Here is a 144,179-nt window from a genome sequence, read left to right on the forward strand (position 1 = left end):
TCAGGTGGTTTGCAGGTAAGTATGAAGCACTAGGATGGGAATTAACACCTCCAAGTCTGAGGACGCCGTTCCCAGCTGGAAAAGGGTGGAGTGCCTACTCTGGGTCAGGGATGAGTTGCTGCGCCAAGTGGAGGAAATCTCAAGATCTCAAGGTCTTGTTCACAAGCGAGAGGAGAACAGGGTGGGAGAATGACAGAAAGATCTTGTACAGGTGTGTTGTGAAGAGCGAGCTTAAGATAAAAGCTAAGCTATTGAACTACAAGGATCAACCTGTGGTCATGAGTGACTGAATAAATACGACTGTGTTTATTAGTGGTTGAAATGAGTTTCCTCTGAAAGGTGTCTGGGCTCAGACCTATAGGGTGCAGAGTTTGGTGCTTAATGCTCAGTGTAGAGCTACTGCTCCTCTTCATTTAAAGGAGCAACCTGAGGTGGTTTGGATGCCTCGTGGATGCCTAATAGGTCAGGTCCTGTCTGGTGTTTATAAATAAAATAAAAAAACAGCAGGAATAATATTTATATTGAAATGAGTGAAACCTCAGTGATACCAGACTCAAAGGACGGTAAATAAGCTGTTAAGTAATAATGTGAAAATTAAAAAAAGTGTGTGCAATAATTTTTTAACTTTGCCTTGATATTACTATAATAATAGTTTTCATTTTCACTACAATTTCATTAATCACACAACTAAATTGCTCTTCTGGTTTTTAAATTTATTTTATTTGCTGCTGACAGTAATTTATTCTCGGGGTCCCCAGAGACTTCAGTTGGTAGTCTCTGATATGTAAATATTTCAGTATTAACATTCTTTTTAGGATTATGATTTTTTGTCATAGTCCTTAATATTATCATTATGAGTTTAAAAAAAAAATCTAAAAACTTCCCACTCACTACCGAGCAATGTTTAAATTCTTGTGCACCCACACATTTGATACCACCTGTAAGAGAGCACAGGGCTGCACACCAGCGAGAAAATCAAGCCTAGTTGTGTTTTTTTCCACTGTGGAAGAAAATAAACTCTGTTCCTGGTTCCCCACAGTGTCCTGTGCCACTTGATTCTTTAAAGAAAATGCTAACAACGCCCCTGCACAGTTAGTTGTGATGTTAGATTTTTTTGTTTGTTTTTTATGCAGTTGAGCAATAACGAATTAATTTGAAAACAAAAGCACTTGAAGGAAGTCGTATTAATGGCTAATAACCGGATTAATAACCGGAAATAAGTGCATTTTTAAAAGGTTTTGACGCAGGGAAAATACATTACCGGCATTTTAATTTGAATAATTTATTTATTTTTTCCTTTTTTTTTTCTTTCGCACTTTTGTTAGTCTATCAAGAGGTCAGACACGGTTAGCACTGTGTTCTCGTCGTTTTGACGCAGGTGGAAAAGACATAGATTTGCATTACGGGAAAGGCCGTTGTTGCCACGTGCAACCAGCACGCGCAAACGTGGAGAGTTGAAGATAAATGGACTTTTCACGCACACTTTGGGAACTCTTATCGCATTATTACCAAGCAGGAAACTGATGAATGTTAGCAGTAAGGTGAGCCGTTAAAATGTGTTTTCGTTGTATGGACGAAACATAAAATTTTAAACCACTGACACGCGCGTCTCCGTTCATTTAATTATGTATTTATTCATTTCTCAGTGATGATTTCCCTTTTTCTGGCCTTTCGGCTGAAAACCTGAGGCGTCACAGTTCTTATTATTTTAGTGTTCGTGTGATTTTAATATGTCGACAGCTTTTCAACGAATACAATTAAGAAAACAGAGTAAATAAAATAGGAAAACGCAGATAAATACAGCAGCGGGCCTTAAAAGCTGCAGTCAGACATGATTTATTGGCGCGCGGGGCGTTCGTGCACAACCGTTTAAATTAGACCGTAACCCCGCCCCGGTTTGTACTTAAACACAGCAAAAAAAATTAGATAAATCAGATGTTATAATAATTTAGTATTGTCTAATAATTTTAATCCGTGTAAAATGCTGCATTTATTTTCAGTCTGGAGGAGGAAGGTTGATTCGTTTCTATTTAAAGCGGACTCCGGGCCGGGCCTCCTTTGTCACAGGTGAGTTTATTCTTTACGAAATATTTAAGTCGTCTTCAGAATAAAATCCTTTTTAATGCAGCTTGATTAAATGCATTCAAAATAGCTCCTGTATCGGCCTGTCAGCAATAAAATAGACTTATAGTTTGGGCTATTGTCTTTCAACAAATAGTTAGAAAATTATGCTTGTTGAAGATTTTTGTTCCCAGATTTTTTAAATACAGGAAAAGCACGTGGTTAAAATTTTATTTTTGTGTGACTGAGGTCAAAGTTTGGCTTTATTTGTTTGCATCAGAGTGACTGTTCAGTAGATGAATGAAGTCAGAGGGTGCTTTCCCTCATCACCTCCTGACTCCACCCCCTCCACCCTCCTCACACACACACACAGACACATGCACAAGCTCAGAGAGTGGAGGGAAAAGAGGGCTACTCCTCCTCACTCCTCCTCACTCCTCTTTCTCCATTCACAGAGAAAGCTCTGAGCTCCTTCTTGAATGGACCCCATCTCTCCGAGCCAAAACTTGCTTTCTGCTGTTGTGGACGAAAACTGAAGATCACCACTGATCAATCTGTCTGTTTTTTTTTCTTCTTTTTTCTTCTTCTTTTGCTGAGAAACTTGGCTGCAGAGACTGTGCTGTGTCGCCATGAACTTCTGTACTTCTGTCAGACTTGATGAGTTTCCAGAGCGCCTGTGTGTGGTGTCGTAGACGACTGATTCAGAGAAGAGCTGAGAAAAAGAAGACGTACTCCTTAAAGTGACTGAAAGACTCCCAAGGATTAAGAAGGTGGACACAGGGAGACGGATCGAATTTAAAAATAGCCTTCCTTTATCCCAGTTCTCTCCCCTGGACCGCGATGGGTTCAGATGTACGCGACCTAAACTCCCTGCTGCCCCCGGTCCCGGCGGGCCCCAGCCCTGGCTGCCCGGCCCTTCCCGTCAGCACGGCCCCTCAGTGGGCTCCTGTCCTGGACTTCCACACTGCCCCCTCCCCTTACACCTCTCTGGCTGCTCCCCACTCTTCCCTGGGGGCGCACTCCTTCATCAAACAGGAGCCCAGCTGGGGGGCCGCTGGTGACCCCCACCACCACGATGCAGATCCCCATTGCCTCAGTGCTTTTACCGTCCACTTCTCGGGCCAGTTCACAGGGACTGGGGCCTGCAGGTACGGTGCGGCGTTCGGGGCACCACCTCCTCCGCCGGCCCCGAGCCAACCGCCACCCGTGGCCGCCCCGCACCACCACCAGCCCCCCAGCAGGATGTTCAGCAATCCGCCATACCTGACCAACTGCATGGACACGCAGCAGGCGGCCCGCAACCAGACAGGTAGGGTGTGAGTCTGGGTGTTAGAACATCACCAATTTAACTGTCAATTCTTTCACAAGAACTTTTGACAGATGCAGCTTGAAGTCTTGGTATCATTTTTTTTTTTATCATTCAATTCAACATAAATCTTTTCTACTTTCTGCAGAAGGTGCTTCAGAAGGTGAAGGTCACTTTTCTATAACTTAGCACATTTTCTTTTACAAATTTTACCCCCTGTATATGCATCTGAAGTTCTCTGACAAATCTGTCAGTCATTAGTACATCACCAAAAATGATTTCATGTGGTTTAAATCAGCTGACGTGTTCCTTCTCTGGCTCGAAATCTTGGCTCGGCCTGATACGACCAAGCACGTTACAAACATTGACATCTTCTTAAAAGCACACACAAGTTGTAGAAAGGCGATCCAGCTAGTACTCTTACACAAGACTCCTGTTTGTTTCTGAAAAGGTGGCGTTAAAAGCATTCGAGCTGTAGGCATTAATGTTTAAGCCACAGATGTGTGTCCTGTGCAAACGGCCCATTAAAAGATCACATCCATGAACTTCTTTGGATCTGATCTTGCTTTTAATCGCAGTCACTGAATTTTTTAAATAGGGTTACAGTAATTATGATCATTCTTTTCTTTTGTGTCTGACGCCCTTATAAATTAATTTTTGGAAGGTTTACTTTTTATATAAAATAACATGTCATGTGTTACTCATAATATAGCTCTGAAAATATCATAATTCCAGGTGCAGTGCTTCATATGAAATTTTATATAAAATTACCGTTTCATACTTTTTAAGGTAAATAAAATTTTGTCTGAAATGTTTTAATTCATTTACAAAATCTGATTGTCAAGCACAACAGTATTTTGGTCTAATAAATGTCAAAGATTTGGCAATTGTAATTTATAATTCTTTAAACATCTGCTTAATGTGTAATAAATGCATGACTGCAGCAACGTGCATCAGCATGATCCACTTATAATTAAATACGCCACTGAGTTAGTTCGAATTCGTAATTTTTGCCATTGGAGTCGAGGGTTTTTCACATCTCAGTTTAGTCCTGGTTGTTTAGATTTAATTTCAATTTGTGTTTTATTCGGAGAACAAAAACACTTTTCTGTTAACATCTTTAAACATTTTTCCATTATTATTTTCACGTTCGCATGTAAATTATATAAAGTTTCATTTTTTTCTGTGAATTTTTCTGTGAATTATATTCACCTGAACCACGTTTTGTGCATCATCTCATTTAACCAGTAAAATCCGTCATTTTAACCAGACTAGAGTTCAGTAATTAACCATGAGCTGAAGCGTGTCCAAAGTCAACAGTGGGATTCATACCTTCTGAGTATCACACCCTAAACTCTTGTTTTTGTAAATGTTCATTTCAGGCAGAAAAATTCATCTGTTAGTGATTACCCAACTGATTAATTAGTAATAACGTGCTTATCAAGCAGATCGTTTAGGAATAACACAGCAATCAAAGCGCCAAGCCGACCTCTAACCTGTTTTTATCTGCTCCCCGCTGTGGCTGGATGAGCACAGACAAACAAACCAACAGCAGGACTCGGGTCACACAGTAGAGCGTGATAGCACAGTGGGGTCACACAGGGACCATCACACACACACTCACACACACACCGCTTTTCTGTTTTTCTGTCATGTTCTGACATTTTTGTGTGATTTGAACAACAAAACAAACAAAAAGTAAAATAAATTTTACCAAAACACTTCAACTTTACAGCACAACTTTTACTGTACTTATTGCCATATATTTAACCTTTAGATAACACATAAATACATACTGACGATCACCTAATATGTAAAGCTGATTTCCACAATCATCCATTTGAAGATTTATTTACAACTCTGAGTATTAAAAAAGAAGAAGACAATATGGGGTATTTCCAGAGTTTTCCAGCTGACCTCATCTCTTCTCACCTCAGTGCTAGACTTCAAGGAGGCAACAAAAATGTCCCAATACATGGATGAACACACACACGCTCAAACATATGCAGAGAGAGAAAACTCAGACAGGGAAGAAGACAAATGGAGATGTTTAATGAGTTTTTTTCTCGTCCCCCTCCGCCTCTCCTCTCAAGCACCGATTTACAGGGTAAAGTCGGTGAAAGTGCTGTATTTTAATTAATGAGGCGTGCATGTGAGAGATAATGTGTGTGTGCGTGCGTGCATGGGTGATTTATGGCAGTGTGTCGTGCCCTTTAGGCCAGTCTAAGTCATGAGTCAGGTCTAGTCTGGGTTGTCGGGCACGGATCTCTCTCAACAGAAGTCGGTGTGTTTGAGTGTTTCTTTGGGGTTTTTTTTTTTATAAAACTAAATTTATTCAAACTGAACTCGCAGTTTAACTGTGTGCATATTATGCCAGTGGTGAAAATAAGATTAATCGAATGGAGAATAAAGTCATAAATGAGGCTAATTCAAATTTTCTGTAACTTTATAAAAAAAAAAACGAGTAAGGGAAGCTTAAGGTGTAACATTTAACATGTCTCATGTTTTATGTGTAGAAACAAAGAAAAACCCAGAAAATCTTCTTCACCTCCTTTTTTCACTGGTTTTATCATAACTTGAGTGATTTATTTTCATCTTTTAAAGCAGAGAAAATACATAAATACAACCCAAGTGCCCGAGCTGGTCCTCTAGATCATAGTCTGGCCTGCAACGTCCTAAAAAGTGGAAAAAATGAATAAATAATAATTGACATAATTATATTACTGAATCTCAAAATCTCAAAGTAGGATGATTGCAATGAGTCTGTACTGCTTTTTAACGTATGTGTGCAAAGCAAACTTTTCTCTCGCCTTACACTGATGCGTGAACATCTCTGCCCGGTGCTTCACATTTCATGACTTTGGCTGACTTTGATGGTCTTCATCATAAATGTTACCTTGATCTTTTCCTCTTTTAGTGATCTGTGCTGCAAGACTGTCAATAATAAAAGTATCAGCGTTGATGTTCATGAAAATGAGCATCATGTATGATCACTGTTTCGTTCAGTGATGCACTCACCTTTTGGTGGCATTTTTTAGTCTATATTCATTTTGCTTGTAGCAGGATATATGCTGAAATGGTCATTTATGAGGATTTTTTTATTAATCTTATTTCTTCATCGCAAAAACAAGAAAAAGGAATTTTTTTTAATATAGAAAATTCTTGTTTTTAATCATGAAGGCCTTGTTGTGATAATCTTATGAGTTTATTATAAGTCGTTTGTTCTGCATGCGGCTCTTTGGTTACTTTACCTTTATTACCAGATTCACAAATGCAGCTATGCTGTTGTATTTAGTTTCATGTCATCGTGTTTCACTGTTATGGATTTCTGCCTGTTTTTATGTATTTATTTTTCTTTCTGTGTTGCAGGTTACAGCGCAGTTGCATTCGATGGAGCCGGTAATTATGGTCACACTCCTACACACCACAGCTCGCAGTTCTCCAACCACTCCTTCAAACATGAAGACGCTTTAACTCAGCAGAACACGATGGGTATGTGCGAGTGTGGCTTTCGGCGTGCCGACGCGCCCTGTGAATTCAGTCTCTCCTGATAAATGTCTCAGCATGTAAACAGGAGTTTTCTTCCTGAGATTCATTAATCAAATTTTTTTGTTTTGCTTAAGTAAGTTAATTTTATTCTAACTATTTATAGTGAAAATATTTAAAAACCTTTTAGGTTTTCTAAACCCCCCCACCCCCATATTAATATATGTGCTCAAATGGTAAAAAAGTTTTTTGTTTGTTTTGGTGTCTTTTAGTCTTCTGAAATAAACAGACTTATATATATATACACATATATATATCTCCATTTGCAGGGAATTGCAAGGGAAAATTTAAATGACTCATAGTTGTTACACTTTCTGTTTTTTTTTTTATTAATCACAATTATAATTTTTACAAATAGTTTTGTTGCAAGCTTATACCAAAGCACATAGTTACATAGTTGCTGCAGGTCTTTTGCCTTTGTAGGACAACTGCTCAGATAACATTTGTGCAGATCCAAAAATGCATTATTTTTCCATCTTTCTCAAAACAACAATGCATCAGAGTCTCTGCCAGTTGGAACAAAAATAGACGTTTCAGTGCGTTTTAATTCTGTGTGAGTGCACAGCTGTGTGTATGGCAGCCCAAAGGCCCTCACCTAGGGAGTGTCTTGTCCCCTATTCTGGTCCCTCGGCCCTGACCTTGCATGTCGGAGGTATAAATCAGCCACATCCTGACTGACAAACCCCTTTCATCCACCCACTTCTGTCTTTAATCCCTCCCCTCTGTATGGTATTTGTAAATATTTAAATAGGGGTGTTTTGTGGACCCGTAGCTGTAAATTTTCAATGATTTTTACAGCAAAGATTACGCCGGGAATTAGAGTAGAGAGAGGGATTTTTCAGAAATGTCAAGGGAGCCGTTGACAGAGAGAGAAAGATCTTAACATTTGAAGAAATCTGGGGGAAAAGAGAGACCACAAAAGAAACACTGCTGAGGAATTTAACCTTCACATTATGTCTTTTTTGTTGTTGCAAAAGCCATATTTTTTTTAATGTATAACTACCCACATTATATACTGTATTGTGTATCTGTGTGGGCATTATAGGTGAGCAGCAGTATCCTGTACCTCCTCCTGTCTATGGGTGTCACACACCTTCAGATAGCTGTACGAGCAGCCAGGCTCTGCTTCTGAGGAATCCTTACAACAGGTAACACTCACATGCCTCATGCACTGCAGTGCGCACCCACCAAAATCATCAAATCTATTTTTACACCAAACTATCAGCAGCAATTAAATCTGGAAATACTTCAGAAACCATTGTTGATTGTTTTTGTGTTGCACTAAATTCAGTGAAAGGTAGCAGGATGCAGTTCTTAACAGGATGTTCACCTTCAGGACAGGTCTGCCTGCCATTGCAGTTTCCTTCTTTGCTTTTGTTCTGCTTCCTTTAGCAGCTTCTTGGTTGTTTCAGTTTTTGTGCACCCATTAGAGTATTTAAGTATTCCTCAAGTGATGTGAAAATCCTCAGTGTATGTATCGTCGTGACTTTGTGTGTAGATTAGTCCGTAAGTAACGGTGTTAGGACGTTCAGAAGGAAAGCATGGGGTGATTTACTGATTGTTTAAAATAAAGAAAGTCCTTTATGCTTATTCTGTGAGGATAATTGTCAGTGATTTACTGTCTACCTTTCTGGGGTTTTAATTGCTGTGAGACACTCTGGTGTTTCCTCTGAAGGACAGATGACGTCCAAGCAGAATTCGTCATAAAGTGCAGTTACATTGTGGCAAGACGCGAAAAGGCTGAGCTTCTTCCACACTGAGTCTTTCGTAAGATCCTCTGGTTCTAAACTTGCGACTGTTCTGACATCATTTTGCAACATTAGCGGGAGTTTTTGATTGAAACAGCGCAGGGCTTTGTGCTTTTATAATGCCTTGCAGAGTGATCTACATTAATCTTTACGATATGAATCAGCTCGTGTTGATACAGCGCTTACATTTAAGTTAAAACTCTTTGTTTCCATCCAATAAAAACGAAAATGAAGAAAATAAAGGAAATGTCTTCACTGACAGCAGACTGCTTCACATAAGGTTAAATCACATTAAGCCATTTTCCAAAAGCAGTGATTTGCTGCAGTAGATGAATGACTGGAACACTAGAAATATTTCCACTCAACAAGCCGCTGAGACGAACCGAAGCTATAAGCCTGTTTTCTTGTCATGAAACTCCACCGATGGTTGATGGCCAGTTTACCTTCTTTCATTGCTTTCCTAGTGGGCTTTGCAGCATTTAATGAAAGGACTTTTTAGCAACAGTGCGCAAGACTCGCTTTTCACTTTCGATTAGATGAGCTGTCCAGTGTGACGTCTAAAACATGACTGGTGCAGTGACTTTTTTACCCAGTAGTTCCTTGTGGGACCCTGACAGGTCTCAGCACACTGTAGTTTGACTTGGAAGTTTTGTATTTGTGATAGCCATGGTGACTGTGGTCACACCCATAATCAATTTGACAAAAGTACCAAGAGAAAAAAAGCTTTTTCCCCCCGTTATTTATGGGTGTCAGTAATAATGTTCTGTAGCTTCTCCTGACTCAGTCGAGTCTAAGTGAATATTGGTTGAAACTTGCTCTTATGTTCCAAGCAAAGACAGAAAATAAGAAACTTAACAGCTGGGGGAAAAACCAAGCTCTTCCATGATTATCTTGGTTATAGTGGTGAAGATGGAAAATGAGAAACGTGCTGCCAACATGTCGTGACAAAGCATGAGCACATTCTGAGTTTAGAGACCTTGTCTTCAACTATATGGATAAAAACACTGGGCCACCTACACTTTGCTGTGGCTGCTGCCATGAAGCTCCTGGTGCGCAGTGTTTGTACTGATGTCAATGCCAGAGGAGGTTTGAGCACCTCAGCGCTCAGTGACCGCACCCTGTAACGTTGACTGCTGTTCCCGTGGGTGCTAAACGCTTCACTTTGCAGTAATACTTATAATATTTAGGGGGAAGAAACTTCATAAACTGACTTGCTGCTACGCTCACTTCCTATTTCAGTACCACACTTGAATTCAGTGAGCTCTTTAGAACGACCCATTCATTCACAGTTGTTTGGCTGACTGCGAGGCCAGGTGTTTGATTTTATACAGCTGTGGCAATGGGACTGAAAATATCTGAATTCTAAGATTAGAAATTTTCTGTCCAATATCAATACTCTATTTGGTATGTTTTTACATACCAAGTGTGCAATTTTCTGCATGTACATATAGTGAGTCTGCTCCTCCACCAACAAGTATTTCACCTTCAGCCACACCCAAACTTAACCTTTAATCCCATCCTTTACTCCCTCACTCCACCCACATTCCAGAAATAAAAATATTGCCTAGTTTCTTAAAAATGTAGCCATTGTGCCCATTTTGTACCTGATAATTTACTGCAATTATTGTAAGTCGGATTAGTACAGAAAAACAAAACAAAAAAATGGATGTTAATGTAAATATTCCACAAGCCTTCACCACACAGAGCTACCTGTGCAGCTCTTTTACAGATGCATTTAAAAACTAGCGGCAATAAGCTTCCTCTGAGGTTAATACATGAACCATTTTTAGTAGGTATGTCTCCTGGCTGTGTGCTCGCTAAAGTTTTTCTTGTTCTGATTTCTAAATATAACATTCTTCACATGCCATTGCTTCAGTGTTCCCCATCGATGGACCAACGTAATAAATTCTCTGTGAATATCACAGCAGGGAAAGTTGTGTGAGAGAGAGACGTATGGTCATAGGCTGTCCTCAGAATCTCCCTGTGAGGAAGTCTTAATCATAAACATAACTGATATCCACTCGAACGCGCTCTCATAGCTGGGAAGGCTCATATGAGTCAGTGGTCTAATCTCACAGCCTGGTACCAACAGGCCTGTATTTACTCTGCAGGCTGCTGGAACAACATGAAATAAAAACACGGGCCTTATTAATGCATACAGACAGGGGGGCACTCTGGTTTTTATCAAAGTAAAAAAGAGTACAAGGTGTATGAAATCGCACACCATGTTCTGAACAGTTGCTGTAATCTTTGAGCTGCAAACAAATGCTCAGGCTCTTCTTGGACACACAGGAAATTTGGCAATTTGCACAGAATTCCAAACTTTTGTGTCCTCAGGAGTCATTTGACTTCTCACATGGAGTCGGTGCATGTGGAGGGGGTGGCAGTGGGCCACTCTTTGCATATTCAGTTATTCGGTTTGCTCAGGCAGATTTTGTTTTTTCATCTCACCGAAGCACGATTCACAGTTTGTCTGAACCATTTTCAAATATGTCTGGAAATCCCCTCCTTCTGACACCTTTGAAATACAAGCTCTTTTTGCACTCGTTACTTAAATGTTTATGGCAATTTGTATCTGTATAGCTTTTTGCAATACAATGTCTCATTAGGCAGATTTGTTGCACTGATAAGGGACGACCGTGGCTCAGGGGGTTGGGAAGCATATCTGTAACCGGAAGGTCGCCGGTTCGATCCCTGGGCTCTCTGTCCTGGTCGTTGTGTCCTTGGGCAAGACACTTTACCCTACTGCCTACTGGTGTTGGCCAGAGGGGCCGATGGCGCGATATGGCAGCCTCGCTTCTGTCAGTCTGCCCCAGGGCAGCTGTGGCTACAACCGTAGGTGCCTCCACCAGTGTATGAATGTGAGAGTGAATGAATAGTGGTATTGTAAAGCGCTTTGGGTGCCTTGAAAAGTGCTATATAAATCCAATCCATTATTATTATAAGCCGATATGATTATTAGTGGGATGAATGGATGCTTTTAAAGTTACTGTTAGGTTTTTATGACTGTCCAGGTTTGACTGTTAGTTATGATGGTTAAAGAGGCTTGATATGCATTGAAAAGTAGTATAGTATTTATTTTATTGTCATTGTCAAGAACAATGAAATTGCGTTTGGGGCTTCCATACAACCCAAAAAAAGAAGAAAATAATAAATACCCCTTAAAACCCAAGTGTACATATTTAACCCAGTGTGACTCCAATGCAATAAGACAATCCTTAGCAATAATGTTCGTAGAAATTCAGACAAAGACCTGAGAAACATGACAAAATACAACAATGCACCCATTCAATATTATTGTACTGTGAGATATGATATCAGATATGATAGTTATCTATTTAAGAAAGAGGGGGGGGGGGGGGCAGGAGGGGGAAGAGAATAAAGATATGATGCACCAATGCAGACCAGTTCATTGCTATTAAGAAGTTGGATATGGTTACTGCCATTGTTGCGAAGACAGCATGAGTGGATGTTTTGTTGAGTGCTTCATGCTGAGTTCCACTGACATCCACTTCACTGAGATGGAGGCAACATTTCAACAGTTCAGTTCTATGTTGTTCAAACTGCGATCACCTTTATTAATTTACCCCTTCAGATCATTTTATCTTCTTGGATGCATTTGTTTTCTACTTTTCAACATAAAACCTAGATTCCCAGTCACTTCAGTTTATTATTTTAGCCTAGACAAATCAGCCAAAGTGTCTGTATTGTGTCGGAAGTGGGAAAAAGTTGGATTTGTACATCCCTATCCAAAAAGCCTGCCTACATAGTTATTATCAAAATTATAGATATTTGGTAATTGTGCTGTTTTTGATCCTCTGTGGCACTTCTTGAGATAAATTCTCTGTTTGTTTATTCTGAAGAAAAGATAAATTCTTTTGTAGGTTAACTGTGAAGTGGAGGGTTTTTCCAGGAAACACCTGCTGTAACACACGCTGGGTGTTACGGCAACAACAAAAAAAAGGGGGAGGGGACCGATAATGGTCATAAAATAGATGGTCAGCAATGGATCCAGTGAGAGAAGAAAAGCAGACATATTTATTTGAAAATGTCATGGATAGCTGCTTTAAATCTTGCTCTGAACCTCCATCCCAGCAGTATTTCAGCAGATATACCATTTGGCCCAGCTGGCCGTGTGCCCCTGTTGTACTGTAAAATAATAGCTGTGTAACGAGCAGGGTACCAGGCACCACATCTACCCCATCCACACTGCTATGTGCCTGCAGGTGGTGTAATAGAGGGACTGTGGTGTTAGGGGTGAGAGCTATAAATCCATTGTGTGTGTGTGTGTGTGTGTGTGCACGTGAGGTATTTAAACGCATGGCAGCTCTGAATAATGATTCTCGAGTCTGCCGTGTTTAATGAAAGATGGCCGTAATGAGATAATTTGGCTCTCTTGGTGTCCGAGGAACATTTTTTAATCTCAGCTCCACCTGTGACTGTGTGGGTGTTTGTGTGTGTTGGCATTTTTCATTAGCGTGCTTCTACAGCGGACGACAAAAGCGAGTGAATACACACACACATACACCCAACCGTGTCCTGGTGCTTGACAGTCCACTGCACAGCTCATGAGCTTTTCTTCTACATTTTGTCTTTCCTCCACAGCGGTGAAAATTTATATCAAATGACCTCTCAGTTGGAGTGTGTGGCATGGAACCCTGTCAATACACTGGCATCCACCATAAAGAGGTAGGAACTCATCCATCGCTCTCTTTAAGCAGCAGGAGTCTGTCAGGTTTGGGCTGAATAGGACAGTGGGTCATGTGAAGGGAAGATTAGGTCGAAGAGAGTGAGCAGACTCATTATTTTTGGAACAGCAGCGGCAGTTTTCAGCGCTGAAAGAACATCTTTAGTCTTTCCCACCTGCTGCGTCGCTGTGATGTAGAGTTTGAACAAGCCGGTAAAACACACGCTTCAATTTGGTTTTTAAGGTTTGAGGTACTGCTGCATGGACGGCAAGACACTGGGTTCAAACTCATGTGCTCATTTGTTTTATCTTAGCATGTAAACAACGCAGCAACCACTTTCTCTGTGATTTAGAAGGACGCCAGTTTTGTAGGACGTTTGTTTAAATAGCATAAGTTCCTACAACATACACCAGCCTTACTTAATTCAAATGCTACATCTATTCTTCCTGTTACCAGAGACATTATAAAAGCGAGATGTGCCATTAAATAGGATTTGCTATCAAATTTTTAAGCAGTTTTCAAATTTAACTGGTGATTCTGTTCATGCTGCTGTCAGGTCCCAGTGCCCGGAGGTTTTATCAGTATGACAGCAGAATGGCAAGACCTGCTTCTGTCAGGACTTTGCCTTTGTTATTACTAATATAAATAGCAGGAATAGTTACTTTTTGCTATACTATAACTTATAGTACTAGAAGTATTGTTCCAAATGGAAGTGCATCTACTACTGAGCAGGTAAGAACATTCATTTAAACCACTGATCAGCCACAGCATTAAAGCCGGTGAGCAACATTGATCATCTCATATCACTTATTAGTCAATTGATCGCCGTCTGTTCTTTGCCTAACTCAGCAACCATTGATCTGATCACTGTACTTCAGACTGGTGCTCTTTTTCAGTGGGGGTTGTCTGTGTTGCAGATCAAAATATTCAAAAGCATTGTTGCCTTGACATTAATACAGATGTTACCCTGTGGTAGCCCCCCCCCCCCCCCCCCCCCCCCGCGACCCTGATAAGCAGAAGAGAATGGATGCATATTTAGAGAAGATGATTGTTGGCTGATTGTTGTTTAGAGGTTAGATCTGTTTTAGGTGGTTACACACAGATGTTTAGGCACATGTCTGTTTAAAGCCATTCCACCATTTCTTAGTTTGCTTCACTGACAGCCATGCTCAGCATACTGTAATGGGTACTTTTTATTGCAACTGCTCTGTTTTTTGACTCGCTCATGCTAGTGCACTGTGATAAACTTTACAGCCACTGAGTGTTTGATAAATGAGAATAATCTTACAGAACCTTGAAACAAAACACAAGCATAGCTTTAAAGGTCAAACATGGGTTTTAATTCCTAAAAGGATGTAGGAACAATAAATATAGATCAATTTATTATTGTAGGGTCTTTAACTTACAGTACAAAGACCTTGAAGCAACTGTTGTTGTGATTTGGTGTTATATAAATAAAATTCAATTGATTTAAATTAAGTTTTTGAAAGCAGTGTAACTTAAGAATGCCTTAGAAGTGTTTTCAGTGCGGTTTACCAGCCAAAAAGATAATTAACAGAAATACTGTTAATGTCAAAGTACGGATATAGTGAAAGACGTCTATATTAGCAAATGTTTGCTCCTAAATTTTACATGCTGATAATTTTTGCAAAGTTGTAAAACCAGTGGGGTTTTGGCGCCAGCGCTTGTCTTTGTTCTCATCCTGGGTCGAGTATCTATCACATTTTCCCACGGCTTCTTATATTCCTGTCTGCCAGACACCAATTAGAAACCATGCAGAAATAATCACTGAAGTGTCAGCATTGTTCAGACGATCTTAAAAGCACCGAAAAGCATGCGCTGTGCTGTATGTCACTGTGACCTGCATAGCTTACTGCTGGTCAGCATCTGTGTCGACTCACAAATAGCTTTCTGCTCCGAGCCAAGAGGCATTCATCTTGGTTAACAGATGAATGTGTGTGTGTGTGTGTAATAGAGATTTGTATATGGATAAAGGTGTGGTACTGTGTGGTACTGCTGTTTTGTGAGAGCAGTGTGGGTGTGTATGTGTGGTGGGCTGAGGCTCTTTAAAGCCGGTATTAATGTGGTTTTATTCACTTAAATAAACTTTTGAAATAGAAAATATTTCATTTTGCCTGTGGCTTCATGCTAGCTGAGTGATTTTTACTGTTTCAGAGGGCTGTCTCTGACTTTGTGGCATCTGTGATGGACAGCAGGAGAAATGAAGGGTTGAGGAGTGATGAGGATGATGAGGAAGAGAAAGGAAAGCAGAAAGAAGGGGAGGAGCAGGATTTGAGGAAGTGGAAGTGTAGGGGAGCTGAGCTGAGACAGGAAGTACAGATTCCTCCCTTCCTATTATTTCGATTTGGAAACTAAACACTAAAACGATAAAGTGCACATCAGCTGTTTGCTCAGTGTGAAAGAGTGAAGGCTGGAGAAGACCTGCAGTAGTGCCAGAGACATTCTGTAGAAATATGAGACCACGTATTTCAAATGTGGTTCAGCAACTCTGATTATCTGCCATTACACTCTCTCAGTATCATAAAGCACTGATGTGTGGTGTTATTATTAGTTTTATTGTTTTAGCACATCATAGCAAATCATTAGTTCCCGTCATAGATGTGTTTTCAGTTTTTTGCATTCAAACATCACACCTGATCGAGAGTGACACAGTGGTTGCACGTGTTGGAAGATCTCCTTCATGGTTCTGCAGATGAGCGTGTGCACTAACGTCTGCTCAACCTACAACCATGAAGGAGGAAGAATTTGAATAGCTGACCCTCTTTAGACTTTGCAACACTTTTTTGGATCAAAGTGATTAGAAATGATAAACAAGAGTCCTTGCAGGAGTTTCTGACACTCACTAACAACTCCGTATGGAAATGTGGAAGCACGTCGTCACTCATCGTTCATAATGTGATCAATCTGAAATTCATCACAGATCAAACTTCAAAGTTGTGCCTGAAGTTGTAGCTCTTACCAGCTATTGCTATAACTATATAACCTGTTTGAAAGTTGCCTTAAATGTGAGTATTTTATTCAAGAAATGCATTTGTTTTCTTTTTCCTGACATGAAAAGTTTGCACAGATATGTGCTGCAAAAAATGAAGCTGGAGCTACCGGTTGGTGAGATTGCATTAGCCCAAAAACTGCTAGTCTGCTCATTTCTGACTCTTTTCTGCAGAAACACTGTAGGGTAACAACACTATTTTTTATATACCTTTTATTTGTTACAGTATTATTTCTCTCTGCTTTCAGTCTTTTTGCTGTAACCTTGATATTTTGAGCAAATATAACGCTGTTTTCTCAGATTCCTCCTGCATCTCCTCATTAGACACATTACAGGTCTTTAGCATCCGTGGTTTGTTGCTCTAGCTGCAGATATATAAGATGAGACATCCTTTATTTAACTTATATTTGAGACATTCTTGCTGCCAAGAGGTAACCATCCCTACAGAGTCTGCCTCGTGAGCTTGACAGGATGACATGAGTTGCAGGTTTGTGATCCATGATTTCTGTCCCACCAGGACATTTGTGTTTTGCATTCTGTTCTCCATTTTTAACTCACGGATTTTGTTTTTGCTTCACCTTGCTACTTAGATTTGGGCTCTGAAAAAGTACATGTGGCAGTTAGGAAGGTATTCTGGTTTTGACACACATGATACCGATACCCTAGCCTGATGCTTCAAGGGTGAACACCAAAGGATAGCTTGTAAGTACATTTGCCATGACAAGATGAAGTTAATGGACAGCCTTGTCTTATTTTGCCTTTTGAAGGACCTCGTAGTGTTTTCTGGTTTTACACTCTTAACAGAACTACATATTTTCAAACAACTCTTCATTACACAGTTATATCTTTTATATTGTCAGATGTCATCTCCTTCTGTTTTACGTCTGTGTGATGTAAAATGCCACAAACGTCTGCGGTCACATCCACAGCTGTCCAGCCTCACAGCGAGGTGGTTGTCAGAGGACTGACTGACTTGGGTCTCTCATTATGTAAAGTACATCACCCACTATTACTAATCGCATAGACATAAAGATGAATGAATAAGGAGCAGCAAAGGAGCTTGCAGTGCAATGTAAACTCAGTTGCAGTGACTGTCTTCCTGTCTTTGGGATAATCGAGGCAGACAAAGAGCACCTTATACGCGCTCGGCTGTACGGTGTGCGTTTTCCACTGCAGCGGCACAGGATGCAAACTCCCATCCTCCTCGTTTGGTTAGACAGACTGAAATATAACACATTTCATAGACAAGAGCTTTCTGTGTCTCTGGGTGTTATGATAAGAAGATATGAGAGGCAGCTGTGTCAAACAGAGCAGGTTTTGTTCTGCCCTTTAAGTCATGTGAAATACGTGACTGGAAGAGTTTCTGTAGCAGCTGCTTGATTATTTTCCTTGATCAACTGTAAAATATTAACCGTTTAAAGCCTGAACCATGAAATTACTGCTAGAAAATTCAATTTTGTTAAAAAAAATCGAGTGTTTATTGAATCTTCTGACAATTAAAACAACAATCTAGATATTCATTTGCATATGTGTTTTAATTTGTGTCATATTTGCTACATATGGCATTTCTTTTGCAATTTATTACTTAGAAATATATTATATATATTAGATTTTTTTGGTGGGGAAAAAACACACTGATGATGTAGAAGCCTGAAAAACTCACAAAAACTATTTGTATCTAATATGATATGCTAGGTGTTAATGGGTTAATCTTAATTTATATAATAATAATAGTCTCTTTAGAGAAATAGTTTAGCATTTAATACGCTCATTTTTCTGAAGTGTGTTTGCCATCTAAGTTAAGTTTAGTTGCAAGTATATTCTTTGATTATATCATTTCAGATGTGACACTTCCATGTAGTGCAGCTGATTTTGTATGAGGCAAAAACTTTGTGTTTTTGGCCAAATATTTTCCCCAAAAAGCAGAGGCCTGTGCACAAACGAGGAAATCAGCACCATACATCACCACTGGTGACATCAGTACAGTGGACTCTGTGTTTTGTATTATGGGCTCTCAGTGACAGGGTAATAATGTTACCAGCCAACACAGAGATTTGCGTGCTATTGCATTTTTAAAATCTGGTGTGTGTACACTTCACATTCATCTTGGACTCTCTGACTTCACTCTGAAGAGGTTTTGAGCTTCTACCGTCATTTAGTAGCACGGTATACTGCAGCACGGTGGACACTTGATTTTTGGAGCCAACTTTTCGGGAGTAATGAAATAGTGCTCCTTATGCTTTTACGGTATATTAGTATTATATTAATAATAAAAATAAAGCTGTCATTTATTTTGAAATGTCCAAAATAGGCATTAATTTAACACAACGACACCGCTTGACTCTGTGCCACAGTCTGAGTCATTCTGCGATCACGCCATTTCTAAATGAACTCGATTGTATAAAAAACAGCTTCCATGCCGGACACCACATATACCAGTATGTTTACTGTACCAGTGCCAGCCAGTTTAGCTACATGGGAGCTGATTGAATTGACTGGAAGACGACTTTATCAGATGTCAGATGTCTTCTCCGGTCTTTAAAAAGACTCTTTACATCTAAACTTGGTTAAAAAGAACGGTCTTCCTCTCCAGCACCTCTGCATGGTCCTTATTTGACCAGCAAATCCAAATCCAGAGCTTTCTTCCTTTGCAACAGGGATGCAACTAACCGCTGTCTGTCCTGCCGCTCTGTTTGAGAACAGTAAGTTTTGATTTTCTGGATCCTTGTGCTAATAAGCACACCATGCACTGAAACCCCAGGAAAACAGGGTTATATGTATAAGCATATGTAAATGACATGGACATGTTTATTCCCAAAGAGAACAATAAAACACCAAATATACTTGCATTTGCATTTTGGAAACTGTCTGGTGAGGTGTGATGCAGACGAATATCTAAGATCAAACGTGTGGCCATGACAGACCTTCAGAAATCACGTCTCACAGACGTCTGGTACTTGGTGGGTTTAGAGACCACAACAGCAGCAGCTAATAAAACGGCCTGTTTCTCTATCTGTGTTTGCAGCCACGCAGCCAGTTATGACAGTGACCCCAGCACCCCGATGGTATACAGCTGCAGCACGCAGTACCGCATACACACACATGGAGTCTTCAGGGGACTACAGGTAGGAACCCACATTACTGCTTCTCCTGCATGCGCCTAACTCTTTGTCAAGAGGTCACCCTGAGGTCATGTGTTAAGATCAGAGTGTAGCCACATGCTTGACAATACTGAAAAACACCTGAGGTCACTTTGATAAACGGAAGAGCAAAAACAGACGATTGAGCCAGAGCGTATTTTTCTAATGGGTGGAATAAAGAAGATGAGTGGTGGAGAGTCTGATGCAATGAACAGGCTACGTGAAGAGGACTGATATGCAGCAGAGCACAGATTTACAAACCCATACACACAAATACCTGCGCGTACACACACACACACACACACACACACACACACACACACACACACACACACATTCAGGGGCTCTTATAAGGCGACTTTAAAAGTCAAGAGGAATCTTTTTCCACAAATCCATTAGCAGTGGAGAAACACACACTCAGGGTTACGCTGGGTAACGATGCAGTTTCCATGCAGGGATCAGCATGTTAATAAATCATTAGATTTTAATTATTGTCTGTCAGCTGCTCTAAAGGACAGGGAGCAGGAGATTCTCCAGACCTGCTCTTAGTCCACAACAGGACTTTTTGAGATCTTTCTTTCTGGGGCCTGCTTCATTACTCACTCTGTTCCTTTTCCTTCTCTGAGATCTTGCTCGGTACAAAAGAATAAACAATATCTCACTCCTGTTCCTTTTTAAAGTATAATTTAAGAGCTGCTAAAAAGTGAGATAACAGATTGAGCAGCAAAATGATGCTTTGCTCCATATTTTTATTACAGGGATTACACTAATTCCCAGTCACTGCCAAAGGAAATACAGATGACAGCCGTGGAATTTCACTCTTCATTAATATTACCTCATGGCCTGCAGTCATTATTACACAGAGTGTTAAAAACTGAAGCCTCTGATCAGCTAACTATAACACTTTAGTCGCACAAAGTCGTTGTTGTTGGTCTCACATTAAATCAGATGAAAGGTTATTTGCTACTTCAATACGAATTTTGTTCATTTTCACAGAGTGAAAATGTGGGGCGATCGTGGCTCAAGAGTTGGGCGTTCGCCTTGTAATCGGAAGGTTGCCGGTTCGAGCCCCGGCTTGGACAGTCTCGGTCGTTGTGTCCTTGGGCAAGACACTTCACCCGTTGCCTACTGGTGGTGGTCAGAGGGCCCGGTGGCGCCAGTGTCCGGCAGCCTCGCCTCTGTCAGTGCGCCCCAGGGTGGCTGTGGCTACAATGTAGCTTGCCATCACCAGTGTGTGAATGTGTGCGTGAATGGGTGGATGACTGGATATGTAAAGCGCTTTGGGGTCCTTAGGGACTAGAAAAGCGCTATATAAATACAGGCCATTTACCATTTAGCTAAACAGACCTTCAGCAAACACGTTACTTCTTAGATCTGGGTTATTTCGTATGGAGGCCCAGTGTGGTCAAAATTAATTAAACGGATATGTCATTTTAGATCACATTTTTTAAAGTAATATACATGACTTAAATGGTAGAAAGACACCTAGAATAATAATATTTAATTATCAATATTTGAAGAAAATAGTTTTTTTATGCTGATATTTGTGTATTTTTTTCATGCTCTTCTATTGCATAAAAGTTTTTCTTGACAGTTTACCTTTTAATCAGCCATGTCCTCTACATCTCTGAAGATTTAACAATATCTACCCAATGTAAGCAGGTAACTCCTTTGAGCCACAGCAAAAACGTTTACCAAAGTTAATGAGGCTACTGCTGTAAATAAACCCACTGCACAGACAGCTTAAACTGTCTAGCTGTGTAACTCGCTATGCAGGGTTGTGAGACTAAATTATAACCCGAAATAAAAATGAAGAATCAGATCTGTAATTCTTAATCCTAAATGTTCATCATCTCAGTGCAGAATCATAAAATGCTGTCAGATTTCATCGAACAAATGTATTTAGTGCTGTATGTTTAACCATATACATATTTTTTAAAGCATTTATCCAATATTAAACGCATCAGGACTCCCTACATTAACACATAATAAACTATCAGTGCAAAGAGTTTGTATTGTGTGTCACACACTGTGGATTCTGATCAGTTTACAGCTCATGGTTGCCTCGATGTTCACATGGGCACGGTAGGTGACTCTTAACAGCTCTAATGTTAACAGTTCTAATTAGAACAGGGCTGACCTCTTAATCGCTGGTCATTATGCTAAACGCTGAGGAAATGAAGAGCAGATGCTGCAAACAGGGGAGGAGGAGGAGAGATGGGAGGCAGTGTGGAGGGAAAGAGGGAGAAAAGAGAAAGTGATAAAGGGAAGAATGAGGTGGAGGGGTGTAAAGTGGAAACAGAAGACGGACGGCTAAAGGAAACATGACGAGTGTGTACTACCGTGTCAATGTAGATTAAATAACCAGCAGGTGAAATGAAACGCCAAGACGTCTGGTAGTGTAAATAAATGTAAACACTGAATTTGTCCCTTTGGTCACGTGTGTTTTCCTGTTTTCTCCTCCGGCTGTGAGCGATGCAGTGGGGGGCACTGTTAGGGGGTCGGTCTAAAAAGCGTGACTAACTGCTCCCTTTGGGCTGCACTCAGCCTGGGGTCATTTTACTGCTAATTCCCATCTAATGAATATATGACCATTTCATCATAATGAACCCCAACATGGAGATCTCATGCACTCATTTACATGCAGGACAGATTTAATTGCCTGTTTTCTAAATGTAATTTAGAAAACAGGCAATTTTTTTTTGTTGCTTCGGCTATTGATGTCCTGGGAGAGTTTTTGTTAATTCTGCATTGAGCAGTTTAGCTTTAAATATGTGTGTGTGTGTGTGTGTGTGTGTGTGTGTGTGTGTGTGTGTGTGTGTGTGTGTGTGTGTGGGTGCAGGACGTGCGTCGGGTGCCCAGCATCGCTCCAGCCATCGTGCGGTCAGAAAGCAGCGAGAAGCGCCCGTTCATGTGCGCCTACCCAGGATGCAACAAGCGCTACTTCAAGCTCTCCCATCTGCAGATGCACAGCCGCAAACACACAGGTGAAGACGCACGCTCTGCTGACACATTCATCACATGACTGCCGACAGCAGCGGCGTTCTGCACACATTTCCCAGCAGTGCTGTTAACTTCAATAAAGGCTTTCTACTTCGCTTACGTTTTTTGAGCTTCAGGAGGACAAACTTCTTCAAATGAAGTTTCCATTGGCTCTGATTTCCGTGTCTCCTCTTGCCAGGAAATATTTCCTGTTTGGTGAAATATAGAGAAAGAGATTTTCAGTTGGGTCTGTTGCACAGAAAAGAACCTTTCACTGTGGTGATTTTATTTTCAATGACTCAAAAGTCAAAAACAAAGCCAAACGTGCATGCACTAACAGATGTGAGCCCTTCAGATTTTACATATAATCTCTAAATTACCTAAAACTTTAGAACATGTCACTGTGCATACTCTCAGAATAGCACTAGTTAAAAATAATCAGTGTTATTCTGAGTATATGCTTTTTTGTTATTATAAACAATAAAACAGCCATAATGAGACCATTAATCTCTTCAATACTATTCATTATTATTTATTTATTTATTTATTTTTACAAAGTGTGTTTGAAAATGTATTAAAAAAATGTTGTCCACAACTTACCCTGATATAAATCTTAAAAGCTTTGGTTTTTGTGTTGTGGTTACCTTTGCACACACATTTTATAGCTTAAATAATTATTTTGTTAATTACCCATTAATACATTTTTTAATCGTGTTCTTACTTACTCATTTAGTCTGTTGGATTTCAGGAAATACCCAGAGCCCAAGGTGATCTTTATATGCTGTATATAGTCGGGTCAAAAGTTTGATCAGAACCAGCAAATTTATTCCTTAATTCTTTTCCCTCAATTTCATCTGATCCTGATTTTTTTATTTATCAAGTTATTGACTCTTTTATTGGTTTCTTTTGTTGTTTATTTGCTTGTTTGTTTAATTGCTTATGTGGTTAAATATTGTTGTTCTGCTTTCATGTCAGGCAGCTGCCTGGATCTTTTGCTGCTACCTCTCATTCATTCAGTGTGACTGAACAGTGACTGCGACTATGCAAAATCATATTTTGAGCAACGCGTTTTAATTGGATTGTATTTTTTTTTTTTGAAAAATATGTTTATAAGTGATCTTTGGTAATATGAGTGTTGGTGTTCCTGCATGACTGATCACGTTGCAACAATCAGGTTCAAAGCTGCTGCACAATGTTCTGGACGGGCTGATAAACTGGCCTGTTGGTTTCATCTGTACAGATCCTGCTTTTTTCCATCACTGCAAGAGTGACCAGCTGTGAGTATGTGATAAAATAAGTTGAAAGGATGTCTAAATTAATCCTCTGTGTTCTTTTTCTTGTCTCTGTCCAGGGGAGAAACCCTACCAGTGTGAGTTCACAGACTGTGGCCGCAGATTTTCGCGCTCTGACCAGCTTAAAAGACACCAGAGGAGGCACACAGGTTTGACCGGTTTTACTCCCGCGGGCTGTCTGACTTCATTTTTTATTTCTTCCTGGCCTTTTGCTCTCTCCCTCTCTCTTCTCGCTCTCCTCTGCTTTTTGCATGACAGCTTTGTTTTTGTTTTGTTTATTTTTAAAGACAGTGCCGTCTTTAAAGTTTTGTGTTCATTGGTGCACTGTACTGAACTCACTTCAGATGAAGTTGCTAAATGCTGGCCAAACTTTGGAATGGCTTCTCTGCAAGCCTTTGCTCTACTGTATTTCTCTATCTCCCTCTGTGTGTGTGTGTGTGTGTGTGATGTTGAATGTGTGTTTTCCGTATGTGTTTATGTGAACTCGTGCTGAATGCGTGTGCATGCTTACTGTACATGTGTTTAGGAGTAAAACCGTTCCAATGCGAGACGTGTCAGAGAAAGTTCTCTCGGTCTGACCACCTTAAGACACACACACGGACTCATACAGGTAAAACAAGTGCGTAAACTTTTATTTTTTCATTTCTTCTTCATCCATTTAATATTTATATACATGTATATTATAGCTGAAAATGTTCATTTTAATTCCTATGAAATAAAAAGAATGTTAATAGACTGGTGCTACTATGCATGAAGAGATATAGCAGCAAAATATTCGAAGAAATCCCTGATTTTAAATCCCTCTGGTGCTAATTCTCCCCCTCCTGTCGTTGCCTCACCGTCCTCCACCCACCTCTCTCTCAGGTGAGAAGCCGTTTAACTGCCGGTGGCCTAACTGTCAGAAGAAGTTTGCCCGAAGCGACGAGCTGGTACGACACCACAATATGCACCAGAGGAACCTCACCAAGCTCCAGCTGTCCATCTGAGTGTGTCTCTGCAGCCCGTTTCCAAGACTAAAATATTAACATGTTATTTTGCGTAGCCCAAAACAAAAAAGCCTCCGTGGGAGTCTTAATCTGACATTTAGGACTTAAATTTTACGAGCTACACACCACAGTCTGCACTCTGAGGTGAAATGCAAATCTGTCTAAAATCAAGGAGAATTCTGACAAAGGGGATGTAGTCTTGGAAACTGCAGTATATTACTTAGTTCATCAGTTCAGTTGATCTCAAGGCCAGCTCAGATCAGCTCATACCTTCCTTACCCATTCAACTGACTCTCTCATTTAAGCTCTCCACTTGCAACATACCTATAACTGTGCTTCACCTTTTATGCTGTATCTGACTTAAGCATCTCATCTTCGTTCTTAAAACCTGCTGTGTCCTGTGACCATGAAATAGGGAGGTGTCTCAGAACAGTGCCATGCTTCTTATATAAATCACTGCTGATGGAAATGATAATCTTCTTTTACTGACATGTGTTTTTGCTTCTGTCAAGAAATGCAAAAAAATCCAAAAACAAAATCATCAATGTGTGAAAATCGCAGCGACCTCCCCAAACACCCTCGTGCAGAGTTGCTATGTCATCTGGTAAGATGCTACTTTGGCCAGTCATAGTCCTGGTAGAGTACTCAATGGTTATTTCCCACTGAGGTTTTTTATCTTAAACAAAGTACTTCAAACGCGCTGTTTTCACCAGCACGTCTACATATTTTCATGCTCTCTCTATATTATCATTTCTGCAATATATCTATGTTATTCTGAGCTCCAAACTCACAACATTTGGCCATGTATGTTTTCTTTAAGGTGGAATAACTTCCTAAAACACCTGAGTATTAGCAGGTTTTTCTCAAACAGCAATACGTAGTTCTCAGACTGATGTCTGTTGAGGATCTGGCTCAGCAGCGAGTGTATGAAATTAAATTACTAAAAAATGAAGAAATCTCTGTATGTCAATCTACGCATAGCTTGACAGCTGCTTTCTGTGATAATTTGCAGTGTCACGTTTGAGGTTGCTTGGATGTTTAAGCCTCATATATTAGCTAAAAGTTGCTGCCTGCTCCACTCGGTGTCTAAAGAGGAGGGCCACATATACATGGCTAACATAAATCTAATCCAAAGCCCTTTTACCTCCAGCCTTCACAGTCAAGTACCAAACCCTTGCCCTAATTCTAACTATACCTTTAAAACTCGGACTCAGAAAAAGTGTGAACGGTGCAAAAAAATAAAAATCCTTCATCACACTGTTGGTCTTAAAATGCTTCTCACAAAGATAGCTCTATTTTCTATGGTTTCCAGTCGCAGATGACTTCTGTGTTTGGAGGAGGAGCTCCAACCTGCCACACTCACACACACACACACACACACACACACACACACACACACACACACACACACACACACACACACACACACCTTCAGCGAGTGTATCCTTGTAGCTGTTCTCAGTAACTTCATGGCTGTGATGCCTTTAGGGGACGTTCGTAAACTGTAGCCATAAAAAAATAACCCGTGTTGCACTCTCTCCAAACGGGCGCTAATTATGGCGCATGCTAGTCAGTGCAATGCTGGTATGTTTAATTATTGTAGCCTAATTATTGTGACACAGAGGAGTAATGTCTGAGTGCAGCCTGCTTCCCCAGATGATGGTGTTTTTTATGGGATTTGTTGACAGTAAATAACATACATAATCAGTTTTATATAGATTCTCTGTACCCATGTTTCAGGAGAACCAAGAGGAGATAACAAAAACAAAAAGCTTCACCTGATAGTTTTGCTTGAAAGTAAAACGTGTTTCCACCTGCATAAAATATAATTTCAGGCAAACATTGGGTGTAAATGTTCTAAAAATGTATGCAAATCTTTCATTTTACATTTCCATGCCCAGGATGTGTTCCAGAGGACGCCAGATCTTAACTGTTCAATGCTGCAGAGTGAGGTCAAAGATTATAGTCAGCGGCCTACAAACCTAGCGCCTTTTCAGCTGTTGTAAATATTTCTTTTGCAAAACTACTTTAAGAAGGCGCACATGTTACCATTTCGCATATAAAACCTGCTTTCACTGGACGGATTAAAAGCAGAGAGAGAGATTTTTTTGTCGTCCTTTTAACAATAAGCTGCTTTTAATCTGAAAGAATCAAATCAAGAGAATAACTTGCATCTTTGCAGCACTCGCTCTGTGAAAGCTTTTGGTGTTTTGTCTGGTCTGCATAAAATATCTCGTTGCCACAAACATGACTTTACGGCTGTATTTAAAAAGCTGAACTTTTTTGTTGTTGTTGTTGTTGATTAATGTGACTTTTTTTTCTTGGAGCTCAGTTGTCTCTTGTCCCTGTGGTGTGTAAATATTGCTGGACTTTGGCAGTGTTTTCAGCACTGCGAGCTTTAAAATATGTCTGCCGGGTCACACTGGCTCTGTGGCCGAGACATTATGGTCAAGATGTAAATAATACTTCTTCATCATGGGAACTGAACTGTTTTCATAGGGGGAAAGATGTAAATTAACTGATATATATTAGACTTCTCTTTGGATGAATCGAGAAACTGTTTATATTTTTCTTTCTTTTCTTTGAAGTGTATTAATATTGGAGTCATAAAACAGAAAATGTCAGTGAAACATTTTGTACTCAAAGTGTGAGATTGAAAATTTCTCTCTGTTTAAATGTCTTGTGACTGTTTTGATACAGTAAGATTTGGCCTCTGTGGTTGTTTTTTGTCATTTTGTGTCCAGTTTCTGCTGTGGTATTATCTCACAGAGAATAATCTACAAGTCTTTTTTTAAAACATTAGATAACAGAAAATAAGTTGTAGAAAGACCCAAAAGACTTAAAGTGAAATATGTGCAAAATCTAAGACTATACATTAGCTGACCTTGACCGGGGTTTCCTCCCAGAGCACACAAGAGACCTGTTTCTTCTTCCCTACATACATCCTGCCCTGTTTGTGGCTAAAACAACACTTTTTAACTTAAAATTTAATGAATGAAACATTATGGAGTGTACGCGCTCCAGCTGACGCAGACTTGCACAATAAGAAAACACACACACAGTACAGTACAGTACCATCCACCTTCCTTTCTTTATCTCTCACCAGATTCCTGGTTGCATTCCTTGACTCTCAGTGAAAAAAAGAAGAAGCAGCCAGATAAAAATGAACGTGTTTTCTTTCAGCCCCTCTCTCCTGCTGCTTTGCTTCCACTCCTCTCATTCTTCCTCGTGCACCATTAGCTTCACTTTTAGGTCAAAAGACATTCTTTTGTTCTTTTTTTTTTTTTGGTATTATTATTATTATTATTTATTATTATTTAAGAAAGACGACAGTCCTCAACAGTCACATGAAAAAAACAACAACATGGAGGAAAAAGCAGACAGATGAGTGTAGAGACGGATAATGACAGAGTAATGCTGCTTCCTTTGTGAACTTTTATCATAAGTTTAGCCAAAGTGTTAGAGTAAATCAGACAACGTGTCCGATTCCCTCGGTGGAAATCCCCTGAAACTCCCCAGGGCTCTTGTGCTATATCTCAGCTGTCGGACGAGACCTACATCTCTCATCTCTCCTTCTACCCTTACTGCGTGTGTGTGTGTGTGTGTGTGAGTGTGTGTGTTCGTTCATGCCGCTAAGGCCCTTTGAAGTAACAAAGCTGGTCAGTGTAACAACTTGTGTCCACTTGCAGTAGCCACATTCGATGCTATATCTAAATGTCCTAGCAAAAAACAGGGATCGGGCCCATTAGAGGTGGAGAAGAAAAACATGCCTCGCGGTGCTTCTCAAACGTAAAGCGCTTTACATTTTAGCTCCTTAATGGCAAACACGTCTTTACTCAGTTTGAGCTAATGTTCTGCTCAGTGTCAAGCAATGAGTTGCTTCTGAGGTCAAGTCAACCAGTTTTTTATGCTAGTTTTGATTTTAGGGTGCAAAAACTGTTCTAGTTTAATTTCACTGCTCTCTGACTGCCACCGCCTGTAGAGCTGCCGCAGACTGATGCTTTTAACTGAAAAAGAAAAAAGATAAACTATTTGTTTTCTATATATCCAGAGTAATCAAAGAGTCAGATATTTTAATCTAGAAGTTGTATTAGTCCAAGCTATTTAGGTGCTGTATTGTGGAGATGTAAATGTTTTGCGTTACAGCATTAGTCATGGCACAACGAGTCTCTTCGTCCTTTTGGACAACTGTAGTCCCTGCAATGACCACATCAGGCTTCAAGAAAACATAGAAAACGTATAAAAGATGGATGTTTTTGATTCACTGAAAAGTGAGTCAAACACGGATCTTCCTGGTTGCAGACTTTTGTAGACATTCTCCTGATGAGTTTATTGTCTCAGATCTTAATGAATAAAACATTAAATCTACTTTTTACATTTTGGTCATTCTACATTTTATAAAGGATGATTTTCCAGGGAACACTCATTGGCTAGCAGCTTGTCTGTCCCAAGTTCTTGGCCAATGAGTGACAATGAGAACAAAATGCAGCCGACGTCTCTGTAGCTGATTTCTTCTGCAAAGGGTGTAAATGGGACGTCACCAGATCTACCATTAGTATTAGCTGGTAACACTGCAAACTCTGCCCTTTTATTCAAATGTGGTAGTTCTTCTTTTCTTCTTTTATATATTTTTAAACATCACAGTAGCTACATCCATCTTTTATATACAGTCTATGGCTTAAATCAGCATTGTTTAGAAAAACATCACATACTGGAGGATACAAAGGTTAAAGGTGTTATGGACAAGTGATCTTACACATTAGTAGAAATACCCTGATCTCATGAAATGTTTTGCCCTTTAATATCAGCAAAAACACAAGTGGAAATAATAACTTTGATGATAGCAAAGTTCCATTTAGTTTCCAAATAAGCAATTCACCCTCTTGAATAAGGTTATGAGGTTTTATGTGTCAGGACATCTGGTCCTTAGCAGGAAGATTAGGTACAATACAACGTCAGATTGACTACAAAACATGACATATTACTGTGTATCATTATTTAAAAAATATTAAGCCAAAACGCAGATGCAGTGTGTGGAAAACTAAGTACACACTTACTACTTTTAATTCCTTTTAGGAATTAAAAGGCTGAGTAGCAGCCATGTGCATGTTTATAGAGGCGCTTGCATCAGCAAGTGTGAGCGCCTCTATAAAACCAGAGCTTTCAGCTGTGTATCAACATAATGCCACAGTCTTCCTAAGAGTGGCTGTTCTAGCAAATTCACCCCAAGGTCAGACCGTCCAATACTCAGAAAAACTTAACCCCCCCCCCCAAAAAAACCAGGAGCTACATCTCAGACTCTACAAACCTCAGTTAGCAACGGTTAAAGTTCATAAAAGCACAATTAGAAGAAAACTGAACAAGTATGGCTTATTTGGTAGGGTTGCAAGGAGAAAGCATCTTCCCTAAAAATAACACAGCTTAGGTCTGCAAACTTTCATCTGAACAAACAGACAGATGAAACCAAAGTGGAGATGTCTGGCTATAATGCACAGCGGCATATTTGAAAAAAAACCAAACACAGCATATCAGCACAAACACCTCATACCGAGTGTCAGGCACAGTGGTGGAGTGGTGATGATTTGGGCTTGTTTTGAAGACACAGGACCTGGATACCTCGCAGTTATTGAGTTGAACATGAACTTCTCTGTGCACCAAATTATTTACCTAATTTTCAGAGCTGGTAAGGACAAGATAATCTTTTATTAGGTCCTGATATGTAAAACTTTAGAATTGACAGAGGGTGTACTTTCTTGTTACCATGACTGTCCCAGACCCATTTGCATATTACATAAATATCTTCCCCCCCCCCCCCCTTCTTTTTCTTTCCAGAAAAAAAAAACATAAAATATTTCAGAACTTTATTGCCAAGCGCACGAGAATATTTGAGCATTTTGCAAATCCAATTTGAATCTCACTTTAAAATTATGACTTCTTCTGTTTGTCCTAAATAGCATACCATTGATCTCATTTAAAACATCGGGTGCATACATGAGGACCCTGCTTGTGATAAAGTGTTGAGAAAGTAAACTTTTGCCCTCTTTTGAGTTAATCCAGTCATGGTGCTGACAGTGCACTGATTGTCTTATTCTCGGCCCCGTGGGTCTTTCTCACTTAAGAAAATTGTTTTTAAATCATATTTCGTGTCTGAAGATAAGAGCGGAGAGCAGCGCTTATTCTGGAGCTGAAGGAAAAAGAAGCAGCAATGTTGTGAAAGAAACAGAAAGAAGAAAGAAAGCGGGAGTAAGAGGAAAAATAGGACAAATAGCATCCTCTGCGGTCATGTTGCTCCGTATTTTGTGGAAGCAAAGAAGCAGAGACGATACCGTGACTGTTTAGGTCCTGGTACGGCTCAGCACAGCCCTGAAAAGCACACGTGTACATGCACACAGACGCACACACATGCGTGCATGCACACAGTACTGGAAGTACTCAGTGCAGTTTGTTTCTCAAGAGGCTGCACTCCTTCACTTACTGTCAGAGATTCAAGTTGCTTCAGGAGGATAAAAATCCTGACATGAGTACAGCAAAGCTGCAGGCACAGGAGAGATGAATATCAAAAAGTGCAGCGTAAGTGCTGAATAAACAGGAGAAAAACAGTCACTTATCACGCCGTTGCTACTTGTCTTATTGTTTTGCACGCTGGTGAATTTTAGCGTGTTCATTTCTACATTAATAATGACTTCATGAAGTGATGTTTGTCAGATTCTACCAGCAGATCTACTCTGTCTTTTACATTTTGTGCCTCTGGGTAGGATTTAAAGGGGAATCTGTTTTATTGCTTCATGGCACAAAACAGGAAGAAGATGATGTTCCTCCAGCTCAGACTGAGCTAAAGCTTTTGACAGTTTCTGGCAGTGGTCGTCCAGAGGAGTAAAATCACTTCCAGCTTGGTTATCCTCTCCAGTGAAGCCAAGTGAACAACAAAGTCGTTTCAAGAAATGGTGTAAACAAGAAATGGACTGCAGTCTAGGCTGACTAAGAGGGTCAAAATTTTGAGATTTTTGTCTTTAAAGCTGGTGAAATGCATTATTTTTGTTTTATATATATTTCTTTATAAACTGAAGAGAAATGTTAAAGTTGGTATGTGTATTACTCAAAAAAAAAATCAAGTTGTTGTTTTTTGCACATAGACTGTATATAGAAGAATAATGTAGCCACCATAACATCACAAGTTAGTCTGGACTCACAGCCATTATATTAGCGAAATGGCCATATTTAGACCAGAAGAAGGGGTTTTAAGATTTCAGCTATTGCTTGCTAGCTTGGTTATCAAGGTGTATCGATTGCTGTGTATGAATGTAACACAAGACAATACATCTGATTGAGAATATTTTTAGCACCCTGGATTTAGCACCTAAATCCACATATTAAAAATCACCTCACTTGATTTAACCCTGGAGAACCCATGGGGTCAGAGCCGACCCCATTGGTTTTCTAGGGAAACCATGGGGTCAAATTTGACCCCATGGTTTCTCCAGGGTTAATCATTAAAGTGTAAAAGTTTAAGCAATACAACCCAAAAAGCACAGTCACAGACTAAAAAAATAATAACAGGTAGAAGTCAAAACCCCTAATCACCAAGCAGCTCTGACAAACTTCAGCAAAGTGAAGTAATAATGGGCGTTATGTGCAACCCTCAGCTGCTTTTTAGTGGCGACTCACCAAAGGTGGAGCACAAACTTCTTGGACAGGCTGGACCTCACAGCATGCCATTAAAATGCACCTAAAGGCACCAGCAACACAAACACTGTGGAGAGAGGCTGTTCAGTCACTCAGATTAACCGAGATCATGTTTCGCAGATAGCTAGCAGCTTCAACGGTCTTTGGGAGGACATCTGCCAATCAAAGTAAGCCACATCCCCAACTTTAAGCATAAAAACAAAATCCACACGGATCTAAAACTGTTTTCTGAACATGTTGTTTTTATAGCTGAACCATTTTATCATGGGAGTCTATGGAACCAGCCATAAGTGTGCAACTTGTTTCATTTGGCTTTCCTGGTGGTTCCCATTTAATTTTTCAAGCATGCAAACCAGCTTTCCTGTCCAGGCTATCTGATCCACAACCCTTTGCACCAGTTACATGTACAGCAAGAAGTTCACTGAAAATAAAATGAAAATAGATCAAATTCCTTTCATTTAGAAGCATACAAATACATTTCAATACATAAAGAAATAATACGTTAAGAGGTATTTGGTGTCTTTGACTTTCTGCAATTGCACACACAATTTGCATAAACTTATGCAAATTGTGCAACTTATGGAATAACTGGAAAAATACTCATGTTGTCTATAAATAAATAAAGAATATTTAATATTTATAGATACTATTAAAGAATATTACATTCTTTGCTGAGAGCGGGAGTTTCAGTAGAGGGATGTGATGCAGTGACGCTGTCCACGAACACCTGAATTCCCTCTTTGTTGTCAGCTACTTTGGAACATGTATCTCTTTAAGACACTGTAAAGATTAAAAAAATAATAAATAAAAACATGCTCTGAGCCACAGTCAGTGGATCTTTTTCCTATAAGGAAATGAATTCCAAGATAGCTTGTGCCCTCTATCTCAGTGTGAGCATTTTCCAAAGCTAACATTTCAGATGGGGCTTGTTGTTTTTAAAGCGAATAATGTCCTCAAGATAACCTTTTGCATTTTTAGCTTCCACTGGGCTAAACAGAAGCACATTGATCTTGGCTCTTTCTGTCAGTTTTTCACCTTTTAGTCAGCATTTTATCAGATTTATCTCCTCAGTCTTTTCTTGGAAACAAATAAGTCACTTTGTAAAAGTGACAGATGCTTCATGAGTTTCAGGAAGGTCAAGGCCAAGTAACATTTTGAAAGTGTGCGTTTGTGTTTGTTGGTATCTCTGCGTTCAATGTGTGGACATTGGAGGAACTCTACCTCCCACTTGTGGTTGATCAATGTCATTGTTTCTTTTTAGGCTGAAACCATCTGAATGTAACACGTCTGAGTGGATCATAAGGCTATTGTGGTCCCTTTAATGATGTGCGGATATGTCTAGAGTTCTGTATATTAACATTTACGGTTTTCACTACTTTTTCAATGTGTTTTTTAAAGGATCATTTATAGTCTAGTAGCATTCCCAAATACTTAAATTCCTCAACATTAACTAGTTCTTGTGCACCCAAGAAAACTTTTACTGCAGCCACAGTTGTTTTAGGTTTACTAAAAAACAAGGATACAGTCTTTTTTACATTAAGGCATGAGTCATTCAGCCATTTTTGTAAATCATGTAATGCCAATGAAAGCTGATGGGCTGCATCATCAGCAGTTTTGGCCACTTAATTTCAGAATTTAAGAAACAATGCATGTGACTGAGGCCTGATATCAGCTTGGCATCCTTTCATCTCTCTAGCCTTTTTGTTAATTATGCCTTACTAAAAACGTTTACAACAGAAAGCACAATCTGTGATTAGACATTGAAACAGATGTTTACTCCCCTGATGTTCCTGCGTTCTAAAAAAGAAATTCCATTATGATTTATGTGGATGTATTGTGCAGGTACTTTCGCTGCTTCGCCCTCTTTGCTTGCTTTATCTGAGAACATAATCTGTCTTCTTTTAACTTGAGGATTTGTGTAAATCTGGCATACAATCCAAGTGTTGTCTGCCCCAGATTGAGAGTTAAAGTTTGAGTCACTGACAGTAGTGCTTTTGTCTGAATTTGTCTGTTTGACTGATAATGGACAAGCTGTTTGAAAATATGATGTGAAATCACTTAATTAACCTGCTGGATTTGCTAAAAGTTAAAATATTTATACTACTCTGGCTAATGGGTTTTGCACATCACTCTTAACTTATTAAGTGGCTATTAGTGAGGGTCATGATAATCAATTCAGTTGAGTAATGGGTGGATTAAGTCTATTTCCAGACTAAGAGAAAAAGTCAGTGAACACATCTGTAGGTTTGGGTGTAGGCTTAATCCATTTCTGAGAAAACTAAAAAGCAGAAGTGGTTATGGAGCTTCACTGACGTCTGATTTGGATTTATCCAAATACAAGTAATTTTCAGTCTGTTGAGCCTGTTTTTGTGTAGCACCAAGCAGTAGACGTAAACGTGGATGTGCTTCTGGGTTCTACCTCTAATGAAAACAGATGAGTGTAAATTGCAACCATTGTTTGTAGTTTGCTGCCACCTACTGACTGAAAAAAGAACTGAAGCTGCAAAAAGCAAACAGACATTACAACAAGTCAGCATTCCTAATGATAGGCTTCATTTTGTTTCAGTTTCAGCTCATCAGACTGTTTTCCCTTTACTTTTTGATATAATAGCTTTTTAGCACTACTGATACACATATTGTTAATTAATTACTGCCATTTTCCAAGGAAGTGAGTTTCCTACAGGGTATGGAGGGTTCAATTTGAGGGAGTAACTTTCACTTTTCTTTTATTTAGTATGTGTTACTGATTCCAGTGTCACGCAGGGGAAAGTAGCATTCAGTGGTAGCTTCTTCTTGATTGTTTTAAATCCAAATATGACCCTTATTTGTGGCGCATGTTAACTTACAGTCAGCTCAGGAGTTAGTATCAGTGATCTGGTTTTAAACTGAGTAAACACAGCCTCAGATCATCACATATTGCACTACATCTATGTTTATTTAGCAAAAGGTGAGCCAAAATGCAGAAGCAGTATGTGAAAAACTACACTCTTACTGTTTCCATTGGAGTTAAAAGGGTAAGAAGCAGTCATTTGCTGCTAATAATTTAATGCAAATGAACATGTCAATAAAATCAGAAGGTTTTCCAGTTTGCTGGTCTGAAGCTTTATGTTTGTTAACAAAACTCAAAAGAAGAAAGACATCAGCGATGGCCTTGAAGAAGCAAATGCTGCTACACATCAATCTGGGGAGGGTTATAAGACCATTCCAAAAAACTTAAAGTCCATCATTCTACAGTAAGAGAGATTATTCACGAGTGGAAAACATTCAAGGCAGAAGCCGGTGTTCACATTAAATTATTCAGACCTATGTTTAAAACCTATGTGGGTCGAGGTATACGGAGTTCGCACACAAACAAAACAAAATGAATGTTCTGTAAGCAATCCATCAGGATTGCCTGTAAATATTTGTTTAAAATTATTAGGACAGTGTCATGGTTGCGGCTGTGTGCAGACAGGATGAGGACCCAAATGCAAGCTCACGGAGGCAGGATTGAACTCAAAACACAGCTTTATTGCTGGACAGAAAAACCATACAAACTAAACTGGAAACTATAACATATTGCACGGAGAAACACACAGCCATGAATAAGGGAGAACGCGACACCGAACTGAGGGAGACGCAGACATAAATACACAGAGGGTTAACGAGGGAAGTGGGAGCACACGGGGAACACATGTGACACTGATAATCATAAGAAGACACGGCAGGAGTAAATGCAACACTGACGGGAGACTGTCAAAGTAAAACAGGAAGTACACAGAGGTTCAGACAGGAGGAGAGAGAGCACGGGGAGAACACAGACATAACAGGCTGGGGAAAACATGGAATAAAACACAAGGAGAGACGAGGGCTCACAGATACACAGAGGGGCAGCCCGGGGGTAAGAGTCACAAGGGGAAAACACATAAGGAACAACGTAACAGAGCAACCCAGGAAGCATGGCCTAAATAAGGAACAAAATACAAAAATACATGAAAACTAAGAATACTGGGCCAACATGGCCCAGGACCATGACAGACAGTTTAAGTGTATTAGTTGACATCAAAGTAACTTTTTTAATTGGCTAACAAGTCATTTTAAAAACTCCAGGACCGGCAGATGGCCGTCCCTCACTGAGCCTGGTTCTGCCGGAGGTTTCTTGCTTTTAAAAGAAAGTTTTTCCTCCCCACTGTCGCCGAGTGCTTGCTCAGAGGGAAATGTCAGATTATTGGGGTTTTCTTTTTTGTCAACTAATACATAACTTATCTTATTGGGCACTGTAAATTGAGTTTATTAATTTAAAGTGCCCAATAAGATATGTTTTTATTAATTTTATTAATTTAATAAAATTATCTAAAAGATTATATTGTGAATATTGCATGTTTCATTGTCACACAAATGTCTACATTTTCAGCCTAGACTGAACACGTGTGCTTGTCATTCTATTCAAAATCACATCACTCACACTGATACAGGATGACAGGATATTTGTATGCAAACTATATTGTGATATGTAGAATCCACATATGTTGGTATATAATCTCCCAAATGTTGCCAAAACAAACAATGGCAGTAAGGAACATATAGCTCTAAATAACATTAGGATCTTTTAGACCCTCACTATAGTCTAGATGAGAAGTCAAATAGATAGGTCAGAGGTCAAATACACACCACACTTGTAAGAATGAAAGGTATAAGTTAAATTATAAGGCTTTTTATAAGGTGTTTCTCTATGAAAACAGTTACGATCAGCATGCAAATACATAGGAAGGCTCTTCTTTGTATCTGCCAACAGAGGCGTTATGGTCACACTTTCCTTAAAGCAAGAGGTTCAGGTGCTGAAAGCACTTGAAAGCACCAGTTTCTGGATCAGCACCCTAAGTAGAATGATCAAATTTTCAATAATGAAAGAAATTAAAGCATCTGTCTGATATGATTTATAGCTGACAATGGTTCCCATGTGGTGCAATTCCCAGGTCTTATTATTGGCCCGCTCTAGGGACACTTTCGGAACCTCTGCTATAATAAAACCTACATTTGTTACAATCACCAATGGCAGCTATCACCTCATCACTTTAACTGTAACACTTTTCGGTCTCAACTTTGCAGTTACTGTTTTCATCGTTTGTGTTACAAGCATTTGTAAGTGTAATTTGTTTGGAAGTACAGTCGATGAATTTTATGTGAAAACATTTCTGCATCTCAGGAACGGTTTAGAGTTTGGACTACTTTTCGGCTTTAAACTGACCTGCAATTTGGTTTGGCTAAAAATTTCACAGCAGACATTTGCCCAAATTTCTGGGAGCTTTCTGGGGTGAACACAGCTTCTCATCAGTTTAATATATTTATTTATTTATTTATTTTAGAAAGAGGGGCAGCACATATTAATAAGCATTTTACACAAATGCAAATATGCCAGATTATAGACTTGGGCTAGTTTTCATCTGCAGACCCTCTGGCAGGTTGGTGTTACACACAAGTTAGTAAAAACATACAGAGATAATATTTACAGATCATGTGACAAAGACAAAAACAGTGAACACATCATATTAGACCAAACAATGACAAGAGGAGTGGACAACAGAGGACAATATAGATAATAATAACGGAAACACATCAGTTATATTGCACATATCCCAGTATTACACATGCTCTGACTGTGGTGATATTGCACTGACACATTATGCTATGTTTCCCTTTTTGTAATACATTAACTCTTTTTCACGTCCAACATGAAGCATGATTAATTAAACACGATCACATGTTTGTGTGTCCCTCAGCCATGTATAACTTCATCTCAAAGTTGACAATGGTGATATGAAAAGGGTTTCTTATCTAATATTTTCAATGCTCTTTTGTAGCATACTTCGATTGGCCCAATAGCAGCAAAGCTCGTATTGGACCAACTTGTAATAGAGTGTTCACTATGAGCCAGTATCATAGAGTGCAGGAATGTAATCGCTGCTGTGTCTGTTAAATGGGCCGGTTGGTTAATACTAAACCTGTTGTTGTTCCCATACGTTTCTTTTTACTATTTTGCCATTTTGTCAAAGTTAACAGAAATATTCACACACACTTTGCTTCATCAGTGTCAAAGCGCATGTATCTGCTGACCCTCTCAACATTTTAACTGATTTAGTTTTCATTATCATCAGCTTTCTCTTTTGTCAACAATATAATTAATCTAACTTAAATGAAATTCAAACCACTGATCAAAACATACCAGCTTACATCATATTGTGGTAATCCAAGTATTTAATCATTGGTGATAATGAAATGTCAGCTCTCCGCCATAGTTTTTTTCTTCTGTCTCAGCGTTGTTGGTCTATTTGGGGGGTTCTCTCCATTTTCTCTCCTGCTGTCATTCAAAAGGGAACTTGAGTTGACTGCTGTTGTAATTTTGCCCTACAAAAAGTAAAATTGAATTGAATGGAATGGAACATTGGGGATAAAAGCTATAAACATTACCGTTGCCACATTAATACCATCAATATTACTCATGGATCTGAAAAACAGCGCAATCGTCTTGCGCTGGTGTTTGTTGTCTCATATGATTATCTGTTATCAGTTTCACTATCGTGTTCCCGACTGTTGTGATTTTGTTGCCTCATGCTGTTCAGCGGCCAGCTTAAGTTTAAGTTTCGTTTCTGGCTGACAGACTGCAGAGTGACACAGTGAGGATCAGCTGTTGCCCCTAAACACACGACAACATGTTTTCCTGGGGAGAGGACTGTCAGCGCGGGTTTTACGTGAAAGACGGCTCCGGTACCGACAGCACGACCACTGATGATGGAGTTCATTACTTAAACATCAGCCATCACATCGCGGATCTGTCGGCAGGTCGAAACGTGCTGGCTTTCGTTAAAAGTAATGGAAACGCGTTCATTATCCGCACAAACGAGAGCAAGGATGGGAGAAGAGCGAGAGGCAGGCAGAGTGAGTATCGGTGTCACTAACAAGTTCACTCTCTGCTACATTTAACCGAACTGTGTCCACTCACACCTGCTGTGTTTGTGGCTTGTGAATCTGCAGAGTTTGTGAAACACAAAGAGAAGATAGAGGCTGTGAGTTGTGGCGATGATGTGGTCGCACTGCTGTCTGTGAGCGGCAAAGTTCTCTGTGTGGACACCAGACACCCACCTTTCACTCCCAGGTAACAGATACAGATGTGCAAACCTTTATTATTATTGTTGTTGTTGTTGTTTTTATTGGTCCTATGAGAAGGAGTATTAGTACCACGTTAAGAAAAAAAGTATGCTCCATAGACTGGCAATAGAAATGTGCAAAATGATTTATTATGGCTGTTATGATTAGGCCTTTAACCCCGCAGTGTGTAGCCTGTTTATTTGGATTTTTCTTCTGTTTCCTGTTCCTTCTCTTTCAGCCCACTGGAAGCTTTTTCTAACAAACAGGTTTCTCAGGTTGCTTGTGGGAGTCAGCACTCGGTTGCACTGACCAAAGGTACAGTACAGTTCTGCAATAAACTGCTACAAATGTAAATGAAAAACTCAAATAATTTAGACAGAGTCAGTCCATCCAACTTACATTTATACGAAACACGTTTGGTTGCCTTACTAATTGTCCACACAGGGTCTATGTCATGACATTAAACATAAACTCTGAGTAAAAGTTGAAGATAGCAGGAGTGAGAGTGTTTCACAGAGACATGCTGATTCTCCCACAGATGGTCAGCTGTATACGTGGGGTCAGGACTGCAGGGGCCAGCTGGGTCTGGGTACGAGAAAGTCTGTCTGCAGATCACCTCAACATGTGCCATCACTGTCAGCGATCCCCCTGATCCAGGTCGCTGCAGGAGGAGACCAGAGTTTCGCCCTCTCTGTCTCTGGAGGTGTTTTCAGCTGGGGGAGAAATGACTGTGGACAGCTCGGGCTGGGAGACACAAAAGGTACTGTGGCTTTACAATAAATGTCCTAACTTTATTGTATGTTAATGAGCATTATAATCTGGTAACATAATAACACTGACAATCCTTTTCCTTATAGACAGACACACACCAGCTCCTGTTCAGTGTTTGAATATGAAGAAAGCTCAGCGCATTTCCTGTGGACAGGACCACACGGCCATTTTGACAAAGGTTAGACAACTGGAGCATTTTGATGCTCTCCTTTCTTACTAATATATTATTGTAAAGAGTGTGGATTTAAACAAAAAAAATGAAATTATTCAAGGAATGCAAAAAAAAAGGATTTTGAATGTTGTCTCAAAAACATCTTCCTATAGAAGTTACAAGTTCTAAACATGAAAAAAGAAAGCTGAAAGAGAATGAAAAGCTCTGTGGAGTCTGATTTTGATGCTGTACTTACCACTGGGACACAAATTTTAAAAGCAACTTAATTCTTTATTTTTTGCAAACATATTAAAATAGTTGTCATGTAAAAGTAAATGGCTGTGGGACTTTACACTGTGGTTGTGTGTTTGGCTCCTCAGCATGGGGCAGTGTTTACATTTGGCTCCGGTCAACACGGACAGCTCGGTCACAACTCACTACGCAACGAACTGCGTCCTCGACTTGTTGCAGAGCTCTGGGGGGCAAAGGTCACCAAGATTGCATGTGGAAGGTACGACACACATACTGCTTAATTCATGATCTAATTTTTTTCAGCTTTAACAAGGAATGTTTCTTTGTTTATTTTTCTCAGCTTTCACATCCATGTAAGATAAGATAAGATAAGATAGAACTTTATTAATCCCTCGGGTGGGTTCCTCTGGGAAATTCGATTTCCAAAAAGCACAGCACCGACAGAAGTTACAGAGTTACAGAATGATATACACACACACACACACACACACACACACACACACACACACACACACACACACACACACACACACACACAACAGAGACAAATATAAATAAAATATACGAAGGGGATAAATAGAATAAATAGGAATAAAAATAAAAATACAAGTGAATTGCACATTTCAAGTATTGAGTCTATTGCACTGTTGACTATTTACAAAAAGTATTGCACAAGGTATTGTACAGTGAGGTGAAGAGGCACTACAGCTTAGTTGTTCCCCCCTCCTTTGTCCTCCTGTTTCCCCTCCCTCTCCCCTCCAGAGAGGAGTTAAAGAGTTTGATGGCGTGTGGGACAAAGGAGCAATTATATGTGAAGCAATTATACATTTTAAATGTATCACAATTCTTTTAGAATACATTTTTTATATAGAGTTTAAAAAAATTTAATAGATTAATTTAAAGATCACTGGTTATACAGTTACATGAGCATGCTAATGTAAAAACACCTTAAGTTATTATATTATCACTGAAGAGACTAACAGATATCAGAGACAACATCAAGCATCTTAAATAAAAATGCTTAAAGTAAAGCAGTTAGTAAAGTGTATGTGTGGGTTTGAGGTCTAAATATTTAGTATATTATCATCTACACAGGAATCACACTTTAGTGCTGACTGAATCCAAGAGGGTCTACTCCTTTGGTTGTGGGGATCAAGGGCAGCTGGGACATCGAGAGGAGAGTAATCCATCTGTGCCGCTGCCTGTTCGACTGCCACAGGGTAACTACACCTCTGATAATAAACAAATTGAGGATGCAATTAATTTATCTATGAAAGAAGTGACGTGTTTACTTATCATTTAAGGCACCAATGGGCCCAAAATCAGAAACATCTTTGCAGGAGAAAACTGTTCATTTGCAACATGCTGGTCTGATGAGGTACTGACACTAACACATTAAGTGATGGGAGGAGGTGCGAATATGTGTGAATATGTAAACAGTCACTGCTTTCCTTCACAGGACATTGACGAGGGTTCAATCACAGACTGTGACATAGCATCACAACACTGTCTTGATAACATGGTTGACAAATGGATCTCTGAATGTGATTTAAAGTCATGGAAAAAGATTAAACAGTAAGTATGATGCACTGGCAGTCACAGCTTGTTGGTTTGCCTGGTGATTTATGGCTTTTGTGACTCAAATTATTCGTTTGAAAGCAAGTTTTTTTTTCTGCAATTGAATGAAAACATTAAATCTTCACAGGGAAATCATGGAGGCATTTTCCTCTGCATCCTATCTGAATAAAAGTTTCCTTGAAAAAAGGTAAATACAGAGTTAATGTCCATGTCATGGCAGGTTGTCGGTGGTAGGTCTAATATGTTTTGGCTTGAGAAATTTAGCGCTGCCATTTATGGCTATTCTGTGCTAATTTGTAATGATATCGATGATTCTTATTAGCATGAATAAGAGGACACAGTGTGGGTTTGTCTGGTACATTGGTTGATGTCAAAATAGCAGCCAAACTAATGATATTCCTATCAGTGTTAAAAGTTAATTAATTAGCAAATGTGAACATGCTCTTAACTTAACTGGGTGATCGCGGTAATGTTTTAGCTGCTATATATATTTGCTGATGCAGAAGAAGAAACGCTTTAATGTGGACTTTTTTCTTTGTGTTCTTAGCGGTGATAAACATTTCCAAACTTCACCAAAGTACCCCGGTTTGAACATGAAACATGCACGGCATGCTTTCAAAAATTTGGCAAAGAAAGACAATGTTCTTGCAGAGGTATGTTACTAGAATACATGTAATCTGTAGGAAAAGGCTCTGTTTTTGTTTTTATAAATAATCTTTCCAATAATTTGAGAAATGTCAAGACTCATGACTCCTTGTTTTTATGTCTATGTTGACAATCATTCATTTGATCCTTTTTATACTTGGAGGGGGGGAGGGGAGTATTTCAATTGTTATTTTGACTGTTGCAGTATGTACAAAACTCAGACTATCTCAGACACTCACATGTAATTATAACTCTAAAACAAAGCCTCAGTCTAGACTGTCTTCTAGTTTCTACCCATTTGTATCACTGAGACAGTCTAAAACCTGATATAGCTTAATCAAGCAGACACATGATTATCATTTCATATATTGTATATATTATTGTAATGTACTTGTTATCTGTGGCCACATATTGAACAGGCACAGTCGCCTTTAAAAAAACACTTGCATATGACTCATTTAGGGGATATTTGCTAATAGTAACTGGATACACTCTAAGTGACAAGGTAAGAATCCTGGTTTTTATAAGATACCTAAATAATCCGAACATTTTTCCTCTGAACGCCACCCTGCACAAAAACAGTCCACCTTTGATCTACCTGCTGCTGAGTGATCCTTGCAATCCTTGCCAAACTAACAGATCGAGGCTGCAGTGCTACGCCTGCTTCCTTCCCTCGATCAGAAACCACTGGGAGTGGAGGGGTTGAGAATCTACCTTCTTCTCATTGAGCTTCTGCACACAGTCCTGAAACACAAACGGCAACAGAGAATAAAGCTCGCTGTGTAGCCAATGCAGTAACAAGGTTGTCGAATGAAAGCCTCCAGATTATAGGTATGTTGCCTATACCCACCACCGCTATTATACATGGAAATTTTAAAGCCCTTCTATCTGCTGTTTTTACTTTTGCTAACGTTATTGTTTTCTTCAGGCGACTGGTGGTCCTCTCTGTCGCACTCCACCATGATTCGACACATTAACGTGTGGAAGCAGGCACTCTCAGAAATCCTGTCCTTTGTGCCTGTTCCCCGCAACTCCGGGGTCAGAAATCTGCTGCTAGTCCTCAAATACATGTACAACGTCAGTGTTATTATCTTAAACCAGTCATTTTACTCCTTCTTAAGCCTTAATGCCTCTTTTTTTTAACCTGAAAACAAAAATAAATTGTAAGTAAAATTTTTCTTTTAAAGGCCAACAGCAGGGTTGCGGAATCTCGAAGGATACCGGAGAGCAGTTTTTATTTATTGTTGGATGAAGCATTTCTTAATGAGGATCTGGACCAGTGGCATTTACGTTCAGAAAACGGGGTAAACAAAACAAAACCCTGCCTTTTGTTTCTGTTTTAGGCTAAAGCGATGTGTCTGTCATGTGTTTGGGTCTGCTTTTGTGATGGCTGTTTTCTCTTTTTTTCTTTTGTCATTTGCCTTGGGTGCGATCATTCATTGACTCTTCACCATCTGTTCATATTAACATCCCATTATGCAGCCTGACATTATATTTACCGTCACTGTCATGGTTCTGGGTCCCAGCATTCTGAGTTTCTTCTGTTTTTATGACATTTTGTGTTATGGTTCCCTGAGTTTATTCTGTTAGCTTTTGTTCAGTATGTGTTTATGTGTGTTAGTCTTTGTGCCTTATTTCCCTCTTCTGTGCCTGTGTTCCCATCCTTGTGTGTCATTCCATATTTTCTCCATCTATTGTGTTTATCTGTCTCCCTAGACCTTCTCGTTTCTCTGAGTGTTGTGTCCTCCCAGTCACCATGTCATGTTTGAATATTGTGTCGCCCTTTGTGTCTTGTCTCTCTCGTCTCCTCTCTCTCTCTCTCCCTCTCATGCTCCCTCCTGTCGGCTCCTGTGTGATGTTTCTACATTTCCTGTTTTATTGTGAAAGTCTCGTATTTCCATGTTCTGTGTGTCTAGTTGTGCTTCCCCTGTGGCGTCAGGTTCATTCGTGTCAGCTGTATTCCCCGTGTGTTCTTACTTCTCTCGTTATCCTCCTGTGTATTTATGTCCCTCATGGTTGTGCGTGTCCCCGTGTGCCCGGTTTATATAATTTTCCAGTCTAGTTTTGTGTTGTTTTGCCATTTAGCAAAAAAAGCTGTGTCTGAGTCTACTTTCGCCTCCGTGAGTCTGCATTTGGGTCCTTTCCTGCCTGCTGCACAGCCAAATCATGACAATCACATTACAGCATGTAACATATCATAAAAAAATGAGTGGTTCCAACTGAAAATGTCTGCATTGCTAACAATTGCATTATTAAACTCAAAAGAACTGTATGTTTTCTTTTCTGTGTTTAGAATGCCAAAGCTGAGCCACTTCTCCTTTGTGACTTCCCAATTGTGATGGACCTGCAATCAAAAAAATTGGTTTTTGACTCTAATTCTGAATACACCAAGCTGGTAAATGACATCCTTATATGAATTTGGTGTGATACAATACTCTGTTTAAAATACACTTTAAAGTAAGTAATCAGGTAGGCAAAACAAAAACACGTTGAATCTTGAACTTTTTTTTCCAGACAATGCAGATGAGTTACTACTTGGAGAATTTCTTTGACTTTTTGTACATTTTTGATGATTACGATGAAGATGTATTTTTACTGGACCTGAGGCGAGCAACCATTTTGGAAGACACCTTTGAACAACTGGCGGATGCTTGTGACACAGACTACAAGAAGCCACTTAGGGTAAAAACAACAAGCCAACTCAAAATGTTTGCATTGTTGTGTACACATTGTTATATAAACAATATTTTGGCATACAACAAATTTTGTTTACTTTTTATAATTTTGTCTTGTAGGTCTTGTTTGATGAAATGATCGATGACGTCTACAGGAAAGACTTTTTTTATGAAGTCTTTCATGACTTGATCTCAGCTGAATCTGGGATGTTCATGTTCAATGACTCTGAAACACTGGCATGGTTCTCCTCAAAAGTAAGAGTTACTAAGTTACTAAAAATATAATTTAAATAGACCGAGACTGACTTCAAAAACTATTTAACAATTGTGATTGCTGATTTATTACTCCTTAATTCAAGAAAACAATTTCAAATGTCTCTACTGTCAGCATCAGGCAACTCAGGAAGACCAGCGTTTCTTCCTGTTCGGAGTTCTGTGTGGATTGGCCTTGTACAACCAGTGCATCATCTACTTACCCTTCCCACTGGTGCTGTTCAAGAAACTGCTCGGTGTAAGGCCTTCACTGGAGGATTTGATAGAATTCAACACAAGTGTTGGAGAGTAAGGGAGAAAGTTCCCTTGTATTTGCTGTATTGTGCAAATATTTGTAGTGTTAGGTGCTGGTTGGTTCCACAAATCATCTCAAAGTATTTTGTGTTTAAAGGAGTCTGCAGTACATCCTGGAGGACTACAAAGATGATGACTTGGAAAACCTGGACATGTATTTTTCGGTAGGTGTTTAACACAACTTTAAGTCAAAAACGGCTTTGATATCAACTCGCTTCTTTAATCAATAATATCTATTTTTCCCCAACAGATCAACTGGGATGGAAAGGACATTGACCTTGATCCTGAAGGTCCTGAAAAGTTGGTGACAAGTCAAAATAAGTGAGGACAATGGCAGCATTTTTTCATAACATGCGTTTTAAAACCAAATATAGTATTGTCCTGCCAAAGAGAAGCTAGAGATAATAACAAGTCATCACATAATATCTAACGACTCTACCAACAGTGACAGTGACAATGGAGCTGACAGAAAGATATAACTGGATATCATCTGCAAAGAAACATACATTAAACTGTTTTGTGACCAAGCAGAAGCATTTAATTAGAAAAAGTACCAAGACTCGGTGTATATCCAGGGCTCTAGAGTGCGACCAATTTGGTCGCAAATGCGAGCAAATTTTTCAGTGGTGCGCCTAAAAAAATATTTGGTCGCACTGTTCAGGTAACAAAAAAAAAAAAATCTCTGCAACTCTCCGTGTGGTCACTAAACCAATCAGAGATAGTCAGGGGTCGGGACCTCTCTGATTGGCCTTGGTCCAGTTGAAAGTGCAGTTGGAAGAGGGAGGTGAGTAGTTTGAATAAAGCGATATCGATTCATTAAATCCTGAATTGACTTTTAAATATAATTGAGTTTTGCCAGAAACGCCAGATTCTCAGGTTAAAGCTCACAAAACTATTTCAACAACAACCAAACAGCAAATGAGAGCAGGTACACGGATTCCACACAAAGACGTAAACACAGACCCGACGCATCAGAATCAGCTTTGTCTTTCTCGGCTTTCTCACCCGACGGCCCGTAGACGGACACGCTGTCGGAGCTTAGCGATTCTGATGCATCGGGTCCGCTCTGTGTTTACGTCTTTTTGCGCTGATTCTGAGCTGCAGGTTTTGTCTCTCCAACCAAAATCCACCGAGCCAGCAGCAAAAGAAGCAGCAAACTGCGCTTCACATTTGATCAATGTCCTCATGAATTTTGCTGTTTTGCTTCCACGACTATTAAAATCACACTTCATGCACAGCTAGCTCTCTCTCTATCTCTCTCTGTACTTCAAGAACAGTTTCCCGTCTCCAATCTCTGTTTTCTGTATTATTCATTCGCTTATTACCCACCAGTCTACCGTTGTTTACAGCGCTGTGGCTGCTGTCTTTTTCTTTTCTTTTTCTTTTTTTCACTTAAATGACCTCGGACAAGAAAGCCTTTTGTTTTTTCTGTTGTTCAATACTGAAGAAATTTAAACTTTTTAAAATTATGCAAAATTACAGAATATTGCAGAATGTTTTTAAGGTTATCTGCTATAAAAAGCCAGGCCAGAAAAATCTCCTTCATGTTTTTCGGTGTTTTATTCTCAGTTACTTTGACACAAAGGCATCTGCTGTGATGTTCACAATTCTGATGAAGTTTCACATGTATCAGTACTGATAAATGATCAGAATTATAATATTTCTGACTGTCTGGGGCTAAATTGAACCGAATCAGGACTTTGAGAACTGGAATCGAATGGATTATAGAAATCAGTGATGATACCCAGCCCTAGTGAGCAGCCTAGGCACGACAGAAGTGGATGTAGCTCTGGGTAATAAGAAAAGATGAAAAGAACTATTGATAACTTTTTTGTTAAGTTAAGGCCTGATCCGTCTGAAATTCATAGCCAGTGCTCTGACACGTTGCCACCAATCTTTGAATGCTGAAAAAGCACAGTGTATCCAGAAAAACACATTATATGCTGCGATAAATGCCCAAGTGTCCCCTCTCCCCACTGCCTTTCAGCAGCATGCAACAGCAAACAGGTCATCAGAGGAGGCCGAGATAATGATTAAGTTTAACATTTTCTACAATATTGACAAAGCACTTTAAGCACAAGATTGTTAGTTAATAATTTAGAAATGAATGTTATATGTATGGACTGCAATTTCCCCCCCAAAAAGATGCACATGTAAAACTGCGGTGTTAAGCGATGCGGTTGAAAAATTTGAGTGTGCCTAACTTTTGTGCCGGTGTGCCCATGGCAACAAGTTAGTCTAGAGCCCTGATATCCTTGAGATACACCACAAGTTTGCATGTTTATTGGCAAGTAATTAATGGGAAATGTCCATGGCAGAGATATAAAGCGACCACTCTTTAAACAAAATGGAACAGAACAGTTCATGATTTGACCAAAGCGTGGATGTGTTTCTTTTAATCACTACTTTTATCTTCCAAACAGGAAGGAGTTTGTGGATGCCTACGTGAATCATGCCTTCAACACATCAGTGGAGAATGTGTTTCAGGAGTTCAAGAGAGGCTTCTTCCTGGTGTGTGAGCGGGATTTGGTGAAACTCTTCAGGCCAAAGGAGCTGCAAGAAGTGATGGTGGGCAAAGACTTCAGTGACTGGGAAAAGCTGAAACAGGTAAACTGCTGTAATTTGTCTGCAGTTCTATTATAGTTTAAATTATCTTTAGTATATCTAACAGCCTCTTTCACTACGATTAGAACACACATTATGAAGGTGAATACAGCGCAGACCATCCCACCATACAGATGTTTTGGGAGGTTTTTGATGAACTGACTGAGAACCAGAAGAAAGCTTTCCTTTGTAAGTATTTGAGTTGATCATATAAAACAATGAGTGCTAATCTTGTAAAGCCACAAATTGCAAGGATTTAATAAAGTAAAATATTCGTGTTTTATGAGCTGAGTTCATTTGTTTCCAGAATGTTTTTACATTTCCTAATTTGTGCATTTGGTATCTGGTCTTTAGTAGGAAAAAGCATTTGATGAACTGCTGAGGTGGATGAGCAGTCATGAATGAACTGACAGTGTGACTTCAGAGGGCTATCAGGCCATAATGTTATGCACAAAATAAAACTCAGTGACTTCCACTTTTTCCACGACATTCATCGATTTCTGCTTTTTTCCTCTTCTAGGGTTTGTGACAGGATTTGACCGGGTGCCTATTCTCAGTATGGACAAAATCAAGATGCAAGTCAAAGTTAAAGAAGTCGAGGACCTCTCCTATGACCAGTACTATCCTGAGACACACACGTGCTTCTCGACCTTGGAGCTGCCGTTCTACTCAACTAAGGAGATCATGCAAACCAAACTCACAGAGGCCCTGAGCAACAATAAGAGGATCCATAAGTGATCAGTATTATAAGACAGTTTTTTACTGTATTGAACAGTAAAAAGTAATTGTTGATCAAGTCTAGCGTTTGCAGTTACTGAAACATACTTACTGTTACTGTCATGATCCTGCGTCTTCTACCCAGCGTTTTGGACTTTTGGTTTGGATTTATTTAATAGTCTGAGGTTGAGATCTTTGCCCTGACTCCCTCTTGGGTGTGTATATATTGTTTGTGTCTCCCTCTGTGCAGCGTCATGATCTCATCCATTCTCGCGCTGTGTGTTCTGCCTGCTAGTTTAGTTTCTGGAACATAAAAAATTTATGATGATGAGTTGGCAACAATAAATGCCATTTTTTTTACTGTACTGAACAGAAGACATAACATTGTAATGCTGCACTCTGTGAATTGCTGACCAAAGAGTAGCATTTGTAGTTAGTTGTACTGCTGCTGATTGTGATGTAGATGGAATGTATGTATACCAAAGAAATCCCACCTACTAAAAATAAAAATGTGATACATGCTTTTATATAGTTTGGAGGAAGTGTTCCTTATTGTTACATCTCATAAAATATTCAAATATCCAAATAATATTCAAAATAACTGCATTCAGTAAATCATATTGAGCCTATGCAATGTTGTCATTGTAGACATGTGTGATATTTATTAAATATCAAAATTCTATGAAAAGTATTTACACCATAAAAGAATTAATCTTCGTTCTGAACAAAACTTTCACTGTTCAGTTTTTCAGATGTGGATTAAATTTTATTAAAGCTTTGCTTAGAATAAATTAAAACTGAAATTCGATGCACTTTGCTCATTTCCAATTCCAAATTGTTAATGCTGGACTCTGTGGAAGTCTCAGAGTTCAAAATACAATCCTTTGGCTTTAAGCCGAGTTTGTGGATGTCTGCCTCCACAAACGATTCAAACAGTAAGTGGATGGAGCTCCAAGCTCATTGATACAGCTGCAGGTCTAAGATGATCATATTGGGAATATCTGCTCTCAGCAACATCATACAGAGCCAAGATATATATTATACATGAAATATACAGTATATATTTTTTCCAGGCATATTTGATATATTGCACACTGCCAGGCAAAGCTTAACAGTAACTGCTGTTATTGTTATTTATTATTATTATTAGTAGTAGTAGTACTAGTGTTAATATATATATTTTTAATGAATTAATTTTTTTAGCATAGGAGAGGCCAGGGAAGCAAAGTCAGGAGCATTGAAGGTGGACTGAAACTGTTATGAAGCTTATACATAAGTTCAGTAAGGTAGATCTATGATGTCTGTCTGCTCCCAGTCTGTTCTTCACGTCACTTCCACTTGTTCACGCTGTCAACCTGTTTATGACATCATTGGTCCTGTCCAATCATCTTCTTCGTGTCTCAGGTCACACGAAGCACTTTAAGTCTTAGTTCGCATCTGTCATTCTCCTTTGCAGACGCCTTCGTGCAACCCACCCACTCCCCATCACCGCCTATCATTACTCAGGCTCCATTCAAGCCTCCGTCTTTATCTCCACCACCAGTGTCCAGACTCCGGGGGATCCTGCTCTAATGCCCATCACATCTGGGGTTCTGTTATGCCAAGACGGGCCATTGAAGTGTATGAGCCAAATACCTCTATCTCAATTGCATGCATCAATAAATCATGTTATTTTTAGAAACCTCTCCTTCATGATTTTTGCCAAGCCTTTAAATTTATACAGTAGTTGGTTTTTTCTCTTTTTTTTAAGGTTTGTTACATAAAAAGTTGATACCAGCTAAACGCAGTATCAACATTTCCCACATTGTACAATACAAACATGCATTTTTGTCCACTTCCTGCGTGTGAAACGAAACCAAATGAAAAGCTACACAATTGACCTCTCCTTGTTATTGTTATTATGATTATCTCTTATCAGTTTTACTTTCGTTTCGTTACTTTAACAGATCAGCTGACTCGTGTTATTGTTTCCTTTCCGGATGCTGTGCAGCGGCATGCTTAAGTTTAAGTTTCGTTTCTGGCTGACAGACTGCAGAGTGACACAGTGAGGATCAGCTGTTGCCCCTAAACACACGACAACATGTTTTCCTGGGGAGAGGACTGTCAGCGCGGGTTTTACGTGAAAGACGGCTCCGGTACCGACAGCACGACCACTGATGATGGAGTTCATTACTTAAACATCAGCCATCACATCGCGGATCTGTCGGCAGGTCGAAACGTGCTGGCTTTCGTTAAAAGTAATGGAAACGCGTTCATTATCCGCACAAACGAGAACGAGGATGGGAGAAGAGCGAGAGGCAGGCAGAGTGAGTATCGGTGTCACTAACAAGTTCACTCTCTGCTACATTTAACCGAACTGTGTCCACTCACACCTGCTGTGTTTGTGGCTTGTGAATCTGCAGAGTTTGTGAAACACAAAGAGAAGATAGAGGCTGTGAGTTGTGGCGATGATGTGGTCGCACTGCTGTCTGTGAGCGGCAAAGTTCTCTGTGTGGACACCAGACACCCACCTTTCACTCCCAGGTAACAGATACAGATGTGCAAACATTTATTATTATTATTATTATTATTATTATTATTATTATTATTATTATTATTATTATTATTATTATTATTGGTCCTGTGAGAAGGAGTATTAGTATCACGTTAAGAAAAAAATATTATTTAAAAAAGTCGAAAATGTGTTATAATGTGGAGATGACAGCTGTTTCAAGACAAACTGCCAGTGCTGCTATAGTCTACCTTTTACAAAATGCTTTTTGTAGATGAGTTACAGAATCGGTTTAAGTTACAAGACATTTTTTCCTTACATAAACACAGTGTGTGACCAGCTGCATCTGGTCAGAAGGCAAAAAATGTAAAAATCGTATATTAAATAGTTTCTAATAATTAGATACAGTATAAACAGTATATATGTATTCCAGCCCTGGAATATGTGATGATTTTCAGTCTGGTTTGGCTTTTTTTTTTTGTCCTGTGCCGCCCTCCTGTGGTTACCCGGGTGATGTGCTGGGTGGGTGTGTCAACTTTATTTTCAAAATTGACACAATTTCTTTTTCTTAATGTGGTCCTAATACTCCATCGTAGTCCTAGGAGTGTATACAGTGTGATTCATGTTTATTTGGGTTCATAGTTAGCGGTCATAAATGGCTGTTTCAGCTCTGTTCTCTTCTTCTGCTCTTTCTCTTTCAGGCCACTGGAAGCTTTTTCTAACAAGCAGGTTTCTCAGGTTGCTTGTGGGAGTCAGCACTCAGTTGCACTGACCAAAGGTACAGTAGAATTTTGCAAGCGCTAAAGATTTTTAGTTCAATTCAGTTTTATTTATATAGCACCATATCACAACAACAGTCACGTCAAGGCACTTTATGTTTGACGGTAAAGACGTTACAATAATAGAGAGAAATCCCAACAGTCAAAGAACCCCTCTGAGGAAGCACTTGGTGATGGTGGGAAGGAAAAACTCCCTTCTAACAGGAAAAAACCTCCAGCAGAACCAGGGTCAGGGAGCAGCAGCCATCTCATCTTAGGTTGTTATTTAAACAAGCTAAAATAATTAAGAGACCCTGAATCAGTCTATCCAACTTGCACTTCATAATTGTACGGACCCTAAGGTTGTAGTTTAACAACATCTGTCGTGTAGTTCATGTTATTTGTCTTTGTATACATGTCTATATAGATATACATTCCTCCACATATTTTAAATTGTATAATTATAAAACACATGCATGGTACAATTGTAAACAACCAAATAAAGGTATCGATCTATCTAATGAGTAATTAGAGTATTTTAGATGTAGGAACAAACAATATTTTGCCACTGTGTGTTTAGCTACTGTGGGCAGGTTAAAGCAGTTTATTGGTGCACTCAAAATAAGATCTAATCATTTAAAGCCTAGAAGGACGGGTGAATTTTAAACTTCAGTCTCACTTTCTCCATCAGGTACGCATTATCTTTTGTGCATACAAGCATTTATATATGAAATCTGAATTGGAAATTTTATTTCCATTTGGTCATGACATTAAACATAAACTCTGAGTAAAAGTTGAAGATATCAGGAGTGAGAGTGTTTCACAGAGACATGCTGATTCTCCCACAGATGGTCAGCTGTATACGTGGGGTCAGGACTGCAGGGGCCAGCTGGGTCTGGGTACGAGAAAGTCTGTCTGCAGATCACCTCAACATGTGCCATCACTGTCAGCGATCCCCCTGATCCAGGTCGCTGCAGGAGGAGACCAGAGTTTCGCCCTCTCTGTCTCTGGAGGTGTTTTCAGCTGGGGGAGAAATGACTGTGGACAGCTCGGGCTGGGAGACACAAAAGGTACTGTGGCTTTACAATAAATGTCCTAACTTTATTGTATGTTAATGAGCATTATAATGTGGTAACATAATAACACTGACAATCCTTTTCCTTATAGACAGACACACACCAGCTCCTGTTCAGTGTTTGAATATGAAGAAAGCTCAGCGCATTTCCTGTGGACAGGACCACACGGCCATTTTGACAAAGGTTAGACAACTGGAGCATTTTGATGCTCTCCTTTCTTACTAATATATTATTGTAAAGAGTGTGGATTTAAACAAAAAAAATGAAATTATTCAAGGAATGCAAAAAAAAAAGGATTTTGAATGTTGTCTCAAAAACATCTTCCTATAGAAGTTACAAGTTCTAAACATGAAAAAAGAAAGCTGAAAGAGAATGAAAAGCTCTGTGGAGTTTGATTTTGATGCCGTACTTACCACTGGGACACAAATTTTAAAAGCAACTTAATTCTTTATTTTTTGCAAACACATTAAAACAGTTGTCATGTAAAAGTAAATGGCTGTGGGACTTTACACTGTGGTTGTGTGTTTGGCTCCTCAGCATGGGGCAGTGTTTACATTTGGCTCCGGTCAACACGGACAGCTCGGTCACAACTCACTACGCAACGAACTGCGTCCTCGACTTGTTGCGGAGCTCTGGGGGGCAAAGGTCACCAAGATTACATGTGGAAGGTACAACACACATACTGTTTAATTCATGAAATATTCAGGTTACTTTGAATATTTTTCAGCTTTCACATCAAAGATACAGAGGTTAAAGTTTTAAATGTATCCCAGGAATTATTATTTTATTATTTTATATAGAGTAAGAAAAAAAACAAACAAAGCTAGGACATTTCACTGACTGTTCTGACCTAATCTGAACAAGATGCATCCTGACCCGAGATCTGATCCTGCAGAATCAGTCTCATCCTTTAACAAGGAATGTTTCTTTGTTTATTTTTTTCAGCTTTTACATCCATGTGAAGCAATTATACATTTTAAATGTATCACTATTCTCTTAGAAGAATGTTTTTATATAGAGTTAAAAAAAATAGATTAATTTAAAGATCACTGGTTATACAGTTTCATGAGCATGCTAATATAAAACACCTTAAGTTATTATATTATCACTGAAGAGACTAACAGATATCAGAGACAACATCAAGCATCTTAAATAAAAATGCTTAAAGTAAAGCAGTTAGTAAAGTGTATGTGTGGGTTTGAGGTCTAAATATTTAGTATATTATCATCTACACAGGAATCACACTTTAGTGCTGACTGAATCCAAGAGGGTCTACTCCTTTGGTTGTGAGGATCAAGGGCAGCTGGGACATCGAGAGGAGAGTAATCCATCTGTGCCGCTGCCTGTTCGACTGCCACAGGGTAACTACACCTCTGATAATAAACAAATTGAGGATGCAATTAATTTATCTATGAAAGAAGTGACGTGTTTACTTATCATTTAAGGCACCAATGGGCCCAAAATCAGAAACATCTTTGCAGGAGAAAACTGTTCATTTGCAACATGCTCGTCTGATGAGGTACTGACACTAACACATTAAGTGATGGGAGGAGGTGCGAATATGTGTGAATATGTAAACAGTCACTACTTTCCTTCACAGGACATTGACGAGGGTTCAAACACAGACTGTGGCTTTGCATCACAACACTGTCTTGATAACATGGTTGACAAATGGATCTCTGAATGTGATTTAAAGTCATGGAAAAAGATTAAACAGTAAGTATGATGCACTGGCAGTCACAGCTTGTTGGTTTGCCTGGTGTTGTATGGTTTCTGTCATTCAAATTATTTCTTTGAAAACATTTTTTTCTGCAATCGGATGAAAATATTAAATCTTCACAGGGAAATCTACGGGGCGTTTTCCTCTGCATCCTGTCTGAATAAAAGTTTCCTTCAACAAAGGTAAATACACAGTTTCTGTGCACAACATTCTTTTTCTCATTTCAAAGGTGGGAGATCTGGTGTTTCAGGATTGAAAGAACTGAAATATTGTTTTAGCTGGTAAATGTTTGCTTATGGATAAGTGCCATACTTATATGTGGACTTTGTTCATTGTCTTCTTAGCGGTGATAAACATTATCAAACTTCACTGAAGTACCACGGCTTGAACCTAAAACATGCACGGCTTGCTTTCAAGAACCTGTTAACAAAGGACAATGTTTGGGCAGAGGTATGTTGCTAGAATACATGCAATCTGTAGCAAAAGGTCTTCTTGTTTGCTTGTTATTTTATAAATATCCTACTAATAATTTGAGGAATCAGCATCTCTCCATAATGTATGAATTCCCCGTTCTACTGCCTAACGTAATACACATGTAACAGTACCTGGACCTAACTGCTGCTGATCGATTCTTGCAATCCTTGCCAAACTAACAGATCGAGGCTGCTGTGCTACGCCTGCTTCCTTCCCTCGACCAGAAACCAGTTGGAGTTGAGGGGTTGAGAATCTACCTTCTTCTCAATGAGCTTCTGCATGCAGTGCTGAAACACACACGGCAACAGAGCATAAAGCTCGCTGAGGCGGTAGCTGGTGCAGTAACAAGGTTGTCGAATGAAAGTCTTAAGATCATAGGTACTGTCACAGCTGTCTACATGATATCACAATACTCTTTTTAATCTGGAAGGTGAGAAAGTGCTCAAAGTTTCATGGCATGTCCTTTTTATCTTTTCTCTGTTTTTCTTCAGGTGACTGGTGGTCCTCGCTGTCACCTTCCACCATGGTGCGATATGTTAAGGTGTGGAAGCAGGCCCTATCAGAGATCCTGTCCTTTAAACCTGTACCTCGCAACTCTGGAGTCAGAAATCTGCTGCTAGTCCTCCAATATATGTACAATGTTAGTATAAATATCCTAAAACAGTCATTTCACTCATTCCTAAAGTGAAATGCAACCCTTTCTCTGCCTTTTAAATGATGATAAATAGATAATGAGATGTTCTGTTGTTAGGCAAACAGAAGGGTTGCAGAAACTCGAAGGATACCAGAAAGCGATTTTTGTGTGTCAGCTGATGAAGATTTCCTTTTGGAGGATTTGCAACATTGGCTTTTACAGTCACAACGAAAGGTAAAATGTTCTGGTCTAAAGTAGTGTGTCTGTGTGTAATCTACTGTGTCATACTTTGTTATTCCATTCTTCTCATCTTTGGTTCGGTCACTTTTTAGTCAATACCCAGTGTTCAAATAAACAACATGAAGAAATTTATGGGGGTTTTTATGCGCAATCAAACCTTAAAGACCTCTATGGGTTTTTCCCTTTCAGTATTCACATGCTGAGCCTCTCATCCTGTGCAAGTTCCCAATTGTGATGGATCTGCAATCAAAGAAAACAGTGTTTGACATGAATGCTTACCATGCCAAGGTAAAAAAAACCTTCCAAAAACTGGTGTTTATGTGACACAGAATATTTCTCTCTCTTTGAGAAAGAGTAAAACTGACATCATTCACTTTATTTCAGCTTACAGAAGTGACAAAAGTCTTTTTTAGTTTTTGGGGGACATTCGGTTGCTATCCCTCAGTTTTGGAAGACTTTCTGTTCGTAGTGAAGCTAAGGCGAGCGTCAGTTTTGGAGGACACTATTGAAAAACTGGCTGATACGAATCCCAGAGACTACAAGAGGCCACTCGTGGTAAACACAGCAAGGCACAGATAACATTAAAAACTCGTGCATTCATGCAGTTTTGATCTAAACTTTTTTTGCCCCTGTGTCTTGTAGGTTTTCTTTGATGGAAATCGTGTGATGGATGAGGTCTACAAGAAAGACTTTTTTTATGAAGTCTTTCATGACTTGGTCTCAGCTGAATCTGGGATGTTCATGTTCAATGACTCTGAAACAATGGCATGGTTCTCCTCAAAAGTAAGCCTTCCTATTGATTGGAAATAAGATTAGACTCAGAATTTTCTGATTCTTTTAACTGATTATAATACAATATAACTAACAATAGTTTAGTACAGATGATAGTCATCAATACAGTCTTTGACAACTAACTTTTGATTTAAATTTGTCCTCACCGTTGACACCAGGCAACTCAGGAAGACCAGCGTTTCTTCCTGTTCGGAGTTCTGTGTGGATTGGCCTTGTACAACCAGTGCATCATCTACTTACCCTTCCCACTGGTGCTGTTCAAGAAGCTGCTCGGTGTAAGGCCTTCACTGGAGGATTTGATAGAATTCAACCCAAGTGTTGGAGAGTAAGGCAGAAAATTTAATAACAGTTATATTTACTTCACACAAATTTGTAGTTTTAGGTGTTGATTGGTTATACAAATGATCCTAAACTATATTATGTTTACAGGAGTCTGCAGTACATTCTGGAGGACTACCAAGATGATGACTTGGAAAACCTGGACATGTATTTTTCGGTAGGGGTTTTCCACACAACTTAAATCAAAACAGTTTTCAAAATGGTCTTGGGATACGCAATTCTTAAAGCAGTAAAATCTTTTTTTTTCCAACAGATCAACTGGGATGGGAAAGATGTCGATCTTGATCCAGAAAATTCGGAAAAATTGGTGACAAGTCAAAATAAGTGAGGACAATTAAAGTGTTTTTTATAACATGTTTTTGAAAAGCAAACTATGAATTATCCTGCCAGAGAGAAGCTACACATAACAAAAAGTCATAACATAAAAGAATATTTATATTTAGTAAATAATTTCTTTGTTGTAACAGCACTTCTTGGAAAGAATTGGAATGTTTTTTTCCACTAAAATTGGGTCATTTTTGTGCACATTTGTGCGTGGCGCCCATTTAAACATGCCAGATCTTCTCTGCCAAAGCCAAACAGCCAGAGACAGGTGAATCAAGAAGACACCACCACAAAATTTTACTGTATGATCACAGGGTCAAAGTGCGGATAAAACTAGGTTTTGGTGGAAACAGTGTGATGTGTTGGGTGTATGCCAGCAAATGATCCAATCAATCCAACAAATAACACCAGACAAGAGCCAATAGCAGAATAAGCTGTTTGGCATTAGCAGAGATGATCTGGAAAGTTTGTCATGGATGAAAGTCACATGCTCAACTCTGCTGCTCAACCCACAAATGCATTTTCCTTGCAAATGTGACACAATTTGAGGGTGAATAATCAGGCTTTCCAATAGTCTAAGTTTATTTGCCAAGAAGCATAGTTACAACAAGGACATAATCAACCAACCAATTTCCTTATTTTTACTACTAAGGTTAGAAAAGGTAACAAGGTCCAGTGCGATACACCACCCTCAGTTTGCCTGTTTATAGGCAAGTAATTTAAGCAATTAATGGGAAATGACCATGGCAGAGATATAAAGCGACCACTCTTTAAACAAAAAGGAACAGAACAGTTCATGATTTGACCAAAGCGTGGATGTGTTTCTTTTAATCACTACTTTTATCTTCCAAACAGGAAGGAGTTTGTGGATGCCTACGTGAATCATGCCTTCAACACATCAGTGGAGAATGTGTTTCAGGAGTTCAAGAGAGGCTTCTTCCTGGTGTGTGAGCGGGATTTGGTGAAACTCTTCAGGCCAAAGGAGCTGCAAGAAGTGATGGTGGGCAAAGACTTCAGTGACTGGGAAAAGCTGAAACAGGTAAATCGTTAGTGACACAAAGATGTAATTTGTCTGCAATTTTTTTTATCACATCCTTGTGCATGCTTTGATTACAGTTTGAATGAATTATTTTCAATATATCTAACAGTCTCTTTCACTATGATTAGAACACACATTATGAAGGTGAATACAGCGCAGGCCATCCCACCATACAGATGTTTTGGGAGGTTTTTGATGAACTGACTGAGAACCAGAAGAAAGCTTTCCTTTGTAAGTATTTGATTTGATTTGATCATAAAAGCTAGTTAAATTTTAACATGTAAATGGAAGTTACGTTACTAATCTGCTTTATTAGCAGGAATTTACCATTGTAAATTTGCAACATTGCTTCATCACAGTGACTACTAAAGTTTTGATCACTCAGGAATGTTTTGACATTTGCTAATCGATGCAGTGAACATGTGGTAGGAAACATCAGTTGCACAGCAGCTGAGGCTGTGGATAAAGCACCCCAACATGCAGAAAAGTAAACAAAAACTCACGACATTCATCGATTTCTGCTTTTTTCCTCTTCTAGGGTTTGTGACAGGATTTGACCGGGTGCCTATTCTCGGTATGGACAAAATCAAGATGCAAGTCAAAGTTAAAGAAGTCGAGGACGTCTCCTATGACCAGTACTATCCTGAGACACACACGTGCTTCTCGACCTTGGAGCTGCCGTTCTACTCAACTAAGGAGATCATGCAAACCAAACTCACAGAGGCCCTGAGCAACAATAAGAGGATCCATAAGTGATCAGTATTATACGCCAGTTTTTTACTGTATTGAACAGTAAAAAGTAATTGTTGATCAAGTCTAGCATTTGCAGTTACTGAAACATACTTACTGTTACTGTCATGATCCTGCGTCTTCTACCCAGCGTTTTGGACTTTTGGTTTGGATTTATTTAATAGTCTGAGGTTGAGATCTTTGCCTCCTTCTTGGGTGTGTATATATTGTTTGTGTCTCCCTCTGTGCAGCGTCATGATCTCGTCCATTCTCGGGCTGTGTGTTCTGCCTGTTAGTTTAGTTTCTGGAACATAAAAAATTTATGATGATGAGTTGGGATCTATGCTTGTGTGTATATTTTTATTAAGTGTAAATAGGTAATATTAGATTATAAAATTTGGAGAAAGTCTGTCAGTATTTCATAGTTTTTTCCCCTAAATGTTACAGCTCAGAAAATACACAAATAAACTGCACTCTCTAAATCATAATCAGCCACACTTATACAATGTTGCCAGTGTTGCCAATGTTAACATATGTAAGTAAAGATTTGCAACATTTTATGAAAAACTTTGCATTATGTAAAAAAGAATGTTAGTTTTCAACATAAACTACACTGTTCTGTGTTCCAGATGTGGATTTACTATTAAAGTTTTACTTGGAGTTACCTGAAAAGTGACCCACTTTGCTCATTTCCTTCTCAATATTGTTATTCTTGCTTCAGAATAATCCAACCCCTTCCCTTTAAACCAGGATCGCTCTGTTTGGCTGCTTCCACAAACAAAAGATTTGAACAATAGGTGGGTGGAGTCTCCATCCTCAGCCACAGCTGTGTGCCAAAGTGTCATGTTTCGGCTGTGTGCAGGCAAGAGAAGGACCCAAACGCAAAACTCACAGACACAAAAGTGAACTCAAAACACTGCTTTATTGCAGGCTTGGGAAGGAAACAAAGAACAAACTAAACTGGGGGAAACTGCAACTAACTCATACGTGAAAACACATGGCAACTCACACAGCTATGCGCGAGACCACAACACTGACAAAGAGAAACACAGGGCTTAAATACACAGAGGGATAACGAGGGAATGAGACACAGAAGGAGAGCACAGCTGGGAGTAATCAGACTGGACGAGACAAGGGAAGCAAAACTAGAAACACTCACATGAGACATGGACCTTCAAAGTAAAACAGGAAACACACTGACTGAACTCTAGACATGCAAACTTAACAGCAACTGAGAAGACAGAACATAGGGACCTGAAACATGGGACAGAAAGGCACAGTAGACACAACGTGGACATAACAACGCCACAGGGAAAGAGTAAAACAAAACACAGAACCTCTTAGAAAATAAAATAGGAAACATAATGAAACGCAGACATGACTACATGAACTTGACAACATAACAGACATGAAACACATGAAGGGCAAGGGAGACTTAACAGGGGTTGGAACACACAAGGGGAATCTAATAACAAAGAACTAGAAAAACTCATGAGCTTAATCATATAAACATCCAAATAAACTAAACTCAAAACACTGGGTCATAAGACCCAGGATCGTGACACCAAGATGATAATATTTGGAATACCTGGTCTCACTGACATCATACAGAGCCAAGAGTTTAAAGAAACAGTCTGGAACAAAGTACTTACAAGCTTTTAGCTCACACCGATTACTTGTACGTATAATGACACCATTGTCTGAATCTTAGGTCATGTTAAATATGAGCATCCATCATTGTGATGGTATGTATGACAGAAAATAAGGATAAGGATAAATGATATCTTGCACACCTGGTATACTTAACATTTAACATCCTCACGCATTTTCTTGTTATTTAGGGTAAAAGCCACACCTCCTTCAGAAAACACCAAATGCAGAGTAACTTCGTGACTCATGCGAATGACTTGCTCAGTATAGGTAAATATGTTGCTGTCATGCAAAATCTGCACACGTCAACTCCAGTTTCGTTGTTGGTTTTCCAGCTAAGGTAATAAACCACGTGCCAGTGACTCACTAGGTGTGGTGTTTTTATTGTTTGTAAGTTTTGTTTTCTCACAGCTGACTTTGCTCAATAAACCAGTCAGGTTTCGTTTCATACTTCCACCTGAGTCATAAAAAGCAGCTGCTTGTACTGCACAGTCATTTTAGCATCATGTTTTCATGGGGAGAGGACTGGCAGCAGGGCTTTCGCTTGAAAAGACCCTCAAATATTTCACCTGCTGATGGAGTACGCTCTTTAAACCTCAGCTTTCAAGTCACAGATCTTTCAGCAGGTCACAGACTGCTTGCCTTCATTAAAAGAAATGGGGATGTTTACATCATTCACACAGTTGAGAGCCAAGATGAGGGAAGAGTGAGAGGGAAACAGAGTGAGTATCAGCTTTATGTCTCTGTCTCAATTTCACTTCTCTGCCTGTGTTGATCCACTATGACCTGCTCTGTGTGTAAATCTGCAGAGATTGTGAAATGCGAAGAGAAGATTGAGGCTGTGAGTTGTGGTGAAGATGTGGTGAGGATTCTGTCTGAAAGCGGCATCGTTTTTTGTGTGGATCAAGCTCGCCCTCCTTTCAGTCCCAGGTGAGGTCAAAGATTTGCAGCTTCAGCTTTTAAGGGATCGTCCTTCAATTTCCAGTTGAATTCACAATAACCTGCCGTTGTAAGCACAGAAGAGTTTGATCACTTCTTGCATGTGTTCTGTCAGCACACCAGAAGCACTGCGCAACAAACAGGTGTCTCAGGTGACTTGTGGGAGCCAGCATACAGTCGTTTTGACAAAAGGTAGCGTGAAGTATGTAGTAAGCAAGAAAAGGCTTGTGAACCTGAATGAAAACTAATCCTTTTCACAGGTTTAGTGGATTTAGGGGTTTAATATGATAGAAAAGTATTATGTTGATTTTCCTCACAGATGGTCAGTTGTATACTTGGGGCCAGGACTCCAGGGGGCAGCTGGGTCTGGGCACAAACGAGCAATACGTGAATTCACCCCAGCATGTCAGATCTTTGTCAGCGATCCCAGTGGTCCAGGTCGCTGCAGGTGGAGAGCAGAGCTTCGCCCTCTCTGTCTCTGGAGGAGTGTTTAGCTGGGGCAGAAATGACTGTGGACAGCTTGGACTGGGTGACACACAAGGTACTACAACGAAAGTTTAAATCTCTCACTCTCAGTATCTGTCAATATCTGTCAATATTGCACTGAAGTGTGGTTCCCAGAAGGAATCTGATGTATATGTACTCAAGGTGCAGGTATCAAAATATACATGCAATATTCAGTATTTTGTTTTTCTCGTAGACAGACATACACCGACTCCGGTTCATTACCTAAACATGAAGAAAACTGTTTCCATTTCCTGTGGGAAGGACCACACTGCTGCTCTGACAAAGGTGAGTCAACAACAGTTAACAGGCTCACATAAAATTGTACCACCAGAACAAGCAGAGAAACAATTAAATGCTGACTATGATTTAAATGAGCTGTGATTAAAACATTGATAGATGTCAGAAGATGTATTTTGTTGTGTGAAGTGTTGAACTCAGTATTTCAGTTGTGGTCTTTGTCGTTGTTTCCATGTTTATTTCCATAATCTTTGTTTTTTGTTTTCTTTGCGCATCTTTCAAATTACTTTACGCTTTAATTTGAAGGTTGCTTTACAGGAGGAAATAATAGATGAATGCATGATATTTGATATACACTCAATCTGTGTTCTTTTTTATTTTTTTTTGTTTAAAGTTGACTCCAGTTATTTATATTGAGGTTTATTTTATTTGTCTGTTTTTTAATTTGAAAGAAATTCCAGTACTTTCATGCCATCATTGATCATTTTGCATTAATTATGAAAGCGCCTTTTTGTTTCTTATTCTTTGGCTTCTAATTGCTTTTCCACAAACTCCTGAGATAACTATATGTACATGGAAAAAATTAATATGAACTGTTGTCTGGTTCTCAGGACGGTGCAGTGTTTACATTTGGCTCTGGTCAATATGGACAGCTTGGCCACAACTCGTTACAAAATGAACAGCGTCCTCGGCTTGTTGCAGAGCTCTGGGGGGCAAAGGTCACAAAGGTTGCATGTGGAAGGTAACATTTAATTATTATTATATCATAAATAATTGAAAAAGAAAAGCGTTTACTGCTGAGCAAACAGGAAACTTCAACTTCTGTCTTATATCTTCAGAGTGATCATACTGAGGTCCACCAACAACACAGATGTTTAAAACCTTTGAAAAAGCATGTTTTACATTGTGGACTTTCCTTTTCATGCACTCTTTTCTCAATCAGCTACCACACACTGGTACTGACAGAATCCAAGAAGGTGTACTCGTTTGGGTGTAATGAACAAGGGCAGCTGGGACGTGGAGAAGAGACTCAGGCATCAGTGCCACTACCTGTGCAACTGCCACATGGTAAATACATTTATCTGAACAGAAGAGTCGATTCAATTTACAATTACACAAAACTAACAGTAACAATTAAATAATTTTATTGTTAGAGTAATAATTAAGGTGTGTCACATCCAACTGTATAGATAGAGGTTATAAACCTGACAAAGACACACACACATATATTCACTATGCAACAATAAAAAGTGCTACTCAGAGGTACTGAGTCTTCTGAAACCAGTGAGGAGCTGCACTGTTGGGCTTTGCACTTGCTGCAGGTGTAACACGGATGAGCCAATAGCCCAACAGATAATTGGGTAAAGCCTTAGTTTAAAATAATTTGTAATTCTGACTATAAGGGCTTGAATATAATCATAGACAAAATGTTTGGCCACGCATCAAATACTGGAAAACTTAAAATAATCCAAAAAATAAATGTCATGAACTCACGGCAGGTTTTAGGTTTTCTGCTGTATGTTTTTAAAGTGCTGATGAAAAAAAAATTTAAGCAAATAAAACTGGACCTGAATTTGATCCAAATAACCAAGTTAACCACAGTTAACAACAAAAAGGTTTATTGACTAAATGTCACAAATTAAGCCCACTGTAAGAGCAAGTCGCTATATCTTATATTTCTTTCTGGAACTGAAAAACCATCCCATACAGTACAGTTGACTCTTAGGTAGATAATTTCTCATCTGTTTTTATTCTAGACATTTCTAACATCTATGCAGGAGGAAACACTTCATTTGCAACACGCACGCCTAATGAGGTACCAGCACAAATGCATACAGTGCAGTAAGGATACCTGTGGGAGGATGTAAACATGGCTTTACCAGTTATATCTACTTGTGAGGTCATGTGTCTAAACCAAACATGAACCTTTGCTTCTTTCACAGGGCGCTGATCACGAGTCAGGCAGTGGCACAAAGAACAAGGTGACAGAACACTCTATTGATAACATGATTGACAAATGGGTCTCTGCATATAATCCAAAGCTGTGGAAAAATCTAAAAGAGTAAGTCTAACACAAAAGCAGCTGTTATTGTTGTTGTATGTAACTGGTTTGCTGCACAGCATGTACACTGTAGTCTTAGTGTTACTGACTAACCTCATGAACTCTTCGCAGGGAAATTCACAGGATGCTCACATCTCCATCCTGTATGAATCAAAGCTTTCTTGACAGGAGGTAAGAACACCATTTATGAGCATGATCATGACTTCTTTATATCTGTTGAATTTAACATTTGAAGATACACATTTGTCATTTTCTTCATGTCAGCAAAGATAAACATTTCCAAACTTCACCAACGTACTCCGGTTTGGACTTGTCACTTGCACGGCAAAGTTTTGAGAAGCTGGTGATGCAAGATGTTGTTTTTGCAGAGGTATTGAACTGGAATGTGACTAACACACGTTTGTAACCTGATGAGCAGTTAACTAAAAAAGTAAGAAGTGGACTTTAATTAAACCTTTAATTAATAACAAGTTGCATCAGCAGGCTGAGACTGCTGTTCTGCAGCTGCTTCCATCTGTTGATATGAACCCTGTGGGAGTGGAAGGATTGAGGATCTTCCTGCTTCTCAATGAACTTCTGCATGCATGCATACAGAAATGCAGATGGCAACAAAGCAAAAGGCTTGCTGATGCAGTCGCTGCTACCATGCAACGACTCCCCAATGAAAGCGTCCAGATTTTAGGTACGGTGACACCTACTATTTTGCTTACTGGCTGTCCCGACTTTAGTGCAGTTCTCACATCAACATCATTCTATCCAACTCCAACAGTTCTCAAAGCAGTTAATGCATTTCCCATAACACAATCTCACCTATGCAAAAAACACTAAACTAACAACTAATTTAACAAATCTGAGGAATTAGTCCAAAACCTTGCTGAAGCTTTGCGATTCAGAGCTCATAATTATGTCACAACTCAATTATTATTTAATGTAATTTAATTGTTTTTAAAGCAATTTTAAAGTCTGTTGTTCAGGCATATATTTAGGCAGACTTTAACAACTTTAAAATCTTCAGCACGTCTATTAAAAGTGTATTTATTGGATTAGTATATACTGTTTAAATGCATCAATGTATTAAATGATAGCTTTTTATTCTAATGAACACTCTAGACTTCTTAATCCATGATATCAGCCAGTGAAGAGCTGACTGTAACTTTGTCATCCTCAGGGGAATGGTGGTCCTCACTGTCACCCTCCGACATGATCAGATATGTTCAGGTGTGGAAGACGGCCCTCTCGTGGATTCCAATCTTTAAGTCTGTTTCTTGCGACGCTCAAGCCAGAAACGTACTGCTAATCCTCCAGCATATGTACTATGTCAGTATCACAAATTATCAAAATTTAATTAAATGTATTACTGCTCAGCTTTTCAACAAAAAAAGTTGGATTTTCACACAGCCAGTATAACAAATACTACCACTTCTTGTTTTAAGACCAATGAGATAAACAAGAAAATCCCAGAAACAACTTTTTGCCTCGAGCTTAGCCAGATGTTTCTAAAGGAGGATCTCAAACGTTGGCGAACAAAGTCAAAACTCAAGGTGAGGTCAGCTGACAACAAGTACGTTGAACCTGCTAAGATGGCAGTCAACCCACCAAATGACTCATTCATGTTAACACACTGTTAAGCTCACTAACTGTTTATGTGGGTTGTTTCTTTGTTTTTCCAGAATGCAGATGATCTGCCTGTGATTCTTTGCAAGTACCCATTTGTGATGGATCTGAAATCAAAGAAGCTGGTTTTTGACATGAATTCTGCATTCACTCAGGTAACTTCACCACCCTGTTACAGGAAAACAATAGCAGAATTTGTAATTTTCCAGTCTGCGTTAGTGTGTATTAGTGATCGCACTTTAAAGCTACACTATTCAGCAGTTTTATATAACAGACAAAACAACCATCTATAAAAAACAAAGGAGTCACAACAGAAAATAAACTAACAGAATACAATCATGAATCAGCAGCTGCCCTCAGTGCTGCAGAAGATTCCAACATTTTGTTGTTTTATTTGTTTTAGTTCTCTCAGCACTCTTTTCACTCACAGTTCAGGCAGGCGTCAGTTTCAGAACCTCAGAACAGAAGCAAGAGCCAGTCTAGCTCACTTGGTTCACCAGCTGCCTTATATACATCACAATTGGATTTAAATAGAGAATTTATTTTAAAATCATGATACTTTGTTTTGTCTTGCAGAATGAACAGCAGGCGCCTCCACAGATGGTTTTTGATTTTCAATACGGATGGATTTCCCAGTCAAAACCCAAATTTTTTAAACTGCACCTGCAGCGCGCATCACTTTTCGAAAGCACCTTCAGAGAGCTGGCAGCTGCTCCTCACAGCGACTTCAAGAAGCCACTTGTGGTGAATATTTGATTGATTTTCACCTGATGATTAATGCATAGCCATTCTTCTGCAACTGTTCTTTCCAGAAGCATCTCTAATATTTATATTTCTCAGGTCCATTTTGATGAGGATCCAAACATCAAAGATGTCTACAAACGAGACCTTTTTCACCACCTGTTTCTTAAAATGGTGTCAGAAGAATCTGGGATGTTCATGCTCAATGACTCCAAAACCCTGGCATGGTTTCCCTCCAATGTAAGACTTTAAAACTGAACCCACCAACTGTATAAAATTGGTTAAAAGATTAAAATTTAAACGATAAGCAATAATGAACCAAAAATAAACCAAAGTGAATTTTTATTAATGCAGGCAACAGAGGAGAGCAAGAGAAACTTCTTCCTGTTTGGACTACTGTGTGGCTTGGCCTTGTACAACCAGTGTATCATACACTTACCATTCCCACTGGTTCTGTTCAAGAAGCTACTCGGTTTAGAGCCGACACTGGAGGATATGAAGGAGTTCAGCCCGACTGTAGGACGGTAAGTATCCATTTCATTTCAGTAACACATGCTGCTGCTGGTCCCACAGCCTGGCCCTGGACAAGCAGAAGAAAATGTATGGATGGATGTATTTTAAGTTGTGGTGTGTCAAAAGTTACAGTAACTTGTGGCTGCTGTAAAATGTACATAGTTGAACTTCTTTTGATACAACTTTTTGTTTTAATTTCTTTAAAGGAGTCTGCAGACCATCTTAAACTATGAAGATGATGTTCTGGATAATCTCTACATGGACTTTTGGGTATGTGTTTTACTATAGAAGATGATCAGTAATCTGTCTCATTCTCAGGTTTTGCAGCTAAACTCATCTGATTTATAACTAATTTACAGATAATCTGGGATGGAACATATGTTGACCTGGATCCTCAAACTCCTGGAAAGCCACTGACAAGTCAAAATAAGTAAGCATATAAAACATGAAGTGTTTGTGAGGTTCATCTGCAGCACCTTTGTCTCTGTGAAATATTTGCTAATTTAACATTTTCCCTCCTAAACAGGAAGGAGTTTGTGGAGGCCTATGTGAATCATGCCTTCAACACATCAGTGGAGAGTCTGTTCCAGGAGTTCAAGCGAGGCTTCTTCCTGGTGTGTGAGCAGGATTTGGTGAGGCTGTTTCGACCAGAGGAGCTGCAGGGAGTGCTGGTCGGCCAGGACGTGTATGACTGGGAAAAGTTCAAACAGGTACATTCAGCCAAACAGACACAGGCTGTAGTTTCACCGCTGTCCTGTAGCACAATAACTGTGTACTGCCAAAAGCATTCAGTCGGCTGCTTTAACACAAATATGAACTTGAGTCACATCTCAGTCTTAATCCAGACTTTTGTATGATAGTATAATACAATAGTCAGCCCACCCTTCGCAGCTATAACTGCTTCAACTCTTCTGGGAAAGCTTTCCACAAGGTTTAGGTGTGTTTATGTGAATTTTTTGACTATTCTTCCAGAAGTGCATTTGTGGTGTCAGACACTGATGTTGGAGGAGAAGGCCTGGCTCATAGTTGCTGCTCTAATTCATCCCAAATATGTTCTATCAGGGTGAGGTCAGGACTCTGTGCAGGCTAGTCCAGTTCTTCTACACCAAACTCGCTCTTCCATGTCTTTATGGACCTTGTATTGTGCACTGGTGCCCAGCCATGTTGGAACAGAAAGTGGCCATCCCCAAACTGGAAGCATGAAATTGTCTTGATATGCTGAAGCATTAAGAGTTCCTTTCATCTGCACTAAGGGGGCGAACCCAACTCCTGATAAACAGCCCCACAACAAAACCGCCCCTCCACCACACTTTACACTTGGCACAGTGCAGTCAGACAAGTACTTCTGGCAACCACCAAACCCTGACACATCCATCGGATTGCCAGTCAGAGAAGTGTGATTCGTCACTCCAGTAAACACATCTCCACTGCTTTAGAGTCCAGTGTTGAGATGCTTAAATCACTCCATCTGACGCTTTGCATTGTGTTTGCCAATGTAAGGCTGGGATGCAGCTGCTCAGCCATGGAAACCAATGAAGTTTGGACATCTGTAACAATAGCAGACTGCAGACATTGGTGACTTAAGTGCACTATGAGCCTTAGCATCAGTTGACTAGCTGTCATTTCCAATTACTTCCACTTTGTTTTAATATCACTAACAGCTGACTATGGAATATTTAATAGCGAGGAAATTTCAATTTCAATGATTTGGATGGATTAGAGCAGGGGTCGGCAACCTGCGGCTCTTTAGTCCGTATAGTGCGGCTCTGCGTGGCTTGGGAAAATAAATTAAAAGTATTTAACTGAAGTGTATTTTATTTATGTTAGTTCTTTTTTCAACTTGTAGTTCTACATTGGAAGATTATTGTGATATTGAAATATAAAAATAAAATTATATTTTATTATTTTTTCATCGCTCAAAATAAGCGCCACACTCGCGGAAGCCGGTGTACCCGCCGAAACGCCGTGCATTTATCGAGACTTTCAACCCCAGGTAGGCCAATTATGGATCTTCGGATCCACATTATGTCGGCAGCTGTTCTCCACCGTGAACTATGTTAAAAACAAACGCCGCTCACGCCTCACAGATGACAGCTTACAGTCCTGCGTGAAGATGAAAGTGACTTCGTACAGCCCCGATTTGCAGACGCTGTGCGCAGAGGTTCAGGAGCAGAAGTCCCATTGTAAACATACCATGGCAGACCCGACGATGTCTCCATGAACGTGCTTTTCAGCATCTCTTTATTGACCACTTTTCACACACGGTTGCTGTACGCATACAGCCGGCTGTAGCTTTTCAGCTCACAGCCCAACACATAGCAACAACAACACAACAGCATAGATGGCACAGACGTTAAGGCGGCGAGGTGTGATTGCGGGTGGCGCTCAGGTGCGTCCGCCTCCCCTGCAGACCACGCCCCGCCACACACATTAACCAGGTAAAATACATATTTAGGCAGAATTTTGCAAATATCTATTTTTCTTTTTTTAGCAGCATAGTGCTTTTTTTCCAATTATTTTTTAAAAGTGAGGTCAAGGCTCCAAAAGCCCAAAGGCGATATAAGGGTGGCGGCTCACAGTTTTTGTTTGCTACATGGATCATTTTAGTTCAGCTGGGTGTCTTTCCTTTTGTTATGTTTCTTTAAGAGTTCAAAATGTGTTAATTACATTAATAAAATGTAACTTTCTCTGTAGCACTTCATGGATTTCATAAGCAACACACCTTAGTTTTTCACACAAAGCATAAAGGTAAAAAACAATATATATTATCTTCATTGTAGATGTCAAAAAGTATTTGCGGCTCCCAGTGTTTTCTTTTACGTTGAACCCGGGTCCAAATGGCTCTTTGGGTCTTAAAGGTTGCTGACCCCTGGGTTAGGGAATACTTTTGGCAACATAGTGTATATATGCCTGACTTTAAAAACTCTATTATAACAGTCATTTTCACTGTTTTCAGAACACAAGTTATGGTTGGAAATATCATGACCGCCACCCCACCATACAGATGTTTTGGGAGGTATTTGATGAACTAACTGAAGAGCAGAGGAAAGATTTCCTTCGTAAGTACTTGCTGAAGCCTCCATTATGATATGTTACTGAAATCACACTGTATCATATAAAACATTAGATTTTTCTGCACTTTACCAAGATATATTAGAGAGCAGCATTGTTCTGATTAATATACTGTAAAGCTGCTTTATGTTTGAGTTAGTCATCAAATGCAAAAGAGACACAACACCTCAAATTCTGACAGATGATTTTAAGTATAATGACAACGTAGTGACTCTCTTACTATAATTTGAATAGGTCAGTACCCGGCTTATTGCAGATCTGACGAATATACCTTAATAACAATATTTCAGTCAAATGAAAGATTCTTCATAGCCTGGTTAAGCCTTTTAAAAAAGCCATGTGTTTTTGCACTGGGCCCTGATTCTGTTTTTATTATGCTTGTTCAAAGTACAAAAACGTATGCTAAGGAAAGTGGGCCGAAATTCCTCCCAAAGCTATGTAAAGATTCATTACCAGTTATCACAAACACTTGACTGCAGTTCTTGCTGCCAGGATGCTTCCACCAGTTAATACATTTAGAGGTCAATTGCTTTTTCACATAGGGCCAGCTAGGCTTGAATAATTTTTCCCTTAATGAATGAAATGATAAATTAACAATTGTGTTTTGTATTTACTTTTTACACATAAATGTGACAAATATGCAAAAATACTTTTTCCTGTGATGTGATGATGATAAGATGTATGTAAAAGTTTTCAAATTTACTAAAACGTTGTTAATTATTTGCTTAATGAGATAACATTTTTAGTATAAGCTAGCTTAGGTGAGCCAACCAAATGACCAAAAATGATGAGCAGTGCTATCTTCCTATAGAATTTTTTGGATATTGATGAGCTTTTTCACAATATACTGACATTGATAGCTGTCTAACTATCATTAATTAAGTAAAATTATATTTTCTTTCCATTGTTGTTCATCAGGGTTCCTGACTGGTTACAGGAGAGCTCCTATTCTTGGCATCGACCAGGTCAAGATGAAGGTGCAGTTTCAGAGTGGCACCTGTGATCAGCACTTCCCTGAGTCAGAGACATGTCACTCTAATCTGTATCTGCCTTTTTACTCAACTAAGGAGATCATGCGAGACAGACTGACAGAGGCCCTGCTAGCAGATACAGATTTCACACTGTGATGGTGGATCGTATGCAGCTCTAAAGGAGCGTGCACTGTGTCTGAGCTGAGGAGGAGGGATGAGATTTATTTTTACTCTGGGAACTCATCTTTTTTTTCCTGTGGTACCTCAGGATAATTTACACTGTATTACATTAATATTACACTATAGAAAATGCACAACTTGACTTTGTAACATGTATCTTTTTCAAAAAATTCAACATCCCTACATAAGACTGCTGTGTAACAGCATCAGCATCATACGGCACTTTAGAATTATCTGACTTTTCTTAATATGTCATAATTTATCCAATAATTTAAGTTACTGCTGCATTATAATTCTTATGAATCAAATCTAATTTTTATGCTCAGACAAACATGAACAGGAGAATGTATTGCTTTATAACTACTATATTGCTATAAACATCTGACTATGTAATACAATCCAATAGAGCACTTCTGTATTATTTATCACTTTATTCTTTGTGTTTTGTTTAATTCTGGTGGGGTTGAATTATTTCCAATAATAAATCTTTAACATATGTAACATTGGTTATTTGTTGGAACAATAAAAAAGTGTATTTTACACTAAACATTGCTTACCTGGTGTCAGTAAATCCCTAATTACTGCAATCTGAGGTTTCCTTAACACGATTTGAAGAAGAAAGAGTACAGTAGTACAATAGAGTCACAAGTGATGAAAGCTGGGACATATATTTGAAAAAAAAATGTTTTTCATAGTATATGTTAAAAAAGCAAGCATAGTTTCTTCCAGCCAGACAGATGCTATAGATAATAACAAGTCATCACTTATTATGATCTAATCTAATCTAATAACTCTAGATCAGCCTACAAATGCAGCTGATCTGTAAAGTCAGTTTACAGAAATATATAACCGCATATCATCTACAAAGAAACAAAGCTTTATTACATAAACTCGTTTGTGGCCAATGTGAAGCATCTAACAGAAAGAGGTCGAATGCATATCCTTGAAGCACACCACAAATTTTCAGGTTTCTACACAATGAATTACCATGGGACAAGTAACCACAGTAAAATATCAGTGGCAGAGATATAAAGCGACCACTCTTTAAACAAAATGGAACAGAACAGTTCATGATTTGACCAAAGTGTGGATGTAAATCACTACTTTTATCTTCCAAACAGGAAGGAGTTTGTGGATGCCTACGTGAATCATGCCTTCAACACATCAGGGGAGAATGTGTTTCAGGAGTTCAAGAGAGGCTTCTTCCTGGTGTGTGAGCGGGATTTGGTGAAACTCTTCAGGCCAAAGGAGCTGCAAGAAGTGATGGTGGGCAAAGACTTCAGTGACTGGGAAAAGCTGAAACAGATAAACAGCTGTTAGTGACACAAAGATGTAATTTGTCTGCAATTCTTTTATCACATCCCATTATTGTGAATGAGTTATCTTTGGTATATCTAACAGTCTCTTTCACTATGATTAGAACACACATTATGAAGGTGAATAAAGCGCAGACCACCTCACCATACAGATGTTTTGGGAGGTCTTTGATGAAGTGACTAAAAACAAGAAGAAAGCTTTCCTTTATAAGGACTGTATTTCATGTTAACGTGTAAAACAATAAGTGCGAATCTCATTCTTCAGTATGTCCAAAGAGTCACAACAAAGCAACGAATCACAGGGATTTAATAAAGTAAAATATTGGGGTTTTATGACCTGAGTTTGATGGAAAAAGCATTTGACCAACAGCTGAGATGGTTGAGCACTAATGCCTGAATTGACAGACTGATTTCAGATGTTGTGCACAAAAATGAACACATAAAAAAAACCTCACAGAGTTTGGCTTTTTTCCTGTTGCATGTGTTACATTATATCATTAAAATACATCAAACGCAGTAAGTGTACACGTTTCATATAAATATACTTTGTAACATTCTTATTTTCTTTAATCTACCTGATTAAACATTTCAGTTACATAAAACATGCAATTTTTTCATTTTATGTACTGTACAGCCTATATAATAAATAAGTATGTATCCAGTAAGTATAAAATCCACAAAGCTACACAACATGGGGTGGTTCATTTCCAAACACAAGTCTAACGTCAGTTTCACACTTTTTTATTATTAGAAATAATTGAATTGTTACATGTTTAAATTTACACAAAATACCAGAAATCTACACTGTCATGAACACTTTTTTCACCAACATCTAAAAAACTATTAAAGATAAAAGGTGGGTGGATGGAATGACCACTATATTAAACAGTTTAAATATAACGTTTGAAAAGCACATGTCAACTGAAAGTGTAATGAAAGAAACAAAACCTTAAATGCATTCTTGGTGGATTTTAATTCACCTAATACGAGCAATCATCGCCAGTACGATTATTTGTGTTATTATATACTCTGTGTTAATGTGTTGTATCATCTTTTTTAGGTTTCCTAGTCATTGTCAGTTATATTAAACACAAAATATAAAAAGTTTGAATCGGCCCTCATCTTCCAAGGCGTAGTGGCACCGTTCCCTCTATGGCTGCTTAAACTCTTAAAATTGTGCAGTCATATCAGTGTAGACATGTGAAGAAAATACAGGCAGAACTAAGTAGATCCAGTTTTCATTCAAAAACATTGGTCCTCATTCAGTATGTGTATGGAAACATTGTCCTGTGCAAACAAAAAACACGTGCACACACAAAATTACAGAAAACCTGTGCAAACTTTGTTCTGTGTGTTTGTTAATGACTCTGGATCATCCACATACTGTCATGCTTCTACTTATCTTTGCAAATAAGCAAGTTTACCTAAAGGTGAAGTGGAGAAAGTGATGATGGTGTAAGAGAGACGCCTGCATCACTAAAGCAGGAAAACAGGAGGAGATATGACTGAAGAAACAGAAACAATAGCATCACAAGTCAGTGATTCATCTGTATTTTAATAAAATGATTGTTAGAATTACAATTTAAAAAAAAAAAAAAAAAAAGTTCTGGAACTAGCCTTAAGGCTCTTGTGCTTTCCTGCTTGGCACATCTCTGCAACATTGTGTGCAAGTCTGGTGGTGGAACACAGCACCAGCACTTTATCCTCTGAAGAACAGTGTTGACAAGTTTACCCAACTGGTCAATATATTAACCGCATCTCTTAGGGTTGTTTTGTAGCATAAGGCATCATGTCTGTACTTACAAACTGAGCATTAGTACAGATGCAGTGACAGCTTGTTTCACATTGTTTGAAAGATTCTGTTCATAGAGTTTGAGCAGAACTTCTACGTACGTACAGTGATGTGAAAAACTGTTTCAGATCATTAAACAAATTTAAATATTAGATAATGATAACACAAGTGAACACAAAATGCAGTTTCTAAATCAAAGTGTTTATTACTTATGTCAAGATGCGTGGCAAGAACCGGGACCAAATGCAGGATTTTCCCATCAGAGTCGGTGTGTTTATTTACAGTGAGAAATGTGAACAATCGTGAAACAGAAGGAAAGAAGTGGTTTCCATGAACGTGCTCCTGACTCCCGCTCCATGCTCATGGTCCATGGTTTGACAGGCAAACAGTTCCTAAACTCTGAAGACAAACATAAAAAAAGACAGCTTCTGAAGTCGTTCAAAGGGCTAAGCAACTTGGAACGACTTCAGAAGCTGTCAGAGGAATGAGGACCCAAAATGCAGGACTTGATGATGAAGGCAGTGCGTTTATTTACAGTGGTGTAAATCCAAGCAACAATAAATACCTTGTGCGATCCCGACTCCTGTTCCGTGTCTTCTCCTTTAACCCGTGCTCCGTGCCCGTTCCCTGTGTACTGTCCGTGTGCTGCTTCCTGGTCTCCACAATTCCTCCTGGGGAAACACAAAGGCAGCCATGAGTACAACACCTGACGCCAGACCTTGCACATAAACCGAGACTGACGGGAAGTCAATGATCCAGCGTCGAGGAGCTCTCAGCCACACTGTTTTGAAGCTCCTCTGATGAAGCTAGATCGGCGCCAGGTGTCATAGTACGGCTGTGTGCTGGCAGGAATTGGACCGAAACGCAAACTCACTGGAGACAGGACGGAACTCAAAATGGCAGCTTTTATTGCTGAACACAAAAAACAACAAAATCTAAACTGGGAAGACTCTAACAAAACACACAGGGCGCTACAGGTAGAAACACACAGCATGAGGGTACGACACGACAGGGAGCACAGGAAAACACAGGGCTTAAATACACAGGGGAGTAATTAGGAAATGAGCAACAGGAGGGAGACACAGCTGGGAGAAATTAGGCTAACGAGACAGGAGAAAGGTAAAACTGAACACATTGATATGAGACATGAACTTTCAGAATAAAACAGGAAACTAACAGACAGAACCAGAACGGACACTGAACTTGGCAGGCAGACTCACGAGCAGACACAGTGACACCATGGACAGACAGAGGGAACACAGGCAGGCATGAAACAAGCACACTAACACATAGCAAACCTAAACAAAAGACAAGGCAGAATAAACAAGTATATAGAAGAATATAAAGAAACACAAAACATCGAGTCCTCAGACTCAGGACCATGACACCAGGTATGTGTGGAGATTCCTGGGTGTGACCGGTAGCTGGCAAGGCCACACTCACCAGAGCTGAAAGTGCCTGCCATGACTGCACCCACACACCTGCCAAAACACAAGCATGGACACAGGACAGCAGAAGCACAGAACACATACATATAATATAATAATAATAATAATAATAATAATAATAATAACAACAACAAGTCCATACTGCACACGGACCCCGAGTCCCTGGAACCGGGTCCGTGACACACACTGATCCCAGAACAGACCGCATGTACAAATCAAGTTCTCTCTTTAGTTCGTTTTCATCCTCCTAGTCCTCCTCATCTCCTTGTAACCCTGTTTTTATTCCTTGGGATGAAAAAGCAAAAAGGGGCCCGAATCTACTCCTGCAGGAACAATCGGTCATTGTTTGTTTTTTAAACTGCTGAGATATGAAGCGATCCTCGCTTGTTTGTCTCTAGTTAGTCTGCAGTTTTTATGTTAACACAAATGCATGAGTATTTTACTGACTCACTAACTGACACTGGCACTATCGGCGGTTTAGAGGTGGCGTATGTACACAGATTGAGGAGGATCTAAGTATGACGTGGATGACAGAGGAAATCGGGCATGGCCCTCCTGTCAAAGTTCATTCCCACTTTGAGTTTTTGTTTCACAGACGGTTCAGCCTGATGTAAATTCACTGCCAGAAGAAAAATACCCTATAAATCTATTAGCAGCTATGGTTTAGGCAGCAGAGCGTAAACTAACACGTCACTTGGAGATAACTGTAGATTTTTCCTTCATGGTTTCAAATGTAAGCTGGCTGATTTGGTTCATTTTTGTTTTTTGTTTTAAACTGAGCAAACCTGGTCTTCTCCTGAGGACTGCTGCAGGTATCAGAATCAGAATCAGAATCAGAATACTTTATTGATCCCTGGGGGAAATTATCATGCAAGCATCTTAATTTAATAAAAAACCAACAACAACAAAAAATAATAAAAAATAGAATGAAACTCATTTCAGGAGACAAATAACATGATGTGTCCAGGACCGTCCTCCTCTGCATCCCTGCTCAGGACATGAGCCCTCATGTTTCATGTCTGCTCACCTGGGCTTCCAGTGTCAGACGTCTTACACAAGCTCAGCTCGTAGATCCCAGTCACTCGGTTGCTATAATGAAGCAGAAGTTATGAAGAAGGAAACTTTGTAACAGGGCAGATATCTTTGATTGTGAAACAGAGATGGCCACAGTGCAGCAGCCCAGATTTACCAGTCAGGAGTTTTGGAGTATCCAGTCCCAAAGAGGTTCTTGAGAGAACGGGGTGGGGAAATCTTGGCGTCTTGGGATTAAAAGACCGTGCAGAGGTCTTTGGTGATAATGGCAGGCTGGATGCAATGGTCCAGCTGCAGAGAGGAGATAAAGGGTGTGTGTTAGACACGATGACATCAAGAGACTTAAAAACACGTACAAACAGGTACAACACGGCGGAGCAGCGGCTGACCTCCAGATACGCAGATAAGGTCATGTAGATCTTCTCTCCATAGGGAGTGACGCGGTTGAGCAGGAGGGAGTTGTGCAGGGAGCTGTCCCACACTGCCTCAAAGTCCTGAAAAAGACAGAAAGAGCAAAAGTTAGCTTGACAGCATTATTTTTTATGAAGTCCTACTTGGTGCTAACATTACAGGGTCTCTGTTTACAGCAGTGTGTCATGTTGTTAAAAAAAGTGAGTGACGTGAGCGCAGTTCTGACATATCAGGAAGTGAACACAGTGACTGAAGCGGTGTTCACATTCATCCTTTAATCATGACAAAACGTGAGGAATCACACTGAGGTGAGACCTTGACAACAGACAAATCAGGAGCCACAGAGTGTCAAGTGTCAGCCGACACCAATGATAAGAAAGAAATTCATTTACAGACACGTGAAAAAGCAGTTTAAGGTTCTAGATCTGGATGATTACAACACATCATTATTTATTTAAAGCAACCCAAAATGCACAAATGACTATAACCAAGTACATCCTGTGATTCAGCAGCTGATAGAACCAACTTTAGCAGCAAAAGCTTGAGGTAATCATTTTTTATTAGTGTTTCACAGCAGTGTGGACGGATTTCTGGCCCGTTTGTCTTTACAATGTTTCTTCGGTTCATTGAAGTTTGCAGATATTTATTCATTCACAGCTTTCTTAACGTTCAATTATGTTGAAGTCTCAACTTTGAGCCACTGCAGCACCACTCTGTTGTTGCTTTGCTGCTGCGCTCTGGAGTCACTGACCCAACGATGATCTCTTTGACTCTAGAATACTTCATGGCTCACTCAGTGACCTGGACACTTTGCAGCTTCTTTGGCAGCAAAAAAAGCCCAAATAATCATCACCCGAGCAAAACCGTTGGTATGAGGTGTTTTTGCTGATATGCCGTGTTTGGTTTTCACCAATGTTGAAGCTGTGCATTAGGGCTTAGCTTTTCAACTTTGCAAACCTAACCCATGCTGCCATGTTGTATTTAGAGGGAAAATGGTTTCTCCTGGAAGTCTTTCCAAACAGGCCATATTTGTTGAGTCTGTTTCTAATTGCACTGCCATGAACTCCAACATTTAGCATGCCTGTAGAGCCTCAGATGTCTGGGGTGAATTTTCTGGGACGTCCACTCCTGGTAAGATTGGAAACAGTCTTTGATTTTTTTAACTTGCGAATAAATTTTCTTGCTGCAAAATGATCGACTTCAAAGCCTTCCCACATTCATGGGTATCAACAACTGCTTCTCTCCTCCTCAGTATGTTACCACTTACCTGAATACGCCACACCAGCAAACTGACAGTAGTGGTTACACTTACTGATGATCTAGTGCACTTGATTAGCACTTGGCTAATACTGACCCTCTTAAATAATTATGGAAATAGTCTTGGATGTACTTAGTTTTTGAAACATCTGAATTTCAGCTCAGTGTGTGTTAAATAAATAATGACCTGGTATAAAGTGTTATGTGTTGTTCATCTGAGGTTGCATTTACCTCATATTAAGACCTACTAAGGACCTGATTTTTTTTAATTATGTCCTGATACATAAATCCAGAGAGCTCACATAACTGCATATGCTCAGAATAGACAGCACACATGGATACAAATTACTGCCTTGAAGCAGCAATCTTAAGACCATCACTATGAGCTCCATACAAAGTTACACTGTTCCTGTTATTAACAGCAGGGGGCACTATCAGCCACAGACTGAGAGCCAGATATGCTCTGCTGGTGCCTCATTGGCCTCATTGTTACTGAGGAAAGACTCTATAGTGAGAAACAGCTGAGGGGGAAACATTGATCTGGGAACGTCTGAGTGTTACAGAGGATATACATAGCACTGTGGTTCAGTGTCACACAATCACAAACAAATACAGCAAAGTACTAAAAAGGGTGCTGCCTCCAAAGATCGCTTTTACTGGTTTGGAGTTTACATTTACATTTACAGTAATTGATTACACAGCGGTGGAGAGTAGACTTTATCAAAGTAGATGTCTTTCTGAAAGCGCTGTAACTAAGTTTAAGAATATAATCCACCCACTGTTATCATCTTCAATGCCCTGTACCAACATAGAGCAGAGCAGCTATCTGAACGCTACTCCAACAGAGGTCGATTATCTTGTTAATAATTTCACCTCCTCACTACGTACGACTCTGGATACTGTAGCTCCTGTGAAAACTAAGGTCTCAAATCAGAAGTACCTGACTCCGTGGTATAATTCTCAAACACGTACCTTAAAGCAGATGACTCGTAATCTGGAGAGGAAATGGCGTGTCACAAATTTAGAGGATCATCATTTAGCCTGGAGAAATAGTTTGTTGCTTTATAAGAAAGCCCTCCACAAAGCCAGAACATCTTACTATTCATCACTGATTGAAGAAAATAAGAACAACCCCAGGTTTCTCTTCAGCACTGTAGCCAGGCTGACAAAAAGTCAGAGCTCTTTTGAGCCAACCATCCCTTTAACGTTAACTAGTAATGACTTCATGAACTTCTTCACAAATAAAATTTTTATCATTAGAGAAAAAATTACCAGTAATCATCCCACAGATGTAATATTATCTACAGCTACTCTTAGTACCATCGATGTTAAGTTAGACTCTTTTTCTCTAATTGATCTTTCTGAGTTAACTTCAATAATTACTTCCTCCAAACCATCAACGTGTCTTTTAGACCCCATTCCTACAAAACTGCTCAAAGAAGTCCTGCCATTAATTAATTCTTCGATCTTAAATATGATCAACCTATCTCTAATGATCGGCTATGTACCACAGGCCTTCAAGCTGGCTGTAGTTAAACCTTTACTCAAAAAGCCATCTCTAGACCCAGCAGTCTCAGCTAATTATAGGCCAATCTCCAACCTTCCTTTCATATCAAAAATCCTTGAAAGAGTAGTTGTCAAACAGCTAACAGATCATCTGCAGAGGAATGGTTTATTTGAAGAGTTTCAGTCAGGTTTAAGAGCTCATCACAGCACAGAAACAGCTTTAGTGAAGGTTATAAAAGATCTTCTTATGGCCTCTGACAGTGGACTCATCTCTGTGCTTGTCCTGCTAGACCTTAGTGCAGCATTCGATACTGTCGACCATAATATCCTATTAGAGCGATTAGAACATGCTGTAGATATTACAGGTACTGCACTGCAGTGGTTTGTATCATATCTATCTAATAGACTCCAATTTGTGCATGTAAATGGAGAGTCCTCTTCACACACTGAGGTTAATTATGGAGTTCCACAGGGTTCAGTGCTAGGACCAATTCTGTTTACATTATACATGCTTCCCTTAGGCAGTATCATTAGAAGACATAGCATAGATTTTCACTGCTATGCAGATGACACCCAGCTCTATCTATCTATGAAGCCAGATAATACACACCAATTAGTTAAACTGCAGGAATGTCTTAAAGACATAAAGACCTGGATGGCCGCTAACTTTCTGCTTCTTAATTCAGATAAAACTGAGGTTATTGTACTCGGCCCTGAAAAGCCTAGAAATATGGTAGCTAACCAGATTCTTACTCTGGATGGCATTAGCTTGGCCTCCAGTAACGCTGTGAGGAACCTTGGAGTTATTTGTGACCAGGACATGTCCTTCAACACACATATTAAACAAATATGTAAGACTGCATTCTTCCATTTGCGCAACATCTCTAAAATTAGAAATATCCTGTCTCAGAGTGACGCTGAAAAACTAGTTCATGCATTTATTACTTCCAGGCTGGACTACTGTAATTCATTATTATCAGGATGTCCAAAAAACTCACTGAAAAGCCTTCAGCTAATCCAAAATGCTGCAGCAAGAGTCCTGACAGGGACTAGAAAGAGAGAGCATATTTCTCCTGTTTTGGCTTCCCTTCATTGGCTTCCTGTTAAATCCAGAATTGAATTCAAAATCCTGCTCCTCACATATAAGGTCTTAAATAATCAGGCCCCATCTTATCTTAATGACCTTGTAGTACCATATCACCCTATTAGAGCACTTCGCTCTCGCACTGCAGGCCTACTTGTTGTTCCTAGAGTATTTAAAAGTAGAATGGGAGGGAGAACCTTCAGTTTTCAGGCCCCTCTTCTGTGGAACCAGCTTCCAGTTTGGATTCAGGAGACAGACACTATCTCTACTTTCAAGATTAGGCTTAAAACTTTCCTTTTTGCTAAAGCATATAGTTAGGGCTGGACCAGGTGACCCTGAATCCTCCCTTAGTTATGCTGCAATAGACGTAGGCTGCCGGGGGATTCCCATGATGCATTGAGTTTTTCCTTTCCAGTCACCTTTCTCACTCACTATGTATTAACAGACCTCTCTGCATTGAATCATATATGTTATTAACCTCTGTCTCTCTTCCACAGCATGTCTTTTATCCTGTCTTCCTTCTCTCACCCCAACCGGTCGCAGCAGATGGCCGCCCCTCCCTGAGCCTGGTTCTGCCGGAGGTTTCTTCCTGTTAAAAGGGAGTTTTTCCTTCCCACTGTTGCCAAAGTGCTTGCTCATAGGGGGTCATATGATTGTTGGGTTTTTCTCTATATCTATGAAGCGCCTTGAGGCGACTTATGTTGTGATTTGGCGCTATATAAATAAAATGAATTGAATTGAATAGGAGGCTCAATAACGACAGGCATGAATGAAGACAGATCAGAACAGCTGTTTTATCACAGCATCCAGTACCAACACAATCATCCACACTCAAGAGCCTGTTGGCTTCAGAGTCAGCAGCTGAACCGAGTGGTGCGTTTTCAGTGTGATCTCACAAAGTCAAATCCCTTTAATGATGTTCTGTCCTGTCTTCCTCTATCAAAAGCACACAAACACTATAAAACATTGTTTCTGTGCTTTGGGGTTTTTGTTTTCTGTAGGCTGCTCACCTACAACCACCTCATGAACATCTTTCCAATGGAGCTCGCTGCCCTTCTCGTGGATGAGGGTCACTCTGATCCTCCGCTGGATCTCCTGCAGCAAACATAACAGGAGCTCAGGATCACAGTGAGCACAGCTAGAGCAACATTACGCTTTAAAAGAAGATATTCAACTGTGTACAAAGGAAGCAGTTACCACTGTGCGAGTAATAAGAAAACAACATGTGCACCAATCCTGTACCTGGTGCAGCAGGTAGGTACCATGACAGGGCAGGCCTCCACTGTGATCCACGATGGCTGGGATGTACCTGTGCATGGAGGGAGGAGGTGACACAACATCCCAACTTATAATATTCTTCGTGGAGATAATTTTTATGGTTCCTTTAAAGCTTGTGCGTGAATATAACACTCCAGGTGGATACTCACTCTCCAGTGGGCTCCAGCTCGCTGACCTCAAACCAGACCAGCAGGTCGTACTTGCTGACACACTGACCCAGGTTGGATTTGGTGATGGTGTTCAACTTGGTGGCTGCAACTGCCACACACGCACGCACGCACGCACACACACACAAGCTCAATGTTATCAAGCTGGAATTTGTCTGAATTTAAGAGAAGATGAATAAAAGTGAGGAGTATTTACTACATGCTTTGGGTGACTAAAAGGAGGATGGATAGGTGATGTGAAAACACTACTGACCCTTTATACTGAGCCAATAGCTCACACACTTCTATTAAATCTGTCTAAAGAGCCAGTAATCACAGAGGATAGATACTGGAAGCAAACTGAAATGTTAGGAGGAACTAAATCACACATTACAACACCAGTGGCAGCACCCTGCTGTCTCACACATCAGGTCCTCATGGTCCTGTTGAAACGGGCTAATCGCTAAAGCTCACAGTTGCATTCCTCTATACTCAATATGATCGAAAAAAAAAATTTTAACAAACAATTAAAAAATGAACAAGTAAAAGATCTACTATAGCCAAAAGAAGACCATTTACAGACTATAGCGCTGTAAACAAGTATTTGCCTCCTTTCTGCTTTCATATCTTATTCCATATTTGTCACACTTACACGTTTCAGATCAATACATTTATAACATTAGACAAGAACGTGTTAGGATGCCTGGGTCGTTGACCCAGGGTTTTGAGTTTATTATATTATTGATCATTTCCAGTCTTTGGTTTCTTTGAGTTCTGTCTTATGGTTTATGTCTCTGTGTTCTCTAGTTGCTCTGTCTCCCCTGTCAGCTGTATCCCCTTGTCAAGTTCGCATCTCTGTGTTTTGTTTCCTGTTTTACTTTGAAAGTCGGTGTCTCATGTAAATGCGTCTGGTTTTGCTTCCTTTGTCTCGTTAGGCCTGATTTGCCCTAGCTGTGTTTCCTTCCTGTTACCCATTCCCTGATTGCTCCCTCTGTGTATTTAAGCCCTGTGTTTCCCTGTGTTTGTGCTGTGAGCCATCTAGCTGTGTGTTCTGTCTGCTTAAGTGTATTTTGTAGTGATGGCCAAATGAATCTTTCTGAAGCTTGTGTTGAAAAATGGTTCATTACTCAAAGCTTTTCAACACAGTCCTATCTGGTGGCCACAAATATTAAGAGCAGCTTGAATCCACAAAATAAAACCAGTTGCTTCATAATGATTGCCCACTTGACAGAGTGGAGTTCTGTCTGATATTGTATATTTTTTGGTGGTTAAAAAAATGTGGTTTATTTGTTTAATAAATAATTTTGACCAGTAAACTCTCCTTGTTTAAACATGCACCATTGTGTGGTCTTTCTTTGCTTGTGACTTCTTGATGTTGGTAAATAAAATAATTGAAAAATACCACATTACATATAATATACATATGATAATGTACAACACATTATGGAGTATGCTTCCGCTGTGAGGTCCTGTCTCCATGCACTTATGCAATTAACCGCTAGACGGGTATATTTATAAATAATATTATATTAGGGAAATTTCCCCAGACATATTTTTGACCTGGGGGGAGAATTGATTGTGAGATGGAAAAGGAAAATGCTTATGAACTTGCAAATTAAAAACATGATGCATTTAAAGTAGCCCTTTTTCATTTTTATTTAAGAAGAGAATTTGTTTCACTCTGCGATGGCCGAACCTGTTCCTTTTCATGGAGATAATTTCTCCTGCCTTAAGGGAAACCCCTTCACATGGCACAGAGGAGGCTGGAGTGCAGAGAAACTGGTAGAGATGCAGTTATACAGTCTACCTGGGCCCCACAAACTATCAGATAAAGAGAATAAATAAATCCAATTGCTGCACATTTGGCAGACTAACATTTTCAGATTAATTAAACAATAAAATATATATTTTTACAATATTACATGTAAAGAGTCAAGTGGAAGTTTTTCTAAAGTTATTTAATGATATTTATATTATGGAAGCAGATTTTTGACATTTCACCTTTTTCCCGTTTTCAGATATAATAAACAGGCACAAAACAAAAGCAAACGGCCAGAACACAAAGCTGGAAAACCCACCTGATTGACAAAAATCAACTCAAAATTCTCCCACACAACAGAACCCCCTCTATTCCTCGCTGGCTCCAAATCTCTCAGTAGAAATATCAGTGGTTTGCTATCTGTCACCATCAAAACGCTCCACAAATCCCACGAATGATTCATTTCCTTATAAACCATTGAATCAGACACCGAAGCAGTTAGGTTCTAAATGAAGCTTCGGACGTCACTGATCACGTGACTCTGGCCAAACGAATCAAGCTTCGACACAGTGCTTCTGAAGCAGTGTGTTGATTTTTTTGACACACACCGGAGCTTCAGCTTCAAGCGGGCCATCACTAGTATTTTGTATTCCTAGTTTTGTTGCCTTTGGGTCCTTTTCCTGCCTGCACACAGCCGTTCACATAACAGAATGTCTAATATTAAACGGCAGTTTTCAAGGGCAAAACGCTATCCAAACATACTTGGTCCTATATGAAAAAGTAATTGCAGCGAAAACCTGATACCTTGTGTGTCACCTCTGACACCAAGAACTGCAGCAAGCGTTTGGTGCTAGAGGTCACATTTTGAGTTTGTGAAGATATTTAAGGTAGACACACGTAATTAGCGACAAGATGAGTAAGGATGAAGTTATTGGACTGTATCAAGTTTAATAACTTCATGCATACCAGTGACATCGCGTCGCCAACGAACACCCCAGTGGCTTCAAGCCTAGGCTTAGCCTCTACAGGAGAGGTTTCAACCATGAAAAGTGTGTCCATCACAAGCCCACCACCATAATCTCAGGCCTTGAAGCAACAATCATGAAAACTAATCTTAACTGAGAGTGTTGGATGTCCTCATTGTTGCAGAGCACATGGACAGCATACTCACCTGGTTCTGTGGGCCAGCAGCACATGTCACACCATCCATCACCCTTGTCATCACATTCAATCTTGGTCTGAGAGACATCTGAAGAGAAACAGAGCAACTTCAGAGAAGAAACTGAAGCTAATCAGTACATGCTTTCAGGACCCCCCTTGTACCAACATTGTGTCCAACAGCCTCCACCACAAAGTTAGCAGATTTACCAACAACGCCTCCTTCCAATCCAATTCACTTTAATCATGCATTAACAATTCGTTGGCTGCTTTTAAAATACAAAAAAAAACATAGCTCAGAGTATAAATCCCTTTGAGGCAATAATAATTTTAGGTTACTTTACAAAAGTAAAAAGAAAAAAAAGAAATGGTACATTTTAAAATCCTTTGTTTATGGACAGAATTCTTCCTGTTGGACACAAGAAGCAGACTCCAAAAAAACTGAGACTCTACAGAAGTCTGATTAGGCTGCTGTTCATGCAACTGGCTCACTGTGGTGTGACAATAGTGCGTTTTCTGTAAACAGTTTGCAACAAAAAACTGAATGTCCTTCACGTGATCCAAAGTGGGGCCTTCAAACAGTCCAGCACCTGGAACTGTTAGTGAGAGTCGCGATTCGTTCAATCATTTTTTGAATGCTTCTGTGGTGATCTGATTTCTATCATTGTTTTGTTTTTTTGCTACGACGTCTTAAAACTTTTCTCTATCGTGAAGTACTGAGAACGTTTATATTATAACTTTGGTTATACACAAGTCATTTTATATGTTTGCGTCTTTTTTTCTTTTCTTTTTTTTTTTTTACCCAATCAGTCGATTTATGGGTGTAACTATAGTTTTGATTAATGGAGTCTGGTGCGGAGCTGCCGTATATGAAGGTTTTGTGCTCTTCTTCCCGGCAGTCCCCTTAATGCACGCTGGGATGGGCCGCAGTGGTTCTTGTTCTTTTTTGCGGCCTTTTTCTTTTTGGGGGGTGGGGTTCAGTGTTCTTGGTGTTAATTTTGTTTTAACCTTTTTTATGCCAGTCCTTTGTATTATTTTTCACCAGTCCATATGTCATACCACCTCTCATTTAGATGCGGGGTAACAATGCTACTGGTTTAGGAACATGTCCTTTGACGTTTACATCCTGGAATTGCAAGGGCTTAGGCAGAGCTTTGAAACGTGGGAAGGTTATGTCACATTTGAAGCATTTATCTTCTGATATCGTTTTTCTTCAGGAAACTCATATTCACTCCAATGAACAGAGACGTTTAAGAGCAAATTGGGTGTCGCAGGTTTACCAGTCCACTTTCACATCTAAGGCCAGAGGTGTTGCTATACTCATACGGAAAACCACTCCATTTATATTTGGATCCGTCGTTACTGATCCGGGTGGGAGATTTGTTTTGGTCTCTGGGTCCATTAACTCTTTCCCACTGGTCTTGCTAAATATCTATGCCCCTAATTTTGACTGTCCTGACTTCTTTTCCAAAATATTTGATCTAATTTCTGAATATAATATGTCTAGTATAATAATTGGTGGCGATTTTAACTGCTATTTTGATCCTGTTTTGGATAGATCGTCTACAAAAATAGCCCCTACTACTAGATCCACGGCAGTTTTGAACAATCTGGTAAAATCACACAACATGGTAGACGTTTGGAGGCTTCAGCATCCAAATGACAGGCAATATTCCTTTTTTTCATCTGTATGTCATAGCTTTACCAGAATAGATTACTTTGTTACAGATTCTAGACTACTACCCAGTATTGTCAGCTCTGCTAATCATCAAATCTTGATTTCTGACCATGCCCCACTTACCATGAAAATAGATTTTAATTTACAGCCTCGAATTTTTAATTGGAAATTCAATTCTACCCTTCTGTCAGACAAAACTTTCTCCACTTATGTTTCCACTGAGATTTCAGATTTCTTAAAACATAACGACAATGGTGAGGTCTCTGATTCCACTCTTTGGGAATCTTTTAAGGCAGCATTGCGTGGCAAGATCATTTGCTTTCAAACATTTTCGAAAAGAACTACATTAAATCGTCTGTCCCATATTGAGTCTGAATTGTCAACATTAGAGGAGGCACTTCGCCAATCTGATACTGAGGACATATCTAATGCTATTCTGAAACTAAAACTCGAATACAATCATATTTTGGGAACCCAAGTCGGTAGCGATATTATTAAATTGAAACAAAGACACTTTGAGTTGGGAGATAAACCCCATAAATTATTTGCCAGACAATTAAAAGATGTGCAAGCCTATCGCACCATACACATAATTGCCTCCTCTACCGGTGAATTAATTACTGATCCTAAGCTGATTAATGACAGATTTGTTGAGTTTTTCAGCACACTGTATTCTTCTAAATCGAACGCCACTCACTCTGAGCTTTTTAGCTTTCTTAACTCTCTGAGTATTCCAACCCTTACAGAATCTGCCACCCAAGTGCTTGATGCTGATTTCAGCATCACAGAAGTCAAAGCTGCTATCCTTTCTTTCCCTAGTGGTAAAGTCTGCGGACCGGATGAGTTCAACATAGAGCTGGGCGATAGAACGATAACGATATGTATCGCGATATAACTTTTTCTCGATAGAAAAATTAAACTATCGCGATAGACTTCGCCGCTCTTGTCCTCTTAAAAAAAAAAAAAAAAGGAACAGCCAATCCAAATTACGTAGCGCAGAGCCGAACCAATCACAGCCCCAGCGTCACGTCACGTGACTTGTTACGTACAGCACAAGTGCCAAGCCGCACATGTGTATTTGTTTGGGAAGCAGCCAGCCACCGGGTAATGGAGGAAATGAGTGTGCCGACTAGAAAAATCAACAGAGCGTGACCAAAGGTTACCGAAGAGAAAACAGATGATGGTTCCAATGCTGGAGAGATTGTCGAACGGAAGAGCCATAGAAGTTCTGTAGTGTGAAGGTATTTCGGCTATTTCAAGTCTGACAAAAAACAGAGTAGCGTGCACTGTAAATTGTGCCGAAAGCAAGTCTGGAAATACAATAAACTGGTGCATGCGCTACGTCCACACGTACCCGGGTATTTTTGAAAACGCAGATTTTTCTATGTGTTTGCACCTTTCGTCCACACGTAAACGCCGTTTTTGGTCACTGAAAACGAAGATTTTTGAAAACTCAGTTTTTGCATTTACGTGTGGACCAGAAAAACTGAGAAAACGCAGCGTCAAAGGTGTGCGCATTTTTTGACGTCACACTGTGTGCCACGTTATTGTTTCAGTGAAATGAATTTCTACAATAATGTTACTGTTAATTCTACTCTCTGCAGTGTTTAAATGCTTACATATACACACAGTTACTGTCCCTCCACACATACGACTCGGTTCTGCTTCGATGCCCCAGCTTTGTTTACTTTTTCCCACTTCTAGGCTTCTAGACTTCTGATTGGCCAACATTTCTGCACGGTTAGGAATCTAGCGCCACCTGCTGCTTTTGCATGTTCATCGCAGCGTTTTCCTTCATTTCTCCCTTTATGTGTGGACGGGATTATTTTTTAAAACGAAAACGGAAAATCTCCGTTTTCAAAAATACCCGTGTACGTGTGGACGTAGCCTCAGTCTCTGACTGGAAGCACTGATTCGTCATTCGGCTTTTGTCAGACTAAAGTAACTGTTAAAACTGTTTGAAAAGCTAAGCTATACAACAAGGAGAGATTGAGAATTTCCCTTTAGTTCTCAGTTTATTTGATATTGACAAAAGTTAGTCAATTTTGTCTGTTCTTCTGTAAAACAAACTAAGATTTATTTTTTAGAATTAATATTTTGTTTCTAAGTGAAATTGACAATTTAGTAGTCTGTTTCGTTTGTTCTATTTTGAAACTTAAACGCTTTAGCGGCTGCCTTTTGTGTAGTTTGCAATATTTGCCTTTATCTATCTGAAAAAGTCTCATGTTCCTTAAGTACATCTACCCTGTTGAACTTATTATGGGAAATAAATATTTAAATAAAAACAAGCTGCTGATTATTTCACATTTTACTTGTGAGCAACGGCACATTTAAATCTTACAAATATAGTTATTTGGCTTATATCGTGATAGATATCGTTATCGCCTGAAATGAAAAAAACATATCGTGATATGAAAAAATCTTATATTGCCCAGCTCTAGTTCAACATAGAATTTTATAAAACCCATATTGACATAATCGCTCCACTTTTACTCAGAATGGTGAACTGCTCTATTGCACGGGGCTCTTTCCCTGATAGCATATATGATGCCCACGTTTGTCTTCTCCCTAAGAAGGACAGAGACCCCACCAATGTGACTTCATATCGCCCACTTAGTTTATTAAACTGTGATCAAAAAATCATTCCAAAAGTCTTGTCTTCACGCCTTAATAAACTTTTGGGCACTTTAATTCAACACGATCAAACTGGTTTTATTCCAGACAGATTTGCTTTCTCTAATACCCGTTGTCTATTGAATGTACTGTATGGAACAAATCCTCCAAATTCAGCTGTTATTTCATTAGATGCACAACAAGCTTTCGATCAAATTGAGTGGAAATACCTGTTTGCTACACTTGAGAAATTTGGCTTTGGTAGTAATTTTACAACTTTGGTACGTATGCTTTATGCACGGCCAAGATCATCGGTACTGACAAATTTTGATAGATCACATCCGTTTCTACTTCACCGGGGGACTAGGCAGGGTTGCTGTTTATCTCCACTGCTCTTTGCTCTAGCTATGGAGCCTCTGGCCATTGCAGTTAGAAGCAGCTCTGATATTCTAGGTATTAGTATTCTCTTTTTAGAGAACCAGCTCTTTCAGCTCCGAACCGGCTCTTCAGGTTGTTTTGTTGCTTTAATTTATTTATTATTAACAATAATATAAAAGTATGCACAAAAGGAATTACTAATGTAAAAAAAAAGTGGTTTTATTTATATATGTTTATATATAAATATATGCGGTGGCTCTTAGAGACAAAACACGTACGAACTCCAAAACACATTTCTAGCATGAACTGAACTTCCAAAACAGCATCCTGGAGCACTTCTGTTGTGTTTTGAGTTTTTATGTGCTTCTGAGTTTGTACGTGCTTCGGAGTTTGTACGTGTTTTGGAGTTTTTACATGTTTTTACGTGTTTTTTATGTGTTTTGGAGTTTGTACGTGCTTTGTCTCTAGGGGCCACTGTTAGTGATGGGTCAGTTGCGAACGAAATGGCTCTTAGAGCCGGCTCTTTGACGTGAACGACGCGAGCCGGCTCCTTATCGCGAGCCGTTTTTTTTTTTTTAAGTTTTTTTCTTTCTCTCACCCTCTCTCTCGCACTTTTTTCCCGCTTCACTCAGCATGCGAGCCTTGCTTTGCGCTGGGAAGAGGGGGGAGGGGCGGTAGTTAAAATCAGTAGCACAAGAACAGAGCGGGAGGGAGAGAGAGAGAAAGAGCCAGGGACACCAACGTCACATTAGAAAGGTATCCGGTTGTTCAGTCTGATGTCACTAGCTGTGTCTGGACCTAAACTCTGCTGCAGGTCCATATATCAAACGATCACTATGGCATTACTGAGAGTTGAAAAACTGTCTAAAGTCTTTCATCTTTAATAAAATGATCAGCGTTCTGCTCTACCAGGTGTAACAATTGAGTTTAACATCCAGGCATCCATGAAAATGGAATTTATGACATTTAACGGAGTTAGAAGTTAGCAGGGAGTTAGCTCGCTAGCTTCTATCTAAATACAATATAGCATGTCCTGACTGCGGGGTTTTGGAAACAAATTAAAACATACAGCTCTGTTATCACTTCCAACATAAATGAAGACAGAAAACTAAACAGCAGTGACGTTTGTAGAGTTACTGAAGTTGGGCTAGCTGGTATATAATGATGTGCTACGTGACCACTAGCGACACAGCTATGTTAGCATAATATAAACAAGCTAAAGAAGTCCAGACGCTTTTCTTTGCAAGCTCCTTTGACTACGATGACCTGGATGACTGAGAACCTTCACAGACATAAACAAGCTAACTTTTTTTCCTCTCGATAAAAGTTAACGTGAGTGTTCTCGGTGGTCAGGAACAAATGTAATCGCATGGCAGGATGCTGTAAAAGGACCAAACTTCAGCCAGGAGAACAACTGAGATAATCCATCCACAATATGAGCTTAGTCATTCATATACTGCTGCATGGGCTGGGCTGTAGTTATATCCTAAGGTTTTAAAAACTGAGCTTAAATAAATGATTAGCAGCAATAAAAGCCGAGGGAGGTCAACAGTGATCACTGACTGTTTTAGGAGCTTTTTGAGATTAAATAGAAGAAAATACATAACATTAAACATGTTAACAACACAAAAGCCATATTAAACACAGACTACTTTAGGCCCGGAAGTAGGATTTGTCATGTCATCACTTAACAATCGGATAGTAATCATCCACAACTATTTTCAGTTGCAGATGATAAAGGATTCAGAAAGTTTATTCATGCAGGTCCATATGACAGAGAATGTGCATGTTCGTTTTGTTTTCACATTATAATTTATATTTATTTACATATATATATATATATATATATTTATATTTGTGGTTTGCAGTGTTTTGTGTTGTTTCACTTTAAATTTGTAAAAGGAAAAAGCTGAAAATTTAAATAGTTAAAAGTTGAAATGTGAATAGTTGATTTATGTATTTTATGATTTATTTATTACGTTTTATGTGGAGTGAATAAATAAAAGTATATTTACGGTGGCTAGTGATGGGATTTCCGGCCCACAGGTTGTCATCAACTTTCAGCCCCGATAAGGCGGCCCATCACGATCATCAGTTAGGATTTACAGAAGAAGCTGACATCCAGCACAAGTTATCGAGAACAATGGCCAACAACATAATGCACATATATTTGATTTTTAATTGCCATTAAAAGTCTTTGAAAGTTATGACACGCTAATGTGGGTTCTTCTGTAGATCATACACGCAGAAAAAAAATCATGTTAATAAAAACAGAATCAGTGAAGTTTGTATGAAACACAACATTTGTGCTACTGCCAAAACCTTCTGTCCATGACTGTGTATCATGATACTTTTCTAGCTTTTTAAGTGAAGGGCTGCTGCCAACATATTGCTTGAAGGTTCTGTGCAGTTTATATAGAGCAGGACAGACATTTGTGTTTTCAAATGAAAGGAAAAAAAATCAAACAGGTGAGGCGTTGCAATAAAATAAATGTTAAATAAATGATTTTTTTAGTGCTGCTACCTGCCTCTTCATAGACACTTATCCTAAATACCAAGATGTCTTTTTGTGAAAAGAACTCAAAAATAAAAATAAAACGTATTATGATGAGGTAAACAAAAGTATATAGTTCATTATATGTACACTTGTTTACTGCCTTATCATATGGTAGAGTTTACAGGCTGAAACGTTAGACTTTTAAAGCAAGTAGTCACATGTATTCAAGCATATTGGTTTCAGAATCTGTGCAATTCTTTTGAACCTATTTTAATGGAAACATGTCAAATAACAGCAAAAATCTGACTTGTGTATATATGTTAAAAGTGTGTGTAAAAATAATAATATGTTGGCTTTAGATCATATATTTGTAATCTCCCTGTGAGTTTAAGGCAAGCATGGCCAATCATTATGAACTGCTTTGGCTTTAAAGCATCAGTGTACACAAATCAGTAATTCCTTAAAATCTCCAGAAAACAAATCTAAACAAAAAAATCTGAAAGAGACTTTTGTTCATTTATTCATTTATTTATTTTGCTTTCTGATGTAGATGTCTTCGTTTTTATTTCAAAAAAATAATTCTCTAGCGGTGGTCCTCGGCCCAGCTGTGGTTAAAGGTTTGGCTCTTGCCGTTTTCGCAGTTGGTTCTGGCCCTCTTATTTGATGTCGCAAAGATGTTTTCATCTGGCTTCCTCTTAATTGGCAAGATGGAATTTTGTGTCCTGTAGCTAGTGGTTGCGCAGGATGGAGCCATAGAATCGTGGCATTTCTGCTGGTCATGATCTGACCTTTCATGTTGGTACAGTGTTTCTCTGCGCACATCTTTCCAATTTGTCTTTTTTCTTTTAAGATCTGGGTCACTCGTATCCTTTTCATTTTCCTGCAGATGCTTTCTTTTACACTGTGCTTTCTTTGGAATTGTCTCAGAATTTTCACTCTGACTGGACCTGACTAAATTGTTGCTGTTCCTCTGAGTTGAATGGGGAGAACCGTTTTGGCTGTGGGGGATCACTAGTGTTTTTCTCTCTGCTGCAGAGGGAGGGAAGTTCCTTTGAGCAGATTGTCTGGTGTCAGAGGTGGGCTTGTGTGCAGACTCTGTTCTGCTGGTATGGAGACTCTGTCCTGGCGTCTCTTTCTTCTTTGTCCTTAAGTAGTTGATGTGCTCATAGCAGGACTCAACATAGGAGCTACTCTGGCGTATCCATGCAAGGTGGCTCAGTTTTGAAAAGGCATGCTCAAGGACCTGATTGGGTGTCATTCGTTTTTGGGGATTGAGGTGAAGCAAGTGCTTTACCATTTCTACAAACATCAGGATATCACACCTTTTTGCAGTTGCATCTGCATAATCCTCATCTTCAATGATCTCGGTATATAAGAGTTCATCCAGAGACTTCAATTTTTTAACTCTTTTGTCAACAAACTCAATCCCAAACTCCTGGAAATATTGTTCAGTTGTCTTGAGTTTCCAGTGGTAGATGTTGTCGGAATTGAACTCCCTGCAGAAATACTTTGCAGTCTTTTGCCCATAGTTTAACATTTCCTCTGGGAGTTCTCCTTGAGTCTCCGTTATGTATTTTAGTATGGCATATTCACTGTATCCCAGGTACAGCAAGTAACCAGTGTATAGAGACACTGCCATGCAGCGCTTCAATGAGTCATCTGTTTGCACATGCAGGAACACAAGAATGATGATGCAGCCTTGACATGAGGTTTGACAGGTTGCCTGAAACAGTGAACACCTCAGACACGCAGCCTGCCGTGGACAGCAGAGAGATGATCACAAGAACGGGATCACAATCAGCGACATGCTTTTTGTTTTTAACCCGACCTGTTGACATTGAGGCATCTTGAATGATGAACACTTTATGAGGAAGTGATGTGGTGCATGAGCACAGCTGAGCCTGGTACGATGAACCTGGAGGTAATGTAGGGAGAACAGGGTGGAGAAAAGAGGCGTCCTAGAGACGCCACAGAATCCTTCTATACTTTAAAAGTAAAACATGAATACACAGCTCTAATTACAAACCTCTTGCCTCCCCTTCTTTTCTATTGCTAACTTTCTTTCTCTTATGTCACCAGGAGATATATAAGCGCTGCATTAAGCTGTCACATAGTCCAGTCAACAAATACTCTTCCACCTCAGCGAAACCATCCACATCAGGTCGAGATAGACTCACAGCTAGGCCAGTTACTCACACAAATTGACATCATCGACCCACAAATTTGATGCTTCAGTGCATTTTGGACATCTCTGCAAAGCAATCGAGGTACACACAACATGATGGGAAGGTGTCCGGTCCTCATCAGGACTTAAAATTAGGTAAATAAAACTTCAGATCAAGAATGACACATGACATATTACACCATGTCATTATTTACTTAGTGCTTCTATAGAGTATCAGAGGGTAAGTAACAGCCAGGTGCTGCTAATCAAATCAAACTGATTATCAGTAAGAGTGAGCTCTATAAAAGCAAAGTCTTTGCTTGTCTGGAGCATTCAGGTGTGCGTCGGAGATATCAGACACAACTATCGCTGCCTCTCTACCTCGAAAGTGTTATAAAGTAATTTCCAAACAATTTGACATCCAGATCTACAGCGACAACATTTAAGACCGCTGCCTGTCTTCCCAGAGGTGGATGTCCTGAGAAATTCCCAAGATCAGGCGATACGATGCTCAGAGAAACGACGAAAAACCATATACACTACAGGCCTCGGTTAGTGTTTTAAAAGTTAAACTTCATGGGGGGTGCTCGTGTACACTGATGGAGTAGGACGCACTCTTCTCAGCTCCGCACTTTTCTTCTTATTTTCCAACAATTTAACGCGACACCCTGCGTCTTTACTTAACTGGTCAACAGCACTACTGCCTTGCATCGACTACGATAAATACTGGACGACATGCCGCCTAAAAAAGACGCAACACACTGCCAGAAAGCAGTTGCTGAAATTCTGCGAGCACCGATGCCATATTAGCAGCTATCGCTAGCCTAAAAACTTCTATGGAGACCCGCCTTGACACAATCGAGTCTATTCTGTCTAAGCTCCAGGCAGATATCCGGTCATCCGAACAACGTCTAGATGTTATCGATGAGTCGCTTACTACATTGGACTGCCGTGTTTGTATGCTGGAAGCTACATGCAAGAAACTAATGGCGGCCACCGATAACCTGCGTGGCAAGCTAGGCCAGATGGAGGCGCGCTCGCGTCGGGCCAACATTAGGATTGTTGGAGTGAAGGAAGGTGCTGAGGGCGGTAAGGGCGGACTTTGTTTCATCCCTGCTGCTGGATGTGTTGGGGAAAGACAACTTTATTAAGCCGATAAAAGTGGAGAGGGCACACCGCACCCTTAGACCAAAACCAACGGCTGGCCAGCGACCGAGGGCTATCATAGCCAAGTTGCATCATGACAAAGACGTGTGGCATGTCCTGCGTCTGGCACGCCAACGTGCACCGTTGAGCTGCGATGGAGAGAATCTGTCCATCTTCCCCGACTAGGTCCTTGCGCAGCGGATGGCCTTCAATACGGTCAGGAAAAAGCTTAGCGTCTCCGGAGCGACGTGCAGTCTGCGCTACCCGGCCCAGCTTCGGGTAGTTCACAACAGCATCACTAACACGTTCAAGTCTCCTACTGAAGCTGAACGTTTTGCGGACTCACTGTAATTGTGACCTGGTAATATATTTGTTCATGTTGTTGATGCGGCTGTATTTTTGAACATTCTCACTCTTCTCACTGAGCTTCTCTAAGTTACAGTAGCTTGTGTTAGCATATGTATGTCACACAGTGGAACTTTGTATTTATCTTGCATGTTGGTCTTCCAGGGATGAAAAGTGTGTCCATCACAAGCCTACCACCATGATCTCAGACCGTTCTGGCCCCTGTTTGTTATTTTACAGGGCCCTGACGCGAGAGCAGCCGTGGTGGCATCGCATGACGGACTCCGATGCAGAACGCGAGCTGGGCTGGGATGCGATGGACCCAGTGAAGGGACAAGAGGAGGATTGGAGGCTTCTCCTCGTCTGCCGGGGACGAGGCTGGCGTTGACTCCGCTCTAAAAAAGGAATTCCTGGCCTGCTGGTGGACCCATAATAAACATGTGGCATAATTAGATCAGGGGATTTTAGTAAACATAGAAAATTGTATTTTTACTAGTTTTAGAATCGGGTTTGTTTATTCCTGGGGGATTTTAGTTATTGATAACATTTTATTGTGTACGTTTTTTAAGGGTGTTTTTATTTGTGCTCCCTGGCCTGGAAATAAACTGTTTCCGATCAGACCTGCTTCATCTTTGTGCCCTTGGTATCTGACTCGCTTGCTCCCCCATGCATTTTAAAAGAATAGTTCTCTTCAGCATGACATTCTGGCACAGCTTTAGTGTCTGCGTTACATGTACACATAGACAGAAACGTTCAATGATAAAAACACACAGTAGAATAAAATTGTAAGAAGTCATCAGTTGATGCAGTTTAAGGACACTTGTTCTTCTGTGCAGTCTCACCTGGAGCTCACGTTTCTAGTTCATGACATCATGACCAAAGATTCTTCGTTTAATAGTTTAAAGATGTCCGTGAATGCACTGCTAACTGCTCTTCACCCTTATAAAAATCAACATGCATTTAGAATAAGAAACACTTTTACAAAACCAAAAGCTTCACTGTACTTAGTAATTTATGTCTAAAAAACAGGTTCAGTTTGTAACTGAGAGAGCGGCTCGGTGGTGCTGAATTATATTTCCAATAGAAACACAATTTCATATGTTGTAGTAACAACACACTGCCACAAGATGGCAGCCTAGGTCTACTTTACCATGCTGTTCCAGTAAAAAAGAAAAAGTGACAGAGCCCTGAAAGAGTGACAGTGACACTTTTTATGAACTCATCTGTAATGTGTCACCTTTTCTGTAGAATGAAGAAGTGCTTCCCTTCTTTTAAAGTAAATACAGGCTTACAAAGATCCTCTAAACATGTTTCTGAAATAATCCTAAACACAATCATTAAACCAAAAATGCAAGAAACAATTTATTTAATCACTCTTCTTAACTTAATTCCTTAACTTAGTAAAAAAATAAATAAACAAGAACTTTTCTGCTGTCTCACCTCTGTCAGTTTTCATGCTTTTGCAAGAATAGGTGGAGGTGCAGGTGGAATTTTGACTTCATTGTGGTTTGTATGTGCAGGCAGGAGTGTGACATCTCAGAACAGCAGAGGATTGTGGAGCACGGTGACGCCCCCGTCTGACTGTCCTGAGCTCTTGGTCCTCAGCAGACGTCCCACACACTCATTCATCACCATGTCTTTACCCTGCCTGTAAGAAAACCAAGAAAAGGCTAACATTAGAAACAGCCACCAACCAATCCCTTTTACTCCACCACCCAAAAACCAGTGAGAAACACTAGCTAGTATTAACTTGGAATCAAAGTCCACTAATCCCCAGGCTCCCAGCATAACATACAGTCCGACACAAACTCCACAAACTGTCTTGCTTCAGCTGACTTTCCTTCACCTTCTCTCCAGACAATCTGTTGTGCTCTTTTCAGCACAAAGCCACACTCCTGCTCACTGATCCTCACCTCTTTTTAACCTATAGTCTCAGCAACTTTGTCCCATAGCTCGCACATCCTTTCCACCTCCATCTTTCTTCCCAGCCAACTGATACATACCTTTTCTCCTTCCTTAAAAGCCAGCCTAAGAAATTAGATTTTATAAACGCCCCATAAATGAAACTGCCATTTTCAAAAATCGTATCATCCAAATTCACGCAGCGTGGCTAAATTAAGAATGAATTACAAACCCGAGCTTCCTTGCTAACATGATTAACAGCTAAATACTATCATAGTGGAGGTGTAAAATTACTGCTAAAATAGCTCATATGAACCCTGATACTGGACTATGTATTTATCAAAACAAATGATCTGATATTACAAACTAATGATTGCTTTTTACAGTATTAACCCAGAGTGATGTAAGGCAGGGTGGTTAGTCAGCCATAACCTGCTGACAACTTGTATCTGGTAGCTTTTTCACATCCTGATCAATGTTGTTGTCAAGTGTGTCTCATATACACTATTATCTCAGTCACAGTACAGCATGCATGAATCACAGTAGATATACAGTAATGCAAAACAGCAGGCAGTCATGTATGTGTCGTCACTGTTTTGACTGAGGCTAGCTCATACATGGAATGCAAGAAAATGCTGCATGTGTGTGCAGATCCACACATGCACTGCTTAAACTTCCCTAGTTTAACAAATGGTGAGCAATAAACAGAAGTTTTCAACATTTTTAAAGATGCTTCTATCCCCCCGCTGTACCTCCTCCTTCTCGCTGAGACTTCAAGACAAACCGTTCTGCTGCTGACAAGGCCACTGATACTGTTTTGTCCCTCTCTGGACCCTGTAGACGAGCGCAACCACAGAGAAATAAATCAGAGGAATAAAATGCAAACGATATTGCTTACACTGAACAGCAACACCCAGGTGAGGATTATCTAATGCCAAATTTTCCAAACAATGAAAAAACCGTGCCCTTTTTCTCACCATGTCTAGAGTGTAGAGGTCAGCAAATGTCGCTCAGATCTGCTGCACAGCTTGAGGCTGGTCTGGGAAGAATCTGTCCAGGACTCCAGGTCTGGGGAGCACTTGCTGAACCTTCTTGGTACCAGCCAGGTGAGCGCTGATATCTGGACACTTCACAGCTCGAGAGCGCTCCATGAGGAGACGAGCATCCCAGCTCTGCAACTGAAAATAGACAATGAATTCTCTGCTTGTCTTTTTATCATTAGATGTATTTCTGTATTAAAAAATTCAGTTTATTGGGCCACTTTGTGCTAGAAGCATTTTTCCAGCATAAAATAGCCTCTATCATTTCACTAACTTTTGGAATCTTATTTCACTGCTGCTAATGACGTTTCACAAACTGTCACAGGTTTTTTAGCTTCGTTCGTATAAACTTTCTTGTGGTTGAGATTCCCAAGAAAACAGCCAGCACACTGAGCAGCAGAGGGTGACAACAGTTGGTTTATAATACGCTGAGATTTGACAGACAGAGACAGAAGAATGAAGGAGAACAACACAGAGTCACGCTATCAAGGAGAAGCTGGACGGTAGATTCAGCAGTTTGGCTTGAAACTTGCAAACTGTTTTAACTCGTTATGTCCGATTAAGTTTTCCTTCCAGGATGCTCGCCAGTTTTCTTTCACTTGTTTCCTGTTCCTGCCAGCCAGCGGCGTGTCCAGCAGGGTGGCCTGGGGGGGCACAGGCCACCCCCCCAACCAGACTGGCCACCCCAGGTGCCACCCCAAAGGCAAAACAATAAAATTCAATCAAATATCAAATGTCCGATTATGTTTTCACGGTGAAGCTCAGATATCCGAGTGTAAGTGAATGCAGCATCGGCTTCTGCGCTTTGTGCATCACGTTAGCAAAGGTAGGAGAGCCAAGCATGAAAGACGGCACCGCAGGAAACAATTTTTCGGTGAAAGAAAATGAGGCCAGAATAAATGTCCCGGTAAGTAATATTAAGTTTGTTGAGTTTAGTAAACTTCGGTGAAATTAGAATACCAAGGAAAAAATAACACTTGAAGAATTATTGCAGCCGTCGAATATTTCAGACAGTATGCTACTGAGGGGAGCTAACATAAGAGTTATGAGTTATAAGATATAATCCAAGTCGTAACATTGCTGTATGGAGCTGCAGATTTGGTTGCAGGTTAACATAGCTGGACTGGCCATCGGGCATACCGGGGATATGCCCGGTGACTTATTATTATTTTTTTTTTGTAACGGCATGAACAATGAGAGGTGGTGGATTGGCCAGATGCAGGTCGATGTGTAAAAATAACTCAGTTGTTTGGTGGTGGCTATGGCGGGGCTTCCACAGAGGCCAGCAGGTGGATGAGGGAAGGGGAGGCAGGTTTCATTCAAATGTTAGTCTTTTCAGTTGTTTCCCCACTTTTTTCAAAATCAAACACCAGTTTGTGAGAAGATTATCTTCTTTTTTTAACAGGCAGATAAAGTTTTACATTGGAATTGGCTGATTTGTCAATTATTTGTTACAAATGTTCATATTTTAATATTAAAAAATGTTTTTGCCCAAAACATATGTGCACTATATGTCAGTAAAAATACTATGCAAATATTGCTGTCCTTGAATGCTGAGTAAACACTGACAAAGCACTGATTGTATCTCTTGTACTTTATCAACGCAGTATCTAAAAACTTTGCACCGTAGTGGTTAAAATCTCATTCTAATATGAGTTAAAAGCACATTCAGTTATTAGGTTTACAGGGTTATTTAATTATGGTTAACGGTTGGTAGAATTTTTTTTAAACATTATCTGCCAATTACATCTGCCACCCTTCTCCAAATCTGTGCCCCTACCTGGCCCCCCCAACAAAAATTTTCTAGACACGCCACTGCTGCCAGCAGAATGCACACATAGCTGCAGTAACTACACACAATGTTGCAGAAAACATGGAGCAGCAACAAACATGTGTTGGTCTCTAATCACCCATTCAAACTGACACAGCGACAGGTCTGTGGTCACTTATATCAGCCAATCAGGGCTAGACTTGGTGTTGCTTAGCAGGGAAAGAAATAAACTCAATGATAATGACGCTCCAGTTTTTCATGAATACGAATCACTTTAAGCAAGTCTGCAGGTTTCATTTTAGTGTTTTTAACTAAACTCTTTGATGTAATCATTCTGAGTGCAAATCAAAAGTTGGACCTGTTCAGAAGTGTAGTTGTCGGGCATGTAACCGTTCCTGAAATACACCACAGTTTGCCATCCCTGAAGTGAAAGTGACACAAAAGACACAATCTATGTCGACACACAGCGACCTCCATCTCCTCTTCATCCAGTTTGGAGGCCTTCCTTGAAGTCTCTCGTGCTGCTGTCCACTGGGAATCCCCACATGTGCCTCTTCCCCGTGTCTACGACATGTAACAAATATAATAAAATAGCAAGAAATTATAAAGTAAATGACAAGATTTTCCATTTACTCTAATTTAACAGTAGTCATTTTGCAGAAGACAGTCGCTTGGTTACTATAGTAAAAACTATTATGTCAAATTAACCAAAATGAAAAACAAAATCACCTAAACTTGCATTTTTCACTGCCTTCTGTAAAGTGTCAACAAATGCAGACATTTTGCTGTCTTCAGCAACAAAAACGCCATCATTTTTCCTTCTATTAGTCCCACATGTGATCGTTGTAAACTTGGAGAAGGCTCTCTTACTCATTTATGTTGGACTCAATAAACATACTTAAAAACAAATAAACGCACCATCAGCCATCATGTTAAATTTGCATCTTCAAAAGTCAATGCAGCCAGACTCACACCTGATTATAAATGTTCAGGAGACACTGTTTCATGTTTAGTGTTAACTTAAATCACTCATCATTTACAGTATTACAGCGTTCGGGGTTATGGGTTAGCACTATCATGTTACCCGTAACTGTATTAACTATGGTAGTAACTTAACTAGCAGTGTTGGTCAAGTTACTTGAAAAAAGTAATCAGTAACTAATTACTGATTACTTCCCCCAAAAGGCAATCCCGTTACTTTACTGATTACTTATTTTCAAAAGTAATTAATTTCTTAGTTACTTTTTAAAACCATGATTTATGACCTGAATAGGTAATAAAGCAATAGATCTTTCAGCCCAATTCTACTTTTTCTGCATAATCCATCATAAAAAATGTAATCAAAGGAAAAAGTCTCTTTTTAAAACTTGTTTTATTAGTTTTAATCTTTTAACTTTATGCATTAAGCAAAAATTAAATTATATGCAACAATCTGACTAGAAGAAATTTGTGGAAGAATCCGCGAGTCTCTCTGTGAATTTCCAATCCCGTAGTAGCGTACTCGGTGCTTGCTCTGAAGTTAAGGGTTTTTTTCGCTGTAAAAAGAAGTTTCTAAAAGTTTTTGTCACCTTTTACGGAATCAAACTCAAAGTAAGCTCAGTACTTCCACGCTGTGCGATGTGTTCACTGCAAAAGATACACATGTGGTAAATGCAGACTACAGATACCATGGCAGTGCCAGGATTGTGAGTGATTGCTGAAAATGTTGAAATGTACTCACTCACTTTTTATTATTATTTGTAAATATGTGTACAAATGGTTGGTTTTTTGTACTGTTTTTATCAATAAATCTCAGCAACAAAGGACATACACCCATGTGTGTTGATTTCTCCCTAAGATGGCAAACTGAAACACTCCAAGTTGGTGACTTTTGGAGATTTATTTCCCTGGATGATTGAGAATGCATCAAGATGAAACACAAAAGGAAGTGCACAGCTTTTAGCAGCTCCCCCACGCCCTCAATCACACACCCCCACTCCCCTCCCTCCAGAATTCCCAGATAACGACCCAATTTACATATGAATGACTAGCCAATTTAGCTTCCACTTGGCTGAAGCTAAGGCCTAGCTAAAAGCCTACCAGCCATTTGGCTGCTCTCGGGTTTTATAGGTAGAACGGTAGAAGCCTGGGGGATGCTAGTGTTAAACGCTGCACGGTCATACTCTCTCTGCACTCCTCGATAGATTATCCATTGTTGATCTGCACACAGCTGTTATTGTCATGAGGCACTCTGGCAAAAAAATTATGGTTTTAGTAACGCAGTAACGCAGCGTGCTTACGGGAAAGTAACAGTAATCTAATTACCTTTTTTGCAATAGTAATCCCTTACATTACTCGTTACTTGAAAAAAGGAATCGGATTACAGTAACGCTTTACCCCGCATTACTGCCCATCTCTGGCTGTGAAACACTAATAAAAAATGATTAACTCAAGTTTTTGCTGCTAAAGTTGGTTCTATCAGCTGCTGAATCACAGGATGTACTTGGTTATAGTCATTTGTGCATTTTGGGTTGCTTTAAATAAATAATGATGTGTTGTAATCATCCAGATCTAGAACCTTAAACTGCTTTTTCACGTGTCTGTAAATGAGTTTCTTTCTTATCATTGTCCCGATTGGTGTGGGCTGACACTTGACACTCTGTGGCTTCTGATTTGTCTGTTGTCAAGGTCTCACCTCAGTGTGCTTCTTCACGTTTTGTCATGATTAAAGGATGAATGTGAACACAGCTTCAGTCACTGTGTTCACTTCCTGATATGTCAGAACTGTGCTCATGTCACTCACTTTTTTAACAACATGACACACTGCTGTAAACAGTGTGTCACGTTACTTGAAAAAAGTAATCGGATTACAGTAACGCGTGGGCAGTTAACATCTCTGTTAACTAGTCATGATTGAAGCCAATATTTCTGTCCTAACATGGTCTGAATATGTTTCACTACAAGCTAACATTTACAGCATGACTTTAAGCTAGCACCATAAAGATGGTAAAAGACACTGTAGTATGTAGAAATGCATGTGAAAAGTGTTATATTAGCAGTGGTTGTGCTACTCCACACAGCCACTTTAACATTACTGACACTGTATTTCTTACCTGTAAACAGTGGGTCGTGTGTGATAAAAGCTTGTGCAGAAAGTAGCAGGTGTAGACTGGCCCACAGCACTGTATGAAGTGATAAGATGTGAAAGGACATATATAGGGTACCTTAAAGGGCGCCTTAAAAGTGTTTCCCTGAGCTTTTACTTGTGGCTTGAAATGTAAATAAATGTGAATGAAAAAAAAAAGCTGGAAAAAGGAGGAGCCCGGAGCTTTGTCTTTCGCTCGGCCTACCCTGATGTAACAGACGAACCACGGCCAAGTTCGAGTCAGAGACTCGAACTTGGCCGTTAAACTCTGGGGTCTGAATGCTGGCCTGTTAACGCTGTGCACCACACAGCAGGCCAGTTGCCATTAGAAAAAAAAGCACATTTATCTTCTGTTGTTCAACAATTTTTTTTTTCGTTTTTTTTTAATCTGTTTAGCTTCTTGTGGAGTATTGTTCCACACAAATGACACATGGAAACCTAGCTATTTTTCTATTGGCTTTCACAAAATGGGACTGCCAATGTTGTAGGTGTTACTGCGCCAAAGTCTTCCTGCTAGCCGGAAACCTGCTGGCTGTGCCACTATGTTCTCACCACACTCTTCAGCATCAGCTTTGTTGCCTCTTTTCGGCACACCTACCTAGTCCCACTCATCCACTTTATCTGCTCATGGCAGATTTCCCCACACTGAGCACTCCTTGGATTAAGGTAAATTCAACCAGGTCATTATAAAAAAGACACACAGTTTATCATCTTATCCTTGTGCAACACCTAAAAGCACTCTGTTCATTTGTTTGCTAGATTAGCCGCTAGCATACACACACTGTGTTATGCTGGGCTTACACTGTACGATTTTTGGACCATTTTGAGCCGATTTTTGAGTCGTGCGACCGTTTTGGCGATCGCCCCGATTTTGGCCTTCATCGTGCGTCGTGTAGTATACGTGGGGTAACGAGACGCGATTAACACCTCACGACCAGCTCCCGATCATCAATCGCTTGGTCATGAGGATTTCAAACCTGTTTGAAATCCTCGCGACCGTCGTGAGGGTGTCACCGCAGTTTGTCACACTGCGCACGCGCAAACACAAATGTCAGTGAAAAAGACGGCGCAGCACGGCAGTGCAGCATGTGATCTGGACACAAGCGATGGAGGCACAACTTGTAGAACTTTGGAAAGCTCATCCGAACTTTTTCGATGTGGCCTCACAAAATTATCACGACCACAACAACCGTGAAAATAGTTGGATCTACACTGCTGCTCAATCACAGCTGTCTGATTAATGTTTTTCATTAGCAATTTAGCAAAGTTGATGGTGGTGGTGTGCGTGTCTGTGTGAGTGAAAGACAGAGAGGGAGAGCGAGCGACAGAATTTCTGTTATAACCTTAATTTTATGGACGCACAGTGTGAGCACTCAGGTCGCATCAGAGCATCGGGCCGTATAGTGTGAGACCTGCATCGTGACCTATGAACTTCTAACCCCTGCGAGTCAATCGTACAGTTTGAGCAGGAGCTGAATCGCGCGACTGAAAAAATCGCACAGTGTAAGCCCAGCAGCAATGTTTGTTCGCTCAGAGAAAGAAAAAAAGGCTGCAAAAGTTCAGGGAGGAATGGGAAAAGGGAAACCCCTGGCTGGGAAAATGCGCGATAACACCTTTAAAGCGCACTGCACTGTGTGTCGGCGCACTTTTTCCATAGGCATGCTTCTAGTGGTGGGCACATGAAGAACATGAGGGGCGTGAAAGCTCGGGGAACCCTTAACCAATTTTTTGTCCACCAGGCCACGGCAGAAGCAGATATGGTATGTAAACACTGGTTTGTATTTTTTAAACCCTCTGGTTAAGGTTAATATGGGCATGTACAGTGAATATCAGCGCTATGTGGCCAGAAGTGTGATAATATAATTTATTTTGTGTAATAAACAACTGCAAGGATAGATGATTACAACAAATTGATGACTAATACATAAAAGTAATACATAGATTAATAATGATGATGAGTTAAGATGCGTAATCATGGGAACAAGCGGGTTTACAAACAGGAGCAGCTGATTAGCATTAGAAAAGCTGAAATAATACCTCAACTGAAGCCAATTGTACTAAATGCACTATATGTGCACTGTTACAAGAATGTTTTTCGTTCTATTGTTTTCTATTAATTTATATAATTTTAAGTTAAGCAGGACAGAGTTCTTTTAAAGAAAGATTTACTTATATTCTCAAAAGTTAAGCAGGCTTCTGTTTAAGAAAGAGACCTGTTTTACTGTGTTAATGTTGTCATTTTGAGCTAAAAATAAATGGCTAAATGATCATTTGTTTCCCATATGGTCATATCACAAAGAATATGCATCTGCTTAAATCAAATTCAAGTCAAATGGTTAAAAAATAATTTCACACACACAAAAAAGTTCACCACACTGGGAAGGGTGAACTGGGTTGCCCGGCCCTGGCCACGAGGTGTCCCTTATTTATTTTTCAGGGAGCTGGCAACCCTACTCATGCGCGACGCGATCGCGAAAGCAGCAAACAATTAACACCATGCCGATGTTGTTCACGGGACAGCAAGAGTAAACGATCGGGAGACTCTTGTCGTCGTTATCGTTTCCCTCCTACGCTTTATTTCTCCGATTTCAGCGTTTTTGCTTCACAACTAAAGCGTGCAGTTTACTTTGTGCACTAACATGGACTCGAGTCAACCAGCGCCACCTCTGGCCAAGTGCCACAGCCTACAGCCAGATCAACCTGTGACACACATCTGCAGCACGTTTGAATTCGTTTCATGCACAACACATTTGTACCTTTCAATTGTGTCTGTTTGTGCGTCATGCAAATAAACCTTTGAAATGAATGAAATGATATCATGTATTTATTTTTGGCCTACATTTGTACAAAATTCATAATTATATACACAAAGTCATAGAAATCACCACTCCAATTGGTCATTGTTGTATTGTTTCTTTGTCTTAGTCTCTGTCTCAGCAGTTGTTTAACCTGTTTTATTCTGATAGTCCCTCATCTCACCTGCATTGTGTTCTGTTTTACTTCTGCTGTCTCATCAGTCAGATTCTGTTCAGATGTGTCGTCTCTGGCCTAGTCTCCTCCTTTGTGTTTCCCTCTGTCAGTCGGTTTCTGCCCAGTTCTGCCAGCACAATAAAAGCTGTGATTCTGACTTTAATCTGTTGAGTAGCGATGGACAAATAAAGCTCTCTGAAAGATCTGAAGCTTATATTAGAAAAAGGCTTTATTACCAGAAGCTTTTCAACACAGTCCTCTCTGGTGACATCTGGTGGTCAATAATATGAAGAACCTGAATCTACAACTTTAATAAACTGCTTCATTATGATTGCCCGGCCTACAGACCTCAGCTGACAGCTTCTGTTTAACATCATGTGACAGTTCAGTGTGATATCGCGCTAATATTGTGGTGCCTTGAACATGTATTTTTGGGGGGTGAAAAAAATATTGTTATTTAATAAATACACCTTCCTTGTTGGTGTGGTCTCACAATACATAAAAAATACATTATATATAATAATATATAGTACAATCTTATTATAGGCTGGGAGCAATGCTTCTGCTGTGAGGTTCCTTCATGTGGTTATGTACAGGTACGTTTATATATAATATATTATAACTTATGTGTGTTGTCTATTTCTTATTTATGTTTATGACCTGGGGGTAGATTTTTGTATGAACTGGGAAGTGAAAGTGAAAAAGTGGAAACTCTTTGCGTGATACGTGGCTTGGTTCGTGACACTAAAGATATAAAAAGATTCATGAAAATTTATGACAAGTGCAAAGTGCCTAAGTCATGTTCAGTCATTCATGAAAAATAAAAACTTAGCAACAACCATGGTCTCAGGTGCATAGTTTTTTATTTTTTCTATATTTTTTTTACTCAAACAGATTTTATGAATCTTTAATTTAAAAGTTCATTTTGAATGCATAAAAAAACACAACAGACCATGTCACTGCTTTCAGTAAAGAGCTGACGTTTCTTCTGGACTGTGGTTCCCAGAATAAACATGTCATTAATGAGTGTCGGGTTTTGGTCATTTTCAAAGACTAACACCTCACTTTGTCTTTAAGTTCTTGAATTCTTGAATTAGTAAGAAAAACAACAGTTTGACTGCTTGTATTTAAAGAAACAAATCTTGCTTTGTTTGGAAGATGGTTGTGAGCTCTCTACACTGCGATAAAAATAATGATTCTAATGTGAATGTGAAAATATTAAAATGTCAAAACAGGCTAATCTTCATCTACACTCAAAAGAAAATGAAACTGGGTGGTTGTTACGTTTACAAGAGTCTAACTTGCAGTTTAAACAAAATCATTTCATTTTCTATGGTGAACATAATCATGTAGGATCTGTATGAAATTCAACAACTTAATTTGTTCTTGTTGAGATGACATGTTACAATCTAGTAAGAGTGGTTAGTTGCCTGGACTCATGAAATTCACAAGAACACATGATATTTCAAACCGCAGTAAAATCACTGGAGTTACAAAAGGCAGACAACTATACACATACTATATGTATGCTTTCGCTAGTTGTTTTGGTTTAACCTGTCAAGTACAAAAACATAAAGAAAATTCTGCATCAAGCATTGAAATCATAGATTTCCTACTTTTGTTAAGTGTGGACCAACAGCTCAGTGGAGCAAGAACATCCTGGGCTCAAATCCACATTCCAGCTATTGGGTTCTGTCTGTGGTTTTCTCCCACCAGAACACCCATGTAGTTACTGGGGTTAGGTTAATTGATGATTCTAAATCAGAATCAGAATCAGAATACTTTATTGATCCCTGGGGGAAATTATTTTTTGTTACAGTGCTCCATTTTAAACCAACATTAAGACAAGACAGACAATACACTAACTAAGAATAGTACAATATATACATATATATACATACATACATACATAAGTCACACATAAATAAATAGCTGAAAAAGAAACATGTGTAGTTATAGCAGCAAACAGTGTGTTAAGTGGATGCGTTGTACAGGGAGATGGCCACAGGCAGGAAAGATTTCCTGTGTCGTTCAGTTACCCATAAGCGTGAAAGTGAGTACAAATGGTTGTTTGTCTGTGTTACACTACTTTGAAAATGATTTACCCAAACTAGGCAACAACACTCAGCAGCACTCCAATAAATCTGACATTTGACCTGCTGTTTGACTGGAAGCTACACCTCTGAAAGAGTTGGAATTACTGTCTGGAAATGTAATCCTTTATGGACAACATAAAAAATTATGATTAAACTTCACACAAGGTAATCAAATGGGATACTTTTAATTTTAGTGCCTGATTAGTTTTTCTTTGAACTGACTGTCAGATAGACATTAGACGAGTCCCCTTGTATCCAATGTAAATGTTTGGTCACAATGACTGCAGATATTCTGGAGATCACATGTATGAACTGCAGTTTTAAGTATATAAATCTCAACACTGTAGAGTGAGTTAATTCAAATCAGATTAAATTTGAACCACACAGAGTTTACTATCAATTTATTCCACTACTGTACTGAGGTAAAATGCCAAGGTACCTGTTTTGTCCTACTCTGCACTTGTTATCCACTGACAGTTGTAGTTACTGGTTACATAGAGATGGCACGATACCGCTTTTTTATGTCCGATACCGATACCGATATCATAAATTTGGATATCTGCCGATACCGATATGAATCCGATATAGTGTTTTTTTAATCAACGAAACTGTTTTTTTAAATATCTTGCTGCATTTTGTATAAGTTCATACTCTCAAGTTTAAAACAACAACTACACTAAAGTTATTCTGTCATACCTGTATGCAAAAAAAAAATTTCATAGTTCAGCAATACTGATCAATCTAATAAACTTAAACCTACACCATCCTCCCTATTCTGGTATTTTAAAGAGTACTTAGCGTAAATATTAAGCAACCTAACTAATAGGGTTCCAACTCCCAGCAACAACAAAAATAAATAAATAAAAAATAGGGAACCACCCCTCACGCTCCACCTCATGATGCTTAATCGACGTAATCAACCTTAATTTGATGCAGTGTGGAAAAAAAATGCACAGAAATCAATTATTTTTCAGAAAATATTAAATAGATTCAACATCTTTCTTCAACAAAATTGCAGACTGCACTGATGGTACCTTCCCAAAGGAAAAAGTACTATAGCTTACTAGGGTATATTAGACTTAATAGTCACTATATACAGTAATTGACTTCTATTCATTTTACATCAAATTAAAACTTTGGGTGTAAGATTTGGATAATTATTTATTAAAAGCCAGACATTTTAAATGAGAATAAGAAAGAAAAGTATGTCTTTGTGCCCCCTTTTCCCTGTTAATGCCCTATCGGCCCCCCTGGCTAAACTTTGCTAGATCCGCCCCTGCACAGTTATCAGCCATCAGCTACGTAGAAAAAGATCCTCGAGTAGAAAGTAATATTAAATACATTCTAACAACAGCTGATCAAGCTTAAACATGCTACTGTTGTTCAGCCACTGGTTTCCTCTTTCTGGTGCAAAGTGGGCCAAAAACAAACCAGAGAGACGGACTCGCGACAGAAAAGCCGATCAGCTGATCATTAAGCAGTTTCATGATTGAAGTAGCAGCAAGAAGAGGCAGTCGCTTGTTAAGCTTAACGCAGGAATGCTTTACAAACATTCAGAGATGGACTTACACACTTGCTTTACTTCTCTCGGGATAACTTTGTCGGATATGAAATGCCGGGTTGCTAGCGAAGCTCCAAATGCTATCCAGACCACCGACAGGTCCCGCATGCCACAGCCGCTCTATCACGTGATGCAAGTTTTGTGAGGTGCTTTCGTGAGATCGGATTACATTTTTTATTTTTCTCCAATATCCGATCCAGTAATTTAGGTCAGTATCGGACCGATACCGATACGTAATATCGGATCGGTCCATCTCTAATTATTACATTATTATATCTTCGTTTGGCTAAAAGTATCATGGCAGTTTGGTGTGAGTAGTGTTTTGGTGAGCTCCTGCAGAATTGGCTTTTTTTCTTTGACTCAATCCTAAGCTGTATCTAAGTCCTTTTAGAATAGTATATGTGGCAGAGGTGTGGTCTCGGGTCTGCTGCAGAGGAGGGGTGACGCGGTGAGCTCATAGGGCAGGCGTGGTGGGAACAGGTGTGCCTGGGCAGGTTGATTGACGATGAGTCTGTGTTTTCTGTTCCTGTGACGGCTGGGCAGAAGTGAGGTGGCAATGAACAAGGAGTGTCTGCGTCCTGAGCTGAATGGCTAACAAAACCGCAGTTTGTGTTGCCATAAATAAAAGGGCTGCTGCCCAGACATAATGCCATCTTGTGCGTATGTGTGTTCCGAGGTCCTGTGTCACAGTATACTTTTTGGTTTCAGTCACTAAAATGCCATCAACGCTGACTAAAGGAGCAAACTCAATCTTGCCTGAGTCGGGAACTGCGGCCCAGGCCGCCACTAATAGCGATGTTGGCGCTCTCAAAGTAGAGCTGCTTTCGGCTCTCTGCAGGGATATGAGGGAGTTTAAGGAAGTTTCAGTGGATTAACGTGAACAATATGATCATCTCTGTTTTCCCTGATTATGGTGCCAGCATGTGCAGCCTTCGCGGACTGCTGCCGCCAGCTCTGAGGAATCAAAGGGGATGGTTCCGCCTGCTCCACCAAGCCCAGCTGTTATAGATATGGCAGACACCAGGGGCGGATCTAGAGAAATATTCTTAGGGTGGCATGAGGGTGGAAAAGAAATCAAATGGGTTGGCAAAATCAAAGCCTTTTTTTTCAAACACATATGCAGGTGGTTACATATGGTTATAATGATTAAAATGCAGTAAGTATACGTGTTTTTCATATAAATATAGTCTATAACTTAATTATTGTCTGTAGCCCACATAATTGAACACTTTAGTTACATAAAACATGTGAGTTTTGATGTTATGTACTGTATAGCCTGTATAATAAATAAATATGTAGCCCAATAAGTATAAAATCCAGAAACATGGGGCGGTTCATTTACAAACACAAGTCTAACTTACGTTTCACACTGTTTTCTGTTAGAAAACAATCACATTGTTACATGCTTAAATTACACAAAATGTCAGAAATCTGCACTGTCATGAACAAAAATGTAAACCTAATTTTTCATGGTTTGTTGGATTAACCCACTGAGGTCTGAAATACAACCGGCCATTTTTGACTTTTTGAGTTTACGTTTGCATTTCACCCTCAAATTGTTTCATTTTATTTTTTCCGCCTTGCCTTGTTTGGTATTATTCTTTTCATCTCAACTGAATTTAGTTGTTTTTTACTGACATACTGCATTAGTATTACTGACCTGAAATCACACAAAGAACTTAAAATCCTAGTAGTATTTTTTTTACTGTAAAAAAAAACCACAGACATGTTGAGTCAATTTTTATAACTTGAAATGCAAATATAAATTGTACATTTTGTAAACATATACAACTATTTGTCTAAAAATGCAGCCAATACACCTGCTGTTTTTCTTTTCATTTTCTGCAACCATTTAAAAATATTACTAAAACTAAAATGAGAGAACAATCAGGTTTCGCAATAAGATGCCCCACAAATGATGTGTGCCAGTAAAAAAAGGTTTATCCACCAAAAGACAGGAGAACAGCACAGGGATAAATCTGCAGGCCTGACAACAGGAGGTGTATCACTCCGCTGGTTTTCTACTTAGTGACAGTGTTTACACTGCAATGTGCCTTTGTGACATTCATTAGTGCCCTCACTGACACAAAATGACTACACAACAGAACAACTACACAAGATAACACAGCACACTAACTATACACTCCACACTAAACGTCACAAATCTCCCACATCTTGAGAAAAGATGGCGCCGGTGAGGTCGGCTGCCGTCACGACTGCTCCGACCACTTTTTCTTTGTCTTTGTTTTTTAAGTTAGTTTTCAGCATTTCTAAATCGGCAAAATCATCACCATTGGGTACATTAGGTATGACAGTGACACTCTTGTTTCTATTAGTATACAATGTACTCACAATTCGAAGTTTTTAACTCCGGATCCGAGCTGGCCGAGTGAGATAAGATAAGATAAGATAAGATAAGATAACCTTTATTAGTCCCACACGTGGTGTAAAATTATGATATTATTTTATGCCATGTTATACCCCTAATCAAAGATTGTGAATTATTATGTAGTTTTAGTTTGCATTATTCTCCTGAATTAGAAGAAGCTGATAACTATTGCATTAGTTAAACTGATTTGCATTACATTAAATTGCTGACTTGTTGTGAATGAATGATATTGTTTTATGATGCATTATATTGCTGAGTTATAAGAAATACTGTTCGCAGAAGGTTATTGTCTAATTTGTCTGAGTAGAAGAGAACAGAGTGTGCTGGAGTTTTCTGCCCCATTTCAGCAGGAGCAGATAAACAGGGAGCCAAGGTCGTAGCTCAGGCGCTGTGTGAGAGAGAGCATGTGAATGTTTAGGCTTTTTATGATAAGGTGGAGGCACCAGAGGCTATAAAAGTTTGAGCAATGCTCCACCATTTTGAGATTTTGAGGCTGTCTGCATCAGTGTCCATCTCCCACGTGTGTGATCATTAAATCATCGTTTGACTCAACCCGGCCGGACCAGTGTTGTTATTGTGGTTTTTTCTCTTGTCTCCATCCCCAATATTTTGAACCTTAACAGCTTGGGGGCTCGTCCTGTGGTATTGGGGTGGAATTTAAAAGTTTGGACGGTCCGAGGTTGTCGAACGGACAGGCACGAGCCAGTGGTCTGATGTGAGTGGACAAAAGCCGGCTTATCTAAAGGTAAGGCACTACCTGTTGAATTATTTCCAAAATGTGCCAAATTGGATATGACTAAATTAAAGTCTACTCACTGAAATTACTGGTAGAGTGTCTGTTTTGATTTTGATGAGAATCACCGTGTGTTATGCAGTTAAAGTTGCTTAAGAGTATTTAATGAAGTTGTAGAAATATGAAACTGTTCCCAGAAGTAACAGAGAATGTTGGGTTTGAGTCCCTGGATATTGAGCTGAAGGCTCAGGTAGTTTGGTAGGGAAATTAGGACAGAAACTGTTCCCAGAAGTAACAGAGACTGGTTAATAGTTTTACAAATTAGGTCAGAAACTGTTCCCAGAAGTAACAGAGACTGTTTAATTGGTCGTAAAAAAGTTATCTTTCTTCGGTGAGACCCGTTATGGTAAAATTTCTCAAAATCGGTTAGGTGAAAATTATTATAGGACGGCAGCCCAGAAGTCTGCTAAGAAGCACATAGCCCGGGGGTTATGCCCCCTCCTGGCCGTGGACGCGCGGTCTTGACCTGTCGGCGAACAGGGTTAGTTCAGTTTGGTTTAACTGTGGGGTACAGGGCATCCTGAAATAAGCTAGGAGTTACCGAGTCTCCTCATCGTTTAAAACGGTGTCATGTGCTTGTTTGGACAAAGTTAAATTGAGTTAGGGATTTAGAAGTTAGGTCAGAAACTGTTCCCAGAAGTAACAGATACTGTTTGATTGATTACAAAAAAGTGAGACTTTCTTCGGTGAGACCCGTTATTTTAAATTTGTTGAAATTTGTTAGGTGCTGAATCTGTCAGGCCTGTCAGTGATTGTAAATATAAGACGTCTTTGTAATATAAAATAGAAGAGTTTTGTCTGAGCTTTGTGTGACCCTGTGTGTGACGACAGCGCACTGCAGCGCTGCGAGCTATTTTTAGACGGTGTGTGAACATGCAAATGAGCTGTGACGCGCACAGAGGACTTTGCTTCCTGTTTAGCGTGTTTTTGAGTTTTATAATTTTGATTTGCAAACAATGATACATGCCTGTAAGTAAAACGCTGATTTTGCTGATTATGATACTACAAATAAGGTGTTGAATGACTAGGGTGTGAATGATGTTGGAGTTTAAAGCGGAAACTCAGAGAGGAGTGTGTTGGGAGACTGGCATGTAGTCTGCAGTGCAAAGGTGGGCGTCTTGCCTGCTAGTCTATTTAACAGTGATGAAAATGATATTAAATAAATCTCTCAGTGTGTTGATACAGGTGGCTATGGGGCTGGACCAACTGCCCCCACAAGCACGGCGGCCGAAGCAAAATTATAGTAATGGAAACCAAACTCAGCAAGAATCAGCAGCTGTGGAAAAGACAGCAGCTAGCAGAGAATTAAAGGAGAAATTAAGAGAAGTTTTAACACATAAAATTGCGGCCAACAGACTTGTGGAGGTTGGGAAGGCGCCTGGAGCATCACAACAAAAAGGTGAAATAAAAACACACACAAGCAGAGAAATGTGAGAGAGAGGCACGTGCTAGAGAAATGCCTCGTTTGAGAAAAAACGTTAAATTAGCCCATGTACAAACGTACATACACGCAATGAAGAAACAGCTTATACCCATGAACATGTGAAGATTTTCCAGCAACTTTAAAGCAGTGAAGCTTAACATACACCCGCCGTTACACAATAAAGTTTATCCACTACTAACAAATAAACCCTCTGGGTTGCAGGACAACAACTTAACTTCAAAAAAAAATCACAACCAGTGATAACACGACAAATTTAGTGGTTAATAAAAGTCAAATTGTGACGTTTTCTTCTGATTGATTAATACAAGTGATTACTGAATGAAAGAAAATTCCATTTTTGTGCTTTAAACATGATCTTAAGAATTTTAACATGTACCTGTGTTGTCCTGTCAGCTTGGTGGGTTATGAGAGGATTATATGGTGAGAAGAAAAAAAAAAAGGGGGAGAGAAGGCTGACACAGGGCCTGGTCCCGTTGTTTTTCCCCTCTCTGAGTAACACAGCCAATACAACATGATTTTCCTGTTCGTTTGTTTTTGTTTTGTTTTGTTTTTTCTCTTTATGCTTGATTACAGGCTGCTTTGTCGGCCCGGAAAAGCCGAGGCTGACCCTGGACTCCTGCTCTCCCCTCTACCATCGTTGCTCTCTCCTTTACCATCTTCGATGTGACTCTGACCAAATGCTAAAGCAGCTGGACCCACAACAACTTGAAACTGTCAACAGTGCTGCAGGAAAACGATCTCAGGCAGCAGAGACGGAGAGAGTTAAATCCAAGGCCCGTTTCACTACACGGGGAGATTTCTGTCAGCGTCTTTTCTTTCTGAGAAGACTGAGAAAGGCCCGGCTCCCACCACCGATTCTGACCACCTTATATAAAGGAATTATTGAGAGCATCCTGAGCAGCTATATCACTGTCTGGTTCGGGAACAGCACCATGCCGGACAGACAAGCACTACAGAGGGTTGTGCAATCAGCTGAGCGCACCATCCGCTCCGAGCACCCTGACCTGCACTCAATCTACAGCAGGCGGTGCTGGACCAAGACCAGGAAGATCGTGAAGGACCTCAGCCATCCCAACAACAGACTGTTCTCTCTGTTGCTGTGTACGTGACAAATAAACATCTGGATTTGGAAAACGAGGCACTCGCAAAGCCACCAGCATTGTGCCTGATTGGACACACCCCTCTCACACACTCTTTACATTCTTGCCATATGGAAAAAGACAGCTTCAGCTGACAGAGCTGTGACGAGACGCCCATTAAGCCCAGATGAAAAGTGAGGCCGAGCAAAACCATGCTGACCTTAACCACTCTGCATTAAAACTGTGCAGGACAGTGACGGACCAACAATGACCATCGGGCAGCAAAAAGGGCGTGCCAGAGACAGGAGGAGTAACTGAGGTCAGGAGGCACCTCAGAATGGACAAAACACCAGGAGAAAATAAGCTGAAGGCACAGGTGTCGGGGCTCGGCCAGGAGCTGACCTCTGAGAAGAGCCGAACAGCAGAGCCGCAAAAGGCCGTGGAGCAAAGCAAGGAAAACATCAATGGACTTAAATCTGATTTCTACGGAAAAGACTCTGAGGTTTCTGCCCTCAATAAGACCTCGAGGCATCAGAGCAGAAACTGAGCATGGCCCAGGAGGAGCTAGCTGAAAATCGAACCCATCAGGCTTGGAGTCCAAGACACCGGACTTGAAATCAGGCCGGAGCATCCTGGAGCTAGATGAGCAGTGTGATTTGTCCGGTCTGCTATGGAGCGAACGTTAGGGGGATGGCTTCCTGTCGCCTCTGCCATCCTCCGATCGCTCAGCGTCCTGGGCTGCCCAGCTCTGGACTGAACGCTCGGGCCGAGACACGCAAACAACCATGGACTCCATTCCCCTGGAATGGGACCACGACTACGACCTGAGCCGTGGGCTTGAAAGTGCAAGCAGGGATCCCAGAGAGCCTTGAGGCCTGTGTTAAACTAACAGAACAAAGATTGAGGTCTTCCACTGGGGAGGTGGAAGCTGCAGACTCTCCTATACACCTTCTGGATGTCAGCCGTTCCACCTGCAAACAAACGGACAGCAGTCGTACTTCTGCAAGCAACAAACGGACATCCAGACAATTGAGCTGCGTATCAAAACCCTGAAGGAAGACCGAAGCAAAAGGGTCAAGTTAAGGAGGAGCGAAATAAGGAGAAGATGCTGGACACTGGAGAAAAGGACTGCCTCAATTGGGGCCAGAACCAGTATGGACAGAACTCTGAGCAGCAGCACCAATGGATGCAAACAGACTGAAAAGGAGGAGGGCAGGACCCAGGGCATGCTTCAGGCCGTGGTTTACCCAGAACACTACAACAGGAAAGTGATGAACACAAACACCCACACAAACACACACATCTACATGCACCGACTCAGAGTGAAAAGAAACATACATATGAACATATGCACTCGTTGATTGAGGGAGAAATGACACACACACACACACAAATTAAAATGTTGATTCAATGAACTGAGAAGTGATCCACACACACACACACGCTGATGCAATGAAGAATGCTTTACTAACAAATGCTGCACACAAACATCCAAATACGGAGTTGGTTACAACAGCAAGAACTGATTGATTATTTATTGCTTAAATGTATTTCATGCCACGCAGAGGGCATTTGTGTAGATTTAGAGGACATGGTCTGAAGCACTTTGATAATGAAAACAATGTCTGTGCGTGATGTCTGTTTATGGCTCAAAGCCTCCACTGAATTGTTTACTGTGCTTCACACAGTCTAACAAGGAGCAGTGGTACAGAGCGAAAATGATGAATGAATGGTGTGAGTTTTATTTCGAAGAGATTATGAAAAGGTTGTGTTGATTCAACTTAGTTGTTTACGTTTTTGCCAAGGTAAAGAGTTGGTGTGTAACTAGTGTCCACTATTGAGTCAAGTAAATCCAACATGTTTTGTTGGTGCAAAAAGGAGTTTTGGTTGATCTTTGGGTTTTGTTTGACACTAGGTTGATTCTATCAGTGAGGTTTGGATTGTTCTCTTTCTCTAAGAGAGAGAAAGATGGTTTGAACTTTGGACATGTTTGCAATGGGCCCCAGTATCTGTTATTATATGAGTGTTTAATTGGTTACGTCTGTGTTTGCTTTCGTTACAGTGCACTGAGATAAGAACATCTGAGAGGTGTGATCCACCGGTGGTGATATTTTGGTATTTTGTGAGCTCCTGATTTAACAAATCGGCTCCTTAATCCAGGCCTGAGAGATTGAACTTTAAAGCGCTATTAAATATTCTTATTGAAAACAGTCGCAAAGTATTTTTTCTCCATGATTATAATGAGCTTGGGAGAAAATTCACTTATATGGGACACTGATCCTGAAGCCTAAAAGGATTGCAGCGAGTCAATCCAGTCCAAAGAAGGAAAAACAAACAAGGAGCTGTTTCCTTTAAAATGATGACGTCATCTTGCTGGTGATGGAGCCTCGAATAGGCTGCGCGTGAGACTCCATTATCAGCAACTTTTGGTATGAATGTGTGTGGATGTATGCATATGACTGACGACTAAAAGTCATGGACTGATGACTAAAAGTTTAACTGACTTGATACTGAGACAAAAACGGTGCTGACTTTAGGATTATTGAATGTCCACAGACAATTCACCCAGCCTGTAAAAGAAGGGTGTTTTGCTTTGTTTTGTCTGCAAGAACAGAAGAATGACAGAGACTAAAGAGCTGTAGCTTCACAGCAGTGTGAACTGCAGACTGAACCCTTTGGTTGCTAATTTTGAGCTACTGATGTTTGCATTAAGGAAATTGTGTTTTAGTAGCTGTGTTTTAATTAAGGTATTACATTATATTGTTGGGAATATTAAATGCTAAAGTGAAGAAAAGGTTTGATCCCACTCATGACTGAGCATGTTATTATTAACCATAGTGGGTCACTATAGAGAGTCAATTAATTTTAGAAAAAAACAAACAAACAAAAAACCCTCCACCGAGGTCTATGAATAAGAGGGGAATGATAGACAGCCACACTCAAAATGGAGATATGTAATGATAAACACTGGTCCCCGTCTTTTGGGCGCTCTCTTGAAGTAGTCAACAATTTAAAAGTAAGATAAAATAACAGGGGCATGTGCTGAGGGGTGGTGCTGCACAAGAACAAGAGTAAAATAAAGAAAATATTGTTTTTAGAAGTGCAAATTAAAATGTACCATTACACTCAGAGGATCAATATGAAGCTTGATATTTGTTAATTTTGAATGAAGTACATGACTGGTGACTGTTCTGTCCTGAGCTTTTGTTTTTACAGCACCCGCTTGATCACACCAACAGTTTCTCGCCACCGAAGAGGGGTACTTGCAAAAATAAAGAACGGGGAGGAATATCATCAAAACTGGAAAAAGGTAATCCCCAAAGGGGGTGATAACGCCATAACTTTCACTATGGTCAAATTCTCAAAATTTGACCCTCAAAAATTCTTCAAACATTTAGACACAAAGTGGAGATTTAGATAAATATAATGTCGTAAACCACATAAGCATGAAGTATTTGATTCAATAAGATGGTGAAATAACAAGCAGCAAAAGGTTGATCATGTTAATGGTGTTTATTCAAGGGTGCAGAGGAGATTATTATTATTAAAGACAACAAATGAAATAACGAAAAGTAGAAGTGGAAAAATTTGCGTTAACGGTAATAAAATCAAAAAAAAAAAAAGAAATACTAACTAAAACTGTACTGAATGTTCACAAAACTAACTAAAATTAACTGGATTTATAGCAAAATGTGTTTGGTTGCATTGATGTGTGCGTGCCCTGCTATAGTGAAATTAAGGTAGTACGTTAGTCGAGTCGTCTGTGTTGCTGCTCCGTTCACGCGCAGAATCAGGTCAGGAAAAGTCGGGAGACAGCGCCAGAATAGAATTGAGGATGATTTTAATATGACTGTTTTGTAGACATAACAAGAGTCTTGTAGTGGAGAGGGACGTAATGTCCTCCTGAGACCCAGAGAATAAGAAAAAACAGGGAGAAAATATTTTCGTTTTTTCTTTTTTCTTTTTTTTTTCTTTTTTCTTTTAAATGAATCAAGTGTTATTAAAATAACAATCTCATAAGATGAAGATCAGGGACCAACCCAGAAGTCACTGACACTTCACTAACTGTAAACTATTGGTTTAGGAATAAGTGATGGCACTGAACTTTCTATTTCACAAAAGTCAATTTATTTAGGATATCTGAGGAAGTACTGATTTTATTTGGAGACACAAAGGAACATTTGGCACTTCCCTCATCTCACATCTGTTTCATTGTTGTACCCAATCATTCTACAACTGAAATGCCTTGGACTGCTAACCATTTCAGGCAAGTGGAGTGAACCGTATTTTGCTAGACTCTCATCAGATTGGGGCTTCCTTTTATTGATCTTTGGAGAGAAGTCTTCATTACTGGTATTATTCAGGTCTTGTTCACATGTTTGTCCCAGGTTTCTCAGCTAAGAGGAGCTTAAACCCCAGATACTGTGAGTTCTTTTCACACATTGAGATCACTGATAACTCTCAGCAACGACGTGATCTCGTAGAAACAATTAGGTGTTATGGATTCAACTATAATTGCGACTCTTATTTTTTACTTTACTGGAAAAGATTTCTGCATTTTACCCATATTTTAGTTTTAACTCAAAATCAAAATTCCAGATTCTACTACATGTTGGTTTTGCACCAGATAGGATGACAGATTTCAGGTGGCCCTGTGTCTTTCTCTATTACATCTGCCACTGCATCTCGGTAATCTTTGTGTGGCTTCTAGTGGGTCCTGACCCTCTCATATTTTGAAAAATCTATGTTTGAATCTCCCTTAATAATTGTGTTAAGAATTCTCTCCGCCTTGGTCAAAAGTTGGGTATGAGGAAAAAGTGAAATAAATATAAATATAAAGTCCCAATGTGTAGAGCACACATTAATAAATTAGTCATGTTCCCTGTGAAAGTAAATGAGCCTAATTCTTAAAGACCCCTGAAATTATTTACTAGATGTTTATTTTTTGAATAAAATAAGAATCGGAGTTTAACAAAACATTTTAATTGTAAATATCAAGCTTACCTTTCTTTCTTCCATAAAATGTGCTTGTGGGCACGCCAGCCATTTTGAAAAGGTGGGAAAAACAATTGGCAAGGCCACACCCCCACACATGTGACATAATTTTAAAGGTACTGTTGTCCTCTCTAAGAAACATCAGGACTTAGAGGAGTGGCAAGTAGAGTATGAGAGCTACAAGCAAAAAAACTAAATGTGTACTACAGTGCGCAAAAAATGAATTACTGGGCCATCAGGGGGTCTTGAGGGACATTTAAAAAAAAAATCCCACAAACCTTAAAAGTGCACTTGAAAAGCTCACACAAGAAGGTTAACCTAGCTTACCTAGAAGACCTCATCAGGGGGAGCACACTCCCCCTCTTTTTAGAGCTCACCCACTTAACTCGCATCCCAAGAAAACAGCTAACCCCAGATAAGGCAGCGTGATGTATCCCGAGATAACAGGACTGGGACATCTAAATAAAGGTGTGAAACAATCGCCTTCAAAAGGTTATCAATTAACTTTAACCAAAATTAGGACCACTCGGTGCGGCAAGAGTTAATAGTTATTAATCTCAACACCCAAGGATAATCAGAAGAGCATGACTGATATGATGGAACTGAGATTTTGTTACACTTAACTTTTGCAAAACACAAATAAAACTAAATTGAAACTAAGGATTTTCAGAAAATAAAAACTAGTTATCTGTTGTTATTGATTGGTAATAGATTGATAATTGGCCACATTTACAGCTGTATTGACTTGTTGTGGACGTAGTCGACTTCAGGTTTAAACACTTTAATTAACAGGTTGAAAATAGTGACATTAAAGGAAGAGTATGCAGCACCACCCTGTCAGACGCCAGTGATGGTGGAGCTCACTGATGAATCAGGTGAGCTGGATTCATGGCTGATTCAAAACTAAGATCCCCCTGCTGTGGTTAGTAAGGGGAGAAAAGGGGGAAATAAAATCAGGAATTAAAGAGGCATTTATAAACGTTTAGGTGTCAAGTGAAACGGGACAAAAGGGGGTGTTATACTGTTATTTTCAATGTCAGCATTATTATTGTATGAGAATCATGCAACAAGCATTGCATCGATGATCATTTATTGAAGCTTTTGACCTTATACTAACATCTGTGTTCCTGTGATTGTTATAACTTCTGATGAATCTTCCATTTACAGGTGTTAGGATAATGATATAATTTTTCATTGCAGGTGTAACCATGATCATTTTTATACATATTGCAACTTGTTGCTCATTGTAGAGTTGTGCTCAAGTTAATAAGGGTTAAAAGCTACAGTCAGCGCGAATGTCTGACTGATCTATTGAGGGGAAAGGCTTCGAGCATGGAGGGCCGCACGCGCTTACAAAACACTGATATCATGTTATTCTTTGTGATCTTTTCTTAAATTATGTCTTTAAGGTTAGTTTAAATAGTGGCAGTTAATTAAACGAGATTTATTAAAATATTAAATACCTGAGTCAGAACGTTACACGCGGATCACTTTAAGAGTCTGGGAAACTTTGTAGCTGCCTAACTTTTTTTTTTTTGAATGTTCTAGCTCCGTTGATTTGACACATTAGAATGTGTCAAAAAAGGGGGGGAAGGTTGAGCTTTAACATCAAAGAAGGATTATTTGAACAATTTATAACTTCATTTGTGTCTTTAATAATTTAGGAATGGTAAAGCTTAAGCTAATAGCGGTCCGAGAAGACGGACCTTTTAGAGAATCAGTGAAAAAGCATAAACTATCACTTTCATGTTTAATCATTACTCATTGAAATGAACTGAATAGCGTTTAGAAGATTTGTTAATTTTTTGTCTTTTGTTAAAAAGAGGGGTTTCAATAATTTTCAGACACACCTTGCAAATGTGCTTATAACGAGTTGGCACTTGGTCTTTTGAAGGTCAGAAGCTTCGTTCGGCGTGACTGTCTGGACTGATAAAGTGTAGGAAATGCCTTGAGTGCAGAGGGCTAAATGCAAACACTGCTTACACACACATAAGATATGATTAGAATAAGTCCCTGGCACATTCTGAATGTTTAGACCAATTCTGAATCACTAGAAGGTCAGTAGATAACAACATTAGATTATTAGGGTTAGGAAGAGAGGTGTTTTGGTTTTCTGTCTCTTACAGAGAAAGGAACAGACACCAGACGAGGTCACAGAGATGCGAGGATCCTCCGTAGCAGAGTCAGACACAGTGACTGCCGAGACATCAACTGGGTCCAAGGGTCATGGCGTTTGGGCTCCAGCTAGTCACCACAAAAGGATGGATCCCATAAACACAGCAATAACCATGAAGGGGTTGACGGAAATCCGGAAACACCAGACCAACGAAGTTCGAGAGGCTTTTGGGCAAAAAGGGGACACCTTCCTGTTCCTTTTTCTGGAGAATACACAGATCGTTGTTTGAAATAGGGGCAGAATAATCCCCTGATCTGTGTCACGACTGAAGGGTTGTCTAACCCCTGAGGTTGAAGTAAGAAGAACAGAGGATCACGCAACTGGACGACACTGGTAGCTGCAGCAATAAAATAAAGGTTAAGAGCTCTTCGGACAGAGGTTCTAGTCTACGTCTGAATGGTATAAGGGAACACCAAATAAAGCTGTGGGAGAACAGGGGAGTGTCATCTGGACCTGCTATCCTTGTAGTAATAGTTTGTCTTGCACCTGACTTGCGCAAACACAGAGGTCATCTTACATATGGTTTGCCCGTCAGGGGGACAAAGGACCTCAGGAGTGAGAAGAGATGAACCCGGCCACACTGGGCTACAGGGTGTTTGTGAGGTCATTATTCTAATGACCTCATCAGGGGGAATTGTAAAATTATGATATTATTTTATGCCATGTTATACCCCTAATCAAAGATTGTGAATTATTATGTAGTTTTAGTTTGCATTATTCTCCTGAATTAGAAGAAGCTGATAACTATTGCATTAGTTAAACTGATTTGCATTACATTAAATTGCTGACTTGTTGTGAATGAATGATATTGTTTTATGATGCATTATATTGCTGAGTTATAAGAAATACTGTTCGCAGAAGGTTATTGTCTAATTTGTCTGAGTAGAAGAGAACAGAGTGTGCTGGAGTTTTCTGCCCCATTTCAGCAGGAGCAGATAAACAGGGAGCCAAGGTCGTAGCTCAGGCGCTGTGTGAGAGAGAGCATGTGAATGTTTAGGCTTTTTATGATAAGGTGGAGGCACCAGAGGCTATAAAAGTTTGAGCAATGCTCCACCATTTTGAGATTTTGAGGCTGTCTGCATCAGTGTCCATCTCCCACGTGTGTGATCATTAAATCATCGTTTGACTCAACCCGGCCGGACCAGTGTTGTTATTGTGGTTTTTTCTCTTGTCTCCATCCCCAATATTTTGAACCTTAACAGTGGGAAATTTGTTTTGTCACAGCAGGAGTGGACAGTGCAAAAGTTATGAGGCAAAAATTAGAATACAATAAGAATAAATACAGTACACAACTGTACAGAATAGAATAAAATAAAATACTATATACAGTAGAATAAAATAAAATAAATATACAATAAGATAAAAATAGAATACAAATACAAACATAACATCACCGGTTTTATTCAGCGGAAGACCTCAGTGCGAACTGTGAGGAGGCGCTATCTAACCTCTGAAGTGGCTGCAAATTTTACCAGGGTTTTAGTCAAATGCCCCCCTGTGATTTTACCTGCACCCTGCGATTTGATTTTTAGTTATTTTAACAGCAAACTGAAGAAAAGCCTTGACTCCGTTGCTCCACTCACCACCAAAAAGATTAACGTAAAACATGCATCACCCTGGAGAAACGAAGAAGTCAAAAAACTCAAAAGAAATTGCAGGGCAGCAGAAAGGAGGTGGAGGAAAAATAAAAATAATATCAACCATCAAATATTTTCCGAGCAACTTAAAATGTACAATAATACATTAAGGAAGTCAAGAAATTCATACTTCGCCAAAATAATCAGTATTAACAAAAATAATCCCAAGGTCCTCTTTTCCACCATAGATCATTTATTTAACCCTGATTTTAAAAGCTCCAAAAGAACCCCCACAGACTCGCTCTGTGAGCAGTTTGCAGACCACTTCAGGGGAAAAATCAGCGCCATCAGATCTGATATTTTATCTAATCGCGATATGATTGTAAACACATCTGAGGGCTCGATTGTACCTGAGGAGACACTGGACAGCTTTGTCCTGGTTAATGCTGAGAACTTTCAGAAGGTTTTCTCCACAGTGAGACCCACCACATGTCTTTTAGATCCAATTTCTTCTTCACTCTTTAAAACACTTTATGGATTTTTTGAGGCTGAGCTTTTATACATGATGAATTGCTCTCTTCAGTTGGGTGTCTTCCCTGCTGCCTTTAAAACGGCGGTGGTGAGGCCCCTTCTGAAGAAGAGCAATTTGGATTGTAATGATTTTAATAACTACAGACCTGTATCCAACTTACCATTTTTAAGTAAAGTCTTAGAAAAACTTGTTTTTACTCAGATTACTGATTTTCTCAATGATAGACAGATCCTGGAGATATTCCAGTCTGGATTTAGGGTGAACCACAGCACAGAGACGGCTCTCCTAAAGGTTTTAAATGATCTTAGATGTAACTGGGACGCCCAAAAGCTCTCAGTCCTGGTGCTACTGGATCTAAGCGCAGCCTTTGATACAGTAGACCACGCTATTCTTTTAAACAGACTAAAACACATGGTGGGCCTCTCTGGTGCTGTACACAACTGGTTCACTTCCTATCTCTCTGACAGATCTTTTATGGTGAGTATGGATACATGCTCCTCTAAGATCCATAAAATGACATGTGGTGTGCCTCAAGGGTCGGTTCTAGGCCCTGTACTTTTTAATTTGTATATGTTGCCTCTCGGCAGTGTCATCAGGAGGCATGGAGTGAACTTCCACAGTTACGCTGATGACACGCAGCTGTACATCTCCGTGTCTCCTGATGACACCAGACCAATGGATGCCCTTTTTAACTGTATCTTGGATATAAGATCTTGGATGGCAGAAAACTTTTTACAGCTTAACCAGGACAAAACGGAAGTTTTAATTGTCGGTCCTGAGGCTCAGAGAGAGAAACTCTTGTCTAAATTAGAGGCATTTTCACTATGTCCTTCGCTACAAGTGAAAAACCTGGGTGTTATTTTTGACTCTGAGCTTGGTTTTATCCCACATGTTAAACATGTAACCAAAATTGGATTTTATCATTTAAAAAATATAGCCAGAGTTCGCCCTATTCTCTCTCGGGCCAACACGGAGATGCTGATGCACGCTTTTATTACCAGTCGCATTGATTACTGTAATGCCCTGCTCTCTGGTCTTCCTAAGAAGAATATTTCAACTTTACAACTCTTGCAAAACTCGGCAGCTCGTGTGCTGACGAAGACCAGAGGGCGGGCCCACATTACACCGGTTTTAGAATCGCTGCACTGGCTCCCCGTGTGTTTCAGGATCGATTTTAAAGTTCTTTTATTGGTTTTTAAATGTCTTAATGGTCTTGGGCCTTCTTATCTCTCAGATCTGCTTTTATCATACGAACCCTCGCGGACCCTGAGGTCCTCTGGTACTGGCCTTTTGATTGTCCCTAAAGTCAGGACACATACTCACGGAGAGGCAGCTTTTCAGTGGTATGGTCCTCGTCTGTGGAACAGCCTGCCGGAGGAGCTCAGGGCCGCAGAGAACGTACATGTTTTTAAGAACAGGCTCAAGACCCACTTTTTTAATTTAGCTTTTACTTAGCGTTTATTTATTTTTTATGCTTATTTATTCTATCCTGTTATTCTATTATTAATTTAGGATTTACCTAATATTTCTTGATTTTATTCTTATTCATTTTTTAATCTTCTTACTCTATTTATATTTATATTTATATTTATATTGTATCCTGTTCTTATTTATTTTATCATTTTACCCTGTATACATCGTATTGCGTCATATCTCCAGTGTTTCCTCGGAGGGCGCTCTCTGCACCGGGGCTGTTATTGACCGTGGCTGCTGGGTCTCTGGGGTCCTCTCAGCCTGGTTGGGGGGCTCCTTGGCCTCCCTCCTGCTGTGTGCCCAGCCCGGAGGCTGCGGTCTGTGACCGGCTCCCGGTGCAGACGGCTCTCTGTTATAATGTTTCCTCACTTGGCTCATGCGAGCCCAGCCCAATTTTTACTCTTTAAGTGTGCGCGTGTGCGTATGTGTGTGTGGGTGGGGGGATATATGTGTATTGAGAGTGTGGGGAGTGAGTTGGAGGGTGGGGTGGGCTGCTTTTAACTATGTAAAGCACTTTGTGCTACATTTTTTCTGTATGAAAAGTGCTTTATAAATAAAGATTGATTGATTGATTGATTGATTGATTGATTGATTGATTGATTGAAATACTATATACAACTGAGTAAAAATACAACGATGACAGAAAGGATTATTGCACTTAGTATTATTGCATATGTATGGATGTGTGTGCTTGATCAGTTAAAGTCTTTATTATGGAGTCTGACTGCAGTGGGGAGGAAAAAACCTGCGAAATCTCTCCGTCCCACACCGTGGGTGCCGCAGTCTCCCACTGAAGGAGCTGCTCAGTGCTGTCACAGTCTGCTGCATGGGGTGGGAGATGTTGTCCATCAGGGATGACAGCTTAGCCGCCGTTCTCCTGTCACTCACCACCTCCACTGGGTCCAGAGGGCATCCTAGAACAGAGCTGGCCCTTCGGATCACCCTGTTCAGTCTCTTCCTGTCCCCAGCAGAGATGCTGCCGCCCCAGCAGACCACGCCATAAAAGATAGCAGAAGCCACAACAGAGTCATAGAAGGTCTTCAGGAGTGGGCCCTCCACTCCAAACGACCTGAGTCTCCGCAGCAGGTACAGCCTGCTCTGCCCTTCCCTGTAGAGGGCGTCTGAGTTATGAGATCTTGAGGGAGAACAAAGGGAAGCGGCGGCGGCCTAGAGGGAAGCGAGCCGGCGTCAGGAACAGGCTGAGAGCTCGTGCACACCGCACACCTCTGCCTAGCATCCTGCTCGCCAACGTCCAGTCACTGGAGAACAAGCTTGATGACCTCAGGGCCAGGGTAAAGTTCCAGAGAGACATTCGGGACTGCAATCTCCTCTGCTTCACCGAGACATGGCTGAACCCAGCGGTGCCGGACCACGCCATCCAGCCGGCCGAGTTCTTCTCGGTTCACCGCATGGACAGGACACGGGACTCGGAGAAGTCAAGGGGAGGCAGCGTGTGTTTAATGGTGAACAACAACTGGTGCAACAGTGCAAACATTGTTCCTCTCACACGCTCCTGCACACCAAATTTGGAACTACTGTCCATCATGTGTCGTCCTTTTTATCTACCTCTGGAATTTACATCGGTCATTTTAAGTGCCGTTTATATTCCACCACAAGCGGACACGGTCACCGCCTTATGCGAGCTGCATGAGGCACTCACACAGCACCAGACACAACACCGGGACGCTGCGCTTATTGTGACGGAGGACTTTAATAGTGCCAACCTCAAACGCGCAGCGCCAAACTTTTATCAACACATCACCTGCCCCACCAGAGGTGAAAGGACACTGGACCACTGCTACACTACGGTCAAGGATGGCTACAAGGCACAATCCCGCCCTCCGTTTGGCAAATCCGATCACGCCGCCATCTTCCTCATGCCAAAATGCAAACAAAGGCTGAAACAGGAAGTTCCGGTTCAGAGGAAGGTCGCGCGCTGGACGGATCAATCGGTGGCCGCGTTAAAGGACACACTCGATGACGCAGACTGGGGCATGTTCAGAAACAGCTCCGATGATGATGTCAACGTGTTTACGGAAGCGGTTGTGGGAGACATCGAGAAACTAGTGGATGATACTGTGGAGACAAAGACTATCACAACGTTTCCCAACCAGAAGCCGTGGGTGGATAAAACCATCTGCGACGCTCTGAGATCCCGCACCGCTGCCTACAACACGGGACTCACGACGGGGGACATGGATCCGTACAAAGCCGCGTCATATAACGTGCGGAGGGCGGTGAAAGAGGCGAAGCAGCGCTACGGGAGGAAACTAGAGTCACAACTCCAACAGAGTGACTCTAGGAGCCTATGGCGGGGACTAAGGACAATAACGGACTATAAAGCACCAACAACCGGTATGACGAACGCGACCGTGACTCTGGCAGACGAGCTGAACACTTTCTATGCTCGCTTTGAGGCTGCAGCTAAGGACTCCAACAATGCTAGTGCTAGCGGCGCTAACGGCTGCAGACAGGAAGATACTGCCAGCACCGGAAACGTGCTCGTCATCTCCGAGCATGAAGTAAGGAGAGCCTTCAAGAGAGTGAACACCAGGAAAGCAGCAGGACCAGACGGCATCCCAGGTCGTATCCTCAGAGACTGCGCATACCAGCTAGCTCCTGTGTTCACTGAGATATTCAACATCTCTTTATCTCAGTCGGTCATCCCCACATGCTTCAAAGAGTCCATCATTGTTCCTGTCCCGAAGAAACCCCACCCTGCTTCTCTCAATGACTATCGCCCTGTAGCCCTCACCTCAGTAGTGATGAAGTGCTTTGAACGCCTGGTCAGAGACTTCATTTCTTCACTACCAGACACACTGGACCCACTACAGTTTGCTTACCGTCCAAATCGTTCCACAGACGATGCCATCTCTCATCTCCTCCACACATCACTCACTCACTTGGACACTAGAAGGGGGAATTACGTTAAAATGCTCTTCATAGACTACAGCTCTGCATTTAATACCATAATTCCCTCCACACTCACCACCAAGCTGGAGCATCTGGGACTCAGCTCATCTATGTGTCAGTGGATCTCCAACTTCCTAACTGGCAGACCACAGGCATTAAGAATGGGCGGACATGTCTCAGCCTCCACCACTCTCAGCACTGGAGCCCCCCAGGGGTGTGTTCTGAGCCCCCTACTGTACTCTTTGTACACATATGACTGTGTGGCCACTACCAGCTCCACCACCATCATCAAGTTTGCTGACGACACCGTCGTGGTGGGCCTGATCTCTGATAACAACGAGACGGCCTACCTGAAGGAGATTAGGAATCTGGAGAACTGGTGCCAGAGGAACAACCTCCTTCTAAACGTCAGTAAGACAAAGGAGCTGATAGTGGACTTCAGCACTAACCAGGAGAGGAACTACCAGACCCCTGTCATCAACGAGTGCCCAGTGGAGAGAGTGGACAGCTTCAAATACTGTGGTGAAAAAGGCCCGTCAGCGTCTCTACCACCTCAGACGCTTGAGAGACTTCCAACTGCCCTCCAAGGTGCTCAGGAACTTTTACTCGTGCACCATAGAGAGCATCCTGACGGGAAACATCTTAACCTGGTTCGGGAACAGCACCTTGCAGGACAGACGAGCTCTACAGAGGGTTGTGCTGGACATTGTTTTCACTTCATCACTTAAATCACTTTAAGCATATTTGCACTGCACAAGACATAATGTGGATTGCACAACACTGGTCACTATATTCTTCATTTCCAGTTAATACTTGTACAGCTGCTGTTATTGTGTGTGTGTATATATATATTTATTTATTTATATTTCTTCATACATTCTTATATAGTTCTATACTGTGTATTGTGTATTTTGTTGTACAGTTATTTTATTTTCAACTTTAATTTATATATTTTATCTTATTCTTTCCCAGTCAAATTTACCCTTCATTCTAATTTGTGTTGTACAGTTATTTCATTTTTAACCTTAATTTTTTATATTTTATTCCTTCCTAGTTAAATTTACACTTTTTAATTTTTCAAATTTATTTCCTATCTTATTCATAGCCTTTTCCCTTTTTTTTTTTTCTTTAGGTCACGAGCAGTTGTCTAAGCATTTCACTGCATATCGTACTGTGTATGACTGTGTACGTGACAAATAAAATTTGAATTTGATTTGAAAACGCTCTCTCTCTCTCTCACTCCCTTGCTCTGTCTGGCTGGTGTTACCGTCACTCCTAAAACATTCCCCTTTTCCTAAACAACCAAATCCCACATGTTGGCATTTTTGTTTTATTTGGTCTACATGGTGCATTTTTCCACCAATAGGAAAGCGGTGGCTTTTTTTCTTTCTTTACTGTTTTCGCACTTTCCTTAGAAAACGCTTAACACGCACGCACACACACACACACAAACGTGACCACAGTATTTAGAAAAAATCGTGGCTTATATATTATCATAACCAGTGTTGGTCAAGTTACCTGAAAAAAGTAATCAGTAACTAATTACTGATTACTTCCCCAAAAAAGTAATCTCGTTACTTTACTAATTACTTATTTTCAAAAGTAATTAATTACTTAGTTATGTTATGGTTCAAAATATTGGGGATGGAGACAGGAGAAACATCACAATAACAACACTGGTCCGGCCGGGTCAAGTCAAACGATGATTTTAATGGTCACACACGTGGGAGATGGAAACTGTATGCAGACAGCCTCAGATCTCATCACAAAAAACACATCTCCATAGTTTTGTAAAAATCAGGGTATTACAACGCCCCTTCATGCGTAATGACAGATCAAAATAGGTTCCAGACATTAGTCACAGTTAATCGTACATCTTGTACATCTTTAATGGCTACAAACAGACATAGAACTTCTCCTTTCTATAACACCTTCCAAACAAGGTAATAAACTTCAAGCCCTCAGGGTCTCTGAGGCTAATTATTGACTCTGGTCATCTGTTACCAAGTAGAGCAAAATATAGTGAGACTCCAAATGAGTTAAGGCCTCAGACCGGACACATTCCTGAATTATATGTATTATATGTACTGTAAGCATGTTGTTTAATTAACTACCACTTTAAACTTAGCAAAAAACATAATTGAATAAAAGACCACAAAGAATAATATGATATCAGTGGTATGTAAGCGCGTGCGGCCCTCTATGCTCGAAGCCTTTCCCCTCCATAGATCAGTCAGACATTCACGCTGACTGTAGCTTTTAACCCTTAATTAACTTGAGCACAACTCTATAATAAGCAACAAACTGCAATATGTATAAGTTGATCATGGTCACATCTGCAATGAAAGATCATGTTATTCTGGTACCTGTAAGTAGAAAATCAAACTAGAGTTATAACAATCACTGTAATACAAAGGCTAATGTAAGATCAAAAACTTCAGTATATATTTAATGCAAAGCTGGTTATATGATTCTAATGAACTAATAGTGCCATATTAAAATAATCAGAATCAGAATCAGAATCAGAATCGTGTTTATTGGCCAAGTATATGTGCAGACACATACAGGGAATTTGGTTCCGGTAGATGGTGGCTCTCAAGCACAGCAATGTAAATCTCACACACACACACACACACACACACACACACACACACACACACACACACACACACACACACACACACACACACACGTGTCTATATATACACATTACACATACATACACAAAGCTATGTAAACCAACTATAAATAACGAATCTAGGACGACACTATGCAATATATTCAGTTTCAGCATTTATATTCACTGTTGACTGTAACAATAATCAATGTGTTAATGCCATCTTATTTTAATAAACAACACTGTCATATGCAAAACTAGGGTGGCACTTGGGGTGGCAAGGGATCATTTTAGGGTGGCACTTGCCACCCCATGCCACCCTTCTAGATCTGCCCCTGGCGGACACACTAGTCCAGTATCTCTGAAATGTGATTCTGTACTGTGTGTGAATGTGTGTGTGAATGGGTGGATGACTGGATATTTAAAGCGCTTTGGGGTCCTTAGGGACAAGTAAAGCGCTATATAAATACAGGCCATTTACCATTTTACCATTTTACTGTTCCCCTGGTAATGAAGTCATGAAAAGATGGCGCCGGTGCGTGTGGCTTGCCGTCTATCACTGCCAGTGTTATGTTTGTTTGTTTTGATTTTATTGACTATTGTAATAAATGCCAACTCTCTCCTGGTGTATGATCGCCTAACCCTACTGGATCTCCGACCTTCTGTCAAAGGCTGGGCAAAGTGGAACCAAGCTGAACATAAAACTTTGCCCCCGCTAATATCGGAGATCCCGGCTCACCTGTGCCGTGTTCCAGATCCACCACTCCGGCAAAAGTGCCGTCGCCGGGGTCGAAGGGCTGGCTTCCTGGTGAAGCTGAAAGCTTCTTTAAGGTATTCTCTTAAGCCCTTGTCCAGAAAACAAGGAGTGGTGCCAAACTTCTGTTTCTCTCGGCGATCGTTGGAACCTGTCTGTGCCTGGCTGGTACCTGTCATCGGCCTAGATGGGATGTCCCGAAAACCCTGCTCTCCTCGCCCCCGCCGACGTGGTGTGAATCTGCGGAACCTGCGGCCTCTGTGTCGGGCTTCTAGGACGGCTAGCGACGGGGATCCGCTGCTTACCGCCAGGATTGGCCTGGTAAATGCTAGGTCCCTAGCGAACAAAACGTTTATCCTGAAGGATTTTTTCACATCCCGAGGACTGGATTTTCTTTGTGTGTGCGAGACGGTGAGTGCAGCATCTTCTCGGATCTTCTACCTGGCGATTGCTGCTATTTTAATTCCCCACGTATGTTGGGCCGAGGAGGAGGAATAGCTACGATCTTTAAAAGTCATTTTAAATGTAAGCAGCTATCAACCCCGTCATTCACCAGCTTTGAACTGTCGGTATTTGAGCTGGGCTGCTCTCACACAGTGTTGTGTGCGGTGGTTTACCGGCCTCCAAAATACAATAAGGACTTTGTGAGTGACTTTGCTGACTTCTTGGCTGAATTCATGCCAAAATATGATCGTGTTCTTATTGCTGGGGATTTTAATATTCACGTGTGTTGTCCTGACATGCCCATGGCGAAGGGCTTTTTAAACCTTATTGATTCGTTTAATCTGGTGCAATGTGTGACAGGTCCCACACATGAACGTGGACACACGCTTGATCTTGTTTTATCTCATGGTTTTTCTGTTTTTAACATAGAGATTTGTGATGCTGTGTTTTCTGACCACAGTCCTGTGATGTTTGAAGTTCCTCTTGCCTGTGCCTCAGTTAAAACTCGCGCTGCTGCTCAGCGCTGTCGTGTTTTTAACTCCTCCACTGCTGAACACTTTTCAGCAGTGGAAAAAGGACAAACTACAAGTGTCATTCCAGATGCTGAAGGACTGTTGGCGTCAATATCAAAGAACTGTAAAAGATGCCAAAAGAAAACACTTATCTGACATTATTTTGTCAAACTGCCACAACCCACGTGTTTTATTTAAAACTATTAACTCTGTTCTTAATGCACCATATACTGACTGTATTGAGCCCTCATCAGAAGCCTGTGAAAATTTTTTACACTTTTTTATCGAGAAGGTCTCCTCCACAAGGGCTCAAATCTCTCCTCATGCTCACGACCTCTCAGTCTCTGTTTCCTGCTCTGCTGTCTTTGACAGGTTTGAGCCTGTGACTCTGTCCTTTTTAAAGGAGACTGTTGGTCATCTTAAGCCTGCAGGGTCTCCAAATGATGCTGTCCCTCCTCGACTTTTAAAAGAGGTGTTACCTACAGTTGGTCCTTTGGTGCTTGAGCTGGTAAACCATAGTCTGATGTCAGGTGTTGTCCCTAAAGATTTTAAACATGCAGTAGTCAAACCCCTGATTAAAAAACCTGCTCTTGATCCTATGGTTCTTGCAAATTACAGGCCTATCTCCAAACTACCTTTTCTTTCCAAAATTCTTGAAAAGGTAGTTTACAACAAAATAATGGCTTTCCTGGAAAAGCAAAATGTTTTAGAGGTTTTCCAATCTGGTTTTAAACCCTTTCATAGCACTGAATCAGCCCTTTTAAAAGTTTTTAATGACATATTTTTAGCGACTGATGCTGGGGACTGTGTTGTTCTTGTGCTTTTAGATTTGACAGCTGCGTTTGATACCGTGGATCATGCCATTTTATTCTCTCGTTTGGAGCATTGGGTGGGCATTAGGGGCACAGCACTGGAGTGGTTCAGGTCCTACTTGACGGGGCGAACTTTTTGTGTCAGCTTTGGTGACTATGTGTCGTCCTCCGCTCCCCTCTTGTGTGGTGTCCCACGGGGCTCAGTTCTAGGCCCCCTCCTCTTCTCTTTATATCTGCTTCCTCTTGGTTCTGTACTGAGAAAGCACGGCATTGCTTTCCACTTTTATGCTGATGACTGTCAGATCTATGTCCCTCTAAAGAAAAAAGGCAGATACCTTACACAGCCATTACTTCAGTGTCTCGATGACATTAAGGCTTGGATGTCTGTTAACTTTTTAAAATTCAATGATAAAAAGACAGAGGTGATGGTTTTTGGTAGCCCCACTGAGACCCCCAATGTGTATGTAGATTCCCTGGCACAGTATGTTAAGCCAACTGTCACAAACCTGGGGGTCAAAGTGGACTGTGATCTGAAGTTTGATAATCAAATTAAGGCCGTGGTAAAATCTAGCTTCTTTCACCTCAGGCAGCTGGCAAAAATAAAGCCAATTCTTTCACGGCAGCACTTTGAGACAGTGATCCACGCCTTTGTTAGCACTCGGCTGGATTACTGTAATGCACTTTATATAGGGGTCAGTGCATTATATATTAGTCATCTACAGAGGGTGCAAAATGCCGCAGCTCGTCTTTTAACTGGCACTCGAAAGTTTGAGCACATTTCCCCTGTTTTAGCTTCACTTCACTGGCTGCCCATTTCTTTTAGGATTCATTTTAAAATTCTTTTATTTACTTTTAAAGCTCTCCATGGCCTAGCTCCATCTTATCTCTCTGAGCTGCTACAGCCTTATACACCCACCCGCTCTCTCAGGTCAGCTGATCAGCTGCTCCTGAAGATACCCAGGACTGGGCGTAAACTTAGAGGAGATCGTGCTTTTGCTGTAGCAGCTCCCAAACGGTGGAACGAGCTTCCTTTAGAGATTAGACAGGCCACTTCTTTATCTGTTTTTAAGTCACTCTTGAAAACCCACCTCTTTACCCTGGCCTTTGACACCACGTGAGATGTTGGTTTTTTTATTTTTATTTTAGTTGTTTTTAGGTGATTTGATGCTGTTTTATCTTGTTTTTGCTTTAACATAGGGCTGTTTTAATTTTATGTCTTATGTGTTTTATTTATTTAATTTGCTGTTTTTTGTTATTCTATTGTTTTAACTTATTTTCTGTACAGCACTTTGTTCCTGTGCTGGGTATTTTAAAGTGCTTTATAAATAAAATTGGATTGGATTGGATTGGATTGGTAATAATGTCCGGTCAGAGACCTGGAATGATGTCACAGTGCTGAAGAAAGAACTTTATTTACAACGAGCCCACATCAAACACACTCTCGCTGACGAGTAAGGATGTGGTTCTGAAATTAATACAAATAAGAAATAACATAAACATCTCTTTCACTGTTTCAGCATCTCTCACATTCAGCATTACAGAGAACGTCATACCAGATTACACATGGATAGAAACAGATTATCATAAAGATTATCATAAGGACATCACAGGATGCATCAAGGCTCAATATCACTAGGTCTTTATCTGGATCCCTAGAGAAAGAAATAATATCAAAAAGATGCCTCGGGTTATTAGATGCATGCCTTGCTGGGATAAACCCTGTTTGATCTGGGCTAGTATTTGATCTGTGTTCAATAAAGAGATTTTGGCATGGTGCTGGGTCATTGACCCAGCATTTTGTGTTTAGTATGATTATTGTCTTCTGTTCTAGTTTAATCTGATTTTGGTATTCTGTGTCCTCCCCTTGTGCCCTGTTTGTGTCCCTGAGTTCGTGTTGTGGAGTTCCTGTTTTATTTTGAAGGTCTGTGTCTGTTGTCACTGTGTTCAGCTTGTATCCTCAGGTCGTCTTGTGTATTAGAATCAGCTGTGCTTCCCCACCTGTGTATCATTACCTGGTCTCCTTGTGTGTGTATATGTAGTGAGTGTCGGTCTGTGCTCGTTGTCGGCTCGTCTGCGTTTCATGGTGTTTTGGTTCTCTGGTCTGTGTCTCTCTGCCCTTCACCCTGTTTTGTCATTATTTCAGGTTTGCTCTTAGTTGGCCCAGTTTAGGATTCTTCAGTAATTTCCCATGCCTCATTGCCTGTTTTGTCACTCCGCCACTTTGTAAATAAATGTCACACATATCATCAGTCTATTGCCTGCATTTTGGGTCCTTTTTCCTCCAACACCACACGGCTTGCCCCGGCAGCTGTGACACCTTTCCTTTCTTTGGAATACGAGTCACAGTCACTTCATTCAGGGTCTGTGGGAGTGCACCCTCTTCCAATGCCATATTAAACATTTTTAACAAATATGGGGTAAGTAAACTGTTAAACTTTTTATAAAACTCATTACATAGACCATCAGGTCCTGGGGTCTTTCTGTTTTTCAGGGTCTGCGTATGGTATTAATCAGTTCTGGACATTTTAAGTCTGCATCTAGAGACATCCTGTCCTTTTGTGCCAATGTAGGCAAGTTACATTTGTGTAGAAACCCTGCATAGTCTCAGAAGGTGCATTACACTGAGATGTATATAACTGTTTATAAAACTGTCTAAAAGCTCTATTAATATCCTTTTTGTATTTGAACTTCCAACTGTATATGTTCCGCATTACGACGTTTTTTTTCTCAGACGACTGAAAAGACAGCCTCTCACATACACTTTAAACGTCTACCACAATAAAAGAGATGATACATCGTCTTTGTCATTTGTCTCTTGTATGAGGATATTATGATATTTACTACTTTGGACCCTGTGTTACAGTTTACTATCTAATATATATACGGGAGTATGCGTTATGAACCCCAGAGTGAGAGGAATATTCCCTTCGGGTTGCGTTCAAAGTTCTCCAAACATCCACAAGACCAGAGCTGTCAATAAATGATTTCAAAATCCTAGACGCATTAGCTTTTTTAATTAGTAAGAAGGTTCATTTTACAGTTTCCAAAACAATAAAGGATAAAAATGATAGATTTCTTATATTCGCTGGTAATCTATTTCATACACCTGTTTTATTAGTTAACATTTATGCTCTAAATTTTGATAACCCAGATTTGTCTATTTAGCACTCTTCCTTTTCTTGATACCCATCATCTAATTCTTGCTGGGGACTTAAATTGTGTAATGAGCCAGACATTAGACTGCTCCTCACCTTGTGTTTTTACATAGTCCTGTCTATGTCATGAAGAAAGATTGCATATTTAACTGGTGACTATTTCATCATCATCATCATCATCATCGTTTATTTGTATAGCACTTTAAGAACACACCAGGCAGACCAAAGTGCTGAACAACACAGATCAAAACAACAACCAAATTAAAAATACCATAAAATCATTACAAACAATAAAATAAATAAGAAGGTGTCAGTTTCCTACAGAGTTAAAAGCCAGGGAATAAAAATAGGTTTTCAATCTGGACTTAAAGACCTGCACTGATGACGCTTGTCTAATTTGGAGGGGAAGGTTATTCCAGAGCATCGGAGCCGCAATTGAAAAGGCACGGTCTCCTCTGCATTTCAGCCGCGACTTAGGGACCGACAGCAGCAGCTGCTCAGCTGAACGGAGCGAGCGAGGAGGAACATGTGACTTCAGCAAGTCAGTTAAGTACACAGGAGCCAGACCATTTAAAGATTTAAAAACCAATAAAAGGACCTTAAAACGAACCCTAAAATCAATGGGAAGCCAATGCAAGGAAGCCAGAACCGGAGTGATGTGATCGACTATTTGCAGGACTCAGTCCAGTATAACTTTATACTTCCAACTCTGAATAGGATAAACAGATGGAAATTTAAGTATGGGTAATTAGACAAAGCTATAAAAACTGAACATTATAAAGTTCATAATGCAGAATTTATGCCAGAGCAGGAATATTGAATCATGAGTTTGTAACATAGTGGCGCTGAGTGTTGGTTTACTCACCTGAGATTGTTGCTGTTTAATTTTTTTTCCAGGTTCAAAAAGGAGAGTCGAGTCAGAGTGAAGTGTCGGGATGAAATATTATTTATGTTACTATTCATATTCCTTATTATTACTGTTGCATCACTTGTGATTTATCATTATTATCATTTCATTGACAATTATTGAAACTGTTGATGTTATATTAAAGTCTGTATTTCAGGTGTTAGCATAAGCACATAATAATCTTTCATTGCAGGTGCAACTGTAATCATGTTATACACATATAAGCTAGGTCAAGTTAATTAATGGTTTGAAGCTACAGCCGGCGCGAGTTCGACTGATCTATGGAGCAAAGTTCAAGTTGAAAGAATTGCCTACATGTTTACAGTACATCCATCCATCCATCCATCCATCCATTCGCTTCCGCTTATCCTTTTCAGGGTCGCGGGGGGCGCTGGAGCCTATCCCAGCTGTCATAGGGCGAAAGGCGGGGTACACCCTGGACAGGTCGCCAGTCTGTCGCAGGGCCAACACACAGGGACAGACAACCATTCACACTCACATTCACTCGCACATTCACACCTAGTGGCAATTTGGATTATCCAATTAACCTATCCCCACAAGCTGCATGTCTTTGGACGGTGGGAGGAAGCCGGAGTACCCGGAGAGAACCCACGCAAACACGGGGAGAACATGCAAACTCCACACAGAAAGACCCCGGCCTGATGGTGGAATTGAACTCAGGACCTTCTTGCTGTGCGGCAACAGTGCTAACCACCGTGCCACCGTGCTGCCGTTTACAGTACAATTTACCACATATTGCCTGTGTGCATTCAGCAGCCTGCTGCACTGAAGTTTGCCTGGTAACAGATGACGTAGAGGGGGGTCATGCACTAAGGTTAACAACACAGACACATAGTCTGCCTGAGTGAACTGACTGCAAATGTTGTGTACCTGCATACGTGACAGTTTAGTTCTGATAAGTCCAGAAGAGTGTAATAACAGGACGCATCTGGTAGGCGGTGGAGGAACAGAGGAAGGAACTGTTCTTTTTTAGAATATCTCCTGAGATAGAATTACTGGAACATGCATGTTGTTTTTCATCTGCGGTGACGCGAGTTACTGGTCATCATAAGTATCACACCCACCTATTGTTCGGGGGAGATTGAGGCTGATGTTTTGCAGAGCCCATCTTCACCACATATATGTGTTTTAATAAAATCATTTGTGTTGACCCACTATGGACTTTCAGTCGTATGTCTCTTCTCAAATTCGAACCACAACAGAAGGCAATGCAGTGAGAGTTACAGCAGAGACGATCAGAGGTGATAACAGGAGGAAGAAGAGCTGCAGTCGGTCTGCAGTCTGCTGGAAACAGCCATCACTGTTTCCTGTAACCAATAATGTGATCAGATTTCCCTGTGGTGGTGGATTTGTTAGTAAGAACTTATTAAACTGAATCAAACATTAACCAAACAAGGAGGATGCTCACATGAGGAAAAAATTCTGTGAAACTTCATGTCTGTCAGAGTTTAATTATACATTTAAAATTCAATTCGATTCAGTCTAATTTTATTTATACAGCACAAAATCACAACAACAGTGGCTTGAAGGTGCTGATCTTACACAACACATTCTTACATTAAGACATGTGATGGACACAGAGGACTAATTACCAAGTATTAAACTCTTATCACGGCATATCGCAGCTGTAGAGAAAGAAAAAAACTTTGTATGTGAAGTTTACATGTGAACAAAGAGCATGTATTCATTTGACATCTTTCAGTGTCTTTGAATTGAATTATAATGAATATAAATGTAGAAGAAGCATTATCAGAGGATCACACATCTGTTTCTGTATGTCTCTTGTAAATTATTTGTTTCTTGCTCCTGTTTTTTCTTCAGCTCCTCCATTTCTTTCAGCTGCTTTTCTTTTTGTCTGAGTTTTTCTTTTAGCGTCATTTCTTGGGACTTTGTGAGATCAGCTAACTGTTTGTACCTTTTTTGATTTTCTTCCTCTCTCTCCTCCATTTCTCTTTCATGCTGCTTCTTCATTGCCTCCTTCTCCTCCTTATGTTCTTCCATCAGGCCTGCAAAGTTCATACTGTATTTCTTTCTGAATTCATTGGTTTCTTCAGCTTGCTTTCTTGCATCATCTTCATATCTTTTCTTCATGTCAAGGATTTTCTGCTCGTATTTTTCCTTCAACCCTTTTCTTTCCTTGTCTTCTTCCTCTTTTTTGCTTTGATCTTCTTTTTTCATTTCATTTTCATACTTTTCTTTCTCCCGCTCAAAATCCATTTGGAGCTTTTTGAGTTTTGCTTCATCTTGCTTTTGTTTGGGTACTTTTGATTTTGTACATTTTACCCCAAATTCTTTTTGCTCCCGTTTCTTCTGATGTTCCTCTGTCATTTTGTTCTTACTGTGCTCTAGTTTGATTCTCTTTTCCTCATCTGATGTAGAATTAATGCTTTCTTGCAAAACATTAAGCTCTTTTCCCCACTCCTGCTCCTGTAGTTCTTCCTGTTTCTTCTTGTTTGCATCTTCTTCTTCCTTCTTTTCTTGTTCTTTCATCTTCCTCTCACGCTCGTTAAGTTTTTCCCTCATTTGTTTAATCCGTTTTACACTTTGTTCTCTCTCTAGCTCTTTTTCTTTCCTCTGTTCTTTCATTTTTCTTTCCATCTCTTTTAATTCTTCCTCATGTTGTCTTGCAAGTTCTGCAGATTCTCTTTGCATCTCTTCTTCCTTGGTTTTCAGGATCCTTTCCACTTCTTTCTGTATCGCTGCCTCAGCCTCTCGGAGCATCTCGTTGGTGTAGCACTCACCACCATTTTTCTCCAGCATTTCCTGAATCTTTGTTATCAGTTCACTGACCTGTTTGTGGTTTTGTTCGGCATAGTTATTAAACACATGATATCTTCCTCCACAGTCAGACACCACCTTCTCTAAAGAATCATCTTGTCCCATTTTAATGAATTCCTCCGCAGACTTTGAATCGTGCTCTAGTGTATCTCCTTTTGTGAAAAGCACAATGGTGAAGTTTTGAGAATTTATCCCAAAGAATTTCTTGATGAGTTTCAGTGTCTCCTTCTCCTCTGCTGTGAATCTGCCAACCTGCATCACCAAAAGGAAGACATGTGGTCCTGGAGCCAGAAGACTGACACATTTCACCATCTCCTCATGAACTTCTTCATGTGACAGAGTTGTGTCAAACAGACCAGGAGTGTCGACCACAATGACAGGATGACCGTCCACCTCACCCTGTGCTTTCTGACATATTTTAGTGACTGATGTTTGTAAAATTTCAGCTTTGAATTCTTTCCTTCCTAGAATGGTGTTTCCTGAAGAACTCTTTCCACAACCAGTCTTTCCTATCAGCACAATCCTGAGAGGCTCTGGGCTCTGCTTATCATTATCTGCAAAGGAAGAGGCGTGGAGTTAAATGAAATGTTGAAAGCTTGTAAAGTACAGCTGCAAGGCCACTAAATAAAATAGTTTAAGACACAGAGCTTTATATCTTTAAAAACACTTACTCCTGGACATGTTCCTTGACTCCATTTCCTTAAGTT

At 40.0% G+C, this 144,179-nt stretch overlaps 5 protein-coding genes and 1 pseudogene across 15 annotated transcripts in view; 4 read left to right on the forward strand and 2 right to left on the reverse strand.

The window, feature by feature from the left end:
* Nucleotides 1–2,014: 2,014 nt before the first annotated feature.
* On the forward strand, nt 2,015–27,473 carry wt1a (WT1 transcription factor a). 8 transcript variants are annotated; one of them, XM_026172791.2, is made up of 9 exons: nt 2,017–3,370; nt 6,737–6,859; nt 7,959–8,061; nt 13,267–13,350; nt 19,385–19,484; nt 22,342–22,486; nt 23,833–23,922; nt 24,300–24,383; nt 24,638–27,473. In XM_026172791.2, exons 1-9 carry the CDS (start codon nt 2,902–2,904, stop codon nt 24,757–24,759), a joined length of 1,320 nt encoding a protein of 439 aa, XP_026028576.1. In that variant the 5' UTR covers nt 2,017–2,901; the 3' UTR covers nt 24,760–27,473. The 8 variants fall into 8 exon arrangements, 4 of the variants coding, with proteins under 4 accessions (XP_026028576.1, XP_026028575.1, XP_026028578.1 ...); XM_026172790.2 differs by having other exon boundaries at nt 2,019–3,370; nt 24,300–24,392; XR_013909926.1 differs by having other exon boundaries at nt 2,015–3,370; nt 23,833–24,383; nt 24,638–24,702.
* Nucleotides 27,474–39,070: 11,597 nt separating this feature from the next.
* LOC113025249 (putative E3 ubiquitin-protein ligase HERC3) lies at nt 39,071–50,054 on the forward strand (annotated as a pseudogene). Its single transcript, XR_013910281.1, has 23 exons — nt 39,071–39,357; nt 39,454–39,574; nt 39,806–39,882; nt 40,106–40,327; nt 40,425–40,516; nt 40,870–41,000; nt 41,837–41,961; nt 42,046–42,119; nt 42,201–42,316; nt 42,447–42,506; nt 42,867–42,972; nt 43,604–43,795; nt 43,893–44,041; nt 44,152–44,268; nt 45,258–45,359; nt 45,479–45,646; nt 45,760–45,894; nt 46,028–46,200; nt 46,304–46,370; nt 46,457–46,527; nt 48,630–48,813; nt 48,897–48,999; nt 49,331–50,054. The product of XR_013910281.1 is annotated as a putative E3 ubiquitin-protein ligase HERC3 (transcript).
* Nucleotides 50,055–51,249: 1,195 nt separating this feature from the next.
* LOC113027241 (putative E3 ubiquitin-protein ligase HERC4) lies at nt 51,250–60,807 on the forward strand. The gene is made up of 23 exons (XM_026176861.2): nt 51,250–51,833; nt 51,930–52,050; nt 52,720–52,796; nt 53,625–53,846; nt 53,944–54,035; nt 54,390–54,520; nt 55,089–55,213; nt 55,298–55,371; nt 55,453–55,568; nt 55,695–55,754; nt 55,917–56,022; nt 56,229–56,424; nt 56,538–56,686; nt 56,798–56,914; nt 57,110–57,208; nt 57,305–57,475; nt 57,563–57,703; nt 57,871–58,037; nt 58,142–58,208; nt 58,305–58,375; nt 59,231–59,414; nt 59,543–59,645; nt 59,953–60,807. The coding sequence occupies exons 1-23, from the start codon at nt 51,608–51,610 to the stop codon at nt 60,168–60,170; spliced, it is 3,033 nt and encodes a 1,010-aa protein (XP_026032646.2). The 5' UTR covers nt 51,250–51,607; the 3' UTR covers nt 60,171–60,807.
* A 1,469-nt stretch (nt 60,808–62,276) lies between these two features.
* LOC113027242 (putative E3 ubiquitin-protein ligase HERC3) lies at nt 62,277–73,181 on the forward strand. 2 transcript variants are annotated; one of them, XM_080304098.1, is made up of 23 exons: nt 62,277–62,515; nt 62,603–62,723; nt 62,848–62,924; nt 63,052–63,273; nt 63,433–63,524; nt 64,088–64,218; nt 64,420–64,544; nt 65,234–65,292; nt 65,420–65,538; nt 65,650–65,709; nt 65,803–65,908; nt 66,019–66,220; nt 66,707–66,855; nt 66,972–67,079; nt 67,209–67,307; nt 67,729–67,896; nt 67,993–68,133; nt 68,248–68,417; nt 68,613–68,676; nt 68,766–68,836; nt 68,933–69,116; nt 71,363–71,465; nt 72,397–73,181. In XM_080304098.1, exons 1-23 carry the CDS (start codon nt 62,299–62,301, stop codon nt 72,603–72,605), a joined length of 2,997 nt encoding a protein of 998 aa, XP_080160224.1. In that variant the 5' UTR covers nt 62,277–62,298; the 3' UTR covers nt 72,606–73,181. The 2 variants fall into 2 exon arrangements, with proteins under 2 accessions (XP_080160224.1, XP_080160225.1); XM_080304099.1 differs by having other exon boundaries at nt 66,022–66,220.
* A 2,299-nt stretch (nt 73,182–75,480) lies between these two features.
* On the reverse strand, nt 75,481–99,526 carry LOC113027251 (kinesin-like protein KIF1B). Of its 2 annotated transcripts, none has more exons than XM_080303392.1 (10): nt 99,078–99,526; nt 86,830–86,907; nt 83,903–84,011; nt 83,718–83,784; nt 83,486–83,570; nt 78,607–78,711; nt 78,375–78,508; nt 76,479–78,274; nt 76,303–76,408; nt 75,481–76,210 (listed from the first exon to the last, which is right to left on the reverse strand). In XM_080303392.1, exons 1-6 carry the CDS (start codon nt 99,091–99,093, stop codon nt 78,704–78,706), a joined length of 363 nt encoding a protein of 120 aa, XP_080159518.1. In that variant the 5' UTR covers nt 99,094–99,526; the 3' UTR covers nt 75,481–76,210; nt 76,303–76,408; nt 76,479–78,274; nt 78,375–78,508; nt 78,607–78,703. The 2 variants fall into 2 exon arrangements, with proteins under 2 accessions (XP_080159518.1, XP_080159519.1); XM_080303393.1 differs by lacking the exon at nt 99,078–99,526 and adding an exon at nt 98,480–99,071.
* A 42,458-nt stretch (nt 99,527–141,984) lies between these two features.
* The window catches only part of LOC113034391 (GTPase IMAP family member 8-like), a gene marked incomplete at its 5' end in the record, with an annotated part of 3,366 nt that continues 1,171 nt past the window's right edge, over nt 141,985–144,179 (reverse strand). Inside the window, 2 exons of the mRNA XM_080304466.1 lie at nt 141,985–144,026; nt 144,138–144,179. The exon at nt 144,138–144,179 is cut by the window's right edge and continues 1,171 nt beyond it. Coding sequence (XP_080160592.1) covers nt 142,444–144,026; nt 144,138–144,179 — 1,625 coding nt within the window. The remainder of the gene's footprint in view (nt 144,027–144,137) is intronic.

Source organism: Astatotilapia calliptera, chromosome 7 (genome assembly GCF_964374335.1).
Source record: "Astatotilapia calliptera chromosome 7, fAstCal68.1, whole genome shotgun sequence".
In the NCBI taxonomy this organism is placed as follows: Eukaryota; Metazoa; Chordata; class Actinopteri; order Cichliformes; family Cichlidae; genus Astatotilapia; species Astatotilapia calliptera.

Coding starts and splice junctions, on each gene's coding strand:
- wt1a (XM_026172790.2), top strand. CDS start 2,902: ATGGGTTCAGATGTACGCGACCTAAACTCCCTGCTGCCCCCGGTCCCG. Junction 3,371..6,736: donor GGCGGCCCGCAACCAGACAG/GTAGGGTGTGAG, acceptor TCTGTGTTGCAG/GTTACAGCGCAGTTGCATTC. Junction 8,062..13,266: donor CTGAGGAATCCTTACAACAG/GTAACACTCACA, acceptor TTTCCTCCACAG/CGGTGAAAATTTATATCAAA.
- LOC113027241 (XM_026176861.2), top strand. CDS start 51,608: ATGTTTTCCTGGGGAGAGGACTGTCAGCGCGGGTTTTACGTGAAAGAC. Junction 57,704..57,870: donor TGGCATGGTTCTCCTCAAAA/GTAAGCCTTCCT, acceptor CGTTGACACCAG/GCAACTCAGGAAGACCAGCG. Junction 58,376..59,230: donor TTGGTGACAAGTCAAAATAA/GTGAGGACAATT, acceptor TCTTCCAAACAG/GAAGGAGTTTGTGGATGCCT.
- LOC113027242 (XM_080304098.1), top strand. CDS start 62,299: ATGTTTTCATGGGGAGAGGACTGGCAGCAGGGCTTTCGCTTGAAAAGA. Junction 64,219..64,419: donor ACAAAGGTTGCATGTGGAAG/GTAACATTTAAT, acceptor TTTCTCAATCAG/CTACCACACACTGGTACTGA. Junction 65,909..66,018: donor AAGATGTTGTTTTTGCAGAG/GTATTGAACTGG, acceptor AAGTTGCATCAG/CAGGCTGAGACTGCTGTTCT.
- LOC113027251 (XM_080303392.1), bottom strand. Junction 84,012..86,829: donor CTGCTGGCCCACAGAACCAG/GTGAGTATGCTG, acceptor CGTGTGTGGCAG/TTGCAGCCACCAAGTTGAAC. Junction 83,785..83,902: donor GAGCTGGAGCCCACTGGAGA/GTGAGTATCCAC, acceptor CTCCATGCACAG/GTACATCCCAGCCATCGTGG.